Raw genomic sequence first — 141,282 nt, 5'->3', positions numbered from 1 at the left:
CCCTAAGTTATCCGAATATACCCTGATTGATCAATTTGGTGAGTGGGCTAGCATGTACGTAGTATAATATATGCTCTGTGTGTGTGTGTGTGTGTGTGTGTGGAGCAGTCTTAGCCATGTTTCAAAATAAGGTGCACCAACATGCCTGCTTGATTTCTGTATGGCATAACTTATGCCAATTACATGTGTGTAAGATGCTAAATATTCATTTGTAACCTGAGCTCTTGCTCATTGTCATGCTCCATTTATGTTTAATGTGTTACAATGTGTGAAGTTACAATGAATATCTCCTTTCTGTAGATATATGCATTCCATGCAATGATTATTTTGGTTGTGCTTCAAATTTAACTGTATAGTCTTATCTTGGGTTTTGGCCTCTTGGGACTTCTGCTTCCTTGTGTTTGTATCTCCTTTATATTATTAAAAGAATTGTTAGTTTGCAGATGCTGCAATTAACCTACAGTATTTGTCATCTGAAGCAATGATTTCTGTTAGACCTGATGCTTCTTATATCAATTAGTGCTATTCGAATTTAGTTTGAAAATTGATTTTTCTTCAGCAATAATTTCTATGTGTTCTTGTAAAAAGTTGTTGATGCATGAAGTGAAATCCTTATCTGCTTTTACTTCTTCATCTATAAGCTTAATTAATAAGTCTATATTCTTTATTTTCATTGGTACTTTTGGCAGGATGACAAGATGGGTTTATTCGAAGAGAAACAGGTATGGTGTTTCATTTGACCTTTTTTGTTCGCTTCAAAATATTATTTTAGCTTTAGTAAGAAAATTTTAAATAATTAAGGTTTTCATAGTTTAATTTTGGGTTTGGACATCTTCCCAGAAGCCTCGAACCAGTGAGCAATCTAGTAAACTTCAACATGGTTTACATTGCATATGCTGGAATTTGGATGGTTTTAGTTATGCATATTCATTCTAAGTAGTGAAATTTGTGTCTCTACAGACGCTTACACTTATGGGTGTGGATTACTTGGTCAACTTTGTTGATGGGAAGACTTCAAAGGCGCCAGGGCTTTCTCAAAACTTTCAGGTACGTTTCTAGAGTTCATACAACCTACTTTTTGCCAGGTTGATAAATAAGTCTACATGGCAATTACCATTGGTATCTCTGCTTGTTGTAACTTGTTGCTGAAGATGCTTCTGTTCTATTTGTGGGCTAGATATAAATTATAGAAATGGAATCAAATATCTGTTGCACTGCTAGACTTTGTTGTACTGAGTAGCCTTTTATTGCGTACTTGTGAGGCAAACTGGCAAAGGGATAAGGAGCTTTTGAGTTGGGCAGGTTTAGTAGTTGAATGAGCAATAAGATGAGATATTGTGTGATGCCACGTTTGTGTGACTTCTATCTGACAAGCTAATTTCTTCATGAGAAGCTATGTATTGAATGGACTAGTTTTATACGAAGTATTATATATAGACAGTAAATCTTAGTATTTGTGCAAGACCGATTGATTAATTGCTGAAAGTCATCTTAAGAAATGTATCATCCTATATTATTAGAATTCACCTGAAATACATAGTTGCATACAGTTGTGCTTTGAAATATGTTATGCCAACTAACTTCTTATGAGATTGTCTCGTGTAAGAATTGCCAAAGTCAATGTGATATATGAGTCATTGACATGCTACTTGACTGATGTCTCTCAGGAACAACTGAAACTTGGCAAAATGCGTGCTCAGCTCCCATCTTCAAATGCTCTTGGCCTCCAGGTTCAATCCTAACCTCCCAAAGATCTCAATGAAGATGATTTCTAAAATTGTCTCTCTATTCTCCAACTTTTGTCTGCGTGGTAGCTTGGAAGCCATTTTCTTGCAATATATACTGTTGACATGTATAAATTTATGTTTAGCATCTATTCTTAACTCCTTGGAAAAGTTATATTGTTGTTTTGTGCACTTTTAGTAATTAATTCTGTCATGGTTCAATTATTTGTTTTTCTTGGTGCTAGACAAAATTTCAATGAAGAGCATTGCTGACATATTAATGATGTCTTTTTGTTTTTCATCTTCAGGGCCTCAAAGCACTCGCAGACTCAGCAAATGAGATCAGATCCATCAAAGGTGTTGAATGACCAGCCAAAAACGAATTTGACTAGGTTTGGACATCTTACTTGTATTGCTCCAACACTTCTTGGCTCTTTTTTTTTGTTTAAGATTTATTAATAAAAAAAAAATAAAAAAAACCACAACTTTTAGAAAGGCATACCAATACACATCATTATAAAATATTGATGAAACATTTTACACGAAATTTATAACCGTACAAATTATACACAATTGATATCTAATTGTTATTTTGTGAACACCATATTATAACAGTGGCAGATCCAGGATTTTGTATTAGGGGTAGCACATATCATGTCATTTAATAATCTAAAATCAAAAAAATATTGATTAGAAAATCAGCCAATAGATGAAATTTTTTAATAAACACTCAGGTGTCAATTATAAAGGCAGTATTAAATTTTACAGTTTTTGTATAATATGTTACCGGCCAATTTTATTTATTTATTTATTTTTAGTAGTGGTAGGCTGGTAGCACATTGTCATGGGTCGTCTCCCACCCAAACGTGCACCCTTGGGTTGCAATATAGATCTGCCAGTGATTCTAAATGTGTATAAAATGATTTATATAAGGTGAAAGTATATTAAAAAATGATTGTTGGAAAATGTGAGAATTGCTGGAAGCAATAATTTGATATCATAGAAACCTCAAATTTTGATGCTTATTGTTACTACTTTTCCTTTGTCAGTTGGTTTTAATCGCTTCAGGTCTGCTTCAGTCAAGGCTTCAAAGTTCTGGAAATTTCAGGCTGCTGTTGGAGAAGTCGTATATGGCAATAAATTTCATAAACCGTATATATTAGTGAGCAGAAAGGTTGTAGGAAGAAAAACCATTGCGATTTTTTTACTTATCTAAAAAAAAATTATGGGCTACCTTAAGTTTTTTTGCATAACCTCCTTATATGTTCAAAGTTTTATGTACATCTTGAGCTCAAGATCTAACAAGAACCTTTTATTATTCAAACACTAAAATATTCACCGGAATATTTTTGCATCAGATTGCAGAATGTGAAGTATACCACTGCGAAATGAAACACTCTGTATTTTTGTGTTGTACAATTTTCTAGTTTTTTTTCTCACTGGATCTAACATATATAGCTAGAGTATGATGTTAGCAATAGGTGTTTTACTTCATTATATATTTGTATATACCCTCTCCTACAGGATTTAACCTTTGCATTTGTTGCCATCGTGAAGAAATGCATGATGCATTCGTTTCAAGTATGAAAACGAAGGAGACTTTTGGTTGAGCGATAGTGGTTTGGTGTTTGCTGTGACTGCAAAATACGCAAATAAGTCGTGTTCGTGTAGAGACAAAATTTATGGACGTTTGATCATTTAAGAATAAGTCATGCTCGCGTAGAGACAAAATTTGTGGACGTTTGATGTTCATTAAGAATCGGGATGTGGATATAATTGTTATTTGTTGATTACACTTTACCCGATTTGGCAATCATCTATTTCTACAAATGTAGACTGAAACAATAACAAAAGCAAAACATTTTTTCTACTGTAACCTCATACAACTCTGTTAGCAAGCTCGTTTAGGTACACATTTTAATGGTCCTGCATATTTTGTAGCTCGCCCGGCAAATCTCCCATGCATTGAACCTATCATCTTACTTTCGATAGTTTGTAACTGCAATGGTGCGCGTGACTGCAGGAAGGTAGCCCCGTTTATCAGCACGTCTCTATTTGAAATCCATGTCCCACTATCCCATGGTGATGATGGTATCTGTCTGTGAGTAACCTACGTTCAAAATGAAACAATAATTAGCTAAAAATTTGATGAAGTACCCGGTAATCCTCATTGCTTTTAAGAGATGCATGACATAATGTTATACCTCTTTAGCTCTTGGGTTGATAGGGGCGATGAAACGGTTGCCCTCACTGAGGATGGTTGGGTTCTTGCCACCACCAATGGCGTACATTAGCCAGTGAGTGTAGTCGTTGTTGACTATATGGAAGAATCCCCATCTACACCTTGGCATCCTTTGCACTAATCCTTTCCCAAAGTGAGTATATGCAATTGTTATTTGCATATTCCTATCTTCATAATGGGTGTCTGATGCACCAAACAAAAATACCTGCATATATACATTACCTACTTAGTTAACTGACTACATCATATAGATTTGACAGCATTGATTCCACACCACATACTATACGTATCACCTTGTCATGATCAGTCATATGGCAGTTAGAGATGGTAATCGCGGTTGAGCCTTTGATGATATCAACGAGTCCATCCGAAGCCTTGGAGAACGAACAATGATCAATCCATATATTATGTGATGCAAAGATAGAGATGGCATCCCCATCACTTTGAGTCCTGAAACCGAAATGGTTAGCTGAATCCCTGATTAGTCCTCCAGAACCTGGGACTATGTCCCTAAGCTTGATTCCATGGATGATAATGTTCTCCACATATTGCAATGTGATCCCAGCCCCACCTTCAATGACTACGTGTGAACCCCGGCCATCAATGGTCTTATTGCTATTAACTATAAGCTCTTGGTTGAGCCTAATTTTCATCACAGGCTTAGCAAATACAATCCATAATGGCTCGTCTTGGATGACTGCATGTCTTAATGTTCCGGGTTTAGGGTTCACCATATCATCGTCTGAGGGGTCTTTCACCAAGTACTTGCGCCCTGCCTTGCCCCCGGTAGTCCCTCTTCCAAACCCCAACGCACATTTGGCTAGCTTTCGTCTCTTCTTCTCCCAATCAGCTTGGCACCTCCAACATGCATCGATTGGATTCGTATACATGCAGCCTTTTTTGTACCTCTTTGCTAATTCCCTCCTTGTGTTGTTTCTCCCTACCTCATCTTCTAACCACCTGCTTTGTAAACTACACATAAAAACTTTCTTTAGCTAGATATTGAAACAAGTAAACCTTCCTATTTTCTATTTTATTCCTTATTTTCACATTTAATATAAACATTTTATCTAAGGGTCAATTCATTATATCAAATGACACAAGGTTCTTGCCTTGTCCATATATGTAATGTTTTAGAGCTAGTATTATGAAACTCTTTCAATCTCTTATGATCAAATACAAACTTTAATTTATTGCTTAAAGGTATATAATTAACATAAATTTCTCTCTTATATCTTTGTTAATAAGGTAAATTTGTCGATATGCTGATTTCTTCATTATAAAACGAGTTGGTTGGGACAATGTAATAATTAACCTTAGATAGATGTAGTAGATTACGTGCATGCTTGATGCATGATGCTTCTCCTTATGGGTTTTTATTGAAACATAGATAGATATATAATTAGATATAACATTTTGAGATGAGGAAAAAAAAAATAACTCACATTCGAGAACGAAGGTTAAGGTGGTTTGTGACATTATAGGGCTGAGGATAGTAGGCTGCCTCAAGTTTCCTCTTAGCTTCTTGTTCACGTAGTTTCCAATAATTCTGTGACTCAAAAGTGGTATTTTGTGCCAAAGTCAAGACGAGATAAGATAAAAAACACATTAGGAGAAACATTAAATCTTGTTTCTCCATGTTTATTTTGTGGCTGAATTAACCCAAATGCTTTGATAAATAAATTAGTAATGTGGTTAATTCAATTCATGATGTAATTAGGGGAAGATTTATATCAACACCCCATTTGAGCAATTCCTCTGTCTCCTACCCTGAATTAGAAGAAAACCAAGGTGACAACTTGTATTGTATAAATAATATGGGGTGTAAAAATAATTATATCTTTTTTTAGGTGGCATAATCAAGGAACCAATAGTTATTTAGGCTTTCCTCACAAAAAAAAAATAAAAAAATAAAAAAAAAAAAAAGTTTATTTAGTCTTCTAGGTATGGTATCTTTCCTTTAATCTTTTGGTAGGAACAGATCATGAATGTCAATTATATTAGATAAAGTCAAATAATATTTATATCATTTGTCCTTTGTGATTCTCTTCATACACAACAAAAAAAAAATTTGAGGGAAACAACGTACTATAAAATATTTACGATGACATAGCCTGTTTCTTACTCCTCCAATCCTTTTAATTTGCACCATTTGCTTTTTCAGAGTTCTAAAATTTTTTTTTTACTATAGTTTGCACCATAGCAAGTTAGCAACACCATTGCTTCTAATAAAACCACCAAAAAAAAAAAAAAAAAAAAAAAACAAAAAAAAAACCCATCTTATATTGAGTTCTTTTTATTGTTGTTATAAGTTCCATAAACAAAGTATGTGGCTAGAAATGATATTGTAGCCCTCTGAATACTGGTTAGGGACTTATGGTAATAAATACAAGTATCAAATTAATAGTACTTCAAAACCATGGTATCATTTCACATGTTAATGAATAATGATTGCTGCAGTGGTTTGGGAAGTTTGAGAGTTAAAGATATTTTAAGGACTACAATGGCAAAAATTCATGTTATGGACTTGGATTTGAACTGTGAAAGTTATCGCCTTAACAGTTAGTACATCAAATAACAGTCATGTTACAATGATTTTTGTTAACTTTATTAACTTTTTTTTCTGTCAATTTCATTATAAAATCAGAAGAAATGATTTTCGGAGGGAAAAAAAGAATCAAAATTGCACTAAATGATTTAGTGTAAGCCTATATCCAACTGCTAGCATATTTTTTCTTCACTGGCTACATAACCAATGAAATAGTTCGGAAGGTGCCTAGAGTACACAGGGATTCTTTGTTGATCATATTCAGGAATTTTCCAGCATGCTTTCATTCCCTTCTTTTTTCTGGTAGGAAACTGCGAAATGTCTGGCAGTTCTGAAGCTGGCACGGTACTCAGTTCCATCTTCCCTGGCATTCCTCGGTAGTTGTTAGTGATACTGTCCCTGAAATCCTTCTCAAGTGAAGTTACATTGATACCCATACATCGTGTCAAGCCCCAGTAGAAAACTACACTTGGTTCCGAGTCTACATTTCCTATGTCAGCATATTCTGTGGGGTTGGGGTCACAAGAAACACGGATCTCCTCCAACTGCAAGGAAAAGCAAATATGAGAAAATCGTCAGACATTAATGAGCGTTGATGTGTGCAACTGTGTGCACAGGAGTGAGTGAAATGGGAAATTGTCAAACAAACAGGGGAAGGATAAGATTACAGACAATGTGCACGCACATATACTCAAGAACTTGCACACACACACACACACGAGTGATGATTGCTGGACAAAAAAGCACTTTCAATTATCTTTACTTTCTTTCTAAAGCATTCTTCAGACACACACACACACACATACACACGAGTGATGATTGCTGGACAAAAAGGCACTTTCAATTATCTTTACTTTCTTTCTAAAGCATTCTTCAGACACACACACACACACACACACACACACACACACACACACAAGAGCAAATCAGGGCCATCTTTATGGAAGCCTCAACCAAAATTTCATAAGCCCGTGACTAAAAAACCAGAGAGCTCAATTAAACAAGCACTGCCCACAGCTCAAAACACCAATAACCCAAAAGATATCAAACAAATACTATCACTTACTTTCAAGATGAGGGAGGGGAAACGTGACTTCACCCATCCGACCCAATCTCCCAAACCATCTTTCGCACAAGATAAAAGGTAAATTTTGAGAAATTGGGAATACAGCTTTCTGTAAGCATTAATGTAAGGTTCAAATAAACTATCTCTGTCAAATTCAGTCTGCAGGATCTCCTGCAATAAAAAAGATAGAAAATAATAAGTATATATGATTATATGTTAGTGAAATATGTAAAATACAATATAGACAAAGGACAAACATAATTGTATCTTTTACTCCAATACATAAAAATTAAAAATATAATAATAATAATCATTAAAAAAAAAAAAATGCAAACCTGGGTGATTCTATGTCCTCGAAGAAATTCTGCTCTGATTCGGTTGAATGTGCTCCGTGTGACGTTGGACTGGCAGCATCGATATGGGCTACAAGGCAGTCTAATAGGTATCCAATTTCTTTTCTCAGTCACATCTGGCGTAACTGGCATCATTCCATCTTGCAGAGCAACAGGTGTAGGCCAGGGCCAACTGGCAAATGTGTTAAAGAAGTTCATAATAAGGGCACTTAAGCAAGCATCTGGACTCGTCTGACAAACAAAAGCTGATAATATAGCTAAATGTATCCCTCCGAGGTATCCAAACAGCTGAAAATGAAGAATGAGTTGTCAGATATCCTGCAGATATGGTAATGCTGAGAGGAAAAAAACCTTTATGACTATAATATAGAACGTTGAAGGTGCATAAGAGCTGCAATTTTAAAATAGTGAAAGCTCTTAATTCCAAAATTTTCTTTCGTGTCTTTTTTTGTTATAAAAATTAAGAACAAAATAGAGAGTTACACTGTCCATTTCCAGCCAGAGTGGTACTTTTTTTTTTTTTTGGATCCAACCAGAGTCATACTTAGTTATTATCAGGACTGACAAAAAGCCATCAAAAGTCTCATCAAAATAGGCAACAACCATGTACAAAACCTACACAAATTAAATGAAGCCAGACAGCCAATACATAACTGGTGAAAACCAACCTATGCAAACCAAATAATGTGTGTGTGTGTGTGTGTGTGTGTAGAAGCATGATTTATGCATAGTCATATGAACAACATGTGAGCAAAGTGAGCCTAAAGTGCCAACCCTTCAAACCAGATAAAATAATGCAAACGGAGGAGCATGTTCAGCAAGTCATAGATGTAATACATTTTATCATATTAATGATTTCCTCAACTCATTCAGACTTTAGAGGCCATGCTATATTGCTATTTACAATGCTAAATTCCAAATACAATTCTCGAAGGTGGTATAGGTCGATTCGTAGGATTTGGTGTAGTGATTTATTTATCACTCTTTTCTTCAAAGACTTTTACAGGATAACTTTTTTTCTTACTTATATTTATTTATTATTTTGGATAGTTTATAACAACCTCCTTTCCCTATTTTTCTTGATAATCAGTAAGTTAAGAAAGTAGTGCTCCACAAGCTTCTTCTTCTAGTCATACCAATTACAGGTACAAACACCAGTTTTATGCTTTCTAAAGATTAATAAACAGTCATGAAGCGCATAAATTTGAAGGCAAAACGTCCATCTCTTAGTGAGAAAGATTGAGCAAAGAAGACTTACGTTACCATAAATACCACGTTGTTTGGCCCAAGACTTGATGCACCGCAGCAATGACTGGAAATTCTGTAGCATAGGAACCATTAATATGAGAAATCTATAATATAATGAATACTCAAAAAATGAAGTAATTAGTCATTATACAATATAGAGAAGATCCACATAATGTTATGAAAAAATGGCAACTCACATCTTTCATCAAATTGACTAACTAGTATGTAAACTCCATAAGTAACAGTGCCAAGCTCCTATCCCCTGACCAAAACCAACAAATCCTAATTTCCATCAAATTCATTCTTCTCCCACTTGAACAAAGCACATATACATGTTTTCAAAGATTTATAATGGATCTTACTTCAGTATCAAAATCCTGGAAGCCATCCACAAAGAATAAGAATGTACGAAGTAATAATTATAAAAGACAATAAAGAATTGGATGAAATTGCAACTAAACAGGTCTTGGTATTTCCATATTGATTAGTAAGAACCCGTGTAGTAATTTTTCCCAAAAACTCATACTCAACAATTTGTTTAACCAAATCAAATCACATGCTCTAGGCTAGCATAAGAAGCATGTTCAAAAACGATTGACACAATTTTCGATATTTTTTAAAAAAAAAAAAAAAAGGTTACTGAAACTAAAATATACTACCTCCAGGTTTGGAACAAGTTGAAGGATGCATTGGTTAACACGTACACCAGACAAGCTTTTCCAACTAGTTTCATCAATATTGACCAAGAACATTGGATTCAGCAGGTCCACATTCTGCAATTACAATATTTGGCAAGTCAAGTAAATTATTTTACAAAGTTGTGTTCGCTGTACCACTGAAACTAAAACATTGTACAAACTCAACCATGAAAAAAATATACGTATTTCTCATTTATCCCTATATACTACGTATATAACTTAACAAAGTATTTTTTCCATCTTCAAGCAGAAAGCCCTTACTTCAGGAACTGACGTAACTTGAAGCTTAGCATACGGCATATCAACAGCGACCCCTTTAAATTTAAATCGCATTAATGGCACCTTAGCATCCTTAACACAATTGATTTCAGACACTTCAGGTTTGCCTTTGAGAATATTGTATAAAACAATACAGAAATCCTCCTGAAATGCGAAAGACTGATATGAGACAACCTAACACAAAAGCCACTCATGACTCACCAATTCCATTTATAGATGAAAAAGGAAGCTTACTTCCATAGTAGCAAACCCAGGACCAACACATAGAACATCGATATCTGATTCTGAATTATGAACCTGGGTAAATGATAAAAACAAAATTACAACTAAAGATTTTGGATTATATTTTTCAGTAATCACCAGCCATGCAAAAAGCTCTAAAAAAAGTGTTCACGTATGTCTAATGCACCATTAACCTAATTACTTAATCTCTTGAAAGTTGAAACCAATATATATTCAGAGCATAGGTTCTGAGATATATGAATTAACAGAACCATGAAGAGCTTTATTAAGAGCAGATTCAATCTTCGAATGACTGTAGTAGCCCTAGTAGGATTACATTAATATGCAGTAATAAAAGGCAAATAAAGAAGCTTAAGAAGAGAATGAGGGAAATTGATAACTGGTTGTATTTACAATGCCATTATATGATCAACATGAGAAATAAAGCCCCAGAGTAGCTGGACAGTCCAAAGGAGGAGAGAAGCACGGATATTGATCACATGAATTCCCCTTTCCGTTTCCCTTTACTACTGACATCATTTCCAAACCTTGCAAATCTTTAGGCAAAGTCCTACAGTATTCTCCGTCTTTCACCCAAGGCAAGTTCTGACAGAATCTTTTACCAAACCTGGTGACATACTGACATAACCCCTTAATCCAACTTGGCATGTCTTTCATACATATACTTGATTGGAGGCGTACAGAGGGTATTGCGATGCATTACAAAAGACACCAAGGAATTTCAGTTTCAACTTTCACAGAGATTACAATATCATACAACTTCTACAGCTTGCACATAGAATAGTTTCAAAAGCACAGTCAATTGGAATCTTTTTAAGACCTCAGATAATCATGCTGGATATTTGACACTACCAAACGGATATAAATATCCAACACTTCATTTTGGACCAACTAAATTCACAATTCATAAATGGCCAAGTCCTTGGCACAAACCTGTGTCCAACACTACAACTTGAGTCCAGGTTAAATGATTTCAGAACAGACAGAGAAAAAGCAATTTGAACTTCCCATGCCCCCGGCCCCCTCCCCCTAGAAAGCAGCATAGACTAGTGGATCTAACAACACAACCTGATATAAATGCGATTTCCTTGCTTGCCTCAGCCAAGTATTCATACCATTTATAAAAAAAAATCCAGTTCACTTTAGCTAGTAGGGTACCAAAGTTTTATATGAAGTATAAATTTCTAAATATGGTGGATCACTAAAATAAAATATTCACTTGCATGTAGATTTCAAGGTCCTTAAAAAAACCAAGGCCCTGTCAACTGATGTAGCTGTCATTGTTTCTAGGCTATTAGAAGTCAGCTCTCATATTTTAGTGTTTTATAAAACAAATAATTGGATTGAAATAAAATGAAAATAAAATAAATTATTTACAGCTCAAAAAGCTATTTCTTTAGCTTTTCCAGAACATAAATTCTACCTTTAAATCAATCAATCAATGAAAGTCTTAATCACATAAGTGGGGTCGGCTACATGAACCAAAAGTGATTAGTCCATAATAGTCATCCACAAAAATCTTCCTCCCCCACCCCTTACGATCAAATACCTCATTCTCATGCAAATTCATTTACTTATTATCCTTCCTAACTCCTTCCAACCAAGTCATTTTCGGTCTCCCTCTACCTCGTTTAAGCTCTCCATGATCCCACTCTTCATACCGGTGCACCCTAGGGTCTTTGTCTTACATGCCCGAACCAACGCAATCGATTTTCCCTTAGTTTGTCTACAATGCCTTCAACACCCACTTTCTTGCGAATAAATTCATTTCTGATTTTATCTCTTAGAACTCTAACCGCACATCTATCTTAGCATGCACATTTCCATAACTTCCATATTTTTAATGTGCTCCTTCTTAGAAGCTCAACATTCTATACCATAAAGCAACACTGGTCTAATTGCTAATTCTACCTTTAAATCCTATTCCAAACTACTTCATCAAAAACTGAATTTTGCAGTTATGAGAGTTTTGAATCGGCCAAAATTATTAAGAGGCTTTTGCCAAACAGGGCCTTAAACTAGATGAGAAGAGTCTAAGCATTATAAAATGCAAACTGATCACAAAGTATGGAGAATGAAAATACTAACAAGCACAATATCTTAAAAACATAATTGTAAGAAATGATTTCATGGGCGTAAGATCTAAGATGAAATATGAAATCATGCACATAGTACAAGGGAGAAACAGCCTTCTTACCCCAAGACCAAAAGATCCATAAGTTAATATAGTAGCTGATGCATCTCTAATCAAATTTTCAGGAAGTTTCCTCTGCCAAGCAACTTTTGTGATCCAATGCTGAACAATCTACAGGACAGAATTGATCACCATGAGCTAGTGAGTCCACAGACACAAGCACAGATAGAATTAGATGCATAGAACACAAAGAAAAAGCAGTCGCAGTACATATGACTATCAAATTTGATAAACCATCAGCCGTATGAGGAGGAGATATGAGTATAGAGTACCACTGTTAGCGGCTTAGCTGCCTAAAGCACTGCTCATAGAAGCATGACTATAAGACTGAACCATGCCCTTGAGCAGCATACCAAAAGCTATTTAAGAAGCCCACTGCTATATTGCTAACATAAATTTTACACCAAGTGGGGCTAGAGCTCTTCAGTTCAAAATTCTGCTTTGGTGGAGTGGTAAAAGATCCAAGGAAAATAGAGTCAGTGGTCTCCGCCCATTAGCCATATGTTGCGCAACCATGTAGAATTTAGATTTTAAATAGTTGTAACACTTGGGCACATACCGAGCAACATAAGGCACATATGCATATGACAGGAAGACACACTTCAAAAACAATATTCTGACTAGGATCATGAGCAAAAACCTAATACCATTATAGCTCTAATAGCATGACCTGTAATGACTTCTCCAAAAATTAGATAATGGTTTTGAGTATCATATATATATATATGCCAATCATATAAATTAGAAAACATACAAACTTAAAATTAATCTCTACCTCCAAGAAAGGGTGAAAAATGATTTATATCTTGCTCAAAAAACCTATATTACTACTTCCTACAACTTAAAAAGGGATTTCATTGCTTCAAATTTACAAAGTTTGAAGCAATGTCATTTTGTGCTACAAAGTAATTCCACGTCTAATACATTGGTGACATTTTTATACTATATTAGCATAAGAAATCTCAAATTACCCAACCACTATCAACATACAAAAACATAAATTCTTGATGAAGAAAGATAGGCCACTTCTATTACCCGTATGCCTCGACTCGAACGAGGATTCAACCAAGGACATAATGTAACAGTAGGCGGATAAAAACACAAAGATTTTCTGAATATGGGCAATCCTGTAAGCAAATTCCCACAGTTAAAATGAATTTTGGCATGAAATTTGAGGAAATTGCATACCAAAATCTTAACCGAAAATCCTAAAACCTCAAATTTCAAGCCAAATTTCACACCCAAACACGTGAATTTCTGAATATGAACAATACTATAAGCAGAATCCCATTAATTAAATCAAATAAAAAGGAGCAAAAAATTAAAAAAAAATTAAAAAATAAAAAACCAAGAAACGGAAAAAGATATACCTTCTTGAGGCTGTGAATGATGGATTCTCTTTTGAGTGTTTCTTCAGAAGACGGCACCAAACCACCATCCTTCACGAACTAACCCAACAAAAAAATTTTAAGGAAAAAATTAATCAAAATCCAAAAAAAACTAAATAAATAATTAATCCCAAAAGAATCGAATAATTAGAGAAGTGCCTGGAGCAAGGAGAGAGAACGATGAACATCCATTAAAACAACAATCTTGAAGGTTATGAGAAAGTTTACTGGTATGAAGTGTATAACTGATTTAATGTTATGTTCTCATGACTTCAACCTTGTACTCTGTTACGATGTTGTATGAAGCTCTTTGTAACACCCAATTTTATGTTATACGAAGGATCTCATCTTTATGATGGTAATTATTTTATTAGGCTTAATTTCTTTGTTTGTTCGACTGATTAAAGATTTAGTGTTTCATAATCTCCAAAGGTATTTAGAAGTCCATATGAGTTTTTTCACCCAAACAATAGATTGTAATGTAACTAGTTTTAAGGTGATTTGTACTTGTGTTAAAATTTTAGATTTTTTAGGAATTGTTTGTTTGTAAGTGTCGTTTGACTATCTTTCATTAATAAAATCTTTTTTCTTCTTGTCAAAAAAGAAAAATATTTTCTTTCTGCAGACGCCCCAATTTATCTTCATGATGTGTTAATCTAATGGCATTATAGTAAATATAACGCGTTGGGAATCGTGCAAGTATTAAAAAATAATTTTCTTTCTGTTTTATTTTATGAGCTTTAAATTTAACTATGTACGGCGTTTAACTCCAAGCTTCATCACCTTCATCTCCTCCACCCATCTTCTTCTTCCTCCCCCAATCCACACCAGTCTTCCATTGAAGGACCCAGAGCTTTCCTCCACCTCCCACCTTCATCTTCTTCATCCTCGATCACCCACCCTCCACCGACATGCCGACCACCAAGCCGCCGAACTAAACGAAAACCTTAAGAAAAAAGGGAGAAACTAAGGGCAAGGTCAAACCCAAAGGGTAGGAGTGACATTTTCCTTCATTAAAACTTCTCCCTTAGCTTGAATTATCTGTATTGAAGTTTCTGAAATTTCCAGTGAAGCTGTCGAATTCAATTTCTTCCATTAACGGCTTTCCTCCAGCTTAACGGTGTTAACTTTTGAAATTACAAACTTATCCATACTTAAATATGCAAATGGACAATTATACCCTTAGATAAACGCTTCAAGTTGTATTTGCTCTTTCTTGTGTGTTGTCTACGTCACCACGTAAAGTGTGTTAATTTTTTCTTTCAATTAAAGTTTTTTGGATGTAATGAGACTTTCACTTAGACACAGAAGGAGAACATCTAATTGAAATTAATGACATTTAGGGGTGGGACTTTTCAAACCGAACCGTAAAACCGTCCGTTACCGAACCGAACCATCACGGACCGAACCGTTTATAACCCGCTAATTTTAAACCGAAAACCGAACTGAACCGTATAATGTCAAACCGAAACCGAACCGAACCAATTAATGTTAACCCGTTACGAACCGTAAACCAATAACAAACCAAACCGTTTATAAACCGAAACCGTTTGAACCGATTAATGTTAACCCGCTAACTAATTAAACCGAACCGTTTATAAACCGAAACTGTTTAAACCGTAGGAAAAAACCGTTTAAATCGAATCATTTACAACCCGCTAACCGTTTAAACCGAACTGTTATAACCCATTAAACCGTTTAAACCGAACTATTTTCAAACCGCAACCCGTTTAAACCGATCCGATTACAAACTATTTAAACCGAACCGTTTACAACCCGTTCCATTCAAATTGAACTATTTACAGCCTTTAACAATTTGTTAGAATTCCACGAAATATATTTGATGTTTAATGTAATTTAACAGTACAATTTTTTTTACATATAATTATTGATTTAAATTTGTAAATTTTTTTGCTATTATAAAATTAAAATTATATTCTTGTATAACTAAATTAGGAGTTATAAATTAAATAAAAAAATGAAAAAATTTGGCCACCCACCCAATCCAACCACCCTCCACCCACCCACCACCGTAACCCACCCTAACACCACCCCCGCCGTCACCCCAGACCCACCCTAACACTACCCCCACCCACCACCGTTACCGTAACCCACCCCCACCCCACCACCGTTACCGTAACCCACCCCCACCCCACCAACGTCAACCCAGACCCACCCTAACACCACGCCCGCACCCACCATAATTACCGTAACCCACCCCACCCCACCACCCACCGTAAATAAAAAAACCCAGACCCAAACCTTACCCAACCCCATCCACCACCGTCACCGTAAATAATAAAAACCCAGACCCATACCCCACCCCACCTACCACCATCACCAAAACGTACTCCACCCCACCCCCTTAACAAACCCCACCCCACCCCACCCACCACCGTCACTGTAAAAAAAAAAAAAAAAAAAAAAAAAAGACCCAACCCCAACCACACCTACCACCGTCACCGTAACACACCCCACCCCACCCCATACAAAAAAATCGAAAAAAAAACCCAAACCCACCATAACCCCACCCCACCCACCCCCACGAAACCCAACATCCTCGAAACCCCCCAACTCACTCTAATTGCTCACCCACCATAAAACTCCCTCCCTCGAAAAATCCTCCCTCCCCACCCACCCGAACCCAGTCTAACCGCCGCCGCACCCACCCTAACTCGGCCCCCTCCGTTGCCCACAACTTGAAAAAAAATTAAAAAGAAAAACAGAAAATAAAAAAAGGAAGAACGAAAACACCTTATATATTAATCCTGAATTTGGCCTCGAATTTGGTTTGAAAAGGCCAAATTCGATCATGAAACAACTAGATCTAGAGTTTCGTGGTCGAATTTGACCATAAAAACCGTCGTGCGTGGTGCCGGTGGACGGAGACAGAGAAACGAGATGGAAGAAAGGAGAACATAGACGGAAGAAGGGAGAAGAAGGAAGAATAAGAAAGGAAGAAGGAAGAGGAGATGAGAGAGAAAACGAGAGAGCAGTGAGCATATTATCAGCCATGGCTTCAAAAAATTGATAATATTACAGAAGAGGATTAAGAAAACGAGAGAGAAATCAAAAAGAGTACTAAAGAGACGATTGTAAGAGTGATCTGATTGGTGAAAAAGAAAACACACGGATCGTGAATTGGAATGTGTGCGATGATAGGTCGTTAGATGACATGCAAATCAATGGCTGATATTTAATATAAGACGGTGACACGGATCATGGGATAATGGATTTGGATAATATGTTTTTTTTTATTCATAGCTACGTACTAATAAAAACACTACTGTACTCTTAACTTTATGTAACTTATAAATTGTAAGAAACACAAATGTTTGGAAATTGGAATTGATTCAATATGACATATTTAATGTATATTAGTTATATGTATATCAGTATATGTAATAAATAATAATGTATGGTACGATTGGTATCATACTATCATTGGTATGTATAGATAATCGATAAATGTATCTGATTATTAAAACTTAAAACAGTTGATGATCGATCTAATTGAATACTTCTACTTCCCCACCCGTTTTCTTTAACTTGCAAGTTGCAACATATATATGTTGCAGCCTTGTAGGCACGTAATCTTAAAAGGTGATTAGAGAGGGTAAGACAACAAAGTAATTCAACAATATAACTTTAACACCAAAATTATGGAATAGTTACAAACAATTGTCAATTATTACTTTATTAGACTAATGGGAAATTGAATAATCGTGATTTTAATTAAACATCCAAATATAGTTCCGTAACATTAAATTATTAGTTTATTACAATATCAATTATCGATTTATCGTATTCAAAGTACCAATTCATCAAATCATGGTTATGACGCGATCTTTAAAACAAGAAGCTGATAGCCTGATAATATTTGATAATGAAACAATAATACATTAATACCTTATAAATTTGTAATAGACTAATATTTAATAAACAACAACAAGACTATAACCAAATTTGAAACATAACACATTAACATGATATAGAATGAATGAGAATTTCTGTAATTCTATATAATCTGATATCTGAATCGATTTATCGTATTCAAAGTAGCAACTCATCAAAACATGGTCATGACACGATATCTAAAACAATCCAACAAGAAGCTGATAACCTAAAAATATATATTTAATAATGAAACAATAATACATTATAAATTTGTAATAGACTAATATGATAATATCGAATAAACAACAACAAGAGTATAACCAAACTTGAAACATAACATATTAACATGATATAGAATAATTGAATAAATGAAGATTTGTGTAATTGTATATAATCCGATGTCTGAAAATAAAGTGACGAAGTCCCAACTTTATATAAAACGAAAATAGCTAACCGGTCAAAAATCTCTTAAAACCCAATTTCTACTCGATCCATTATTTTTTTCACCAACCTATGCCGACCCGCTAATGAAATGGAAATACTAGTCCCAACTTGATATAAAACAAAACGCGCTAACCGGTCAAAACCACTTTTTAGAACTCGATTTCAATCCGATCCAATTTAACCGATTACCAAACTAACCCGAACGATTTTAGCACCAAACCGAGTATAAACCGAACCGATATGAATCGAACTAGCATTAAACCGGGTAAACCCGCCCCTGAACCGACCCATTTTAAAATAATCCGTTCATGACCCGAACCGATATGAACCCGGACCGACGTTGACCCGGTAAAACCGCCCCTGAACCGATCCGTTTCAAACCGGTCAGATCATGACCCGATCCGTTTCAAACCGGTCAGATCATGACCCGAACCGTTTATAAACCGAACGGGCATTGACCCGGGTAAACCCGCCCCTGAACCGACTTGTTTCAAACCGACCCGATTATTAACCGAACCGTTTAAAAACCGAACCGGCATTGACCCGAGTAAATCCGCCCCTGAAGCAACCCGTTTCTAACCGATCTGATTATGACCCGAACTGTTTATAAATCGAACCGTTTATGACCCGAACCGAATTGAAATCGTACAAAAATAAACCGAAACCGAACCGACCTGTGACTAATCAAAACCGAACTGAACCGACCCGCCGTCTAAATGAAACCGTTTTAACCCGAACCGTTTCAAACCGAAACCGTATCAAACTGAGGTCAAACCGAACTGCCAGACCGAAGTCCCACCCCTAATGACATTAAAATTAATAAAATGTTATAGAAATATATGGTATTTTCAAACCCCTAAAAGTGTTTATGTTTTGAAAAATTTGAGCTATTTCGTTCATATTCAAATTTATGTAGATTTTTGTTGAATGTTATGCTATTTTTTTGACATGGAAAGAATAACGAGCATGGTGCTCCTCAAGTGTTAATACTTAGTAACATTGAAAGATACCCTAAATGGCCTCAAACTTTGATTAATCCCAAATTCTTTTTTCTACCTACATTCTCAAAAAATCAAATAATAACACTTTCCAATGTACAATTTTTCAAACAAAATCACAAAGGTTCTTAGAATGTTGTTGGTTCACATTTAAATCCCATCTATTTTAACTCGTAACTTATCACATGCAAAATAACATAAATTAAGATAAATCAAACTCATTGGGGGCGAGGGGAAAGAATAAGGAATTGCCACCCCCAAAGACCCCTTGGTAAGATTTATTCTCATAACCTTAATCATGAAGCCAAACCCTTACCACTAGACCAAGCGTTGCTTGGTTTGGTTAAGTGTTAATTGGAAACATATATAGGAGCACAGCAGACTGCTTACTTAAGACTTTGGAAGCTCGGTCTTTTATCAGCACCTGGTTATGCTCATTGTTTATCAAATTACACCAGCATGTACTTTAGGATTATCAAAATATAACCTGGTGAGTGGATGATATTTCCACCCACTATGCTGAGTAGATGTGTTTTTAGCATAGGATGTTCTTGTACAAATTTAAGACAGCAAAAAAGTAGACAGAATAACTGATACATTTATTCAGAATCAGAATGAATAAACATGATTCTCCTGTTCTGTAGAAAAAATGGTATTACAGGTTTTTCCAGTACAAGGCTAACTTGCATCCTCTGCTTATTGAAGAATGTATATACAGACCGTATATACTTTCAGCACTTACACGCTGAAAGGCAACATCATGTTCATACTTAATCATCAGTAGATTGCAAGAATATGCCAGATACACTGCAGAGCAGAGCCAATTTCTGCAAATGCAAACCATCCTTACTGGTTTTCCTGTACAATTATAGATCAACCCTATGCATTTGTGATGATTACTTTACTACATGATCTACACTGAGAAATTCAATCCTGAAATTCTCCCCACCTTGATTCTAATAAAAAATTCAGGGATTTCTCACTTTGCTTCCCAAACCTTGTAATCTCTTCCCTCAACAGCCACAGACCATTGCTGGGACCCACTTGGTGGCTCGTAATGACCAGGTCCGATTTTCATGGCCACTTTATCATCTATAACAGCTGCGTATACATCTCTATCTGCTTTGGTTATCTTAACCTGAAAAAATCCAGCAGGTAATTTTCAGTCGTATACATCCCTATCTGCTTTTGTAATCCACGTCCTGGCAGTCTATATAGCACTGTAATTGGAAAAAGGGAACAATAGTGCAGCCTACTGGGTAGAAAACTATCGTGTCCCGACATTGGCGACAGCTCTCTAGGAAGATCATTCAGGGGCAAGGGTGGGGTAGGGTTTTGGATTCAGCTGTCAGAAAACATCCTTATAGTTCTGATTTTTTCATGAACTTGACATTTACATTATAATATTACATGTATTTATTGTATTTTTGCTCTCTAAATAAATGACTATAAGACTAAATTAATTTAAATGAGCATTGTTTTCACTTATGGGGGACCACATATAATAAGGTCAAGTTTAAAGGTCTATAACTAAGGTACCATATGAAACTTATCAGCAACATGGTAAATAACTTAAAAAATTCTTTCATGATGTAAAATAAACTATACAAAGATGACCAAGCATACAAAGAATCTCAAATAATTAAGATTCTAATGAATATGAGATACTTACAATGCTCCTGCAGCTGATCTTGTTTTTATTTCGGACAGAGATAAGTGCAGATATTTCAGGTTTGTAGTCTGAGAAGATGTGGTCATAGAAAACTGCTGGCGTTCCAGGGTGAGTCAGGATGTAAGCATAACCTTGCATTTCCTTGCCACCAGGAAATCTCCAATGACCCTTCACAAAAGTATACAAGTAAAGGCAGTGAGAAACTGTAATTTAGCTACCAAAAATAAAACATGTTTGCAGACGTACATGGAAGAACAATGTTATAAAGTGTAGACTTCCATAGCTAAAATGATATGGGCAGTTCTGATATCCTTATATCATTGAGAATTGGTAAGAAATGGACCACACAGAATGAGAAAAAGAATTCACCAGGTATGAACCTGGGAAGTCAGGGAATAAGTGTTCCACTTTTAGATATCTTACATAACCAATATCCAAAAACAAATGCCTAACCTTCATAACAACTAAAAACCTTAGTTTGAAAGTCTTCCAATCTTTTGGGCACAGAGGGATCATTGGATTGAGATAGTGCAAAATCATTTCGTATTGGCATCATTGCTAAAAATATGAAGCTGCCTTGGCAAAATCAATGAAATCTTCGGATATATTTACCTATGAAACTGTTATAATTAATCATTTTTAAAGGTAGGCCATCGGTGTAATTTTGCTTATTACCATGCATATATCCATAAGTTTACCAAAAAAGTGAAAACATACGTGTTACAAAGGATAGAATACCTATCTTTTCTTCCCAAGCAAACATTTCAAGAAAGAAATCCAAAGCAATTAACAAGACAAGTGTAAAATGACTAAAGTCCTGAATTTAACAAAAATGATGATAAATGCAGAAAAAAAAATGCCAACATATAGGGGATGTTAAGAGACTGGAGCACAATTGGAAACAGAGCATTATCCACCAAATTAAAGAATAGACCACAAATTTTGAGAGCATGGAACAACGAAACAGTCTTGAAAACCAATTTTGCAACCTTGAGTCTCGATCATGACATGACAAAACAGAGAAAAAGAAGCATGCACCTGGGTAGAACCAGTATCGTGATTTTCAATGAAGGTGACAGCACGAGAAGGCCACCAGCCAACAACCCCAGGCGGTTTTCCTTTTGGATCTGACAGACGCCAATATTCACATCTCTCCAGGACCTGGGGCAAGTGACATCAGTTAATAAGCACAGTTTAAAATCTTCTTGTACTAAAAATATGATGATTGAACTGGAATAGAAGCTATGCAAGTCGATTAAGACTATTACAACACGCTTGAAGCCAACAATAACAAGAGATACTGAACATGGCATGCAAGTTGGTTCCTGAGAAACTCACCTCTCACTCTGTCATATTACTCTATTTTACACCATTAAGTTCACAATTTGAAAAAGGCATGGTTCTGATAATTGCTTACCTTGAAGAGGGGAGAGGCAAAGTATGTGAGAATGATTAATAAAGTTATTAGAGTACTTCACTGAGAAGATAATATTTCCTCACTGATAGGTCTAACAGTGTTAAAAACAATATAGCTCCACTTGACTATGATTTCTTATTGCTGACTTTGGTTGGGAAGAAAAGCACAGGATGAACTAAAGCATTATACCTCAAGCACTGGGTAAATATATTGTAGGCAGATGTGGCGACTGATCAACTTGACTAGTCAAAAAGGCTAGCCAAAAAGGAGATCTAATAAGATTTTTTTAATATGTCTCAATCTTCTTTCATAACCACCTTATCATGCATGTCCAAAGGGGACGATTGTTACAGTGTTGCCCTAGGGAAGGTAGGATATGCATCTCCCCCTAATACCCTCCATCCTAAATGCCATACAAGTGAACAAATCATCTATACATCAGATACATTAATAAATTCAGCTGCTGATTGCCAAGTGAAAATAAATAATGTGGTACAGAATATAAACCAGAGACATACTTCGTTTATCTGAAGCTTGGCAGGCATAGCAATCCAAAGTTTCATAGAATTAGAAATAAAAATGAGATAACAGGATAGCAATGTAGCATTACCTTCTATGAGACTGATAAGATATATTAACCAAATTCTAAAAGATGAAACATTTTTATGTTATCTTCTACTTTTGTAGCACGTGAATAGATACATACAGAATGGAGAATCCCTTTTGTGGTGACATCAAATGCACCCGCAGTTCCACCAGTAGCATTAATCCAGTCGATAATTCTCTGCCTATGAGCATCTTGATCATAATCCATCTCTCCATACGTATAGCTAAGTGAATCCCAGTACTCCCCAACAGCAAAGTAGGGCTCACTAGAATCGATGTAGTCCTTAACATAACCACCCCAAAATCCGCGCACAAAATCAAGCCTCCAGCCATCATAGCCGATATCTTTCCTGCATTTTATGTTACCAAAAAAATATGAGTAATTTCATAGCACAAAGCATGCAGATTATAAATGATATTCCTAGAAAACCACTAATATAAAATATCTATTATTTGCTAAATAAGTTGTAGCTTCAGTATAAAACTATAAATCCCAGATAATGAACAATTTGATAATAAATTAACAACACCGAGCAATTGAGTGACTAACCTCAGCCAGCGTAGCCATTCTTTAAGATCATTTCTTACAAAGTCTTGTGAATGATCAATGTTCGGTGCAGCATGGAAGTTATCTCCACTACTCTTATTGCCTCTACCCTGGATAGCACAACCAAAATCTTAGTCATATAGGAATATACCTGTGCTCAAATCATGGTAGCCAATAAGAATAATAATAAAAATAAAAAAGGGGATTAAGATCGAGAAATCTATTGATAATATGAAATAATTTTCATGTTGCAAGTCTCTGGGAGTCTGGAGTACACTATGCAATTTATTCCACAAATTCAAATTTGAAATGCAAACACAAAATGCACATAATATTTTTAATACTAGAGAACTCTGCCACACAAACTAGTGTTGATTTTAAGTGTCAAAAAACCATAAAAGTCGCATCCTTAATTGATGCCAGTACACATAGCTGTCAGATAGAATATTGATACATAATTGAATGTATATTAGCAACGGGTATATATATGGGTTCACGGTGAGCTATATTTCGACCAATAAACAAGAAACTGCTTAAAAAGGGGCAAGCTAGGCAGCTAGCTGCAATCAAAAGTCCAAAACCTTATAGAAATCCCTTTTTTAAACCCATTTATTACTTTGTCACTATAAAAAGTTTCTTGATTTTCCCGTCAAATGTTTAAGTCAACCTTGAGGTATTTATAATTATCTCCATCAGTTAGGAAACCACAGCGAGTAAACTCTAATTACAATGGTTACTCAATTAATCTTGCAATTAGGTAAAATGCTATGCCACATTATCTTACTTTGGAAAGTCCAACCAATGACTGGATATAAAAGGGAAAGAATATGTATATGTGCACTTTAATACAAAAAATAAATAAAAATTGTAGAAACCTGGAAATGAGGATCGTCAGCAACAACTGCACGATCATCCCAATTAAGGCGACCTCCAAAAATATTCCAAATACCATTTTGGTTTTTGAAGTGTGCACAACGATGATTTATAACAGCATCTCCAAGAACTTTAATACCAACTTTATGAAATGCCTTGATAACAGTCTTCAGCTCATCAATTGTACCATATCTATTTCCCAAAGTAGTGACAGCCAGAAAAAGAAATGTGGTCATGAACTCGTCTAAACTTTACATGTCAAAAGCACATTAATGAACTAAGTTTTCATCTTTACTGGAGAGTAAAATGCATGCTTTCTGATATAGAAAAATAATTAAGCTAGAGAACTGAAAGATCCTTCACTTATAGCCAAAATAGTAGTAGGTGACAAAGCTAACCTTGAATTTAAGTTGTAAAGGTCTTTTGGCATATAACCTTCAGGTGATACAGATTCAGTGGGTGGTGGCAACCAAATTACAGTAAAACCAAGTGATGATAACTCAGAAGCTTTTTCGAGGAGCTCCATGTACCATCTTCCAGATTTATGGGACTCCCAATTGAACCCCTGGCATAGAATTTCAAAACCACTCCCTGTCCCAGAGCAAAGTTCAGTTGGTAGTTCTAACTCTTCAGTTTCTAAATCAGCTTCTACAGGAAAGGTTGTAGTAGAGCTTCTGTAGATACTATATGCTTCTGCAGCCAACTTTTCGATCTCTTGCAGAATAGTTTCCTGTGCTTCTTTACTTTTTCTTTTCCATTTCGTGTCAGAAGAGATGTCAGTACCTAATTTCCGTATCTCTTTGATGATTCCATCTGTAAAAGTAGTTTGAAGAACTTCTTGATTTTCTATTGGTGGATCTTCATCCTTTGTCACAGATCCAGAGAATGACTCTGAAGATACCTTCTTATCTATTTCATCAGATGGACTACCCACACTTTGGGCCCTGGAAAGAGGGATAAAAAAATCATTTCCTCTATTGTTCAACCACACTTGATCATTCACCTTCAGGACAAAAGGAAATCCGGTAATTTCTTTATCTAGAGTAAAAAGTCCATTAGCTCTTCCGTCTCCTTTAGTCTGAAAAAGACAAGAATGAAGCTGGAGATTAGACAATTCATTAAAGAAGAAATTGTGTCATAAAGAATGGATCAAAACAAACATTGTCCTGATGTAATTAAAAAAAAATAACGTATGATTTACTAACTCGGTCATTTTAAAAGGCACTATACCATAGACAGCTTAGCTTCAGATATCTATATATTTAGCACCCTTGTGATCGCAAGCCAATATAGTGGACAGTTAGTAACAACAAGAGCATAGAAAATTATGCGCTAATGGTAAATTTGTAAGGTAGTAGGGGCAGAAAATTATTTTGGAATTAACCAGCAGAGAGGAGATAGGAAACAAACAATAAAAATGCGGATTATAATTATTGGCAATGTAACATTACCTATATTTTAGATGGAATGAAAAGGACACAGAGGTATGGACCTGAGGACTAATCAGCAGTATGTATACGTATAGCACTATATTGAATTTAACTAGATATACCCTTCTGTACCTCTTTATAATTCAAGTTTCATACCTGCAATTTTGTGCGCAATGCCTTGTCCTTAAATACTTTGGTATTTGGTGGATGTGGTGCTTCTGGTACTTCCCATTTCATGAGATTGTCTCTGCATACTCCCCAATGAACTAAAACATCCTCTGACAAATCAGTTTCCAAAGAGACAATATTCTTATCCGTTTCTGAGCATTTTCTCACAGAGACAAACAGTGAATTGCTAACAGGAACTTCTTTTACTATAGGCTGCTCTTCATAAAACCCTTCAAGTATTCGATTGGCTAAAGCAAGCTCAGGCGACGCTTCATCAATTCCTTCAACATCACACAGAGGTCCTTCGCTTTTAAGAAGCATATTAGACAACTGTCCAAAAGTTCCTACATCAAGCAAGATCACAAGAAATTGTTCATAAGAGCCCTCTCCATTATACATCTGTTTTTTTAAGCATAAAGAGAGCAATCATGTTCTTAAAATTTTGTTTCACATGAACTGTTTATCTATATTAAAGCCACTAATTCAGGAAATCAACTTAGGAGGCCAAATTAGTCATGCCAACACCAAATGAGCAGCTGTTATATTTTCAACAGACATTGCAGTGTGAAATAACAGAAAATTTAAAGAAAAGCAACCATCTAAATTTCACTCATTAGAACTTTCCAAACCCAGATTATGTACTGGCTATTTTATTCTATCAGTTGCTTAATCTGGTATAGAAGATAAGAAGAAGGTTCTGCAGTATTAAAAATTTACAAACTAAATTGACCATCTTTTTAACTATAAATATAGAATTGTAGACATACAAATCATAAAGTGTACAATACAATAACATCAGTAAGTACAAAGATAATTGTGAAGAGCATGCTTCACATAATACCCAATGGAAGAAATTTTAGATTTTTAGTAACTCAAAAGGTTCTAAACCGAGAAAAACAATGTGATCCCGTGGTGGTTCGACTGATTGCCTCTGTCCCACCGATTGCCCCATAGAGGGGAATTCACTTTTTAAGAAGTTGGTTGAAGTTTGGCATGTGGGATTCTTACTTTGTCCTTTCCCAAGCTTTTATGTCTATCTATCTACTCCAAAAAGAGTATGGGACAAACACAATAGGACAACCATAAAAAGAAATTGGGGCATCTTAGTGGGACAGTGGGAGTATTTGGCAATCATATGTTGTAAGTGAGAAATAGTAAGCAACAACATCATAGAGAAGTGTACCAAATATTGTAATTTTTAAAGAGTTGAAGGTAATACATTGATATCATTCATGTATTAGTCATGGAAGGAATAGAGTCAATAGACAACAGACTGTTCAAAGCCAAACAATAAACCTCAGTGAAAAAATTGGCATCATGATATATTCCACCTGGCCATGAATCAAATTCCTTCTTCATTCCAACAACATTCTCATCATCACAGAGATAATCAACAAGAGGCACCACAAAATCCATCCCTTTATGCTGATACCATGATCCAGTTTCTTCATCCTGTTAAAATTGTGAACATGAAGGCAAAATAAGATACAGCCAAAGCATAAGGGTATAAATACACAAGCTCTAAGAGTTGAAAGAATGACCTTCAACACAAAATTGATAGCTGCAATTTTACTATGGCAATTGAAATCAATGGTCACTTCATGAAGACAACCCTCAGAGGAAGATGATTGTGCCAATGGTGTCTCTATAGCATAGTCCTGAAATTTTACAAATGGCCTTAAACTAAACATTATACACGCAGTAGCTTCAAGATATTACAAGCTCCAAGACTAAAAGCATGAATACCTTAACAGCAACAGAACCTGGAGGCCTCATTTCGTTTGGAGGTTGATCCCACTCCCTGAACATCCATTAAAATAATAGAACAAATGAATAAATCAACCTACCAAACAAATAGAAAACAAGAATAGGAGTATGGGTGTGAATCAAGGCATCAACTTCGAGACCAACTCGATTCGTGAATCAGAGGGTCAGACAAAGTATTACGGGTTCAAATGAAGAGTCCAACTAACACACATTTAGGGGTGAAAGTAGTTTGGATAAAAACCGAAAACCGAACCAAACCGAACCGAATAAGCAATTCGGTTCGGTTTTGTTCGGTTTTCGGTTTGGATCGGTTTGAGAAAATGAAAACCGAATTATATCGGTTTGGATTCGGTTTTGGGATTTTAAAAACCGAAAACCGAACACCGAACCGAAATTTATAAGCCCAATTATCTCAGCCCATTTTCCTACATATATATACCCAAACCCTAAATAATTTCCCTCTTTTCCCTTTTCCCTTTCAGAGTTTCAGTCAGCCGTTTCTCTTTCCCTCACTAAAACCCTAGATTTTCCCTCATCTCTCCCTCTCACCACCTCATTCCGTTCGTCCACCACCACCAATCCACCACCTCACTACTTCCTGCTTTCCTGCTTTCCTACTTACCACCTGTGTTCCGTTCGAGTGTTCCAACGCCGGCCGCCGCTGACCACCTGTTCGAGTGTTCCGGTATGCTTTAATTTCAATATTTCATATTTCACTTCTCTTTTCCTGCTCGAATTGCATGTTTTCTTTGTTATTTTGAATTTCAGATTTCACTTGCACTTCTCTTTTCCTGCTCGAATTGCATGTTTTCTTTGTTATTTTCGAATTGGTGATAGATTGTTTTCTTTGAATAGTTATTATGCTCGAATTGTATTATGCTCGAATTGCTGATATTCCTTCAGAGTTCAGAATATATGTTGTTCTATTATAGTATTATGCTCGAATTGCATGTTTTCTTTTTGATAGATTGATTGTTTTTCATAGATTTGCATAAAAATTGTTGGTTATTGAGTGAGTTCTTTTTTCTGTTTTAAATCAGATTATCAGAATGTCCACAAATATGGATAATGTTGAAGGGAATGTCCCTATTGAGGAGCATGAATCTGACAATGAAAAATCCAAACCCAAGAGGAAGAGAATGAAGGATCGTTCCGAGGTTTGGGAGCACTTTATCAAGGAAGAAACACACACTGGAATGGAAGCACGTTGCAAGTACTGTGGTATGAGATACAAGTGTGGTACAAAGAGAAATGGCACTAGTCCATTGTGGGCTCATATAAATAGATGTCGTAAGTACCCCTATAATACTCCTAAAGAATCAAAACAAAGTTTGTTGTCTTTCAAAAGCAATAAAATTGAAAGTGGTTGTACTAGTGGATTGTCTTATGTGAAATATGATCCAACTGTAATTAGAAAAGCTTTATCTGAGATGGTTATAGTTGATGAATTGCCTTTTAAGTTTGTTGAGGGAGTAGGCTTTAAACAATTTTGTAATGTAATGGAGCCTAGATTTCATGTCCCTTCCAGAATTACTGTGGCTAAAGATTGTTATGAAACTTTTTTAACTCAAAAAAGAAAGCTGAAATTGGTATTAAAAAAGTGTAACTCAAGGGTTTCATTAACAACCGATACATGGACATCTATTCAGCAAATTAATTACATGTGCTTGACTGTTCACTTTGTTGATAATGACTGGAATTTGCAAAAACGTATTCTGAATTTTTGTCCTATATCAAGTCATAAGGGGGAGGAAATTGGGAAAGAAATTGAGAAATGTTTGCTTGATTGGGAACTTGAGAAAGTATTTTGCATAAATGTTGATAATGCTAGCTCAAATGATACCGCAATAGGATATATGAGAAGGAAAATAAATGGTTGGAAAGCTGGGGTTCTTAAGGGTCGGTTCCTTCATATGCGTTGTGTTGCTCATATTGTGAATTTGGTTGTGTCTGATGGCTTGAAAATTGTTAATGAGTCTATTACTCGTGTGAGACAAGCTGTAAGATTCATCAAACAATCCCCTTCTAGGTTGGTAAGGTTTAAAAAATGTGTTGTGGAAGAAAAAATCAACTCTAAAAAGTTGTTGTGCCTTGATGTGCCTACTAGGTGGAATTCCACCTTTTTAATGTTGGATGTTGCTTTGGTGTTTGAGTATGCTTTTGAGAGGTACTCTGAGGAGGACCCTCATTATGTGATTGAGTTAAATGAGAGGGAGGGGAAGGGCTGCCCTACTTCTGAGGATTGGGAAACAGTCAGAAGGTTTTCTGAATTTTTACAAGTCTTTTATGATCTTACGTTGCGTGTCTCTGGGTCTTTGCATGTGACTTCCAATTTATTTTTCCATGAATTGGTGAGTGTTGCTGTCCTTTTGAAAGATTTGATGACAAATGATGATGTGGAGATGTGTCTTATGGCTACTAAAATGAAGGAGAAATATGACAAATATTGGGGTGATCCGGAGAAAATGAACATGCTGATTTTTATTGCTGTTGTGCTTGATCCTCGTTATAAGTTAGATTATGTTGAGTGGATGTTAATTGAAATTTATGATTCTAAGCATGCATTTGTTTTGGTGAATAATTTGAAAGAGTTTGAATGCATTGTATGAGGAGTATCGTGGTTCTTCTGGTGATGTGATTAGGGAGGAAGTGTCCTCAAGTATGGACAGTTCCCAATTTTCTCCCAAACAAAAGAAGCTTCAGGTATTGAAGAGTAAGTATAAGAAACATAAGTGTGAGAAAGATGGAGAAGCAAAAATTGAGTTAGACAAATATTTAGAAGAGGAAACGGAGGAGGAATGTGAAAATTTTGATATTTTGGGGTGGTGGAAGTTTAATAGTGCTAGGTTTCCAACAATTGGAAGAATGGCCCGTGATATACTTGCTGTCTCTATCTCAACAGTAGCCTCTGAGAGTGCATTCAGCACTGGTGGTAGGGTTCTAGACCCATTTAGGAGCTCCTTAACTCCAAAGGTCGTTGAAGGACTTGTTTGTGCTCAAAATTGGCTACGTTCTTCTCCCTTTCCTAATATAGAAGAGTGTTTACAAGAAGTTGAAGATCTTGAAGAAGGTAACATAAAACAACAATTATCATGTTATTTTTTTTCATTATTTCATATATATTATGTAACTTGTTTATTTTTTTTTAATGTTATTAGACTTGAGGAATATGACAATTGGTGGTCAAAACCCGGACTTGGTTGAGCTTGATTGAGAGTTAGCTGCCAAGAATGAAGCTGCCCTATTGATTGAAGACTTGAAGTTTCTGCCAAGAGCCTAAGAATGAAGTTGCCCTGTTGGTTGAACTAGTTCATTTGTGGACTGTTTGTTTGTTTTATTATCAATTCATCATGTGGACTGTTTTGATAGTTTTAAGACTTGTTAAGTTCTTATGTCTCAATGTGGACAATGTGTAAGTGTATTTAATTACTATGGCAGTATGGCTGGACAATTTAGTTACTATGGCAGTATGGCATATGGTTGTGACTTGTGAAAGTTGTATGTTAAAATTTATGCTTTAATTTTGTTCAGGAACAGGTACAAAATTTAGGCCTTAAAAGGCCCAAAATTATATGCCCAATAAAAAGCCCAGATTTTAAGGCCCAATACAGCAGCCCATAAAAATTCGGTTTGGATTGGATTTAATTCTCAAAACCGAATTATTTCGGTTTGGATTGGATTGGATTGAATCCAAATTCGGTTTGGATTCGGTTTCAAAAATCCGAAACCGAAATAATTCGGTTTGGATTCGGTTTGGGGTGTAATCCAAACCGAATACCGAACTTTCACCCCTACACACATTGCAATTCTCAAACACAATCCAAATTAACCAAGTACAAGTATAAACAAAGATCATAATAACAAAACTCACACTAATAAAATCCATTCACATTCAAACATGTCAAACACAAACAATAGATGGATAGAAAATACCTTCCGACGTCACCCACATAATTCACACCCCAGTGCAGAACCCATTTCCCTGGAAGAGTGCACCCAACTGTCAATATCCAACTATCTCCATCCTTCCCTTGATCCAGTCTAATGCATATCTTGCCCTCCACCTATACAATTCCAAATCAAACAAAATCTATACTATTTAACATTTTACCAAAAACTAAACAACCCAACTTATAAAAAAAATATATAATTCAACAATATCATCAACCTCAACTCGACAAAATGCATAAAAAAAAATAAAAAAAATAAAAAAAATAACAATTAAATCATCAAACAAGAAGAACCCATTTTCACAAAACCAAAAAATAAGATACATAAGCAAATAATGATCACACCAATTTAGGCAAAAATAATAGACATTTCCATCAAATAACACAAACCCATATCATCAAACATAAAAATATGAATTTGGTAATTAATTTTCAGACCTTTTGTACCAATGGCAACTCATATGTCTCACTGTAAACAATTTCAGTAGGTTGTGAGGTAACAGGAATAGTACTAATCGCAGAACAAGCAGTAACAAAAAGGGGTTTTGAACGTCCATAGCTAGAATAACTCCCACAAATTCTAGCTGCCCTTGAACTGAAATTGAGTGAAAAGGGTAACAATTTTCGAGGATTAATTGGATTAATTCTGGGACATTGTTGTCTGAGAGAATGATGAAGAAGCGGTTCAATTGCAACGGTAGGCATATTAATTACAGGTTTTCCAGGTGATCAGGAGGTTAATAAAGAGAGAGAAAGAGAGAAGAATGGATTGGATTGGTTATCTCCTAGATTTTTCAGTTGAATTTTGCCTTTTAATAATGTTGCCCATGATTTCCATTTTGGTTCATAGATCTTTTTCAATGGGACCTTCATCTCTTTAACTTTTTAGCAATCACACGTTTTCTCTCTCATGGTACACTAATTTTGGATTTTTTTTATCTGGTCGACATAAAAAGTACATGGAAATTTTTTGAGGTGCAACTTATTTTATTGGAAGAGAGAAGATCTTGTTAGAGCCATTTTTGATGTTAGGGTAAATATTGGCCCATTTCTTTTTAATTGAATCAAAACGAAGAGATGGATATACTACCTCCATTTTATTACACTTCAAATTCGACTACATCGTCCTACGGACGTTTTCTCAAACTAAGTCATTTTTGCTAAATATTAACCAAAATGGTTGCGTGGCAAAAGTATTTACGAAACTAAACTTCTAGGAGCGTTTTATGCCTGGTTTTTTCTAAAAAATAAATTCAACTTAAATTCTGAGTTTTTAATAAAGTGAATTTTTTTTTTTACCTAAAACGCTGTCTGAGGCAGCGTTTTAATCTTTACTAAAAACGCTGTCTGAGACAGCGTTTATAGTGTTTTTTATCTTTAAATGAAACGTTGCCTCAGACAGCGTTTCTATGGTTGTTATTTTCGTGTTTCGCGGGCTGCAGTTCACTTCTCATCACTCTCACTCTCACTCTATCTCGCTGCCGCCACCACAGTCAACCACCGGGCTGCCGCCACCACTGTGTTGCTGCTGCCCCTCTCCACTCAATTCCGTGGTAAACCCTAAATTCAAAATAGTGTAATGTTGATAATTGTTGAATTGTTCAAATTGTTGTTTTGTTCAAACTAGTGTAATGTTGATAATTGCTGCCCCTCTTAATTGATAATTTTTTATGGTAATGTGGTACATTGTTGATGAAATTGTTCATGAAATTGTTGATGGTAATGTGGTACATATATGTGAAATAGTTGAAATTATTGATGGTAATATGTGAAATATAATTGTTGATAATTATATATTATTGGTGAGAAGACGGTTATTTCATTATTGATAATTTATCTACCATTTCATATTAGTTTATTGTTTGTGGGCAACTTTTTTTACCTCGCTCTAGATTTCAATTATCCTAATATGTGTTTTGGTTATGTAGAATATGACTGGACAAAATGTAGTGTTGTTATGCCGGTGGGGAGGTGAAATTTTGTGTGATGGATCAAATGTTGAGTATAGTGGAGGAAATATGGAACCGGTAACACTTGAACCGGACATGACAGTTAATGATTTGATTGGTTCAAACCCAATGAATGTTGAACTGAACATTAAAATGAGGTTTGATACTGGTCATGGGGTTCAAGTGTTATCTGTCTCTACGAACAGACATTTGAAAGCTTTGAGGAGCATTGTTGCAATGAAGGGTGTTCCCAATAAGATATATGTAGAAACGGTGCCTATATGTACCCAACAAAGTAATCGGGCAGAACAGCAAGCTACATATGTCTCTTATTACAACACCGTGTCCTTCCAAGTGCCCTCAAACCACATTCCATCGAATGAATATGGGATGGGACCCTTTAGTCGAATGCTGCAGGACGATCAATTTCACATGCCGTTAAGTTCTCATATAGCTTCACCAGTACATGCGGGGGGATGTGGGACAATGTTCGGCCAACCCGGTCCTTCGTCATCAAACACCATGGCACCTTCACCGATGCAACTGCATAGTTATTCGCCTATGTAAGGTGATGTTCAAGCATCACCGTCTAGAGAAGAGCCAGATCATTTTGATGATATTGTGAATAATGAATTGTCGGTGTATGATGTGTATGCGGAAATGGATGATGAGGACGAGAACGGAGAAGAGGATGATGAACCTACACAGATGGAAGTTGGCGAGCCCTTGGTTAGAACTCCCATACCTTGGTTCAGTGAGGTACCCGAGAACTATGAAGTTGATCAGTATTGGGCCGAATCGGGTAGCCACACATCGTTTGTTCCCGGGGGAGAATTTCAGAAGGGAATGTATCTTGAAAGCAAGAAAATGCTTCAAGAAATGGTGAAGATGTATTCTATACAGAGGAATCAATTCTACACCTCAGTGACCTCGAATGATGGTGTCCTACATTTGCGATGCAAGCAGAAATGTGGTTGGATGCTACGGGGTACCAAATCCAGTGAGCACTCGCGTGGTTTTACCATAGTCGCGTACAAAGGCCCGCACCGAGAGACATGTGTCACTGAAGTACTATCTACTGATCACCCACACTTGGATTCGTCCATAATAGCAGAGTATGTGAAGTCCTTTGTGCGGAAAGATCCGTCCTTGAAAGTTGAATTCATACAGGAACTCATCTCCAAGCAATTTCATTTTGATGTCCCGTATCGACGAGCGTGGTATGCTAAGGAGAAAGCTATAGCTGAAATATTTGGGGATTGGGAGAGTTCTTACGGCAGACTTCCGCACTTCATGCAAGCACTCTTACGGTCAAACCCGGGTACATGTGTCGTATGGAAACACAAATCTTTGGTGGACGGTGTATACTACAGCAACATGGAAGTGTGTTGAACGAGTGTTTTGGGCCTTCGGTCCTTGTATTGACGGCTTTAAACATTGTATGTCTGTTATCTGTATCGATGGGACGCACTTGTACGGGAAGTATAAAGGAACATTGTTGGTTGCTACAAGTGTTGATGCAAGCTTCCAAGTATTTCCTCTAGCATTTGCGGTGGTTGAAGGGGAAAACACATCCAGCTGGTCTTGGTTCCTGGGTTGTATTCGGGATCGTGTCACGCAACGGGATGGCCTCTGTGTTATATCTGATCGACATCCTGGGATCATTGCAGCAATGAATGATCCTAATGTAGGATTCACCCAGCCGCGAGCCTATCACAGGTTTTGTGTCTGCCACATAGCTTCCAACTTGAAGACTCACGTGCGAAGTAACGACATGAGAGATATGTTCAAGGCTGCGGCGTACCAAAGGCAGGAAAAAAAACTTCAAGCTGATTTGTGTTTCATTGGTGAGGCATGTACCAAGGCCATGGAGTGCATTGCTCAAGTCCCGTTCACTATGTGGTCTCTCTTTCACGACAATGGTCGCAGATATGGGATATGTACTACAAACTTCTCGGAAACATTTAACAATGTGTTGAAGGGATCTCGGTTTCTACCGATCATGTCCCTTGTCGAGTTAACCTTCCACAGAGTTAACAGGTATTTCACTTTGAGAAGGGAGTCTTCCGAGGCTAGGTCTGATCAGGGACTTCCATACCCCCCAAAAGTCACTGCGATCCTGAAGAAGAACACCACAAAAGCCAGATATCATAGAGTGGATGCGTATAATCATCGTTTGCATATTTACCAAGTGACAACAGAGAGGGGAGAGCGAATTGGTAGTAAAGGAGGCCACAAGCATACTGTTAACTGGCAGTTGAGAACGTGTACATGTAACAAACCAAAGATATTCCACCTCCCATGTTCTCATGTTCTAGCAGTCTGTGCGACGTATTCACTGTCGGAGTGGCCGTGGGTGGACCCTTTGCTGCAATCAGCCGCCTACACGAACACCTATGCACCATAGCTCTGGCCTATCCCTTGCGAGACAACCTGGGCACAGTGGGCACAATACGTTGGCCCTAAACTCATTCCGGACGGCACCATGTTTCGTGGAAAAGGTCGTCCAAGGACGAAGCGCATACGCAATGAAATGGATGACACCAACCGGCCCCTGACCAAATGCAGTCGTTGTCACCAGCAGGGTCACAACCGAAGTATTTGTCCATCTAGACCGACGTAGGACCTAAGTTTATATTTGTTATTTATTGTAGTAGTATCTAGTAGTGTTATTTTGATTATTTTGTACCAGATTTTCTAAAGTCTGTAAAATTGTGGTCACATGGATGATTTATATTTTCTACTTTGGATGTTAGAAATTTTTTGTCTTTGCCTTTAAATCGTCCACCTTATGTTAAATTGCTATTCCAGTTATTGTGTTGGTGTTTGGTATGTAACGTTCTCAATGAATAGATAATATGGACGAACAAGATAGGACACTCGGACCCGCAAACCCTTCTGTCCTGACTCTACAGGACACACATCGGAGCGTCGACGTATGGAACCAGACGGTAATATTTCATATGTTACTTTTCTGGATTCATTGATATAATATCTAATATTAATTACAAACGGCCAATGCTTTTTCAGGGTGACGTAGCGAAGACGCTGATTTGCAAGCACTGCACTACCCGGGTTCTGGGCGACTGGGTTGTCGATGAACGCTGTCTTGCATACGTCGAGTACGCTGGCTTTGGCGGTATTCATCGGATGGGGTTCAGGGAGATCGGTCGACAGCTTATCACTGCGCTAGTGGAGAGATGGAGGCAGGAGACGCACTCCTTCCATCTACCAGTTGGGGAGGCGACCGTTACATTGCGGGACGCCGCGATACTGACGCGCCTTCCTGTACATGGGACTGTGGTGACAGGATCTGCGATAGTCGATCCCGTTGGTTTGGTAGTCCGGGTTCTCGGGGTGCAGCCGGGTCCCGACAATATTAGGGGCACCGGGTTGAGGACCGCCTGGTTACGAGATACTTTTCGTGCCATGCCTGCGGACGCTGATGACGTCACAGTTCAGAGATACGCTCAAGCATACTTGTTCCTGCTCATATCCGGCGTGTTGTTCGGGAACAAGAGCGGGAACCATTTGCAGCTTATTTACTTACATCTGTTAGACCACGACTGGGATCATATCCGTGGATACAGCTGGGGTAGTGCCTGTTTGGCGATGTTGTATCGCCACCTGTGTAGAGCCTTACAGAGTGGTGCACTCAAGATCGGAGGACCTCTGATCGTGCTTCAGGTAACCAACCTAATTTTTCACAAGCTATTTAGGCAATGACTAACGTCATACTTAACATAGTTTTGTATGTTGCTATTGCAGTTATGGGCTTGGGAGCACATCCACGTAGGAAGAACAGGTATGCCTGCTGTACATCGTCGGGGGCAGCAGGACTGGGATGACCAGTATGAGCCGTACATCGCTCCACCGCTCCCTGCAGCCGATGAGGCATACGGTTGCAGGTTTGTAACATTTGTCATTCTTTTTTGCCCCCATACGGTTTCCTTTTGCTAACAAACAAAAAAACTTTGTTGCCATAGGTGGGTGGTCCCAAGACTTACACAGGCGCATGCGGCGACGGGTCTTCCGTACTACCAAGACGCCCTTGATCGACTCACTGAGCATCAGGTGGAAACTTTTAAGATATTTGTAAACAATTATGTACTGTGTATACTGTATGTGGACTAACTGAATTATAATATTTATTTTGGTGTGTTATTGCAGATCACCTAGGATCCGTATGTACCGGAGTTGGTAGATGCCATGCCTGCACATCTACTGGATCATCAGGCAGAGTGGCGTGCCAGGGTCCCCCTGATTTATTTCGAGGTCGTGGAGAGTCACCTACCCGACCGGGTCATGCGACAGTTCCAACTACGCCAGCCTATTCCCCAGCATTGTGACACTAGTGTACGCCTTCACGGCATTGACCGGCGGGGAAAAGGGGAGATAAACTGGTCACTGGAGCATTGGAAATTCCTTTAGCTATGGGAGCAACAGCTGGATTATGTCGTTCGAGGTGATCCGATGCAGGACGTTATGGATCCTCACGATCCGTACATGGCGTAGTACAGGCGTATTACACGCCGTTTCATCAACCCCGGTTACACACCACCGTCCACACATTACCATCCAGCATATGATATCATTAGCGGATATGTGAGTTTCTTTTATTCTACTTATCGTCCTCATTTTTTATTTTTTTTTATATATCATGTAACTGATTGATCGATGATTACTGCAGGTGGCGCATATGGTGGGGATGTTTGATGCACTGTCACTCGCCCTCGCAGACGGACCAACTAGAGCCCAGGTCGCGATGCGAGATATGTCCGTGACTTCCTACATGGTCACGGTTATCTCGTCCACCAGCGGGACAGTCAAGATGGCCACTCCTTCCATTCACAGTTCGACCCCGGCCAGAGTAGCGGTGAGGTGATCATAAGACACCCACAGACGCAGAGGAGTACGTCATCCACGATAATGTGCCCACCGGGACCCAGGAGGACACATCGTCCAGCCAGCTCACTCCCCCACCGCCCCGAAACCCATTCACCACCATTTCTCATTACATTCGGCGTCGTAGACAAACGGACGACACTGAGGCTAGGGAACCTTTAGCCCGAATTAATGAGTCGGGATAGTATTGTATGATTTATTTGTTGTAGACAAACATTTTCTAGAATGATGTATATAAAGATTACATTATTAATATAATACATGTTTGTTGAATGAATCTGTGTGTAGTTTGAAGTTTAGTTTCCTTATTTATCCAAATTGGACTTATGTCAGTCAAAATAGATTCTTCTAGGCCGATATATAATCAAATAGCAGACATTTGGGATCCATAATTAGAAACGGGGTAGAAGCGATGGTCTGTGGTGGTTAATGTGGTGGTTCATGGTGGTTTTAGTGTTGTTGGTTGTGGTGGGTGGTGTTCGACGGTGGTGGAAAGGTTGGGGCTGGTGGTGGAGGTGGTTGAAGTGTTGTTGGGAGTAGTTGGACTATTTTGAAGTGCATAACGGTGGTCGACGGTGGGGGTTGGTGGTGGTCGACGGTGGGGGTTTGTGGTGGGGGTGGTGGTTGACTGTGGTGGCTTAATCAAGGCAGGGGTGGTGTGCTAGGGCAGAAATTAGAGAAGCAGGGCAGAAATTACAGAACAAAGGCTGCTGGCTGCTGGTGCTACAGACCAGCAGAGAAACGCTATCTGAGACAGCGTTTTATGTGTTTATTATTTTTTTTTTCTTTTTATTTTTATAAAACATAAATTACAAAATTTTAATAAAAAAAAAGTCAACAACCTAAAAAACCAGGCCATAAAACGCTGTCCGAGACAGCGTTTTACCCTACAAGCTTAGTTTGATAAATACTTTTGCCGCGCAACCGTTTTGGTATTTATTTTGTCAATTGGGCTTAGTTTGAAGAAAAGTCCTCGTCCTACTATCTTAAGTTATACACACCCCAAATCCATCCACCTAACCCCACCTTGATGTGTCCCATATCCAATTAAAAAAATATTGAGTTATAATACCAAAGTTGAAAACTGCCTTATACACTTAAAATAAGAAAACTAAATTTAAAAATTAAATTTTCATCTTTATATAGAATTATAGTAAACTCGTCCAATATTCAGGGTTAAAAACTGGTTTTAGGATTTGTTAAACAATTAAGGTATATGTGTAACAATGGTACAAAATTTTCATGGACACATACAAGTATTGGGGATGAATTTCGAACCTGACGTGGGGAAGAGGATGAATATATTAGGTGGGGATGGGACAACCAAAACCTGCCTTGCGTCGCCCCATAGACTTTCCTAGTCCTAATGCTTAATAAAGTTGTCAATGGTCATTTTAATTGAGAAACGGGGAAAGTATGTCTCATCATACTTTTTCCTCTTAAAGTAGTACCATATCACAACTAGAACTGACAATTCTGACCTAAACCCGATGACCCGACCCGTGACTCGAAATCGACCCAAAACATCGACTTGAAACCTGAAACTGAGCCGACCCGAAAATTGAGTTAACCCGACACCCAAATTGACCCAACCCGAAGTTGATCTGATACCCGAAATGACCTGACCCGAAATTGACCTGACCTAAAGTTGAGTCGAAGTGTTTGACCCGAAAAGACCCGACACCTAAAATGTCCCAAACTAAATCTACCTTATAAGTTATAACTGAACTAAAACTGTCTGATGCCAAAAATGACTAAAATTGTTCGATCTCCAACCATACCCAAGTTCATAAACTGTATTGATAGTTCTTATTATAACATAACAAAACATAAAATTATCAATTTGAGCTTGATCCACAAACCCAAAGATGACTTACCTAATTTTGACCCGACCCGAATATGACCCGAACATACTTGACCCGAAAATAGTCTCACCCGAAATGACCTAATTGATACCTGACCCGAGTCATATACGAAACTTGAATCGACCAGACCTATACCCGACCCGAATGTTAGCTGACCCGACCGGAAAGACCCATTTGTCAGGTCTAATCACAACTGACACAGCCACACCAATAGTATTTCTCCTTCCATCCCAAGTCATCACACCTTCCTCAACTCTTCCAACCCTAACTCGCTCTCTTTCCCCACTGTCCACCCAATTGATCTGACTATGATAATGATCCTCTCAGTAATGGATGTCTAGAATGATGAACTAGAAAAATAAGGTGATTTTGTGTTTCTTATTTTCAAAGATCTATACTTTTACAATATTTAATTTTATTAATCTCAATCCATGATGATTTAGCAAAGAATAAAAGATTATAGTCTAACATTTAAAGTTGCGTTGTTTTATTGAGTTCATCTTTGACATTTTATATGTTTATTTGTCTTTAACAATGAGGTTAATAACAATAACAAAAATTAATTGATTTGTGCACCTGTTTTAAAATGAACATAATTCGTAATGGGGAATTTTCTGTCCGGAGTGCATATTACATTGAAATGAAAACGAAGAAAATGGATCAGGCCACTTCCTCTTGTGCTGTTGACTCGAATGAAAGGCGTGGCATTAGGAGTAACTCTGAGCAAATTGTGCAGACTTGGTCTCCTCCTAGACCTGGTGTTTACAAGGTTAATGCTGATGCTGCTTGTTTTAATGTTACGAGGGATTGGACAGGCGACGTGATGAGGGGGCAGTTTGAGGTTATTGTGGCTGAAGCCTTGGCGCGGCTAGACATGCCCTGTCTATTGCCGTGGAAACCTGGCTCTCTTGGCTGAACACTTGTGATCACTCGGCCCTGGGTATTATTGTGATCGAATGACATTCTTCATTTGGGTTGTTTATGTTCTTCCATTGAGTACTCTCATGTAGGGACTAGGGAGGGGAGGTAATAGGGTTGCACACAAGTTGGCTAATGCTAGTTGATATTATGATGAGTTAAGGGTGTGGATTGAGGAGGTTCCTCCTACTGTAGCTGCTGATGTAGCTTGATTTCTATTTCTCTTAATACAGCTTGCAGCATTTGTAAAAAAAATAAAAAAAAAATAAAAAAATAATAATTCGTAATGTAAAGAAAGTAGAATAAAAGAATATAATTTAGACCTAAAGAACATAAAACTCAGACTTAGTTAAACACAAGCAATTTCATTTAATTTAAAAAAAAAAAAATGGATCAAAGTATGATAAAAAAAAAAAAAAAAACATTGATCAATGAGATTAATTTCATCTTCAACCTCATAAAATAACATGAAATCAGAAATATATACAAAAGTAGAATTAAATTGAAAATTACCTTTCTTTTTTGTTAATTACATCTTCCTATTATTAAATCCATTTGAACAACCAATTCTACTCCACAATTGTTTCGAATTTTATAAATTTCCATTCATTGGTAGGATGATAAAAAAAATTTCTCTCTACAATGATTTACATAATTTAAACTTGCATTTCTCTCTCAGTAATTTGCAAAAATAACACAACAATTTAGAAAAGGAAATTTATGCAAATGAAAGTAGAAGTTACTTTTCTTTCAACAAGGTATACAATTTAATTAATATATAAATCAGTCTTATGAAAATTCATTTTCGTGAACTTGATATAAAAGTTAGTCTTGCATTAGTAATAGATTCCTAAAACCCAAGTGAATACAATAAGAGTGAAAGAGATGCAGAGAAAATATGACTTTTTACGTAGTTACTAAGAGCATCATTATTGGTGAACCCAAATAAATGGTTCATGGGTCACTATCACCATTTCTCTCTCATCCACATCAACCCAACAAACCATTTACAATATTCACTCTTAACAATGAACACTAAACAATGGTTCATCATCAATACTCCCTACCCCACCTTATTTTATTTTTGTAAATATAATCTTTTTTGTTTCATAATTATAATTTATTAACCCGATGTCAATGTAATTAATTGACGTATTTAATATTTTAATCGTGATTACTAATTAAGAAATTATCGCATTTTTTTATCAGCTTTTTAAAAAACTAATTCTTGTGATTAATATTTTTTAAACAACAACGCAGCTAATTTTAATTAACAAAAAAAAAAGAGGTACAAATCGTGATTACAGTTCTACAACTATAATCTAGTACATTTTATTTAAAAAAAAAAAAAAAACAACTACACATCGTTTTGTAAGATGTCCTTAGGGATAACCATTTGTTGTAAACCTAATTGCCTAAGTTTTCGTTGTTACCAAATTTATTCCATATATGTTTGACCAAGTCGTTTTTTAGCTGCAAATGAGTCTGTTGATCCTCAATCTCTGTTCTACGAGACAAGTATAAGCCGATATCCACAATACGATCAGTACGGTACTCGGTAGTGTCCTCATTAGCGTTGCCTCCAGCATTCATAAACTCATTGGTATTAACGTTATTTTGATACGTCTCTCGTTCATCTTCAACGATCATATTATGTATTATGATGCAGGCGAGCATGATATTGTGGAGTATGTCGGTATCCCACGCCAAAGACGGCTTTTTAATAATGGCAAAACGAGCTTGAAGGATCATATTTTGACCCAAATTTTTTTTCTTCTTTCTATTTGTTTTGGGGTTGGTATTAGCATCCATAATTATAATTTATATTTGGAAAAAATAAAAATTTAATAATAATAATAATAACGACAATAATAATAAAAATAATAATAATAACGATAATAATAATAAAGGAAATAATAATAATAACGATAATAATAATAAAAATGATAATAATAATAATAATAATAATAATAATAATATTAATAATAATAATATTGGTAATTATAGAGGGGATTTTTGAAGAGAAAAATATAGTAGAAAGAAATGGATTTTCAAAGTTGAAGAAAGTATAGCAATATGGGTGTCTATTTATAGAGGGGAAAAAAATAGAGCCGTTGGTAATTTTTTTTTTTTTTTTTTGATTTGTGTTTTGTAAAATATATCCGTTGCAAAATTACAACGGATTTATTTAAAACAGTGACACGTGTCAAGCAGCGGCTGGGCCAAGTGGCGCGCTCCCAGCCGCTGCTTTCTATTTTTTTTCCTGAAAAAAAAAATAAAAATGGGTGGGGCCCACAATCCATAAATTCGTCCAAATGCTTGCAACAGCAATCGATCCCACAACCATTCACTATGAACAATTATAGAGATCACCATTAAGCCACCCATTCACTTGTTCACTCATTGTGAACTATTTTTTTGTTCACCCTTAAGGCTGCCCTAAGGTTATTATCTCTTTTTGTATTTCGATTTTAAAAAAAAAAAAAACTTTAACAATTTTTTCTTTAAAAGATCTAGGAACTTCATCTAGATTCTATTTTTTTTGTTCAATTCATAAGTTTTTTAAAAGTTTATTAGCTTTATGTAGACACCTAAACGTGTTATGTCCATTGTCCGTACGTAAATGTCCAATGATTAAACTATATTTGCTTTATCGTATGAGCTAAAGATTGGAATGAATAATTATTATAGTTTTATGTACTACGTAAAAAGAGAGAGAGAGAGAATAAAATACTATATTATATTATATAGGTCGTGTTTTGTGAAAAACTGAAAGCTAAAAGTTAAAACTGATCATGTTAGCTGATTTTGACAAGCTGATTGTACTAACTGATTTGATTAGCTATTGTATATACGTGTTTGGTGAATAGCTGATTTCTTAAAGTTGTTTGAGTATGCAAAATGACCAATAAGTACATTGACATATTTTATTGTGGTATAGTTTTGGATTACCTTAAAATATTTGAATTAAAGCTAATAAAAAAGTACTTCTTAGTATATTACTATTTTAGTCCTACACTATTTACACTTTATTTTTTTATTTTTTTAATACCCTATTATGGAATACTTAGAAGCGAGATGCGAAAAACATAGAAAGTCAGAATAGAAGCGAAATACGGAGTAGTTATGCATTAACAAATGTTTATGGTTGTAAATTTTGTTAAAATAAAGGTATGAAAAATAGAAGACGTTAGGAGATCAACTCACGAGAAGAACTCATAATGCGTTAAAAGGAGAATAGTAGAGAGACTAGAGTTGTTACAAGAAGTAATATGCATACTATCACTAACTAAATGACCTACATACTCTATCCAATTAGTTGTCGATTTGCCTCTCGAAAAATATGTCTTATGTTTCAATTATCAAATTTGGTGTGAACGGTGTAGATGTCCCTAATGATGAGTTGAATCTACCAAGGATTTGACCAAGTGCCTTTGATAGAGTTGATGACAAGGAGACTATCGCCCTCAATATGAACATTCTTTATCCCGAGATCAAGGGCCAAAAGAATACATTTGTGAAGAGATGTCGCCTCAGCGATGAAGAATTTGGTGTTGCCGAGATTGAAGGTACGTGCTCCAGAAGGTGTCCTGCTATTATCTCTGATGATGATTCCTGCTACCAAGTTGTTGAGAATCGAGCCATCAAAGTTGAGTTTGTGGAAGTCAGGAGGTGTATGGTTGTAGCCTTGTAAGTTGCATACTTGCATTTACGCCTAAATTATTTTTGGTGGCATAAGGCCCACAATACAGCCATAATCACAGAGGATAGACAGCTAGATGTATCACAACAATGGTACACCCACTTCATCAGACGGTCAAGATTGCATTAGGGTTTTCGATTTCCAAATTAATTTATTTTGTAATTCAAAATTCAGCCACAACTACACATCACCACATAGAGGTAGCGCATTCATAATATTCTTTGATTCTCTCATTTTTCATTTCTTCCTCATTTTTCCATTTCTCTCTCTTCCACCGAAAACCCTCATTTTCTCTCTCTTCTAAGCTTTGACAATCATCAAAAATGGTGAAGGGTCCTGGACTTTACTCTGACATCGGCAAAAAAGCTAGAGGTTCAATTCTTTTTCACCATTTTTCCTTTTTTGATTTTGATTATTTCCCTTTGTTTCGGTTAATTTTGTTTAATTTCTTGTTAATTTTTGATGGGGATTTTTTGAATTTTTGTTTGCTGCTGTAGATCTTTTGTACAGGGATTATCAGAGTGACCATAAGTTCACACTTACCACTTACACCGCCAATGGAGTTGTAAGTTTCGCCATTTTTTTGGTTCTTTCTCCCTCTCAATTTCTCTGGGTTCTTGTATTTGATGATTTTATTTCGTATTAGTTTGTGCTTATTTATATTATCTGGGGGAAATGATTAGGTTTATGATGAATAATTAAAGAAATTTGAGCTGGATGATAATGGGTTTTAGGGTTTGTTTAAATGATGCTTCTAGGTTTTAAATTATTCATATCTTGGATTGATGGGACTGTTTATGAAATTGGGCAAAATCTTGAGGTGGGGAAATTTTATGGGTAATTAGGGTTCAATCTGAGGTTAGTAATGGCTTTCTGGTTTCAGTTGCTTAATGCTTGTCAAATGACGGATAAGTTTTAAGTAGTCAATTGAGGGTTATGTATGATTATAAAGAAGGTGAAAATAAAGAAGGTGAAAATTCGTTTGAGTGTGTTTTATGCGTGTTCGAATGCAGTCGTTGACTTCTGTATTCTCTACTAATGTTACGGGATTTAGACTCGTTTTGCTTTGTTTTTATCCCTTTTCGGATTATAATATCGTCTCTTATTCTGCACTTGTTATGAAATGGAAGGTTTCGTGTCTCTTAGTTGTGTATGGGACCTAGGGAATGAATTTTGGACTGGATAATTCTCGTTCTTATGTCAGTATTGACATTACTGAGTAAACTCTGCTTGCCCTTTGTTTGATTGCAAAAAGAATGTAATATGATCAGAAATTGCATTGCATTTCTTAGAAGAGCATTGTATTTCTTAGGGTTGTGACTTGTGAGTTAGGATTAAAGAAATCAACTTAAAATGCATGTTTGCAGTGCAGGTTATTGCTGAATTATTGTTTTGTATTGTAGAGAAAAAGTTAATCAGAATGCATGGCTTGTTTCAATGTTAATGTTTAATTTGTTTCTTGCAGGCTATTACTTCTACTGGGACAAAGAAGGGTGAGTTGTTTTTGGCTGATGTGAGCACCAAGCTGATAAACAAGAATATTACCACAGATGTGAAAGTTGATACCAACTCCAATGTGAGTGCTATATGTATATTTGTGTTACCAATTGATTCTGAATTCATGATTACATAGGTATTATGGCTGCTAATTATCAAATTTTGGTGGAGATAGCATTGTTGTTTTTAGATTATTTACTTGTAAAAAAATTGGATTCTCTGGTAAACTGAACTTCTAACTTCTTTTGTCTTCCTCTTTTGATCTTAGCTTTTCACCACGATTACTGTTGATGAGCCTGCCCCTGGCTTGAAGGCTATTTTCAGCTTTCGTGTTCCTGATCAGAGATCCGGCAAGGTAAAAATACCTTTTGTTTTTAACCTTCCCCCCCCCCCCCCCCTCAGCTAGTAGTACAGCTCAAGATACTGGATGGTTGGTTGTTCTAATGCTTAGATTATACATTATGGTAACAGGTTGAACTCCAGTATTTGCATGAGTATGCTGGTATCAGCACGAGCCTTGGTTTGACAGCAAACCCCATTGTTAATTTTTCGGGTGTTATTGGAAACAGTACTCTTTCTTTGGGTACTGACCTTTCATTTGACACTGCTTCTGGAAATTTCACCAAGTGCAATGCTGGAGTGAGCTTTACCAATGAAGATCTCATTGCATCCGTGAACTTGTAAGTAGCTTCTGTTATACAATTATAATTTGCTTTATCCACGTGCACTATTAGCTGTTTAGAGATGAAAGAAATAAAAGAAGTGCAACAGCTGTCCTGATCTAATAATTGCCATACTGTTACTAATGTCACATTGTTAGCTCATACTCATGCATTACTAATGTCACATTGTTAGCTCATATGCATTAATAATGTCATATTGTTTGGCCGTTGTCATTATTAACAGTATATGCCTTGATCTTAGGAATAATCTTGGATTCACTCTGTTGAAATTTGCTTAACCATGTTCTATTTTTTTACTGTAAATAAATGTATCATATGATAGCTGGGGATTTACTTTTGAACATTGTTACTTTTGGGGTGCTGCAGGAATGACAAATTGGACATCTTGAATGCTTCATACTATCATACTGTTAGTCCATTGACCAACACAGCTGTTGGTGCGGAGCTGAACCACAGTTTCTCAAGTAATGAGAATACACTCACCATTGGTACTCAACATGCATTGGACCCATTGACTTCAGTCAAGGCTCGTGTTAACAACTATGGAAAGGCAAGTGCCCTTATCCAGCACGAATGGCGCCCCAAATCAATTGTCACTCTCTCTGGTGAGGTCGACACAAGTGCCATCGAAAAGAGTGCTAAACTTGGATTGGGCTTGGTTTTGAAGCCTTGAAAATTGCCTTGAGATGATCTTGATAGTTTCAGTTGAGATGATTTTGATGGTTTCTGTTTGGGAAAATAATTAGGCGAAGACTTGTAGTGAACTTTTTGTTTGGAATGTATTCATGGGTTTGTTGACTTGCGTCATTTTGGTGGTCAATTGTAAAAAATAATTCTAGCTGGTGGCGAACCAGTTGCCTTTTGTTTCCAGCCCTTGGTCTATGGATTCTTTAATCTCGACTTGATGAGATTTTATGAGCCAAGTTTCACTGATGAGATTTTTTTTGCAAGTATGACTTTTTTTTTTTTCCTGTATTATCTATTACCTATTTTAATTTCCATCCATATCTTCTCTTCATGTGCTTGTTCTGTATCAATTTTTTTCTGAGCATTTGAGAGGAGTCCAGCTGAGCTACAGATGACTTTGAAAAATGGCCTACATTGTATCTAATTGTTTTATAATTTGACCAAACAGATGTTATTGGTGGCTACTTTTAGTGGATTGTTAAACACCGTCATAAGAAATGATCACCACCGATAACATTTGGTGTGAATGAACAATCATGCCCTTACTACTTTACCACCCTTTATCCTCCCCGGTGATCCACCATCCCTTTCGATTGGTGACGACCACCATCCTGACCGGCGACTCATCACATCCCCCTCAATGACGATCCACCACCTTCCCTCGCCGGTGGAAGGCGTTGGTTTTTTTTATTTTATTTCCGGCAATCGTGGTAACCGGAGCCCAAAACTGGTTACCGTGTTCGGTAATCGATTTTGAGCTCCGGTTGGTGCGGTTGCCGGTAATAAAAAAACCACCATCTTCCCACCGGTGAGGTAAGGTGGTGGGTCGTCATTGAGGGGGATGTGGTGGGTCGCCGGTCAGGGTGTTGGTGGTCGTCACCGGTCAGGGGTGTTGGTGGTCGTCGTCGCCGATCAGGGTGGTGGTGTCAAGGTGTTAGTGATTGGTGGCAAGAGGGAAGATAGTGGTGAAATACTAAGGCCATGATTATCTAATCACATTCACACTAAATGTTGGCGGTTTTAATCATTTTTTATGGCGGTATTTAACACCCCCTACTTATAGACCTGGAAGTTATCATAGGGGAGTCTTAAGTTTAAAATGTTGCTGAAGAAGACAGTTATGATGCATTGCGTGTAAGTAGATCAAACGGCTGCACAACCTGAAATTACCTGAAAGTCATGTACACCAGAGCAATAATGTTGATTTCGAATTTGATAAGTCGTGTCATACTCACCCTCAAACCCCTCAGCACTTCAGCAGTGTCAAATTCACCTTTCAAATTGCCATTTATTCACTTTTCTCTAAAGGTAATAAGGTATACACACCATTGCCATTGATCAAGGATTTTAACCAATTGTGTGTGGGATCAAACTATCATCCCGTTTTAAAGGCTCATATTAACCTCAAAAGTTGTGAAGTGCGTGCAACAGAAGGAATCTCAAAAGTTTCATAGATGACAACTTAATACTTCGTATGGAGCAGCAATGAGAAATGAACTTTAAAAAAGCTGCGCAACATATAAATTTCATTACAACAAACATTACTAACACCACTTAACAGAATGTGTGGCAAACTAGTAAGTTTAGTTACTTAATCAAAGCTACAAAACATTATGATGCCAAATTAAACCATCTATGATTTCTATACTACACCAAGCAATACTGAACATTATTTACTCCATTGAAGTTCATACTGGACCTATATACACAAACTTGATAAAAGCAACGACCCTACTGATCCTACTTCTCCATTGTTTGTGCCTGGAGGAGGCCATCTCTGATTTGAGTCGCAATGTCCCTAACAGCACCTGGGCCATGAGGGATGAACACAGAGGATGACTTTGACGAAGCACCAATGTCTTTCATTGTGTCAAAGTACTGAGTTATCAATACCATGTCCATGATATCCTTGGCAGATGTGCCAGGTACATTCTCAGAGAAGTTGAGCACACTGTCTCTCAGCCCATCAACAATAGCTTGACGCTGCCGAGCTACACCCAGCCCTGCCAAGTATTTGGATTCTGCCTCTCCTTCAGCTTTCTTTATTTGCAGTATTTTTTCTGCTTCAGCCTTCTCATTTGCCGCCAGTCTCATTCTAGCAGCTATTATGAATGGAAAGCCACAATTCAGTTGACCTCATATTTTCATTCAGTTGGAAGGGAGAAACAACGCTCTTGAAAATAGCAATGCCACAAAGACAATGATGGGAATAAGGAAGTGAGGCAGAGGTTATAAAAACCAAGGAACATTACCTGCATTGATCTCGTTCATTGCTCTCTTGACATTCACATCAGGTTCAATGTCCACAATAAGAGTTTGAACTATCTCATAACCATAAGCTGACATGGCCTGCATGAACATAAGGAAAAAACGTAAGTATTACATACATCGTTGAAAAGTTTTGCCTTCACTGGCAGCCTATATAAAAGCAGGATTACCTTCTCTAGCTCTTGTTCAACAGATTTTGCAATATCATTCTTCTGCTCAAAAACAGAATCAAGGTACAATTTGGGCACACTAGCACGAATAACTGTCACATTGAATGATGCAGATTAGCATAGTTATAAGATAGAGAGTTAAAATACAACCAGATGCCCAGGCTCCAGGCATATTCATAGCAAGTCCACAGATATTTCAAGCCTCAGCACCAAATTAAACTTAAACAAAAGCATCAAAACATGTCACTTAGAAAAAATATAACTACATTTTAGGCTCTAGATCACTATGCAAGCCCAATGAGAATGCCAAAAATAATTAAAATCCCATCTTTTATTCCAAAAGCAAAAATCATGTTAATTATTTTTTTATTCATTACTTCATTTAATTCTACAAAGAACAAGCATTGATAGTCCGTTTTCAGCCACCTGAAGCCTAAGCAAAACCATAATCCCTTCAATCAAGGTTATACACATACCATCAAAAACATAAGCTTGGATCTGTTCCCTGGTATTAGTGAGCTTATAGAAAGCATCTTCAGCTTTTTCTGACACAGCTCGGTATTGCACAGATGCAACCACGGTAACAAACACATTATCCTGAAGATATCGAAGAGCGGAGGTCATATATTTAGTAGACACCAATAAGAAAACAGAAGAGATGGTAGAGATCCAAGAGTAGGTAATTACAAATTGCAGGAGAAATAATCAAACAAAATAAGATGAAAATTAAACATATAAAAAAGCACAAAAACATTTCCAAAAATTTGCAGAACTTACAATGTTCTCATCTTTATTGAAAGAAAGTAAATCATCAAATGCAAATGTAAATACTGAATATCACTTTGTTATTGACATGTTCTTTCTTTTGTTTGTTACTCAGGTAGTTAGGTTTAGAACTCAAGGTCTATTAACCTCTCATGTATCTTCTATATACTAATTTAGAATACATTCAAGCATCAAGGCACATACAAGTAGATAACTTTATGAAAGGATATTTTTTACGTGAAATACATTTAAGAACATGTTATTGACATGCCACTCTAAGGTCAACAATTCGTTTTCAGAAGAAAAATCAAGTTGCTAATCTTAATTCAGAGACTATCAAAATAATAAAGTGGCAAATGATGCTGATTAGACTTATAATTAATCTCAAACCTTAGTTTTAGTTTCACAGCGAACATCAAGTTGCTGAACTCGCAAGGTGAGTTGACCAGCTATCTGGCTACCTAAGCACCATGGAACACAGTGACATCCAGGATCAAGCACATCTTCAAACTTTCCAAATCTTTCGCTAATAGCCACTGTCGACTGAGCCACTTGAATGCATCCCAAAACTTGTCCCATAGTTTAGTTCTGCACACATTATATAAGCATAAAAAAAAAAAGAAGCAAAAGGCTTCCACGAGGCTTAGAAAGCTATTAAGGTCTTACAAAGACGTGTACAAACTTCCCCTATCTTCCACACCAAATGAAATAATCCAGACAAGAAAGGGAAAGCATGAAGCCCACAAAATTTCTGACAAAATAAATACTAGAAAAATATCATATTTCCCAGAGCAAATACATATGTCAGTGAAAAGAATCACTAAGCAGAATGTCTCATATGTTCCTATCAACAAAATGTTTTCCTTGAAGTATACAAAACATTTAGGGATCCATTTAATTCCATTGGTATATATAATAGACAGACATTGCTTATGATCTCATTGATAAGGCACTGTAGGCAGCTGAGCCAATTCTTTCTATACTTGGTTTCATTGCTGATCCTTGATCAGTTGTATCTAGATAGAGTCTCTGTGTATATGGAAACAGAGTGGAGAGCAATAGTCATATATGTCCCTCTTTCTTTAGCCTTTAGCTATCCTATCCCCAAGTTGAAATAGGCAACCTAAATTACCCTCCCCAATCCACAAGACTTGCAAAAACTGAACTGACAAGGACAAGGATTATTTGTAATGATCACATTTGTATCGTGCTATAATTGGCTTGCTATACTGTGTCTGCCCAAACCTGAATTATATTTACTCTATATCAAACATCTAAAACATTATTAAATCTCCTAAACAGTTTCATAGCACAAAAAATCAGCTACAAAGTACAAACAAAACGTTACGGTCACTCTAGTAAACGAAATTCGTTTAATTGCACAATAATCAGCTTCAAACATAACATGATGTCACCCTACTAAACAAAATTTGTTTAATTGCACAAAAATCAGCTACAAACATGACAGGATGTAACTCTAATTAACAAAATTCAGCAAAATTTACTAGCTACAGAATAATTATTAGAAATGCTAATACCAGGATCAACAACAGCAAATACGAATGAAGCAACAATTGCACAACGAAACGACCCACAATACTCAAACAGATAGATGGTTCCTCCCGTACAATGATACAAACCCACAATACTCAAGCCAATAGGTAGTTCCTTCCGCACAACGAAACAAGAACAGAATACTTAGACAGATAGATGGTTCCTTCAGCACAACGAAACAAGAACAGAATACTTAGACAGATAGATAGTTCCTTCCGCACAACGAAACAAACACACGACTCAACAAGTATAAACACACTACCCTATATAACAATTCACAGTGCATAAACAAATATTTTATCTTGTTGAATAGTATACATTATATACAACAACGATGCCAACATTCCTAGGAAAGCAAGATAAAGACCACTTACAAGTTACAACTCATTGCGAAAATTCAAACACATTACAAGAAATCAACAAATATCCAATTTACCTAATAATAGTCAAAATATCAATCATGAAAAGATTTATTGGAACACGTCTTCCAATTAAAATACAAGAAGTATACATCATAATTGCTGGATATCCTGGATTAGTCAAAGTGCGCATTATTATCGAGCACTTACAGATTCAAATGATTAACAATTCATAATTACTCGCTATATTTCGAAATTTAAAAGAAATTCTTAGTGTTTTAGCGAAATTTGAGTGATTGGAAAATTTCTAAATACAGTAAATCATAAATTCAGTCAATATAAAACCCTAAATTGAAGTAATTTAACAAAAAATTGAAGAAAATGAAAGGTAAATTAAATTGCAATGAGAAAGAGAGAATCGAAGTTGAGTACTTGATGAAGAATTGAGAGAGAGAAAAACCTACGGAGAACGAAAAGCGGATAATATGCAGTGAGACAACAGAAAAAGAATAAAAGTACGGAGTGCAGAAAAGAATGCTTGATTATTATTCACCAATAAGTTGAGTATTTATACAATATCTAAACTTGTTAGATAGGAAATAATTTTCGTAAAAGATCTACGGTATAACAATTTTCTAAATAATATCTTAACATAAATATCCTAAATATATAACACATATATTTTCCGATATCTTATATCTCTCACAGAAATCGAAGAAAAATCAAATAATTGGATAGAGACAAGTGACAACAACGAAAGCTAGCTGGCTAAGTGAGAACGGCATTTGAGATTATTGCCTGGTTTAGGCACTACCGCTTTGATACAAGATACGAGTAATACTGACATGTTAATAGAGAGGGACCTATTAACGGGGGCATTTTGGGGCCGACCCTCCTTAAATTATTACTCCGTGTAATTAATTAGTTACTGTACTCAAATAACCTACTTCCTCTACTTATTTTATTTGACCGTTTTCTTTTATCACGCTTATAATGTAAAACTTTAATGATTAATAACTTTAATTCTCCATTAGTAAAAAATTATAAAAGTTATATATTATGATATTACTTATTGAGACGAATTCAAACATATCTTACATGAATAGGTTTTTCCTTATATATTATTCACAAAAAACGGTCAAAAGAGGGGTGGTGAATAGTGTAAAAGTCAAAGCAGGTCAAGTAAAAAAGAACGGAAGAAGTATATTAACTTACGAAGTAAACATTATTGGGGCAATAGTGATTAGTTTTAACTATTAAGCAAGAGGTAAAAGATTCAAATCCCGCCCCCTATAATATTTTCGGTCAAGATCTGCCACTAAATGTTAACAAACGAGATATATTTATTTAATTTGTTAGAAATGATTTTTTGAATTTGAAATTTTGATACTCGTACTTGTTTCGTCTTATTTTACTTGTATCATTTGACCAAATGAGGTAATGACTAATGAGATAGAGGAAGGTTTTTTTTAAAAAAAAAAATAGTGGAGTAGTAAAGTTGGAAGTTAAAAGATATATATATATATTTTTTTTAAAAAGTTAATAAAATATTAGGTGTTAGAATTGGGCTCTTTGAAATACTAGCTTCATAACTTTTTGCACAACTTGGTACACATAGAGCCATAGAGTGATAGAGGTAAGTGTACGTAAGGGAAGTTTTTTGCGCTTTTAGGTGCACCTTGCACCTAATTTTTTTTAATAATCCAACATTTTGCGTCTATCTTCCTATACCGGTCCTTGGTATAACTGATTTAAAAAACTAAGCATGTTACATGTTGCTTCTAATAAGTCTACATTAAAAAAATCCTCTTTTTTCTCCTCTCGACCATCACTTCCACTCTCCTTCCCTTAAATTAAATCCCCTTTCCAAAGCACCTCCACCATGCATCACCTCTAGCCACCCCTTACACCCAAAACACACCACAAGCCCCAAAAAGGTGGTCAGCAATGAATACAAGTACCTCATATGTGAGATTACTATCTACAAACTATCTAAAAAGTTGGATTATTAAAATCAATTTTTGTAAAAAATTCATAAATAAAGATACTTATACTCGGTATTAATTAAAGTTGTGCACTGTCATACATGATAGCCAAGATATCATAAGTATCGAGAAACAAAGAAATAATATACCGAGGTTAAAAAGAGACTAGAGATGGAGTAAGATGTGTATTTAGATCATTAAGACCCCAACTGACTATTATAATTGACGAATACGCATATGCAATCATCATATCTATTATGAGGCAAACGAGCAGCAGACTGAATTGCTAATATAATATTAATATTGGTCATCTAGTTATTAATTATATGGATATAGATTGTTGTAATAGTTCTTTATCTTCTATTCTTACCTTGGTCATCTAGTTGTCGATGATATGGAGCATGATGCTCTATTAGATCTCGAAAAATTTCTAGTTATATCTTGTATAGTTTGATCAAATTAGATGAATGAAGTAGCAACTATTTTGTGGAAAACACCATCTTAACCTTCATCGCCTTAGCAGTTTCTTACTCTAAAAAGAGAGCTTATCTCTCTAGAATTCTAGAGCCTTTTCCCCATATTCCCTTTCCGTCCTCCACTGCCAGACCTTCAATTTTCTCCATTACAAAGTGAAATACTTAGAAAAAGAGTAAAGTTCAAAAGTTTTATGTTTGATTTCCACTTGCTTCCTTCAATTCCCTTGTTCATTTCGATGTTCCTACTTAATAATAATAAAGATTCCACTAATTTTGTTTTTCCCCTGTTTCGATTAAGATGACGGTAACTCAATCCTTCGCTCACATAAGCCGAAGTCGCTCATCCTCAAGCCTATAGGAGTTTCTCAATCATCTTGTACTGGGCAAGTTCATAGACTATAGGAATTTCTCAGAGACCCGAATCCAAAAGTGGGTTTCGAACCAGTGGATTAAATTTGGGAAAATTGCAGTCCAGAAGTTCGATAATATTTTCCTTTTTCTTTGTGAGGACGTTCGTGATAAGGATGCTATGCTACAACAAGGCTCGGTAGCGTACCAAGCGGCTCTCTTGATCTTTACACCTTGGACTAAGGGTAAGTCAATCAGAGATATGAAATTTGATGAGGCTGATATTTGGGTTCATCTCGATGAGGTACCTCTGAACTTATGCGAGAATAATGTCGTTAATCCAATGCTTGCTCTGGCTGGGAATATTATGTGTATTGATGAACCCCTTCCAGGAACAATTAGATGTTTTGGAATCGTTATTATCCGGTTTTACTTGGACCTTGGACAATCTGAGTTGGCCATAAGCAGAATACTTGCCCTTTAAATCATTATAGCTCTGCTCCATTTTTTGTTGATAAGAATGGGTCGTGTAAATCTGCTACTTTGCTTGCCCAGAATATCTCAAATATGAATATTGGCCTAAAGAGAACTGAGAAATATAGAACAACCACAGTGAGCTTTTTCAAAAACATCGATCGACCCCAATCCCAGAACATTCAGCCCAACAAAAGACCCCGTGAGTATGCTACTCTGTCTTTCTCACAATTGAAAAAGAAGAAATCACAATTAGAAACAACCACCCACATTAACCTTGTTCCAAATGAATTGAGCCAAACACCATCCCAACCCAATATCTCAGCCCACAAAAAACCCTTACACGCTCCAGTAAACAACCGACATTGCCCTGACACCTATCAACCATCACCCTCCAATTCTACTACCCAATCTGCTCAATCTCCTCGACCTAGGTTAAACCCTCTTAAACAACCAAATATCTCTGTCTCTTTGTCAGTTTCATCGCAGAAGTGGCCTCGAAGCCCTTCACCATTAGAGAGGGTGAATTCGGTTTGTCCTAAGAAGAGATCAGCCTCGGGCCTGCTTAGAATTTAATGCTCTGCTCTGAGGAAAATGGAGCAGAGGCTGCTGCTACTAGGTGTTTCTCATGTCTCTTTGTTAAGATTCGTAAAGGAATTGGTACTTTTTCTCCAACTTAGATGTCTCATTCTGGGGGCTCGGTGGCCGCCCATTTAAGGCCATCATGAAGATTGTGGCTTGGAACTGTAGGGGTTTGGGTCAGGCGGACTCCCCTAAAGTTCCTTACATTGCATCTTTAGTCCGCTCTTTTGGTGTTGATATTGTATTCTTAGCTGAAACTATGGTGTCTGAAAATTCAGTAATGCATAAGTTATCTTCCCTGTCATGTTTAGGTTTTGTGGGTGTTGATTCGCTTGGTCTTAGTGGCGGGCTTTGTGTGTTTTGGTTTGCCCCAATTGTGGTTGAGCTTCTTTTAGTTTCTCCGCATGTAATATTGTGTCGAGTTGTGGAGAATTTGGTAATAAAACATGTCCTTTTTCTGTATGGAGCGCCTCAAGTTTCTGATCGCATGACTGTATGGTTAGAAATTTCTGATATTTAAGCCGCTTATCCAAAGGTTGTGTTAGTTAGCAATTTTAACCAGGTTGAATATTTATTGGATAAGGTCGGAGGTAATTCTTGGTCGTCGTGATTTTATACAATGAAAATTGGACAATGGGTTACTTGATATTCCGCTTTCTGGACCGTCTTTCACTTGGACTAATGGGAGAACAGTTATGGACCCCACTTTTGAGAGATTAGATAAAGCATCGACTACTTCCCATTGGATTCAAGATTGGCCGGCTACCTCAGTTCATCACCAGCCCATTTAGTTTTCTGATCATGCGACTATTATTTTGTGTGACTCTTGTCTTCTGGTAGTTGTAAGCGGCCTTACAGAATTGAAAACTGGTGCTTACATTCTGTGGATGTTGCTGCTATGGTTCGGACTATTTTTGCAGAACATATCCCTGGGTCTCTTATGTTTTCATTATCAAAAAGGCTTTGTGTTCTCTTCATCATCGTCTGTTAGCTTGGTGTGTTTCTCATAAAAAGGCGTGGGGCATTGATTGGAAAGCTTTGGTTGCGGATGTCACTAATGCTTCTTTTAATCTTGATTCTCGGAGTAGTCGTTGTTTGTTTAGCACTTTTAAGAAGGAAAAGATTGAAGAGGCTCAGGCGGCCTTTCTTTTTTGGAGACACAACGAGCAAAACTGAAGGGATGCATTTGGTGATGAGCATACTCGGTTGCTTTTTTCTGCAGTTCAGGCTCGACGTCGGAAGAACACTATTCTTGGTCATAAGGGCAACGACGGTTCTTGGGTTTCAAATGCGGGGGACATTCGCTCTTTGGTTCTGGATTTTTATAGGTCACTGTGTAGTAGGAATTCAGACCGGCCTTCTGTTTCTCAGTTCCCTTGGGATTCCCTTCACCTCCCTTCTTTGTCTGACAGACATCGTCAGTTCCTGCTAGCTCCCTTTTCGGTTGATGATAATAGGCTGGCGATGTTTAGTATTGCTGATGGTAAGTCTCCGGGGTTTTACTTCGGCCTTTTTTAAGACCTATTGGACTGAGGTGGGTGATCATGTTGTGAATGTTGTTCAGTTCTTTTTTGCTCATGGCTATGTACTTAAGAACTGGAATCGGACGTTCTTAGTTTTGCTCCCTAAAGTAGATCACCCTGAACTTGTTTCTCAATTTAGACCGATAAGTCTCTATAATGTCATTTATAAATGCATAGCTAAGTGTCTTGCTCGTCGTCTGCTTTGGTTTCTGCCAGACATAGTTTCGGATTTTCAGAATGCCTTTGTCCCTGGTAGGTTGATGTCTGATAATTGCCGATGATGCATGAGATCCTTTCATTTATGAATGCTTCTAAAGCTAGGAAACATTTTTATGCAACCTTGAAGATAGACATGTACAAAGCTCATGACAAAGTTGAATGGGACTTTCTAGGTCGGGTTCTTCAGGTTTTTGGGTTTCCTCCCTATTGGATTCATCTGATTATGCAGTGTGTTTCTACAGTCTCTTATCAGGTGTTGGTTAATGGTTCACCTACAGAGGGTTTTCGTCCTCAGTGTGGCCTCAGGAAGATCCTCTATCTCCCTACTTGTTTGTTTTGTGCATGGAGGTTCTTTTAGCAATTGAAGGCCTTTTTTAGGGTAATAAAATATCCAGGGGGGCTCCTGCCATTTCACACCTGTTCTTTGCTAATGACTCCTTGCTATTTTTCCAAGTCTCTCCTCCTGCGTGTAAACAGGTGTTGAATGTGCTTTATGCATTATGTGATATTTCAAGTCAAATGCTTAATTTGCAGAAGTCTTTTGTCAAGTTTAATCTTAATACTCCAGAGGATTATCGAGCTTATCTGTCTGGTTGTATGAAACTGCGGTCTGAATCTAGATTGGGTTCTTATTTGGGGCTTCCTGTTGATTTGGGCTGTAGTAAATGCTCTGAGTTTGGGTTCCTCTTGGACAAGGTGGCCAAACGTCTACAGACCTTTGCAGCTCTGCAGCTTTCGCCGGCTGCGAAGCTTGTTATTATCACATTTTGTCTGTTTTCAAAATTCCTGATTCTATATGTTCTAAAATAGATAATTTGTTAGCCAGGTTTTGGTGGAAGTCCTCTTCTTCTAATCGAGGATTAGCTCTTCGTTCTTCGTTGTTGCTCCATCTTCCAAAGGGTTTAGGAGGATTGGGAATTCGCAGTATTGCCCCTTTTAACTCTTCCATGTTGACTAAGCAGCGTTGGCGGCTTATTCAGTGCCCTTAGTTGTTGGTTTCCCGACTTCTATTTGCGAAATATCCGGCTCTTCGTTCCATTAACTCGATCTCGGTTTCTTGTCCCTTTTGGGGTTGTAGGGGTCTTATTTCGGGATTGTCTGCATTGTCATAGGGGCTGTTTTGGAAGGTTGGTTCAGGTTCTTGTGTTCGTATTTTGGAGGATTTCTGGGTTCCGAGGGGACTGGTTCATTTTAAGGATCTTTTGACTGAGTCAGTTCGACCGAATCTTGTGTCTTCTTTAGTTGATCCGCTTTCTTGCGCATGGGATGCTTCTATTATTCATGGGCTGTTTGATTCTAGCTCTGCTGCTAGAATTCTTTCGTTGGATTGGCTAGTGCGGTTGATGGATGATTTTGTTCACTGGAAATTCACTGGGATGGTGTTCTTTCAACAAAATCTGCTTATGCACTTCTTTGTGAGCCTAGGGTTATGTCTAGTAGTCAATCTCAAATTTCTCGAGTATGGTGGAGGAAGTTTTGGGCTTTACCAATTCTTCCTCGGTGGAAAATCTTTGGTTGGAAATTGCTGCATGACACTCTTCCTTTAGCGGCTATTCTCCATTCTCGAGGCATCTCGATTGATCCAGTTTCTGCTTTTTGTCACGTAGATGTGGAATCTGTGTCTCATATATTCAGAGATTGTCCTGCTATCTGCAGTCTTTGGCTGTTTGGAGCGTTGGGCATTTAATGGGATCTTATGCAGTTTCCTTCGTTTAGTGTTTGGTTCTCGAGTACAATTTCTCATTTTTCGTCATTGAGAGACTAGAAGGGTATTGCTTCCTTATTTGTTCTTCTCTGGGCGATTTGGATTTCTCGTAATCAGTTGAGGTTTAGGAAAGCTGTTTGGTCTCCTGGGATTATTGTTGGTTTGGCGTTAGAGTGGTTTCTTCGTAGTATGCAGACTCTGTATTGGAAGAGGTCTTCAAAGTCTTCTTGTTTGGTTTGTTTGGAGGCTAGGTAGGATGTCCAGTGGCTTTGTGTGCGGGGGTTACCTTATATTATTTCTCCAACGACTTGTTTGATTATAGGTGGGGCCTGAGATTATTCTACTTATAGGGCTGGAGCAGGCTGGATAGTCCATGATCTTCATTCTTCTGAGGTATTGGGAGGTGGATGTCGGGCTTTTATGGCAATTTTAGCGTTGCATTTTGAGCTTCAGGCCTGTGTCTGGGGTTTGGAGTTTTCTATCTGTAGAGGCTTCTTGAAAATTCGAGTTTATACAGATTGTGCTGCCCTCCTTGCTCTTCTTCCCCCTTCAGGTTCAATGGAAATTTCTGCTTGGTGGCTCATTCAGGAGTTGCGGGCCAGCTTCGATTCATTCCCTTTTGGTTTGCCAGGTTCAAAAAGTTCCTTGTTTGTGGGTTACTCCTGCCCACTGGTTGGCTGGTTGTGCTCGACGTCGTCAGTTGTATTTTTTGTTTTAGCTTTTTGTTGACAGTTGTTGTATTTGTTTGTTTTCCTTTTATATAATAGCTCTTTTGTCAAAAAAAAAAAAAAAAAAAATTATTTGTGGAATGTCTTTTTTTTTTTTTAGGAGGTTGTGGAATAAGATATTGGGAGATATTTGATGAAGCTAGCTTCCTAGAAAAGTCCTAGGAAAGCAACCATATCAGATATCACAAGTGAAGTTATAAAAAAGGAATAAAAAAAACCAATTCATCTTATCATAGCTAAAGTATTATTAAATGATTTCATTTTAAGATAAGCAAAAGGAAAAAACAACAAATCAATTCATCTTATTATAGCGAAAATATTATTAAATTATTTTATTTTAAAGATAAGATTAAAAAAAAAATGTTATTTGTCTTATCTCTGAAAGTAAACATCAAGAAAGAACGTGTCACAAGAATTTTACTCTGTAACATACACTTTTGCCATAATATAATGTCAACTAAATTGAACATTTTTATTTTTTAAGATTGAACCTAGATTTTCATGATAAAATCTTAAATATAACACAAACTATAAATCAATAACATAATACTAAAACAGACACCAGGAATGACACCTTTCACTTTTTGGTGTTGTTTTTTCCCTCCAAAACCCCCCTCCCCTTTTAGCATATTTGCATAATACAACTATAGTAATATTATTTCAAATCTTATATATTATCTTTACATAAAATGTCTTTCTTTTAATTTCATGTCCTTAAATCTTCCATACACATTTACCTAAATAGTATTCTAACTCTTTTTTAATTATAGAAATAGTGAGTCACTGGTTCAGGTACAAGATACTATTATTACCGTCTGACATCTTTTAGACGGAGTATTATTAAATTTTGCTCAAAAAGTAATAATAAAACTGATTCATATAATTAATATTAAAGAAATTACATTAAAATATAACTTTAAATTTTTTTTGAAATACATCTAATATTTTGTTTCTTAGACTAATGGAGTGTCACATATGACTATATAGTAAATGTTGTGTCCGACAACTATATCATATTTTAAATTCTAGGAAAATGCGAAATATCAATCATTTTTTGTTATTACGTAAATAAATAAATTAATATCTTAGTAAATACAAACAAAATTATTATCTTTTGCTGAAACATGTGATTGAGATAATAAATTTATTAAAACATTCAACATTATAAATAAGATGCATAGTAAAAGACACATCGGACATAGTGACAAGTGACATCTTCTTGTGTATCCATTTTTTTTCGATAAATAGCTATCATCTACAAATAAATTTTTAAGGCAATAAACAAACAATGATCAAATTACAATTATTGGATAGCTTCAAACACATTTTTATATAATAACAAAGAACGACGTTATAATTTAGAGCATCAATTCATAAACAAAAAATGTACTACTAATAATATAGGTCAGTGTTGCCTAATTGTTGATTATTATATTATTGCCTTTAATAATCCGAGTAGTATTTATTTCCATTGAAATTATTTTATTGGATATAAATTAAAGGTGATATATTATTTGTAATTTATATGTTTACATGCATGTTGTACTAATAGTTTTACCGTAGATTTTATTCTGTTGTTTGATTAATATTTTTCATGTTTATTAAAATACATTTATAAATAAGTCGTTAGTCATAGAGTCACTAGATTGTATAGTTTTATTGGGAATAATATGCATCATTAATGTAATATAATTTATATTACATTTGTTTATTCCACATACATGAGTTGGCTCATTTTTATATTATATTATCACAATTAATTATGGGGAAAAAAATTATTACTACCGAGCACTAATCTAGTTCATCAATATAATGTACTCCCTAACATTTTCATTAAAAAAGAGAGAAAACAAGCTTAGAGTACGTTAATAACGTTATGTAAGTTATACACACAAAAACATACGAAGTAGAAGATATTTCATATACTGGACTTACGAAGTTTTTATAAAGCAAACTTAACCATTTGACATTTGCACACTACTAAATGACATTGCCCTGCAGTAGGCCATCTCTAATTTGAGCAGCAACATCCTTAATAGCACCAGGACCATGAGGGATGAACACGGCCGAGGATTTCGAGGAAGCCCCAATTTCCTTCATCGTGTTGAAATACTGCATCACTAGAACCGTGTCCATGATATCCTTAGTAGTTGTACCGAGCACATTTTCGGAGAAGTTCAGCATGCTGTCCTTCAGCTCATCTACTATCGCCAAGCATTGCCTTGCTATGCGGAGCCCTGCCAAGTACTTGGACTCTACTTCCCCCTCGGCTTTCTTGATTTGCTGTATTTTCTCTGCTTCCGCCTTTTCATTTGTTGCCTCCCTTAGCCTTGAAGCTACATTTAAATTGACATGTAAGTATATAACATGTAATTTACAATGCTAATACTAACTACTACTTGGTGCTTTGGTAGATTATATTCAAGAGTTGTTTTAGTCCTAATTTTCTAAACATAAACTAGGATTTAAATTAAACATAAAGATTGCTTTATAAATGAAATGTATAAAACATGTGAACATAATAAACATAGTAGTAGTAACAATTAATAACCTTAAGAAGTTATACTAGGTATAATATACCTGCATTGATCTCCTTTATAGCAGTCTTCACTTCAGCATCAGGCTCAATGTCGACTATACAAGTATCAACAATCTTATATCCATAAGTTGACATAGCCTAAAGAGAGGTGACAAATTACAAGGGTTACAACTGACCATCAGTGTAAGCAATATTGAACTACCATGACCATTATATTCTTGTAAATGCAATAAGCTATTTATATTATAGGAGCAATGCTATAAAACCTTTCCAAGCTCGTCTTTCACAGATTTTGCTATGGTGTTCCTCTGCTCTAAAACAGCATCAAGCTCCATTATAGGTACACTAGCGTGAACAACTACCAACAGAAATTAAAGGCCGGTTATATAAAATAGAGGATTTTAATAATAAAATCATGTTAAAAGTTACTCTAAAGCTTCTTATATTACTAGTACTAGTATATTCATGTAATTAAACATGAGATTTAGTGTTATATCCACTCATCAGTTACATAATTATACATTACATACCATCAATAACATAGGCTTGGATCTGAGTAGTGGTGTTGCTAAGTTTATAAAATGCATCTGCCGCATTCTCTTTCATCACACGGTATATAATTGATGCAACCACAGTCACGAACACATTATCCTGATGAGATCACAGTGATTAACTATGCCACTTATACTGCATTCCTAAATTAAAACATATAGCCCTTTGAATTTGCAATAGAATAATATTCATGTCATTTAAAATTTTTAACTACATGATTTACAATGATTAAGAAATTTGTCAATTTGATATAGCTATAAAAGTATATGATTAGTGATTTGGTATGTAACATTAACCTTAGTTTTGGTCTGACAGCGAACATTAAGTTTTACACCTAAGAAAAGACGGCCTTTTATTTCATAACCAAGAAACCAAGGCACACAATGGCATCCAGGCTCGAGGAAATCGCCGTATCTTCCCCATATTTCTTTGATTGCTATGGTTGAATGAGCTACTTGAAAGCATCCAAATGACTGCCCCATTGTTGAGTACCTTAATAACTTAAAAACACAATTACACAAAAAAAAAAAAAAAAAAAAAAAAAAAAAATTAAGTTTCTTGATAACTAAACAATTGTGATGATAAACTTGCTTTTTATATGCATATTTAAGGCAATAAATTCTTCATATTTAATTGCTCAAAATCAAATTGGGGGGGGGGGGGGAGGGCAAGCATAAAATAAATGTACATGTATTTAATAGCTTACTAACCTTTTTTCAATAACTTGCATGAAGATGATTAATATAGTTGTAAGCTAGAGAGATCTTGATGACTTGATGGGAAATTTACCAATGAAGAGGCGAAGGAGGGAGAATATAGTAACTAGTAATTCTGCAAGAAATTGCAATGAAGAGATACACATGCTATATAAGGAAAAAATACATCTAATTTTTTTTTTTTTTTTTTGTTAATTTGGAGACTTGTTATGCCATGGCAACGTACGGGTTATATGAATATATGTAATGAGGAGAAAAGAAGGTAAAATATTAAAACACGAGAGAGTGAAAAGGGTAGAGGAAAATAACTACTACAGATTAATCGAATATGATAAAATGAAAGAGAGAAAACAAAACGAACAATTGAGGATTCCACTTTTTGACTGAATTTCAATTATCTTCCAATTTACGGGTGTCATTTATGTTGTTATGTGCACCCTGGACCGGAACCTTGGAAGGTTTTTGTTGTTACGCACACCTTTGTCATAGTTGATGACGTTGCAAAGTATTATTAAATGATTTCATTTTAAGATAAGTAAAGTTATAAAAAAGGAAAGAAAAAAAAAACCAACTCGGTTTATTATAGCGAAAATATTATTAAATTATTTTATTTTAAAGATAAGATTAAAAAAATATTATTTATCTTATCTCTAAAAAATAATTAGAATCAAGTAAACATCAAGTAAAAACTTGTCACAAGAAATTTACTCCGTAACTTACACTTTTGCCATAATACCAACTAAATTCAACATTTTTATTTTTTAAGATTGAACCTAGATTTTCATGATAAAATCTTAAATATAACACAAACTACAAATTCATCAATATAATGTACTCCCTAACATTTTCATTAAAAAAGAGAGAAAGCAAGTTTAGAGTACATTATTATGTAGAGTTCTACACTTCTACACATTAAAACATACGAAGTAAAAGATATTTCATATACTTGACTATGAAGTTTTTATAAAGCAAACTTAACCATTTGACATTGTAAACTACTAAATGGCATTGCTGTAGAAGGCCATCTCTAATTTGAGCCAGCAAGCCAGCAACATCCTTAATAGCATTAAGACCATGAGGGATGAACATGACGGAGGATTTCGAGGAAGCCCCAATTTCCTTCATCGTAAAGGTGTAAAAAGTACACCCGACCCGACCTGATTCGAAACCGACCTGAAAAATATCCGATTCAGATTTAAACTCGCGTGGATACAATAATTTGGCATGACTTAACTTTAAAAATTAATCCAATCCGACCCGACTACATCGGACCCGACCTGACCATATTAGATCTGATCCGAACATTCGAATCGACACCTCTACTTCGTCGTGTCTACAATATTAACACGGATGACCCGTGCACCCGTCTAACCCTCCAACATTAATCCGCAATGTCCACTCCTCCACGGCCCACGTTTTTCAAACCTTCCCTCCCAAACCAATAAATCCAAAAAACATTCAAACATTTCAAAAAAATATGCCATCTTTCTCATTTCAATTTCTTTCCATAACTCAACGTTACAAAATCTCTTCCTATCCTTCAATTATTACAACAACATTAATTCATTCCTTCATTCAAATTCAATTCAACCTCATTTTCGCTTCAATTCATGGAAGCCGCCAAAGTTGAAACAGAGGCGGCTTTCAAGCCGGCTCATTTGGTAACTTTCTCTCCAACACCCTCTTCAAAACTCAACAATCGGCGTCTCTCAAGCCAATTCTCCAAGCCGAGTAGCCCAATTCGAGCCGGCGCAAAGAAAAAGACTTTAGCTTGGGTTTCTCTCCAAGGTCGGCTCGTTGGAGCCGATGAAGCTACCTCGGCTCAAGCCATTGACGGCGGCTTAAGCCGAGAGGAAGCCGTGGGGTGGGAACTCTTTAGCCCTATTCATCGTGTTCTTATTGTTGCTGTTGTTGCTGTTGCTGCTGCTAAATGTGAGAAGAATCGCCAGATTTTCCAACTCAGAAAATGTGTTCAACTCAGGGTTTGTAAAATTCCCCTTTTTCTTTTTAATCACATTTGAATTTTTGAATTTTTTATGAATTTTTATTGTTTTTTAAGTGGGGTTTGTTAATTCAGAGTTTGGTAAAAAAAAAAAAAAAATTAAAATTTGGTGGGTCTTAGATAATTATCGACTTTTGTAAAAATTATGTAAGGGTTCTGGAATTTGTAAATTTTTAATAATTGGAAGTAAAAAGTGATTAATTGGATGATATAGATGATGATGATATTGATGTTTAAAAATTGTTAGCTTTACAAGTACAATTGTTTGTAGACCCGCTTTGTTGGCTTCTTTTGTCAATTGTCATAGGAGAATTATACATTGTGAGCCAATTTACGCGAATGAGAATGAATTATATAGATTTTGCTTAAATTTTCGCAATTGGGATCTCTTTTAGCATGTTTGTGAGCCAATTTACGCGAATGAGATTGACTTGTACTCTTAATACCCGAGTTTTGGTTTTAAAATTGATTGAGTTAGTCACTCTACATGATCAAGGATGGTGTTATCACTGTTATATGATACCCGAGTTTTTGGTTTACTATTATGACATGCCGAATTATTTAGCTGCATTCTCTAATTTTGAATCAGTAAATGTGAATGTGATTGAAGTAATAGGGAGTGCATTCTTTTGAGTTTTGAGTGTTACTGAAAAATTTAAGTTGAGGTTACTAATCAGTGTGTCTTTATGCTCTTGCAGGATGATATATTGATGAGAATGCAGCAAAAGCTGGATGAATTGTGTGATCAAATGAATACTATGAAAGTTCAGCCTCAACTAATAGTTGATTCTTCAGCATCCAAGATAATGGATTTTTCGTCTAGAAGATCATCTTTGGCTAGCAAATCTGACTCCATGTGCACAGACTGCTGGTTCTGTGATCAACGCCGAGCCGAGTTGAATGATGTTTCAGTGAGACTCTATTATTTGCCTGTTTTGTTACAAAGTACTTCCTAGTGGTAGTTCATTGCATGCTTGTTAGAACAAAGAAAAAGATAGGGTAAGGAAACAGAATTTTGTGTTCCTCAGACTTGTTAGAAGCTGAATTTGACATGCTTGTAATGTCCCAGGGAAACTCACTGGTGAATGCTGCTAGTGGTGACGAGATGTTTAAAAATAGACTGTCCATTTCTAATGAAGCAGAGCAGGAGGAACGTCGTATGTCAGATTTGTCTGATTGGGCTTCAAGTGTCACTTCAGTGGCAGATTTACAAGTAATGAAATAACCATGGTTTTTGTAGTTTCTATATATGATGTATATGCATCTGTTTTTGAGCAAAGGATTACTTATTTTTGCCTTTCGAGCAAAACTTACACTGGATGTCGATGTTGGGTGTGCTTTTCAGCTGAATAACTTAGCAATAGAGCAAGATACTTATAATCTCAAGAGGGAATGTGAAGAAAAAGATGCTGCTATAAAGGAGCTTTCTTCTTTTATTCGTTCAAAAGATGTTGTCACTTCTAAAGTAAGATATGCCTTACTATTTGTTTCTGTTTTTCTTTAATTTGTGAATTTGTGAATCAAGGATGGCTCAGTAAAGACACATTCCTTTTCTTGACAGAGAATCGAAGAACTTGAAGAAGTTATTCGTCGAAAATGCACAATTATTACTAAGTTGAAAAAGGACTTGATTGTTCTGGAACAGAAGGTAAGAGCACTTTGCTGAAACAACTTCAATCGTTTTCAACTCTTTTTTCTCTAATAAGTTGCCAAATTCTGATCCCTAATGAATGCCTGCAATAAGATTTTATTCCCTACATCCTTAATGTTTGTGAGCTAAAGCAATATTAAGTCTACAACTTGAATGGAAGGAACATCAATATTCAACGATACTAAAGCTTTACATTATTACAGGTGGTGAACTTAACAAGAGCCAAAAGGCGGTCATTCTGTGGGCCGACCTTGGATAAGAAACAGCTACCTACAATGTCAGATAATCTGCTTTATGATATGGATAGTCCTTTATCTTCTGATGATTCAGACTGCACCTCTGAGAAGAAGCAGAATGCCTCTAGTATTGTTGAAAGTCGAGTAGCAGTAAAGGCCTCCACAAACACCCCTCTCCTAAACAGCTCTTCTTCAAGTGAGAAAGTGTCAAAGATAAACCAGAACTTATCACTTGCAAAAGCTCCATCGCCTTCTAAAAAGCTTTCTCTTCAGGTCCTGAAATCCAGACCAGTGAGTCCCCTTAAGGAGAAATCATTGAATCAAACTCATTCTTCAGCAGCTTCTCCAATGCCAAACAAGATGTCTGCAGGACGTGCAGGTGTAGGTTCAAAAACTAACAGAAGACGAACTCATAGCGGATCCAAAGATGTAGCCTCATAGAAGCGATGGATGTAGTAAGTATCTTTTCTTTTGTAAGGCTCCATATAAGTTTATTTTTACTTCTAGTAACACTTCCACAATCATGCCTGTTTGAGAACTAGGGGATCATCAATAGTTGGTGAATCGGCCTTCCCCTTGGGAGGTTAGGGGTTCGATTCTCATTGTGGGGTTAAGGCCTTAAGATATACTTCGTAGGACCCTATGCTATAATTAACATAACCGACTACTAGGTGGTACTTACTCAATTTAACCATTTATGTAGGTATGATGTCCATGAGTTAAAAAAATCTGATGAAGAAGAAGAATCGACGGTCCCTAAAGTGCAGAATCCTTGGTGATGTATTAAAGAAGCAAAGATGATCTAGAGCAGAAGGCACATATATATGTAGAACTTGGAATTTGTAATGATAATAATTTGATAATGCTACAACACAGAAGAATGTGTTCTTGTTTAGTAGTAAGTTGGTAAGCTGTGGTAAACTGTGTACTCATAAGAGTATAAGGCCATCTTTATTAGTGGTAAATCTGGTGATATATATTATATATACTTGCTCTTTGGCGTAATTAGCATGCATATAAATTATAGACTTAGTGAGTCTAGTCACCCATCCTCTAACAACGGATCATGTAGGTTTAAAAAGGCGGCTAATGTATATTGACTTTCAAGCTCCAAGGAATCATCAACAAATATTTTAGTCAACTAACTTCTTTATAAAATGGAAGATGACTTGATAAGAAAAGTCCAGTACTTGGACTCTGCTTACCCCTCAGCTTTCTTGATTTGCAGTATTTTCTCTGCTTCCGCCTTTTCATTTGTTGCCTCCCTTAGCCTTGCAGCTACATTTAAATTGACATATAAGTTTATACAACATTTAATTTACAATGCTAATACTAATACTACTTGGTGCTTTGGTAGATTATATTCAAGAGTTGTTTTAGACTTTTAGTCCCAATTTTCTAAACATGAACTAGGATTTAAATTAAACATAAAGATTGCTTAATTTACAATGCTAATACTAATACTACTTGGTGCTTTGGTAGATTATGTTCAAGACTTGTTTTAGAATATCAGTCCCAATTTTCTAAACATGAACTAGGATTTAAATTAAACATAAAGATTGCTTAATAAATGAAGTGTATAAAACATGTGACCATAATCAACATAGTAACAATAACCTTAAAAAGTTATACCAGGTATAATATACCTGCATTGATCTCCTTTATTGGAGTCTTCACCTCAGCATCAGGCTCGATGTCGACTATATGAGTATCAACAATCTTATATATATAAGTTGACATAGCCTAAAGCGAGGTGACAGATTACAAGGGTTAAACATGAGATTTAGTGTATATGTCCACTCAGTTACATAATTATGCATTACATACCATCAATAACGTAGGCTTGGATCTGAGTAGTGGTGTTGCTAAGTTTATAAAAAGCATTTGCCGTGTTCTCTTTCATCACACGGTATATAATTGATGCAACCACAGTCACGAACACATTATCCTGAGAAGATCACAGTGGTTAATTATGCCATTTTCAATATATACTGCGTTCCCAAAACCTATGTAGACCTTTCGCCTTTGAATTGGCAATACTGTATTTTCATGTCATTTATAATTATTAACTATATGATTACAAATGATTAAGGAATTTGATATACATGTACAAATACAAGTATATGATTAGTGATTTGGTATGTAACGTTAACCTTAGTTTTGGTCTGACAACGAACATTAAGTTTCACACCTAAGGAGAGACGGCCTTTTATTTCATAACCAAGGCACACAATGGCATCCAGGCTTGAGGAAATCGTCGTATCTTCCCCATTTTTCTTTGATTGCTATGGTTGAATGAGCTACTTCAAATGACTGCCCCATTGTTGAGTACCTTCACAACTTAAAAACACAAAAAAGGAAAGAAAAAAAAGGTTAAATAAGTAATTCTGTATATTAAATTGCTCAAAAACAAATTGGCCTGGGAGGGCAAGCATAAAATGTACATGAATTTATATAGCGTACTAACCTTAATCCGATACTAGGGTGCCAACCCCTGAGACTTTGCCAGCTAGCTTAGTTGAAATTAACACCCCTAAATTTGATCATGTAAGCCTTGTATTTATTTGCCTCAAAGAACATCCAAATACAAGGCTTGTGATGTTGCATTTGAGCTTCAAGGTAAATAACTCATAAGTCTTACCTGAGTTTGTGGAGATGCAACTCATGTAAGTCATGTTCGACTGGCATGATAATATTGAATAATGATGATTGCCTCTAAGAACATCCAAACAAAAGGACAAAATTCTTGCCAATCATTGTCATAAACATGACTGTTCCTAAATGGTTCCATAAGCTTTTAGGGTGATAAAGTTTACAAAGGATGGTTCGGACTTTTAGGTTTCATCTTTTTGAGTTGTTAAGGCTTTATACTTGACCTGGTATGTAAATGTTTTACCCTTTCAAATAAGTCTTACCCAACTATGCTTTTTAACTCTGCTGATACACGTCAGGAAATCCAGAGTCTCCTGTAGCATTTATGTATTTTCTTGATTCTGGAGGAGGTTCTTATCCAGAAGTAATTTCAAGTGCTCAAGTAGAGTGGCTCAAAGGCATATCTGAAGAAATTAATCCCGATTATAGGTACTAAAAACTGGAAGCTCAGATCATCCTTTCATACATTGCCCAAATTCTATTTGAAGTGTAAATAATGCAATTTTTTATGCTCACTACTTCACCTATAGATATATGGTATAAAGCTCCTATGTTGAATCCATTGTCACTGAAACTGGAAATCTTACTTTTCGTTGACTGTGGGTTATAATTCCCTGAATATAATCCCCGGAATTAAAAATAATAATTAAAATATTTGTGTTTCTTTGTTATTGTGAAGTACTATGTAGTTTCAGATCAAAAAGTTTAATAGAAACAGCTTCTATTTTTATTATTGCAGGGAGGCTGTATGAATTTGATCCCTTACCCTGCCTTCAGCAAAACTACAGAAGTCTTTGTAAAGGCATTGGGCAATGTTAGTTTTGTTTTTCTTTCATTAGATGGGAATCAACGGAGCTTTGTAAAAACTTTGCAGGGTTCCCGAAATTTTCTTTTGGCACATACCTAGTAAGGCGTATCAGAAGGCCGCCCCTTGGTTGTTTTTTGTTCCTCTGCCTTGTGTGGGCTCAATAAACAAGGAATGGGTATGTACTCAAGAATCTGAGGAGGGAATCATGAAGATTTTGAAAGATCGGCCTTCAGTCCAGGTAATGTCATGTATACGTGATTGCTTTTCATTATACTTGATACAAAATGGCAGTTGGTGCTCTGGGAACATATTAATTTATATGCTTGCTTTGCCTGAGTAATGAGTTACTAGTATATAAGAGGTTCATTCAGAGGATTTATGTCTGCAAATTTGCATTCTCTGACCTTTTTTACTTGGAGCAAGGTACATGTTGATAGAGATGATGCTATAGATGATATGTTTTTGGATCATCATTTGAGTTGCGTGACTGAAATTCACCATCATATAGTATTTGAAGGGGCCATTGTTTCAAAATGTTATGTACTTATTTGCATTAATTGAAATTTCTGTTCATGCTTATAATCGACTGCAAAGGCAGCAAAGCCATTATTTTAAAACTTTTGCAAGTACCTACCGGTCTTTGGAGAACTTTCATAGCTCCTTTATGTATTTGAAGGTGTGTAAACACAAGGATTGTTACATATTTTTCCTAACAGTGGGTGACGGACCCTCATGTGAGAGTTGGATCCCCATTGCGAGGTTTAACGGCGGATTGAGTGACACTACATTCAACCAAAATTTTCAAAAAGGCTTGTTTTATGTATAATTGCATGCAAGAACTTTGGAAGGTTGATGTAGCGTCGTAGCATCATGATCTCCTATTATCCTGAACTACTAGCTCACAAGCAATGTTGGCTGGACTCTAATAGAAGAAACATTAGATGCATAAGTCATTTTTCAATAATAATATTCTCTTAGGACTTCTGCTAAAAGTTCAAAAGCAAACTACTTACCTTTTGTCGAACAGAACAACATAACACTTTTAGGTAAATGTTCATAGAACTTACATTTAGATTTCTGTTCAATGAATTAGGTAAAAGTTCAAAGGCAATTTTCTGTTATGTTCTATTCTGCATAAATAGAAGGTCCAGGATGAATTGGTCCACCAAACTAAACCTTTTGGCCGTTTTGGGCACAGTTGGATTTTATATTGAGCAATTTTTTTTCTTTGGTGCAGGCTGTATTTGTAGGGCATGACCATGGCAATGATTGGTGTTGCCCTTACAAGAAACTGTGGCTGTGCTATGCTAGACACACCGGTTATGGTGGCTATGGGAATTGGGCTAGAGGAGCTAGAATTTTGGAGGTTGTTGATCGGCCTTTCACCCTCAAGTCATGGATAGGGATGGAAAACGGCATTGAACATAGTCATATTCTCTTGAGCTCTCATGCTGCTTATCCAGCCCCCATTTTCCTTTTGTTAGTTCTGATTTTGGTTCTTTTCTTCGGAATCAAATCCTTTTACCCTGCTGATCTTATTTCAAAAGCCAAAACCTTCATATCACCAATCGCATAACCTAAACCTGAATCATTATGCTGCAAGAGGGTGCATATCCATTCATTTCCCATGCAGCGTTCAATATTTCAATCACAGATTCACTGGACTTCTGTAGATTATGACGACTTTGTTTCATATGGTTTGGTCCTCTGCAATTTTTATTACACTATGAACTCATACTATATAGCCATTTTCTGGGGGAACACTTGTGATCCTGACATCCTGTGCAGTTGTAAATAGTATTGTAATTATCAAATTTGAATTATTGTATGCATCTGTTTACATAATTTTTAGTATGAGTACATGTTTGTTGTGCAATAAGAGTTGAGACACAACACACAGCACAACCTGTGTTTTAAGAGATTGATTCCTTGGAAGGAGGGGGGGGGGGGAGGTTTTTCGTGAGCAATCAATATAAAAAAAATAATAAAAATAAAAAAAAAATTAACATTTCAAAAATAAAAATTGCGTCGTAGTGAACAATAATATTTTATATGATACAATTGGTACTATATTTCTATGTATTCTATTTTTGACATTATTCTTATTTTTCCGTTTCCTTTCAATAAAGGAACTATTAGTGGGAATAACCGAATAAGTAATCTATTAATGCGTTCATAGCAAGCTCAAAGTTTGATAAAAGGAGTGGAGCAAAACGAAGAGCATAATTACCTTCAAAATGTTGAATATTCTTCATAAATAATGCATGTTTTTCTAATCTTCTATATCTATCTCACGTTTTCATATATACATAGTCACTAATTATAATCATATTAAGAAGAAAAATCTTAAAATTGTAGCAATTTAAGTAAAAAAAATAAAAAATGGCACAGTTACGAAAATTAGAGGGAGAAGTGGAGGTGAAATGTTCAGCAGAAATGCTATTTAAAATGAACATGGCTAAACAACCCAATATTCCCAACATATGTTCCAACATGTGTAGGGTTGAAGCACACCAAGGTAATTGGGAAAGTGTGGGTAGCACCAGAAGATGGGACTAAATTATTGGTAAATTTTTCTATTTTTTACTTAAATCCTCTTAATAATCTTTTTTTTTTCCTCACATTTATTTTATTTCAATCATTAACAAAAATAATGTTTTAATTTTACTGTTTATGTAGTATGCACTTCTTCTATTTGGAGTTTATTGTTACGCATATTCTTGTATATAGTTGAAAAGTTAGGGGAAAAAAAATCAAATATATTAATTATTTTGGGACGAAAGAGTACAATTGATAGAAGTTCCTATTCAATTCCATTTGATGGTCTAAAGTATTATGTTTGAATCTAATTTATGATTGATGCAATTTAACAGATGGGAAGTCAGAATACCTTATAGAGAGGATTGAAGCAAATGATGAGAAGAACAAGATCATACATCGTAGTGCAATTGATGGAGATATAATGAAAACTCATTGCAAAACATTCTCAAGCACATTGTATATAATCCCAAAGGGACATGCATGTTGTGTGGTAAAAATTACTCTCGAGTATGAGAAGATGAATGAAGATGCTCCAGAACCTCATCAATTGCTACACTTTGGACTTGCTATCTTCAAGGATCTTGCCCGTCACCTTACTAATGCCAATTGAGGACAAACTAAAGCTACCTTTTGTTGTGAAATAGCCCGTGTAGTATTTGATTTGTACGGAACAATAATCAACGAATAAATAAAGAAAGCAATAAAGAAGATAAATAAAACACAAGATTTTACGTGTTTGATCAACTAGACCTATTCTATAGGGGTAGAATTCGAAAGTTTTTCTTATTGGGCATATACAAGGAGTCTTCTAGTTTATTAATGAATTACAATGATTATTTTGTAACATAAAAATTACCCTAATAAAACCTTAAATTACTCTCCAATCAAAACGCTAATAGATGTTATAAGAGCGCCGCAAATATGACAACTCATCAAGCGTCGATGAGGAAAACATGGGTCACAAAATCTGCGCATCCAGGCCCCACGGACGTGCCACCACGTGCGGACACGCCGTGGTCTACTAGCAAAGGCGCACTGGTGCTCAACAAGTTTTTCTTGCTTGTTGCGCAAGCACGCAGACCTTTTGTTTGTCGACTTTGTAATCTTTTCCACAAAAATTAGAAATTAAAAAATAATAAAAAGGAGGAATAGAAACACAGATTGGTTAGCTAATCAAAGTGTGGTTCAAGGCACCTAGGTTGAGTTAATTGAAGTCCCTTTGCTGAAATTGGGCTGTATCATCCATAAGGATATCATAGGGATAGCTATGCCCCGAAGTACTATCCGGACTTTGCCTTTTTTGGGGAATTCTTCATAAAGTTTGTTTTTGCTTTTGCACCCAAAAAAGAATACCAGTAGAATCTAAGGTTTAGGGTTTAACAAACAAACCAACAAAGTCAGCCATTATCACTTCTATCACTATAACAATACCCCAGTCTGCACATGCCTGCAAAGCGCCTAATTTGAAACAGTTCTGCCACACTTCATGCTCCAACAATTATCCTCAAAGCTAGGACATGCCATCAGCTCATTCCAAATAGTTACTGTCAAGCTGTGTACTTACGGCTTTTTCTCAATGCCAAGACACTTGCTCATCCAAGTTCACAGGTTTTCTTGAGAGATTTTACACAAGGCACAATGATGGAAGCAGACAACAAATATGGAGACAACACAAAATCAATTTAAAAGGGAATACAAAAAATCACTATACCAATGCATCGGCCTGATATTTTCAGGTGCATAGCAAATGTGTTGACAACCTCACATCTTGAAAGCAGCAAGTCATGTTGTTTCAGCTTTCCTACAACACTACAACTCCTCCCCCCTCCCACCCCCCCCCCCCCCCCAAAAAAAAAAAAAAAAAAAAAAACACACACACACACACCAACACTCAGCTGGCACCATTCTAGGCTTCACTTCTCGTAGGTGGAGTGCACAGTACCACTCCATGAGTAGTACACTAACAGGTGCTTCAGGCATAATATAAGTAACAGCAAATACGATTTAACCACAATTGCACAGCAAAGGAACTTGCATATATTCATTTTAGAGCGCTAATATATTGATTTCAAAATCAACAGCCGCTCAAGCAACTAATGTACAACTCAAACTACGCTAAAATGATGAGTGGCCAGAGACAAACCTGAAATTCCCATCTGATGATGGCAAAAAAGTATTGTACAAAGTTTGTGCATATCTAGATGTATTTCAATCCTGAAATGTATTGTTGTCTTGATATTAGATATTGGGCCAAGGAATAAATAACTCCCAACAGCCCTAAAATTTTGACCTTGATCACATCTGTAATTATGATGGCTGGCAGATTTAAAGGTAGAGTAAGCAAAGGGGCCATATCCTTCTGCTTTGCATAGCTCCACACAAACTGGTTAAAAAGAATATGGCTTGGGAATGTCAGAATCAGGAGAGCCACATTTTTCACGGAAACAAACCAGTCTGGTCCACCTATCTCCAACCCCCAACCAGCATTTCCATGCCACACTTCTTCCCAAATGCTGTGTAAAGCAGTTAAGACTAAATAGGATGAAATAACAACAACAACAGGAAAATACCGCTGTTTATCACCAAACCCAGCAACAAAATCAGAATCCTGATTGAGTAGCAGCAAGATCGGAGCCAGCAAGAATATAGCACGATTTGAACCACCAGTGAGATTAATATTCAAGATCAAGCATATTGCAAAGCACAAAACAGTAGCAACATTACCAACTGCAGGCATCCAGGCTCCCTCTGCAGCCATCCTCCTAATAGTAAATGTTGGCACCATGGAAGCTCTACGCTGCTGCAAAAATCTCATTTTGGCAGGCAAATTTGCCAAACTGCTTTGACCAGATTGACTCGGCTTGTAACCACCCTTTTCAAGAGCTTTCTCCCGCACTAAAGAAGTCAACTCAAACTTTACTTCCAATGCGATAAGCATAAAGATTGCAGCATATAATCCAAGGAGTGACGTCCTTGCACCCTCAACAGCCAATATTGTAGTTAGTCTCCTTTCTTCTTCTGTGATATCTCCACCATCTACAAGGCTTTTAATTCTAACCTGACCTTCTAATAAATAGGTCACAGGGAAAAGTGCAACAAGGAGAGCAAAAACCCATGGCAAACCTTTTGTGCTAGAAGCAGATGGGAAATGCGTGAAGACAACAAACACCGAGGTGCAGATCATAGTCAAAACAATTAGGGCTTGCAGGACAAAAGCTTGAGGGAAGAACTCAAAAGATATGTAGACACCCGCAGCAATACCGACAGCAATGGAATAAAAGGTTCTTAACTCGACAATGTACTTGATGGGGATTAATGAGGTTGTTGCAGCAAGTGTGAGTAAGATAGCCACAATTAGGAGCCAAGAAGGCCATGTAGGTCTCGCTGCCACAAAGCCATAAATAGAAATGTCGTCTCCAGTCAGATGAGCAGCTTTAATGAGGTCAGAATGATAAGTCCATGAAAATGGGATGGGTGGCTGAAGCAAGATAAAAAGAAGTCCAGTTGCCACCACCAATACTAAGCACCTTTTGGCAATCTACACAAAGAACAAGGAGAAATCATTAGATCTTTACTAATTAAGACACCCCTTTCCCAGCATGAAATATTCACTGATGATTTAATGAAATGACATTTAAAATATCTAATTCAAAACATCTAAACGAGTACATAATGTCACACACTCTATTATGTATAAAAATAACCGAATTAATTGACAAGAAGCTTCTACCTGCATCTCCTTAACGAACCTTCATGTGAAGAACGAGTAGAAGCATTTACAACTAAATTAACAGAATAAAATGCTGGACATTTCATGCCTAGAAAAAGGTACTCCCTCTGTCCCTTTATTTTTGCCCCATTGTCTTTTTTTGGGTCAAACTTTGTAAACTTTGACTGTAAATTACCGTTAATTTATAAGAGATAATATAGTCATGACTCATGAGTGATCTTGTTAGATTCGGCTCATTGCATATTTCATTAATATCACGTTTTTATAATTTTTACGTGTATGAAACTAAAGATATGTGCCTTATAAGACACGTCTTGGAGACCGTGAAAAGTCAAATGGGGCAAAAAAATAGGACAGAGGGAGTATCTTGTAGATGGCTCTCAAGAGGTAAGGTTCAATTCACATCACATATTGGTATTTCACAAATCACATTTCACACAACATCATTGAATAAGCTTCTCGGAGCTGATTACAACAAGTCTAAGTCCAAAGTGTACAAGACTCCTAATCAACTATTAACTTATGAAACTTCAAGGACCTTCGAAGTACAGGCATTGCTCTAGACTCTTAGCAAGTCATGGCATCACCAGAAATAACACCATAGAATGCAGTTAGGCAGCTGCTGGAAATATAAACTGAAAAATATTACTTTGAGAGGAAATTTTTTTAGTAAATTTTCTATCAAGATAAACTAATAACAAAATCACATGCATGCCCAACTATCATGGTAGACATCGTATTGGCATCAAATAACTGACCAAGTATGGCTTTCATAAATAATTGTTTTAAAATAAGTACTTCGTATTTGTTACTGAACCTACAAGATATACTACCTGAAATACCAAGACAGAATCACTCTATGTAATTTGCAAGTTATATTACATGATTATCATATCACGTAATAAAGGACTACCATGACTAAATTATGGATGTCAGACAAGATCTTCCATTTTCTAATGTTATTGTATCCCTCAAAAGGCACGAATTGATGAAAACCAACATACAATTTTCTAGCCAACAGAAAAGAAATGAGATATTTCAAATAATTCTGTGAAATTGTGAATTTAACATATGCTGTAGCAAACATCAGATATCCGGAATTGTTCCATTTCTCCATGAACTGAAGTCTAAGAACTTAAAATAGCTACAACAACAAGCGACAATAAGTATCGTACCAGCACATGAGAGAAGTGGAGGGCAACAATAGGAATGCAAGCCACTCCTATCAAAACGATGCAGAAACCCAACAGTAAGCCATCAGCTGGAGGTCTGCCATACCACCATTGAAGAGATTCAAATATGGCTTCACGGCAAAACCAGACAGCCAAAGCAACCACAAAAGCATGCATATATCCTTGCTGAGGTTTCATCTTTGAGGCTGTTTTTGACTTGTCCCTACAAGATACAAAGTGAGACAGTTCATTGACTGACCAAAAGTAGCAAAGTTCGTAATAAAACTTATGAAAAGCTATTGAGATAGAGTTGATACTTGTAAAGAAGCAGAGGAGGAGAGATTGCCAATAATAGGACAGCTGAGACCCATACAACTGACTTCGATGTGATAAATAACATTGCTAGCTTTGAAACATACAGACAAGTCAAGATCCAGACTGCCTTGGGCCCAATTCTGCTATCCGAAGTAAGCCTCCTTACCAGGGCCAAGCCCAGAAAAGTTGTTAATATAACCATGTAGCTGGGGTACATCACATCATCCTCCAGACCATAATAATATATGCTGCTGTAATTGAAGAATCGATTCTCAATGTGGCATAGCAGCACAGCGTGGCTGATTAAAGCAGCCTCAATCAAGAACTTAAGCTTAGGAGGAAAAAGGGCCAAGCCAGGAATAGCCATAGCAAGGACAGCACCTGCGACGATGAGCTTACAGAAGGATTTCAGAGACATGCCTGCCATCCATATGTTGAGATCCCAGAAATTATGCATCACAAACCACATAACCATCAGGCTCCCAAGCACGAGAAAAGCAAAATATGACGGCAAAGACTTCTTAATGAAAAAACGAGCAAGGTAAAAGCCAGACACTGCAGGAAGCGGAAGCAGCTGCAAATAATGGAAGGAGTCAAATTAATGTGAAGAAATGTTAACATGACTTGAAACAAATTATAACTATCACTATACACATATCCTTTATTTTCCTGCCTGTTTTTTTTTTATAACCTTTTCTCAGGTTGAAGTAGAAAAATATTGTTTTTCAGGTAAACACAAGTACACAACAGATGCGAGACATACATGTGTAATTTAGAGAAGATTCTCTCACCGAAGAGTTACATTATGTTGAATTTCTTACAAGGTTCCTTCGACAAACAAAGCTCTTAAACAAAAATACGGCCACAGGAATAACGACACTGACCACTAAAGAAATACAGGACTCGGCCTTTTACATGATGTTCTAAAGAAACAGAGAAAAACTGTAAGGCTCAAAAACATAATCATTCTGCTATTTCAAAGAATAGAATTATAAATAAGGCTAGTTATTTTACACAAGTTAGAGTGTGGGGGTAAAGATACATAATACAGTGTCAAAAACGTCAAGGCTCGAGTTTTCTGACACAGGAACAAATTTTGAGACTTTGCATATAATTCACATAACAAATTAAGGCTTTGATTGATTGATTGATTGCATATATAATTCACATAACAAATTCATATGCACACACTTCAGATTAATTTATTTGCTAGCTCATGTTACAATAATGATCTCAAGCCTATCTTTGAGGATATACTCCGTATAACATAGTTCTCTCTCCTCTCTCCCCCTCTTTTTACCATATTTTTTTTATACATGAAATCTTATTCAAGATAAATGCATACCTTTGACGGAGTTGGATTGGGGTGCATAAGACATAACGAAATTTGAACATAGTAAGAGTGAATATGAAACAGAAAACAACTATGCTTCATGCATTTTATTACAAAAAAACAAATATGAGTTGGAATTTTCTCTACAAATTCATTAGACAAGCTTCCACCAAAGCATCATAAATGGCACTCACTTAACTTCCCCAATAGAATAAATCATGAGGCCTCATATGATATGACAAGTGTCAAGGTTAGGGTATCAAACCCTTAGGATACCCACAACCCCCATATCTCTACCTCTCTCTACTCTTCTTCACTCTTCTCCTACTCATCCAAATCCCACTCCACCAATTTGTCTCACTGCCTTCTCTATATCTCTTATTCGCCTCATAATCCATCAGCCTTTCTCCTCCTCCGTATCCCTTTGATCTTCCAAGGCCTACTCTTTGAAGTCTTGATTGGCAACATGATGGGTATGATGGTGGAGATGACGACGGATAATGGTGATAATGATAATGAAGACAAGAGACAACCATATTGCAAGGATAGCCATGGTGGAGATCTTAAGTCCAGGTGTCATGATGAGATGGAGGTTGAGCATCCAGACAATTTTTTATTCCTAAACACTATTCCAAAGGTGGAGGTTTTTCGCAAACCCTATACCCCAAGTTTTAGGTATGTATTGAGGGGATTTCAGGTATGCATTTTGTTGTGTCAATTTTAGTCCCAAACAAGTAGTACTTTGGGGATTCTAGGTCTACACCTAAATTTTGTTTTGGTAAACCAAACACCCCCAGCGTAGGAAAGGTTACAAATATTAATAAGGAAGACCATGGCTAGAAATAAGATGGTTAGCTAGATATGATAGTTTGGTACTTTGGTAGTTTGTTATAGCACTGAAAAAGAAGGATTAATGAACAATATCTGGCACGCACAACTTGATAAAAGTAACAGCTTGCAGGCTAGCAAGTCAGATGATGAAAACTACTCAGCAGCATGATTGGCACTGGACCAAGATAGTCACATACTTCAGGATATTTCAAATTATTCTTGTAGGAAAATTACTTGTCAAATTAAGTCCTTTTTTATATGAAATTTACTTGTCAAACACAGTAGAAAGAGAACAGCACATGGACAAGCCTGACAAGGTGTCCTCACAAAGAAAGTATAAACAAATTTACAAAATAGCCCAATTCCTCAATATCTCCCGAATCAAATAATCTTTGAAAGCCCTGTCCACCTTGGCCCATAAAGACACTAACAGCATTACTTTGTCCCACAATAATTAGTATTTAATCCCTTGAGTCTAAGTCCCTTTCCCAAATATAAAATAAGATTGGAAGGTTTATCCTTTTTTTTTTTTTTTTGTAAGAAGAAATACTTATTAGCAGCAGAAGATTTGATGGTTTATCCAACATAAGAAAAGGATTCAATCATCCAACAAAATCAAAAATCCTCCTTGTAACTATACAATTTGCCCACTTGCAAACTTCATATTCATTCATAATCCATTTACAAACTTCATCATAAATCAAATATTATCTCAAAGAACCTCTTAGAAACTTATTTAGCTTCTCACCTATTCCTTCAACCTAAGGAATGTAAAAGCAAGACACACTAGATGCATTCAGTATCTTTGAACTTAGACACAAGTTATGAGGCAAAAGCCATGGCTAAACAAAGCGAGTCACACAAACTTACACAATTACACTCCCTAAGCCCAAAGATATCTGTCTATTGTTCCTTTCTAGAAGTCCCAAACTGCTGGCATATTTTCTACTTTCGTACATTAAAATCTTACTACAATTATGGAAAAAGACTAAAAATATTTTACATATCCAAAACTTTCAAATAAAGAAGACAAATGTGTATTATTCTCATTTATTCTTTTTACATTTTTGAGAAGATATCTTCTCATTTTTTCTAGTTATGTAATAGGAGTTTTGTATCCACTTTTGAAACCATTTTCGAATGAGAGAGTAAAAACCTCGTCTTAATGAGGATGTCTTATCAAGAAAAGGGGACAACAACAACAATAATACCAAAGCCTAATCCAAAAGTATGGACTTATCTTAGCTCATGTGGCCCATTTACAAAGATATGAAAGGGAACAAAATAGTAGAAAACTACAACTAAAAAAATGTGCTCTAAAACTAAAACTTGAGATCAATGCATTAATGGGTACACACTTGAGAAGCATTTAAAGCATAGACACAGAAAAGCTGACTGAAGTGTATACTTGACCTGAATTTGAGGCATTAGCCAAAAGAAGTTTTCTCGAGGTGCTTAATAAACAAGAAGCAAACCGCAAATTTTTTAACTCCTAGTGTTCAGTTTTGGACTCTCGTGCTCGACTCGGGTACATGTTCAAGTGCCCGACTTGGTTGTCTTGTTAAAAAAAAAAAAAAAAAAAACAATGTCTTTGGCCCAAAATGAAGTGTCCAAGTGTTCTACTAATGTCGGAGTGTCAACAATCCGAGAGGGGTAGTTGATGTGAAATGAAGAGTCTAAGTAACACAGGTTTCCACTGATATGATGTTCTAATTCAACTATTGGTGGTTCTCTAAACTCTATTTATGTACATTAGTGGCTTTATTTTGAACATAAAATGTGACACTCAATTGTGAAGTCTTACACAATTGAGAGTCAATTATGCATTAGTGTTAGGCCTCTAACAACTATGAGAAGATGTTAATATAGCAATACTTTTATCATAAGAACCAAAAAGGAACAAAAAATCATTCATAATTTCTAAATAACAAGAAAAATACCAAAACTTGAAAAAAGATACTCCCTTTGTTCTAGAATAATTCAAAAACTTCTCTAGAGCTTTAGGTGATATGTTGTCAAGACATTATCAATTAAGATTTAATATGAAAGTGAATGTAATAGGAAATTGTTAACACAACTTTATACTTGGCTACCAATCTATGTAATATATAAAGAGAAGAGGTGTTTTTGATTGGGAATTTTTGAGTGGACCATTTTACCCCTCTTCAAAAAGTTTATTATAATTAATGAAAAATTAAAATTTATTTAAAGTTTAATCTTAAAAAATAACTTCCATTTTTAACTAGTCCATAAATTTACAATGATATCTCTTCTCATGGTAGTTATTTAGTGATATAAATTTCACACTTGCTGTTTTAAAACTTAGTAGTATAATTTAATTAGTAGTACGAATATTTATATTGTGCACATATTTTACAAGAATGTTTAATTTAAATGATAGAAATATATTGAAACTTATTTTATAAGTATGTAGGATTTAAATGATACATAAATACAATGAAATTTATTTAAGCCTGTGTAATGCTTAAAAAAAAATATTTAAGCCCGTGTAAAAGTAAATTCTACTCCCTCCCTAAACGATTGACCCTTATGGGCAATTTTCACGGGTATTAAGAAAGTTAAATAAGTAGTAAAAGTGCATTGAAAATGTGAGTTTACATGGGATTTGCAAAAAAGTAGAGAGAGGGTAATAAAGTACATGGAAACACAAAATTTTACATGGGAAAGCTCATTTTGCTAAAATATTGTTGCAAATTGTAGGTTATTTTAATACAAATGGGATGATAATTTTAGAACTAAATTTTGGCCATAAGGGTCGAACTTTTAGGGACGGATAGAGTAGGATTTTTTTCGCATGGTTTTCTTTTTTAGCTCATCCCTTCGATGGACTTTTACATCTACTAATCATAAAAAAATACGGAGTAATAAATTATATCAATATGCCATTTATGCAAATAAGTAAATTATAAAGATAACTTTGTGTACGAAGTATTAAGAGCATGGTGGATAATCGTGCACGCATAAAAATAAGTCATGAACTCTTGAATCTCTATCACTCAAACCAACAAGAGCTCAGTGACAATGGTCAAAAAGAGACCTTGAATCTTCAACACAATCCTAGTCAAGCATTTTGTAAAGGTGTCATTAAATTAAGGATACATATAAAGGTGAAACTCTATAGTATACTAATGGAAATTCATGTTACACAACTTTATAATTAATTCGGTATATTATGATGCCCTTAAACCACAAGCTCAAGAACAAATAAGCACAAGAAAAAATGGACTACAAGATGAGCTTCATCAAAAGTCAAGGCACATCAATGGGATTTCCCATGTTTTCCATGATACCGAGGTGCCTTTTACTTAACCCAAAATCAAATTTTAAGCATGCTGTGCAATACAAGGTTTAAATTTATGTTGATAGTGTATAGAAAAGGAGTTCACTAAACAGAGCACATTTTAATAGTAGTTAGAAGAATTATCCTTATCTTAATACAGTGAAGACTGATGAATAAGCAAAAACTGGGGTCAACTTATCCGAGTGATTTGGGTTAGATAATGCCATCAATGATTAGTGAGCTACATTATGACCCAAAAGCAGAGACAGCTAAGTAATTTTTAGTCATCCAATCCATTAATCAGTGACAAACTACCCTTGATAGAGTAAAGAATTGCAAACTAAGAAGAAAAAAAGAGAGAGATAAGTGCAGAACATACCCAAATGGGAAATCCCACAACAAGAGCACCAGCAGCACTAGCTACAACAGCCAAGGTAAGAAAGGCTATAGAAGAGACAGCATCGGCAATCATACCCAAGGCAAATGCACCAACAGCAGCTGCTCCGCCGAGCATTGTAACAGTAACAAGGAGATAGCTGAAAGGAGGAGGGACCTGAATGTAACGGCCGAAAGAATGGAAAACAACCCTGACTTCCAAGCAGATGACAACAACCAGTAAAGCGATGGCCCCGTTAACGACACGGATACTTTGCAGCTGAGCAGGATTTTGAGTGAGCCACCAGAGAGAATGCCGGGTGGATGCATAGAGCAAAAAGAGAAAAGGGACAAAGAAAAGAAGGAAGGCATCGGATATAGAGGAAGCGGAAGAAAAAATGACAGAATAATGAGATGCAATATGAAAGAGCAAAGGAAAAAACAACAAATGTAGAAGATGAAAACAACTCTCAAGAGGACCAAGAATGAACATATCATCAGGCAATTCACCACCATGGTAACGCCGCGAACCGGCCTCGTGTTCCGACTTAAACGAAGAAGGCCGAGGAAGCGAGAAAAGCCAGTAGAACACACAGCTAAAACACATGAGATAGTAAGAAGAATTGGACATACCAATAGCAGAAACAGTAGCCCAAGTGAAGATAGAAGCAGCAACAACAGGAACACAAGCAAACAGAAGCTTCTCCAAAGCAAGTACAGTAGAAGGATTCTCAATCTGAACCCATTTGAATTGAAGAGAAGACCAAACACCAACGAGGAACGTTGTTTGAGAACATAAAAACGACGCAAGAACAGCGAGCGAGGTAGAATTGAATGAAGAAGAAAGAGACGAAAAGGAGTTGAAGAAGAAAGCGATCTGAGCGAAGATGAGAGAAAACCAAACTCCGAAGAATGCACCAGGTTTGTAATTGAGGGAATCGAGAATGTAAGAACACATCAAACCGAGTGTTAAGACGGTAACCACAGGAGTACCGCCGAGCTCAAGGAGGAAAGCGGCGCAAGGGACAAGTGCAATGGCGATCCGAGCATTGTGAGCAAAGGAGGAGGGAATGTATCGAGAATTCTTCAATCGATCGGAGGATGATGATGATCTAGGGTTAGGGTTAGGGTTAGTTCCGCCATTGAAATGGAGGGAAGAAGGTGGTGAAAGATAAGGACGATGATACTGTAAGGGGGATTGGAGCTCCGGTGGTAACATGTTGTTCCTCCGGAAATAATTGAGTGTTGAGATCTGAAGTTAGTGACTCCGGTGTTGACCAGATGAGAACACAAGTCCTGTTTCAATGGAGCAATTTCTCTATAATACTACCCATTTCATGCTAGATGCACCTTCTCTTTTTTTGTTTCATCCAATTTATCTACCATCGGACCATCCTTATAGATTCAACTTAACCAAATCTCAGTCAAAAAATTATACAAGGGCTTTTTTTTAATAAAATTAAATAATTCCTTTTTTTCTTTTCTTTTTTGAAGGATAAAGATAGAGCATTTTAATAATCAATGTCCAATTCCACCAAAGTAATAATGCTTTGAGGGAATGGAGAAAAACGTACAAGTTCCACATTTTCATCATTTTCCCACCGAGTTATAAGGTGAGTTATGGTGTTACAATTTCTTTTAACATGTGAAAAAGTACATAGATCAAAATACGCTTTATTTCTAATAATATCATCAAAAATGGAAAAGATCGGAGAGAAACCACTAGCTTTTGTCGTCACCGCATTGACCACGTTTATAGCATCTGACTCCACCCAGATTTCTTGGAGTACCCTAATCTTTTTGCCAATTGCAGCCCATATCTCACAGCCATTGCTTCTACACAAATTGGGGTCGATGTGTCAACTTTCTTCATAGCAACCCAAATCAGAGCACCCCTGCATTCCTTATAACACCCCCAAAATTCGAGTCTTCATAAAATAATAAGAGTAACCTTTTTAACTTTCAAACCCAACCATCGAACCCTTGGAGTGTTACTGCTACACTTACTTCCCGTAGAAAATAAATGCAAAGCAAAATGAAATACAATTTAATAAATTAAGTGGTCTAAGTGGTGGCAAAAATAAAAGTCATTACATCAAAACTGCAAATTACTTAAAAAAATAATAATTAAAAGGAAAATAAATAAGTTCGGAAGTAAACTAAATTGTCTTAGCTACGTGATTATTCTAACGTCTTCTCACACGTAACCGGGTACCCTCTTACCAACCCGCAAACTTAATCAAAATAAAAAAAAAAAAAAAAAAAGAGAAAACTCCCAAAATCAGATAAACTGAGTAATTCCAACTCCATCCCGTAAAATAAATAGTTTTAGTTCGAAAATATTTTATACATAATACAGTTACATAGACATTATAATACCAAACCAATATCAAATTGTCACATAACACTTTTATTACTGATTATTAAGAAAGGGAAAGAGAACGCCAGTAAGCCAGGACTAGTCCCTGTCACCACCTACTTTACAGAGGGTCGCGCGTAACCCCAAATGGCCATAAATTAAGACAGAATGTCCCTAGTGTGCACACCCCTAACTAATACCCAGTGATTAGGAGGAAGACTAAACAGCAATATACGTTAATTTAAACCAACTAGTAACCACCATAACTACTAGTGGGCAACCTGTTCTTCACCCTGTCGGGTTTCATTCCCCTTCTTAAAATTAATATTCATTTTAATAGATTAAATTGCCCGATCACATTGCACACAAGTATTGCACAAATTAATTTAATCCCAAGTAACAATATTTCAATTTCAATATTATTAGAACATAGTCATTCTACATGACACACTAGTTACAACTTGTTTCCCAATAGGCCTTGGAGATCATCAATCCAATATAATCAATCATCCAATTCCCAAGTTTTTAATTATATTAAAAACTCATACGATACTAATTAATCAAATTTTCGAAAATACTTATACTAGTACACAAAATATAGAAAACTAGTATAAAATATAATTCCATAATATCATACGGTAACACACTCATCACATATAATTACATAAGCACATAGTTGGCACACAATAATTTAAAACAATTATTTCCTAACGGGATTCTAAAGATGATGGACATTGAAAATTACCTTGAGTTGCGCGTAAATCTCAAGGTAAGTAACCTCCGAAACGTTCACCTAGTAACCTCCGTCTACCAATAAACCAATAAACGGGTCAAGTTAGTCTTACTGCATTATTGATCGAAATAGTTAATCATCAATTAGTTGTTTATAATACCCAAATTAGAACCCACTACGTAACATTGTCAAAAGAAAACAATATAGGTGTAAGTGGCTATGTCTAACTTAAAACATGAATTTATTTAACTATTTAAAACAAAAATCATTTCTTTTCCTATAAAACCACTTTAACAAAAGCCTGCAACTACGAGAAGACTTGAGATTATGAGGAAAAAAAAAAGGCAGACGACATTTGCATTGCAGAAGACAACAAAATTGATAATTGCAATTTATATTTGTATACAATGGATTAAGAATGTAATATATACTATAGATTTCCTTTAGAATCATCTAAAATGGGTGGAAAGAGAAGAAGTAACATGGCTTACCTTTATACAAAGACAACTATGGTAATGGGTTTTAGCCGATTACGTAAAACAAAGTAGGGGAAAATAGCTTCTTGAGGGTTCAATGATTTTCTCACGGCAATTGGGATAGAATGAGGTATCTATACATTAAGTATGGTTAGGGATTAATTAAGTATCTAGAAGACTCATATGTAGGATAAAGTTAAAATTCAAATAGAGTTGTTTCTTGTTTCAATCCGATACAACCAACTAATAAAATCAGCTTTTTTTTTTTTTTAAACGAAAAATATTAATTTGAAATAATCACCATTTTTTAAAAAATTGATACTAGAAAAATCATTTACTAAAATATACTCAAAAATTTCGGGGTATTACATCTACTCCCCCTAAAATGAAAGTTCGTCCTCAAACTTTAAAGTAAGCTTTCAAAATAAAGCTTACACAAAGACAAGATAAGTTAGTATTACATCCCTGCATACCACACCTAACCCTGTCATGCCCACCTCAGGAACATGGGCAACCACATTAATCTTCAAGCATCCGGTGAAGGACTGTAACACCCTACAAATTCTTTTCCTTTAAAATACTTGTTTTGCTCCTTTTAAAGTACGAAATAGGAAATTGTAAGACATTGCCGCCACCGTGAAAACAACTAAGACAATTATCAAAGACTCACAGCGGAAGACTCACTTCAAAAATCATTCAAAACAAGTTATCTTAAAAAGTCAAACCAAACGAAAGTAAAGTCAAACCAAAGTCAAACGAAGTCAACCTACAACTTGGAACCATTGTAGGCCCTTATCAACCCCAAAACGAATTTTAAAAACCTTTGTGTTAGTCTTACAAGCAAAATATATGATAATCAAAACAATAAACCACATCATATTCTTATAGAAACTAAGCATGATTCGCTCTTCACTCATGCCCATCGTGAATATGCTTCATCACCTGAAACGCTTCTATTTACTTTGTCCCCACTACTCGCCATTAGAAATGGGTCGTTGTCGGGTCAAGATAAAGACTAAGCCAAATAGACATACAAACACACAATCAACAATGCTGAGTACATAAGCATAAATAGTACACAATAACATGTTTTCATCCTATCAACACACAACTTACCTTGTTGCAACAAACATACAATACAACAACCAATAAATAGCTAAATAAATTGCTTATTTAATTTTATTACGCATCGAACAGGTTTCCCACCAAATCCCTGCTCCAAATAAATTGAGGTAAACTACACTGGGAGCTAACTGGGTTGACAAATGCCACATGAAAGTGACTGGACGTCCTACGCATAAAATAAATATAGGAAAATACAACGTCCTGTACTCCCAGTAGAAGTTATGGTCAAATATAAAGTCGCATAACTCCCCCCATATGTTCATATTCGAAGTATATATGTTCCAATAGTTTTGGTGCATAATCTCTTTCACTTTACGTGATCTACATATTTTTTTAGACTTGGTGATGACTCTCAAACCATAATGCAATTAATCATAATAAATCATTCAAGAAATCAAACACTCCAATTAAATTCTTGAATACTTAGTGACCACATAAATTAAATGTTGAACCCTTTTTAAACTATATCGGCGTTAAATAACACCTTAAGCGCATAAAGCACCGCAAATCCTATCCCTTGGTGTTTAGAACACCTTAAACGCACTTAGGCACCGCAATACATTTTATTCCTGTGTGCTAAGATACTTAATAGCTCAATTTCCATGCTTAAACATCAATAAAAATTATATGAACCATAATAAAATTCCCTTTTTATATACCAAACCAAATTAAACATTTAGTTTAATTAAACATGCTCTCAATCATGCCAATAATAAAAGTGTGGTTCATATTCAACATGCCAACATAATTAATTCCAATCATCAATTCACCACAAATAATTCATACTTCACAATTCAATCACCAACATCAATCCAATCAACAATTCCAACCAATACCTATCATGATACTACATTGGAATTGATTGAACAAAGCCTAGCATGCTACCACACACTTAAATAATTACCGAGTACGCGAACGTACCTCGAATATGATCTCAAAATCGTCACGACTACACGAAATCACTCACTTGGAAATCTCTTACAACCCAAAATTACAAAGAGATATTAATACCTATTCAATATAAATTTTCAGCAATATATACACTCTTTAAATTACTTATAAACCCTCTAAAACAAGCTGAAAATTACTTATGTAAAATTAAACAAGCTGAAAATATAAATTACCAGCAATATATACACTCTTTTATTCCCAATTAATGGGTAAATAAAAATCCTTTCAAGAAACATAATTCTAACCTTTATATAAAAGTTTCAGCTTTATAAAAACATGTAAAATCGTCGTAATGATGTTTAAAAACACTTATTTCAATAATTCCAACCAACTACAATAAATTTCCATCAATATACATTAATTTAGAAATCTAAGGTTTTCAATTTGGGGCTTTTTAATTCAAAAAATAAATTTGAAAATTATATACATAATAATCATAATCAAACATCATAAAAATCATCAAAAAAACCCAAAAATAATAATTGAATCAATGCTAGATTAAAAATTAAAACAAGAAGAGTTTTTTTTTTTAACTCGCACAACCGCACGACGGGGAGGGGGCTGCTGCCGGCGGCGATGGCCGGCCGTTGGGAGGTGGTGGTGGCGTCCGGCCACCTTGTGTGTGCGTGGGGTGTATAAAAATAAAGGGGAAGGGGAAAAATTAAGGGAGATAAAATAAGAGGAGAGAGAGTTTATCTTTGGGTATTCTCCACCTTGGGCAAGATCTAATTTGCTCATAAGATGAGTATTTATACCCCATCTCAAAACCCACATAACCTTAAATTCCCTTTCTACCCTTAATAATCCCTTCTCCTACTCAAACCAGTCATTTGACTTCCTTTAAATTTCCATTGACTTTAAATTTTTTTTTAATAAAATAATGTGCCCCAAAGTTTTTAAATAATAAAATAAAATATTTTCAAGTTAAATAAATAAAAATGGACCTTTAATTAAAATAAACCTTTTTAAATTAATAAAATACCATAAATAATTCATTTCAAATTATTTAAATATTTTATAAAATAATAATTTAAATTAAAATACGTATAAAAATACGGGATATTACAAGGACACCTCCAAGTGTTGGAGTTCCCGTAGCAGCAGCAGCAGCAGGTAGGAACACCTTCTTAGCATAGGCATTATAGTCCTGCACCAGTCTATTAAATCCAGCAGCCAAGATCACAAATCAGGCCTATCATCCCCAAAAACAAGCATGTTTGGACATCTCCACGAAGCCCACATTAAAGCTGCCATTAAGCACACAACTCTTGCACTATATTTCCTATTTAACCATTCCCATAAAGTTGCAAAAGAATCCAAAGGCGCCCCTTCAAGGTTTGACCGCAGGTCACTACAACTCCATATTGGTTTTGCTGCCACACACTCTGTTAATGAGTGAATAATGGTCTCCCTTTCTGCACCACAAGTCTGGCAAAGAGCATCAGGCGTAATATGACGGTATTGCAACCTATCCTTGACAGCCAAGTTGCCTCGAACTGCATTCCACAAGAAATGTTGGAGCTTTGGTGGACCTTGGACTCTCCACACCATTTTCCACACATCATCATGGACATCATCCCAATTCGATACATTGTTGGTTTCGTACCCATTTTTAGCTAGACAGTGGCCTGATCGGACCGAGTACTTCCCATCTTTAGTACCAAACCAGTATCGAGGAATTCCTTTCTTACCTGAATTAGGTAATGTTCCCTTCCCCTTAAAAAAAACTACTTCCTTTCTCGTTTTTAACGGAGTCTCAGTTTTTCTTCAAGATAAACAAAAATTGTTTATCTAGTGACATTTCGGTAAATAAATCAATAAAATATCCCAATCAACATGACATTTTCGTGAATAAAGCCGTATTTAATAAAAGTCGTTGACTTATTTACATAAATGTCACTTAGATAAACACTTTTTTTAGTTTATCACGAAGATAAACTTGAGTTTTTCCTCGTTTTTTTTCTTGATCGGCATTGGCTGTTTTATTGATTCATCACCTCTCCCCTGACTGTCTGATGTGAATTAGGCCATGTTCACTTCATCTTATTTTTGCTGAATTGAAATTATTTTTACCAAACTGAAATTAATTTTACGGGACTGAAATTATTTTTGTTGAATTGAAATAATTTTTAGGCCAAATTAGAAAATAACACCTGCTAAAGACCCCGATTTTGATAATAACACCTGTTGAAAAAAAAGTTTTATTATAACACCTCCAAAATCCCAAAATTTTGGTTTCACCACCACTTAACTTTTCCATCCAAAAAAACCGTTAAGTGGGGCCCATAATTAACACGTGTCAATAATCTATTGGTTTAGAAAATTAAAAAAAAAAAATCTATCCCCAACCCCAGCCAACCCCACCGCCGGAGCCACCTGCCCCAACACCGAAACCCTACCTTAGGCCGTCAGCATCCTCTGTCCCCACCCAAAACCGACGAAAACCAGCCCCACCACCCGTTCTTTCCTTCCCACACCCTGAAAACGACGAAAACCGACGAAAACCACCATCCATTCTTGTCTCCTGCCACCGCAACATCACGCCACCACCGCCTACCTCAGCAACATCACCGAACTCAGAGCGATGAAGAATGTAAGGAAGGCGAGTTCGGTGATGTTGCTGAGGTAGGCGGTGGTGGCGTGATGTTGCGGTGGCAGGAGACAAGAATGGATGGTGGTTTTCGTCGGTTTCCGTCGGTTTTCAGGGTGTGGGAAGGAAAGAACGGGTGGTGGGGCTGGTTTTCGTCGGTTTTGGGTGGGGACAGAGGATGCTGACGGCCTAAGGTAGGGTTTCGGTGTTGGGGCAGGTGGCTCCGGCGGTGGGGTTGGCTGGGGTTGGGGATAGATTTTTTTTTTTAATTTTCTAAACCAATAGATTATTGACACGTGTTAATTATGGGCCCCACTTAACAGTTTTTTTGGATGGAAAAGTTAAGTGGTGGTGAAACCAAAATTTTGGGATTTTTGGAGGTGTTATAATAAAACTTTTTTTTCAACAGGTGTTATTATCAAAATCGGGGTCTTTAGCAGGTGTTATTTTCTAATTTGGCCTAATTTTTACTAATTTTCTATTATATTTATTCTTCAAAATTACTGATTTTTACTTAATTAAAATTATTTTTATTGAACTGAAATTAACTTTATTGAACTTAACTTCTTTTAACTTAATATTAATATTATGCTTGTAAAAAAAGGAGTAACTCTAATAACACTAACATGTCAAAATTTACCATTAACAATTATTCAAAACATCAAAATAACCCTTTGTTGAAAAATACCACCTATTATTATACTCATTTTAAAAAATTTACCATTAACAATTATTCAAAACATCAAAAACTACCTCTTTTCCTAAACCTTATAGAATGACGTGATAGTGGGCCCACTAACAATTTTCCATCTCTCTTCCTTTGATTTCTCACCTTTGTTCTTCCCCCTGCTTCCTCTAAAATGTCAAAATTGGCCCTCACTGATATTAGCAGTCCAAATAAGGTAATGCCAAATCTTTTGTTTGTTGATTTCATTTTTCAATCCCATAGGCGTAGTAGGTGAAGAGAAAGTCAGCATATTGTCTATCGTTGTGGTGATGGCACTCCGAAATGCGAGTTTGTTCTCCAAATCAACTTTAACAGATAATCGATTCCAAGTAAAATTGAGGTCTCCCTCTTCTCCAGTAAAAGTGGGTTACAAGCAGAGGTTAATGGTAGCAGCAGCTCTAGATAACAAGAGCAACGTCGGCGGCGGAGACGCCAAGAAGGGTGGCGCAGTCCCCAACTCTAATTATGTGGTACCCCTTGATAAATCTGCTTCTTGCATCACTCGTCCACTTGCCGAGATCCTCCGAGATCTCAACAAAAGAATTCCTGATAACATCCTCAAACCCAACTCCAAAATCATTCCATGGTTTGTCTCCACAAACTGTTACTATGTTTTATTCAATTTCATGTTGTTAAGTGTTCTGGCTATTGATTTCATGATGTTAACTTGCTGTCGTTAGGTACCACGCTAATCGAATGTTGAGTTTCTATGCCCCAGGTGCGGTACCCTCTCAATCCCTTTTTTTTTTTTTAATTAAATATAAGCATATTACAGATTGTTATTTATACAATCTCTTGGGAATGTTGTGTTTCCTAGAATTACTACTTTGGTCATAATCCAAATCTCTTGATCATGATGTGATGTTATGTGGGTAAGTTTGAGGACTTGTAAGCTTATATTAATATGATAAACTCACATAAGAGATAGATCTCTTGGGAATAAGGCTTGCAGTTTTTTAGAGCTTACAGAGTTTTAGAAAAAGAATGGTGGATAAGGACTACCAAGTTTATCTCACATGTAATAATCGATGTAGCCCCATTCAACCAAGGCCTTGTTTGGTTCACACGGGAAATAAATTCCCTTGTCATTCCCCGGAAGTTATTCCCCTAACGAAATTCCTAGGATTTATATATTAAACTACTATCATCTTTGTCTTTGCTACCAAGCCACCACGACACCACCTCTAGTGGTTACACGACAACTTTGTGTCTATCTTTAAGCATTAGATTCCGATGTAGAATAAGATGGTGGGACATAAAAGTAGTTAATATGTTTCTCACAAGTAGATTGGGACTCACAAGCAAATCCCGACTTGACTTGGTTAAAGATGGAGAGTTGTTTCTCCAAAATAGCCAAGGAGAAGCAAAGGGGAAAGCAACATAGTTTGAATATACATTGTGGTGGAATAAGGACTTAAAAGCAGGGATAAGATTGACGAGGATATTGTTATATACAAGGATGCCAAAGCTAAGGCAAAAGAAGCAGTTTGACAAGCAACAGAGAAGTATTATTTGGAGGCTTATGAGAAATGAGACTACTTATAGGATACCCAAAAGTAGACAAATGTTTTACAAGGATCTTAATACCATGAAATGCGTGAAAGATAAAATCCAGATGAAGACATTTAGGAAAGATATAGGGGATACTTTGTCAAGTTGTTCATTGTAAGTCAAATTGTTGTCTTTGGAGCCATTTTTATTGAGGATTTATGTGTAAATTGAAAATGACGACAGAATAGGCGTTGAAGAGTGAATTAATGAAGGCAGTTAGCCATCTCCTATGAGGTTTGGAGATGACTGGGTCTAATTTTTTTCATCAACAAGATTTGAAGGACTAATATGATACCTCAAAATAAGAGGAGGAGCACGTTGGTACCATCTAAAAGAACAAAGTGGCTGCGTTAATTATAAAGGGATAAAGCTCATGAGTCATACCATGTAATTTAGGGAAATAGTGATAGACTATAGATTTAGGACATGTATGAGTATTTCTGAGCACAAATTTGGGTTTATGTTGAGGCGGTCTACCGTAGTCCGTAGAAGTTATTCATTTGATAAGGCAAATGAGTGTAATTTTTTTTTTTAGGGTTTATTATTATAATCCTTTCACCAATATCCATTGTTGCATTTATTCCTCATTGTTAATTAGTCACATGATTCATGAGGTGGTCGGATGGACACAGATGCATTCAAGAGCTTTTTTTAGTGTGTTATTGTGATTTAAGGGCAAGTGAGAAGGGAGGTGGGGGGGGGGGAGGCTTATGATAAGGTGTCAAGAGATGCCCTTTGTTGGGAAAATCCTAAAAAGGGTATACCTCACAAATATATTGAAATAGATAGGGATATGTATTTGAATGTATAATCAAACTTAAGCTCTTGGGATGGAGTAATGAAGGATTTTCCTACTACAATTGGACTAGACCAAAGGTTAGCATTGAGTTCTTTCCTCTTTGTAGCTCTATTGGATGATTTAACAAGGTCTATTGAGGGTAAAATTACTAGTAAATTCCCTACCTTAAGCGTAAGAGAAAACTAAGTCAACTCCTAAACAAAGTACTGAAAGTAGTTAAGATAGTAATAACTAATAACTTTGAGCTTGGTCCCTTCCCTTTCCATCCTCCTATTTGTAGCTCCACCCGGCTTTTCAAGACCGGGGCTGGCGCGGAAGGGTTTTGATTTGCACCAGGATGGTAGAAAGTACCTTGATGAATCTTTGGAGGCGACTTTCGTATTCCTTGGGATACCTAGTATTATATAATTGGTTCTACGTGTATTGGGACTTTTTCGGCTGGCGACATGATCTTAGGGCTTTGACACCCTTTCAAGTAGCATGGGCCTTCATGGCACTACCTTTCCATATGTTTGAAATCGTCATGCATTCCACGGTTGCGCTTTTCTTGTTCCTTTTCATGGACTGATGTCTAATTTTGTCCACTCTTTATAGCCCTCTTTCCCCGATAACCTTGTTTTTTAGCACATTTGGTTTGTCTTTGTCCAAGATGTCATTTGAACAATTTGTCAAGAAGTGCTTGCAGAATCAAATAACAAAGAACTTTGTCATTATAAAGGTAAAGTCGTGATCTATATTGCCTAGGAAAAAACAATGGAGAGTTCCTTTATATGTTACCAAGGAAGATGGCAATCATTGTTCAGGTCCTAACATGAAGTTGCCTCTAATGTAGGGATAAGGATAGTAATGTTGCAAGGTTTTCTTAGTCTGATGGTGAATTTTATTTGAAGTATTTGCCTTTCAATTTGCTTGGTTACCATCTGAAGTTGTGCATGGGAAGCTTATAAATTTACAGTAACTACCATCTAAAGTTGTGCATGGGAAGCTTACAAATTTACAGTAATGTGGTGGATTTAATTCATTGTATGATAGGGAATGAAGCATACAGTCTTTCTTTGCCCAGAATAAAAAAATCCATTTGATCAATATATTCGTGTTTAACCAAATTCTTTTTTCTCTTCCCTCTTATATACCCTATTGTTGGTTAAATATAACTCGCTAATTACTCTCCTGACTCCTCAAAGAAGTCCACTTGGCTATTTTTTGTGGGACAAAAGGAGTGACTACAATGGTTGATCTCCCATTTTTCTTTTGATATTGTCAAATTTGGCTTTTAGTCTAGCAGAGTATTGTCCATTATCATGGAGATCATCTAATGTCAAGGCTGATTTAAAAGGAGCTTAATACGCTTTTAAAGTATCTAGAGTCCTTGGCCATCTTATGGTTTCAAGTTGACGGATTAAGCTTACCATTGGCATGACTAAAGATTGTTGTTGTCTACAAGTCTTTTACTATTTTCTTGGGGTAATTTAGAAATAGTATGCTTGTTGTCTACAGGTCCTCGTTTCTTTGTTGCTAATTTATGAATCAATATGCTTTTCTTTGACTGAAAATAGTTTAAAATAATTGGAGGTTGGTATAATGCTTTTTGGTGCTGTTTATATGGCAGCATTTTAGTGATGGTGCTATTTTAAAACTATTTCTGCTTTGTTTGGATTCATTTTTGCATGGATATACAGATTTTTTTTTTTTTTTTTTTAACATTATATAGATATTTAGGCAATGAACTGGATAGGGTATTAATGCTGCATATGTTTCTTTCTTTATCTTTTTCTTTAAAATTTTATTTGTAGTTGAAGATGGATTAGGCTGAACTGAAAGTCCTTTGGTTTGCCTGTTGTGCCTTATAACTCTGTTCACTGCTTGCAGTCTGATCTTGATTTTGCTGCTTCTATTTTCCCCGTTGTCTGTTGTATAGGATTCTCTACAGAATATTTGCAGGAGTTTTAGTTCGTTTTTGCCTAGTCAATTAATTATTATTTCTTCTGTTCCCATTTCCTACCTTTTTGGTTGTCTAGTAATGGAGCGGGGGCAGAAACAAGTAAGCTCTCGTCCAATCCAATGAAAAGAAGAATAGGGTATCAATGCGCGTTCTGTATCATTAATAACTTAATTTATACTGTATATTTGTAAAAACTATTAAACTACTCCCTCCATCCCTAAATAGTTCTTGCTTGGAAAATAACACGGGAATTAGGAATTGGGAGGATGAAGTACTAAAAGTACAAGGGAAAGCCAAATTGATAATCGTTTGCAAAAAAGAGTTGATAGAAAAGGTATTAAAAGTACGTGGAGAAGCCAAATTGATATGCATAAGTCAATGATGCACAAAGAGTAGGAGAAATTAGAGGGAACTTTTGATACTTAACCTAATAAAGACAAAAAAAAAAAATGAGGGCAAATGGGTAATTACAAAGGATCAATTAATGGTAAAAAAAGAAGGGTAATGCTATATGCGGGCTGCATATAAGCATTTAATATACTTCCTTTTTTAGTATTAAGTTGAGAATTTATTGACAATTCACGAGTAAATCGGTGTAATATATGTTTATTTAATGTCTATTCTTTCCACTTTTAACTTCTTAAGGGCTGCATATATCTTTTCCAAAAAAGAAATGCAAAGGTCATTTACGACTGCCAAAAATGGATGATGGGAACTATATTTAGGGACGGCGGGAGTATGATATAGGAAATTGTACATTTAGACTAATCACCTACATTTTACATCACAACATTTTTTATATTATTACAAACAAAGGTCAAATTTAGTTTTTCCTCCATTCCAAATTAGTTGACACGTTTCTTTTTGGCATACATATAAGTGTTAGTAGAAGATGAATCACATAAATACCCTTTATATACAAATTAATTACCCACCCGTTCTTAACCCGCCTGCACTTCAACTAGTCACAGTTACCTTCACTTTCCTCCACTCCTCAACCCATATCTCCAGAGAAATCAGCAACTCTCTAAATCTCGTCCTCTTTCTCTCTGTTCTTCAATCAAATATAAACTCACTTAAAAATTCCAAAAGTTTTGTACAGCTTCAAATCCAATGTTGGTTGAATTAATTCAACAATCTTATCAAACTTAGACGATTTTGCACCAGTTTTTTTTTTTTCCTTATTATTTTCTCCAATATTTTGGTATGATTTATGGAGAAAATATGAAGAATTTGAGAAATAAATTGGAGAAAAATAGAGGGAATAAATTCAGATGCATATCCTAAAATCAATGAAGATTTCTAGATTTAAGCAAAGAGATCGAAGTAGAGAAGGGAGATTGAAGATAGAGGCTAGATCCATTCTACAACTTGTGCTTTGCTGGATAGTTGGGCATGTTACTAGGTAGACAGGAGAGAGAAGAGATCTGAGGATTGGTGAAGTTGTGGTGGACTGGTGGTGGCAGTGGCATTGATGTTTTTGGTGGAGTGGGGAGGATGACAATGGAGTAGTGAGAGATCAGAGGATTGGTGAAGGGACGAGGGAGAAGAGAGAATAATAGAAATTAGTAAGGGTAAAATTGATATATTAATGAACTTACCAAATATAGAAAAGTGTCAACTTAAAGAAATTTTCTTAAAAGGAATACCTTTCAACTAATATAGTATAGAGGAAGTATATGAACAGTTCAAAAATCAAATTGTTGCCCTTATATTTGATAAAAATCGTAATCAACAAGGAGATGATGATTTAAACTCTTCGTATGACCAGAGAATATTAAAACACTCATGGATCATGTGATGACATTGATTTTTGTTCTGGTGATAACTGATAACAATGTCTTTAAAAAGGCTTATGTCCACAGAAGGGGGTCAGTAACATCAGTTGAATGCTACTTTTCCCATGTGATGAATGAAAGGTTGCTTGGCTTGTTTCCATTAGTTCTTTGTTCAGAAATGAAGTAAATATGACTGAACTTCTGGTAGGAAGTATTCACTGATGTAAGATCTTTAGTTTCCCACTTAACCTCCAGCAAAGTTGATGCTCATTGTTATGTGCAGGCTGGTGTGGAGAAGTGCGTGATGCTATCTTCTCTGATGATGGAAGTGTAACAGTTGTCTACCGTGTCACTATACGAGGATCTGATGGAGAGGTGGGTTTCTATCTTTCTTGTGCTGCATTTTCTTTGTTTACTCATTCTAACTCATGCAAGATCAAAGTTTTTTTTTTTATTTTTTATTTTTATTTTTTTTTTTTTTTTTTTATATGAGTATTATTGGGTGTGATGTCTGGTTTTGAGTCTTCTGACTGCAATATATGCAAGTTATTGATATTTTACCTATTATAATGGACAAGAATAAACAATAGTCTTCTCCTATAAGCCTTGTTGCATAAGTGGAGTTCTATAGCCATTAGCTGTTGAAAATGATTATTGAGTTGCTATGACAAACTTTGGATAACAGGCTTGAAGTTGTTTATTATTAGATGTTGATAGATTTGTTTTCACTTTTCAATTAAGAAATGTTTTGTGTTTTTCAAATTTTGTTGTTTCCTTTTATTTCTAGTTTCTTGAAAAACAAATATTTGTTCTTCTTGATATTAGTTGTTCAACGTGCTGCAACATTTTTATGTAAAAATCAATTTGATTAGACTCATATGAAGTATGACATTACTTTTCTTTTTCCTAATGCCTTGCTTACCAACCTGAAATGCATTCCCTTCGTTTGCTACACACTCTATGCTGATCCGTGCTAGGTGGAAGTTGTATCATACTATTGATACCTTATTGAGCTTGCATAAGAAAGAGATATCTTTTTGTTCTTTAGATACTCATGTCTAAGTTTATTGATCCTCTCATGGCTGGCTTTTAGTTGGTACCTTACATAGTTATGTGGCCTCTTTGTTCATTTCCCAACGCAACAAGCTTATCTTACAGGCTTGTGTGCCTAGCACATTGCTAGTTTACTGATGCTTTTTGTCAAAGTATTCTAGACTGATCAACCCAATGGTCTGAATATTCTGATGGTGAATTTTTTTTCTTGTTTATATAAGGCATATCGTGAAGCTACTGGAACAATATTGTCTAGTGACCCAAATACTGCTGATCCAGTTGCTGCCGCAGAAGAGATTGCCTTTGTCAGGGCCTGTGCTCGTTTTGGGCTTGGGTTGTATTTATATCACGAGGAGTAATTCATTTTTCCCATGTTTATTCTGGATTTTGATGTACATACAATCATGTCTAGATAAAGATGTGTCACATGACATATCATACATGTTGACATTGAATGAGCATCAGGTGAAAGCTTGATGCTTTTGAGAGCTGTAATTCTCTCCTGAAAGTAAAGCCAAACAATGAGTTTACGATTAGTACAAGTTAGTATACCCATCGGGGGATTTGTCTGACTTTGCCTTATCAAATGACATGATTCGGATTTTAGATTGCATATGTAAGCTAAAATCAAAAATTCTATTAGTATCTTTATGCAAAATGATAGTCCCATCATTTACCTTTCTTTTGAAATTTCATATCCTAACCAACGAGTAAATACCTACCTCTTCAAGATTCCATCACTGATTGAGAAATCAAACAAAAAGATCAATAGCAATTTAATCAATGACTTGATTTTTTATTCATCAAATTAGTGATTTAGCATATATTTAAGTTTAATGATGTCTTAAGGTTTGATATAATTACACTTAAATGCCATGTGGTTTTCATAATCGGATTTTTCACCATATACCACTGAGTTAATGCATAATTCACCATATACCACACGAAACTTTCTAATACACCATGTACCACTGAGTTTAACATAAATGTTACAACATGCCATTTCCGTTAACTCAGTTAGTCATTAACGTTAATTGTGCCATGTGGCAGCTTGTAATTGGTTCCCTTCTAAATTATTTAATTTAAAAATAATTATTTAATTAATTATCAAAAAATTAAAAATAAATAAATAAATAAACCAGCCACCACCGACACCCCCGCCAGCACGGAAGACCAGAACCCCCTCGCCGGCAGGTTTCCAACCAGGAACCCCGCTGGCGCTCCTCCCCTTCCCCTGAACCGTCGTGCCCAGCTACTGATTCACCTCTTCTTCGGCGGCTGCTGCCTTCTGCTTCTTCACGGCTACTGCTGGTTTTCTTCTGGCTCGCTGCCTAGAAAACTCCCAAGCCAAGCCTTTGAACTCACGCCCTGTTGCTGCCTAGAAATTCCCCCAAATCCAGCTTTCAACCCAACAAACAATCAGTCTGTTTTCGCAGCAAATCAAGAAGTGCAAAACACGGTCAGGCCACCTCGGTTCCTCCGTCTTCTGGTTTTTCTTCCCTGAGTTTGTTGCTGCTCTTGAGAGCATAGATAACAATCCATGGCAGTAACCCCTATCCCGTCCCTTTCTGGCCATCCCCAACCCACGAAACCCTTGAAATCGGCTGAAGTCCTCACCACTGCACCCTTTATTTCCTCTCTATCACCCCAAACTCTTATTCCCTCTCTATCACCCCCAAACCCTTCGCCTGTGAATTTGCGATGCTGAAGAAATTGGTTGGGAAAGGAGGGGGAGGGGGTGGTCGGAAAAGGGAGGGGAAGGGGAAGAGGGGCTGTCGGCGAAGGGATTTCGGGGTGGTGGCTGGGTTTTAGGCTAGGAGTGGGGAATTGGGCTAAGGTGGTGGTTGGGGAATTTGGCTAAGGTGGTGGTTGTAATAAGGTGGTGGCAGAGGTCGGGGTTGACGCTGACGGGAGAGGGGGATGGTCACCAGCCAGCCAGGAAGTGGACCAGGCGCCGGCCAGCTGAGGGTGGGGGTCGGGGCTGGGTTGGGGGCGTCGGTGGTGTTTTATTTTTTAAAAGTTAGTTAATATTAATAAGAGCCAATAAATGACAGCCACGTGGCACAATTAACCTTAATTACTAACGCCGTTAACGGCAGTTACCAAAAAAGGCATTTTGTGTTAATGTACATTAATTGAGTGGTACGTGGTGTATTAGAAAGTTTCATGTGGTATATGGTGAATTATGCATTAACTCAGTGGTATATGGTGAAAAATCCGTTTAATAATTCCTCTTTGGTGCTATGACCTTTTAAACTTTGTTTCACTATAGTGTCTCGTGGTTTGACAATTTCACTTTGGTGGCGCTTAGAAATATATTAATGGCTTAATGCTCAAGTTTTTTTTTTTTTTTTTTTTTTTTTTTTTTTTTTTTTTTTTGAAAAAAAAATAAAAATTATCTTTATAGTCTTATTTGATTATATTAAAAAATGGACAAAACCGCTTGGTAATCTGATTTTTGTTTTTCAAATCATATAATAAATTAAAATTTGATCAAACTTATTAAAATCATGATTTACCAACTCAAAAGTGGAAATACCTTTTCTTGCTTCCTTTTTTGGTTTTTTGTTTTCAAAAAATCAAGAAACTGAAAACCAAAAACGAAACTAAACAAGTATTTGAATCAATAATGATTTTTCCTTAAAACCGCTACTTAAAGTAATAGTTTATTCTAAAACAGGTACCTAAAGTAGTGTTTTCCTCAAAACTGCTACTTTTGTTTCATGATAAACGAAAAATTAACTAGGTCGGCCTTGTGAAACTATGAATAATTATCCGGGGCGGCCTCGTGAAACTATCGCCTGTAAAATCTATTTCCTCTGTTCTTTTTTACTTGATCTGTTTCTTTTATCACGCTTGCCAATGCAAAACTTTAACGATCAATAACTTTAATTCTCCATAAGTAAAAAATATAAAAATTATATATTATGATAGTACTTATTGAGACGAATTAAAAAAGATCCAACATGATATTTTTCAGCGGGTCAAGTAAAAAAGAACGGAGGAAGTAATAGATGCAAATTTTTTTTTTTTTTTTTTTTTTTTTTTTTTTTTTTTTTTTACAAGAAGATGCAATGTACTTATATAATTGTAAATTGTAAATTGTAAATTTGAAATACGAAGTACAACAGAGCATTTGCCCCATCACTTTTGTCTTTTATTAAGTGGAAATTAACAAAGTAAAAAGTGGGTTAATGCCAAATAATGGGAAAGAAAACTGGGATGATAAGACGCAGTTGATTGTGGATAATACTCTCAAATTACTCAAAATAGAGATTGGAAAGTGAAAAACCCTGAATTCGATTCGGTTTGTTATTTGGCAGGTTTATACGCTCATGTGATGACCTTTGAAGAGGGTGCTGTTTTGGAGGATTCGCGGTGGCAGGCCCCGGTTTACTGCTTTAACAAGAAGGCGGAGGAGGAGGAGCAGGACACTGCTGGATACCCACATCAGTTTCTTAGAGATACAATGCCAGTAGCCTTTACATGATCCCTTTTCTGTTTCTGTTTCTTTATGCTGCTGTTGCTGTTTCATGTGGTGTTTCTTTAGTTTTTCCTTTAGGTTCATTCTTGGACTTCGCTTTCTGTGTCAATGTTGTTGAATAAATTAGATTAACTTATTAATGTATCATTGATGGTCTTGATATGTTGGAAAATCACGCAGCATGTCTGATCACTAACAATTAGACGAGGGTGGCTAGTAACTGTTATGACCTTTTCTTCGATGTTTGCTGGATGCCTTTCGAGCTTTTGTAATTGGATTCATCTTTTGGACTTGAACACTTTGGCTAAGAGCCTAGGGGAATCTTTGGAATTGGCTTCCCTCTGAGAAAATGATGTCAATTCTATTGAGAGAGGGTTTGAGATTGCAGAGTCATATCAGTTGTAGGCAGGGAATTCAGTTAGGTATTTGGCTTGAACACCTGAACTTAAACACTGTAAAACACTATATTAACGAAGTGTGGCTGTTCCTGGATGGAAATTGCTTGTAGGCAGGGAAATTCCCATTTACATAGGAATGTTGCCGTCAATCTTTCTAGGATTCTTTAGAAGTGTCGGTACTTTTTAGTATTTCAGATTGGCAAGTAAAGCTTAACTATGTTTCCCTAGTATTTATAAGATCATATCATTTTTATAATTGGACCATATGGTGTCTGTGCCTGGTTGAGATGTGACCTTTTAAACGAGATATTACAAGTTATGTGCAACAATAATGATGAATTGTTGTACTCTGAAGAAGAAGATGAAGATGATTATGATGATGATTCTCTGCTTGGTGCTAACAAATGTGAGTAGCAACAAAATTACAGACTAACACTTTGTTTGGATTGAAGGAAATGGAGGAAAAAGAAGGGAAGGGAAATGGAGGGATTGATTATCTTTCATTTGGATAATAAATGAGGAAGGAAAGGAATTGGAGGGCATAGAAATGGAATGATTAAATTGTAAGAAATTAATCTCTCCATTGGAAGGAAAAGTCATCTTTCTTCCCTCTCCTTCTTTTCTTTCCCATTTCTTTATCCGAACACACCGTAAGACCCAAAACCAAAGGCATGGGCGGAGCAATTCCACTCAGTGTTGATGATGTGCAACACAAAGAAGAATCACTTGCAGGTGACTGATTTATGGAATGATTGGCCAAATGGTCGTAACTTGAACCTCATTCAAAAACAATTGGGCAAGTTACTGTTTGATGTAGAATGGAATAGTGGCACTTCTTACTATTACTGTAATTCTCTCCTGAGTTTATGATTAGTACGTACAAGTTAGTAAACCCATCGGGGGATTCGTCTGAGTTTGTCTTGTCAAATGACATGATTCGGAAGTAGTTTGATTGGATACTTAGATATAGCTATGCTTGTTTATTTAAAGTAGTAGTTTGATTGGATATAGCTATGCTTCAATGCTTGTTTATTTTAGGTACTGTATGATTTTAGATTGCATTATACAATGATAGTCTCCTCATTTACCTTTCTTTTGAAATTTCATACCCTAAATTTCTAACCAACTAGTTAATGCCTCTTCAAGATTCCATCACCGATTGAGAAATCAACAAAAAGATCAATAGCAATTTAATCAATGACTTGATTTTTTATTCATCAAATTAGTGATTTACCATATTTTTAAATTAAATGATAATTATGAAAAAATTTCACTTTGATGCCTTAAGGTTTAATATAATTACATTTACACTTTAGTGATGTGGTTCTAATAATTCCTCTTTGGTGCTGTGACCTTTTAAACTTTGTTTCACTATAGTGTCTTGTAATTTGACAATTTCACTTTGGTGGTGCCTAGAAATATACTCAGTTATATTAATACTCATTTTAAAAACGAAATTTTTTTTATCTTTGTAGTCTTATTTGATTACGTTCAAAATTGGACAAAACCGTTATTTTAAGTATTGGTTTTGCCTTAAAACCGCTACTTGAAATAAAAGTTTATCCCATAACCACTACTTGAAGTAGTGTTTTCCACTCTCGAAAAAGAAAAAGAAAGTGTTTTCCACAAAACCGCTAAAGTCCGTAATAAATGAAAAATTAACTGTGAAACTATTGTTAATTTGTTATGGAACAGATGCAATATACTTGTAAATTGTAATAGGGATTTTGCCCGATCACTTTTGTCTTTTATTAACTGAAAATTAACAAAGTAAAAAGTGGGTTTATGCCAATTAATTGGAAAGAAAGCTGGGATGATAAGACGCAGTTGATTGTGGATAATACTCTCAAAATAAAGATAGAAAAGTCCATAGAATAGCCCAGAATGATGGATTGTATTCTGAAAGAGAAGATGAAGACGACGATTATTATGATGATTTTCTGCTTGGTGCTAACAAATGCGAGCAGTAACAGAATTACAGAGAAAAAAGACGAAGACCCGAAACCGAAGCCATGGCCGGAGCAATTCCACTCAGTCTTGGTGATAAACAACACAAAGAAAAATGAATTGCAGGTGACTGATTTATGGTATGATTGGCCAAATGGTCGTAACTTGAATCTCATTCAAAAACAATTGGGTAAGTTACTCTACGATGTAGAGTGGAATAATGGCACTTCTTACTATTATACACTTGATGCTACTTCTGAATGCCGGACAGTTCTTTTCGATGTGGGAATTTTGAGACCCAATTGGCTTGAAGGCGCTACTTATCTGGGTCAGCAACATATGGATGGGTTTCTTTGCAATGTTTGGCAGAAAGTGGATTTTCTTTGGTACTATGAGGATGTTGTAACGCGCAGGCCTGTTTACTGGCTCTTCTATACTGGTATATTTCTTTTTGGGCTTTGCGGATTTTCTTTCTTCTGTGATGTGCTTGATTGTTTGTTATTGAATAGTGAAAAAACCCCGAAATCGATTTGGTTTGTTATTTGGCAGGTAGAGCTGTTCATGTGATAACCTTTGAAGAGGGTGCTGTCCTGGAGGATTCGCAGTGGCAGGCCCCGGTTTACTGCTTTAACAAGAAGGAGGAGAAGGAGGAGCAGCAGCAAATTGATGGATACCCACATCAGTTTCTTAGAGATATAATGCCACTGGTCTTTACATGATTTCTTTTGTGTTTCTGTTTTTTTTATGCTGCTGCTGTTTCTTGTGGTTTTTCTTTAGTTTTCGGTATAGGTTTATTTGTGTGGACTTTGCTTTCTGTGTCAATGGTGTTGAATAAATTAGATTAACTTATCAATGTATCTTGCATTGATGATCTTGATTTATCAGAAAGTCACACAGCATCGTCAGCATGTCTGCTCACTAACAATTAGACGAGGGTGGCTAGTAACTGTTATGATCTCCTTTCAGATGTTTGCTGGATGCCTTTCGAGCTTTTGTAATTGGATGAATGGGAAAGATCCCCTAGACTATAACCTGATATGTTCATGTTGACATCTTTTAGACTTGAACGCTTTGGCAAAGAGCCTAGGGGAATCTTTGAAATTGACCTCCCTCTGAGAAAATGATGTCAATTGTATTAAGAGAGGGTTTGAGATTCCAGAGTCATATCAGTTGTAGGCAGGGCATTCAGTTAGGTATTTGGCTTGAACCTGGCTGGACTCAAACACTGTATAACACTATAAGAAGTGTGGCTGTTTCTAGATGGATTTTGCTTGTAGGGCAGGGAAATTCCCATTTACATAGGTATGTCACAGTCAATCTTCCTAGGACTCTTTAGAAGTTTTGGAACTTAATAGTATCCAATATGGACAAGTAAAGCTTTAACTATGTTTCCCTAGTATTTACAAGATCATACTACGGTATCATTTTTTCAATCGGTCCATATGGTGTCTGTAGCAAAGGCTTCAGCTTGGGAGTAGTAATTGCTGCAATCCTGCTGGAAAATTAACCAGAGTGATGATTATCTGTGAGTCAGTCTTTGTTCTTGGATTAGTTGTAGGGGTAGACTCTTTAAAAGTATCTGATAATCTGATATGGTCACGCCAAGCTTCTCTATGCTTCTCTATTACTTATAAGATCATACCCAAGCATTAATATATACATGTCTAACATGAATACATCAATACAAGTGAGGGTTGGACCGTTGGAGCAACAATGATCAAATATGTAAGCTGCTACGATATGGTCCTGGGTTACTCTATGTGAAAGCTAAGAGTCTGACTTGCATCTTGTTCATGGTTGGCCTGCTTCTGGTAGCCGCAATAGAGCTGGATAAATTATTGTTGCAACGCCTGAAGGGCTGAAGGTAGTTCTTGGGTAAGATTGAGATGAGCAGTGAGCTGTAGAATGAAAAGGCTTGTAACTGGAGATTTTACTTGCTTTTCTCAGGACCATGGAAAAAGACAGAAATAGGTGTACCTGTAATAATTAGCAGAAACAATGGAAGGGATTAGAATACAGCTCCTTGTCACCGTTTGAAGGGCTTGCCGGCGACCAAAGGGTTGATTCGGCCGCCGGCGAGCAATTTTAGAAGAATAATGTAGAGCGAGTTGGGTGTGAGGCTGTGTCTGATCCCAATTTTTATTCATTTTGCTTACTTGAGTTAGTAGTGACATAATTATACTTTAGTGCCTTGTGGTTTTAATATTTTCACTTTGGTGTCATGACCTTTTCAACTTTGTATCACGCATTATGGTGCCCTGTTGTTTTATGATTTCACTTTGGTGCGTTGATTGTTATATACTACATTGGTTTCTTATTTTGTGCAACTTTTGCCGTAACGGGATATTACTAGTTATGTCTTATGTGCAACAAAAAAACTCTTTCTTTTATAGTAATTTTTTTTGTGTAAATTTACTAACAAACCCTTGTTTTAATATAATTAACACCTTAAATCATATGATATTAACTTATCATCTACGGATTTTTCACGAAATACCCTGGGTTATCACTTAATTTACCATATACCTATCAAAGTTTTCAAATTCAACATATACTCATGAGTTTCATGAAAATATCACCAAATACCCTAAGTGACTAACGCCTTTAACTCCGTTAGTTATTAAGGTTAATTATGCTACGTGACAATCTTTGATTGATTCTCATTTAAATCATTTAATTAATTATGTACTTTACTTCTCGTTCCATTTTTTAATTCCCGTGAAATTTGACAATGAGAAAAACATTAAGGGACAAAGGAGTATATATAATAGTATAAAATAGAGACTAGGCAGTAGGCCCTATCATTTTTGTCTTTTATTACCAGAAATTAACAAGTGAAAAATGTGTTTATGATGTGGTTAAAAAAAAGAGAGAGCTGTGATGATAAGGCACAACTGTTTGTGGATGATACTCTAAAATTAGAGACACATAGCCAAGAATGATGAATTGTATTCTGAAGAAGAAGATGAAGATGATGAGTATGATGATGATTCTCTGCTTGATCTTAACAAATGCGAGTAGTAACAGAATTACAGACGAAGACCCAAAACCAAAGGCATGGCCAGAGCAATTCCACTCAGTGTTGGTGATGAACAGCACAAAGACGAATCACTTGCAGGTGACTGATTTATGGTATGATTGGCCAAATCGTCGTAACTTGAATCTTATTCAAAAACAATTGGGCAAGCTTTTGTACGATGTAGAATGGAATAATGGCACTTCTTACTATTATACACTTGATGCTACTTCTGAATGCCGGACAATGCTTTTTGAAGTGGGAATTTTGAGACCAAATTGGCTTGAAGGTGCTACCTATTTGGGTCAGCAACATATGGATGGCTTTCTTTGTAATGTTTGGGAGAAAGTGGACTTCATTTGGTACTATGAGGATGTTGTTACGCGCAGGCCTGTTTACTGGCTCTTCTATGATGGTATATTTCTTTTTTTGGTTTTTCAGACTTTCAATCTTCTGTGATGTGCTGGTTAGTTTGTTATTGAAAAGTGAAAAACCGTGAAATTGTTTCGGTTTGTTATTTGGCAGGTATAGCCACTCATGTGATGACCTTTGAAGAGGGTGCTGTGCTGGAGGATTCCCGGTGGCAGGCCCCGGTTTACTGCTTTAACAAGGAGGAGAAGCAGCAGCAAATTGCTGGATACCCACAGCAGTTTCTTAGAAATACAATGCCATTGGCCTTTACATGATCCTTTTTGTTTCTGTATTTTTTTTAATTGTTTATTTATTTATTTTTTATTTTTTTTTAATGCAGCTGCTGTTGTTTCTTGTGTTTTTCCTTTAGATTTTGCTTGGGTTCATTTGTGGATTTTGCTTTTATGTGTCAATGGTGTTAAATAAACTAGATTAACTTATCAATGTATCTTGCATTGATGGTCTTGATTTATAGCCATAGTGATCATATGTCAGTTAGTCAGTGTTCTTAGATTTTTTCTGATATGGTCACGTCAAGCTTCTCTATGCCTTAGTTCCCTATTACTTAAAGATCATACCCAAGCATCAATATATACATGTCTAACACGAATACATCAATACAAGTGGAGAGTTGGAGCAACAATGATCAAATATGTAAGCTGCTACGATATGGTCCTGGGTTACTCTCTGTGAAAGCTGATAGCCTGTCTTGCTCCTTGTTCATGGTTGGCCTGCTTCTGGTAGCTAAATAGAGCTCGATGAATTAAAGGCTTGTAACTGGAGATTTTACTTGCTTCAATTCCTGTCTTGGCAGTTGCTACCATCAAATGCAAAATTTAGAAACTAATTCACACCGGAATATCTGTCAACATAACAGGTAATCTACGGATACATTCTTCCTTTGTACATTTCTATTTGGTGTTACTATGGAGTAAGAATGTTTGATGTTTTGTTCAAAGGCTACAGAAATGCAGTATAACAAAAGTCAAATACTGGGCTTAAATAATTAAAATTTCAGTCCTAAATCAACCTGATTGAACACAATATATAAATTCATTCTTAAATATGGGGTTGACTCGGATGCTCCTGCCTTCTATTATTGTCCCGCGTGGACTGCTCTGTATTTGTATCTGTGGGCAGCATAGAGGAAACCACAGAAATTGATAATACTGAGTCCTGTAAGAAGCCAGTAAAAATAATCAAATCTTCCTGTGTTGATATTCTGGGATAACCAAGAATGGCCCTTTGATTCATTATCTGCGGTGGCAGCTTTAACAATATTGTTCAAAATGGTTGCAGCAAAGCAACCCAAACCCCCAGCTACTGCTGCATAGGCAGATCCAATGCTTCTCATGGCATCAGGAGCCTCCTCGTATAAGAACTCCAGCAATCCCACAATGCAGAAGACTTCAGCTATTCCGATGAGGCAGTACTGTATTAGCAGCCAAAAAGCACTCAGATCTGGCATTGGACTTAGAAAGCTGGACTCATACCCATGTTTTATTGCATAATTTCTCCTGAACCTCTCAAACACCCCAGCCCATGCGACTGAGAGGATAGAGATTACCATGCCAATGCCAACCCTTTGAAGCTGAGAGGCTCCATGAGGATGTCCTGTGATGCGCCTTGATATTGGGACAAATATGTAGTAATAAAGGGAAAGCACAAAGAATATGCTTAGGGCAGGAAACACAGGCATGCAGGTCACTGGGACTTTGAGACGGCCTATGTGAGTATTCAAAGTGTATGCTTGTTGAACAGACAGAGTCAAGAACTCTGTTAAGATGAGACTCAGCATAATGGTGCTAGCTGGTATTGGCAAGAGTTTTAGCAAAATTTTGACTTCCTCCACTTGAGTTACTGTGCAAAGCTTCCAAGGGTTTGGATCTGGGCCATCTTCCGGCAACTTTAGGGCTGCTTTGTCCAGACATCTACAGCAGCAGTATGTTCGTTATTATTATTATTATTATTATTATTATTATTATTATTATTATTATTATTATTATTATTATTATTATTATTATTATTATTATTATTATTATTATTATTATTATTATTATTATTATTATTATTATTATTATTATTATTATTATTATTATTATTATTATTATTATTATTATTATTATTATTATTATTATTATTATTATTATTATTATTATTATTATTATTATTATTATTATTATTATTATTATTATTATTATTATTATTATTATTATTATTATTATTATTATTAGTTTGTGGGACTGAATGATTGTTAATAAAAGTGGGAACGAGGTCGTTTACCTGAAGTCATCAGTGTGTTCAATTTTTGCACTGCCTTTGATAGCAGATCTTTTTCCTGGAAGCTCATACAAGCCAACCATCTCACTGCTGGAGAAAGAAGCATTTCTTTTTCTGAAGGCTGCAACCAGAACTTGTGCGATGCGTGTCAAAGGGCTGCCCCCGGGCAACCTATGCCTGTAAGTAGGAGTGCCGATAAAGAATAGTGCATTAGAGATGCCCATACCCAAGGCTAACGAACCAAACGCGGATCCCCATCCATAGTGCATTTGTATATAGACGACTGCAGTAAACGCTATGATAGCCCCGAAGGTGACAGACAGATAGAATACGTTGAAGAACTTGTCCAGGTGAGCTTTGTAATCTCTACTTCTTTCATCAAATTGATCAGCTCCGAACGAAGAGACACACGGCCTTATGCCTGCTGCTCCGAACCCTGTTATATAGAGAACCGTGTTGAGGAATAGCATTTGCCATGGCTTCGCCGGCTCACAGTTTCCTAGAAGGATTGCTATCTGATCACATTGTTCTTGGCTTGGCAGAAACAACTTCATAGTTGCACATAACGTTATCCCTGTTAACCCCTTCAAATTCAATGCATACAAGAAAAATCAGAGAAAAATTTAACTAAAAATAATGAATCTATTGGAAATTGCAGGAGATAAAGAAGGGATGATCTGATTCAGGTACGAAAGTGGTTACCAAAAGATAGATGGTTGTAAAAATTGCAATAGTCCAATATCGACCAAGATAAGCATCAGCTAGAAAACCACCGAGTACAGACGACACTTGTGATATTCCCAGGAAATTATTGACGGCATTGGCAGAACTCGAGAAGGGCCGATGCATAACATAGAACATAAAAGCAACCATGTTCACTGATAAACCAAAGTAAGCCATTCTCTCAGCCATCTCGTTTCCTGCAAGAACGGTAAAAACATGAAAGAAACAATCCTTCAGTGAACTTGAACCAGTAAAATCTGAAAAATTATCGTAAGAAAAAAGCAGAGTAAAAGTACCAAAGATGAAAAAAGCAGCAACCCAACCACCAGTCTTAGAAATATCAGCTTCAGACATGGGTTTCCGGTGAAGGTTAACAGGAGTACTCCCTACGGTATAACCTCCACCAAGTGCACCTCGTCTGTCGTCGGACTCGATGAAATAGGTTCCAAGCTTCTTTCTCTTGAAATTTTGCATAGAAGTTGGTGTTCCAATGACTTGATCTTCAGGAGACCTGATTTCTCTACTACCCATTTCAGCACCAAAACTTCTAACTTGTTACTCTACAGAAAAAAAGTCACTGATTTCTCACCACTAAGATTATAGAATTAGGATCATGCCAAAGTTAATTTTGTGCTTGGTTGTGGTACAAAAGATGTGAAGGCTGCAGTGTGTATGTATGGGCCTTTGCTATACAAGATGCATCACATTAATGTTGAGATAGCAAGGTCTGTTAGTTGATGGTTGAACAGGTATTTAACTCCCCTTCACAATCCTTATCATTTATGTTTGTCATTTCAATTTTTCATTTTAAATTACTGAATGGCTTTTTTTTTTTTTTTTTTTTTTTTTAATTACTGTATTTATATTTTGTACAGAAATAAAGGATCGATATTCTATCCCCAGATAACTTGTGAAATAGAAAGCATAAGATTATTAAGATACCATTGTTGCATTTGTTTATTAGAGTAGTAATGCAATCTATTCTTCCATTTTTTTTAAGAAATAGTTTTATAGATTTTTGTGCTTGTTAATGTACAAATTTGAACATTTACACTAATAAAAATTCAATAATTTTTTTTATTGTAAAGTAGGAAAAAAAAAATCAATTACAAGTATATTTTACAAATAACATTTTTATTATGAAGTTGATAAAAATGACCATAGTAATACATGTAAATAGCGTTAAAGTCAATACTAATATAAAACAATCAATAACAAAAAAGTGGAGTGACTATTAACTTCTTAATGCGGCTAACAATTACAACAGATAATTATTAGTCGCTACTTGTTGAATTGCAGTATAGAATTTTGTCCACTGCAATAATCTCTTATTTGTTGGTTGTTCGCATTTATGATCCAACTGCAAGGCCATTTATATTGCGATTATATATTTCCGTAGAAATACAAATGCTGGTTTGCCCTACATTTTGACTTAATGGAAACTTTGACCACCACCCCATTAATGTGTACTTCACCTTATTTTTACGAGTACATGATAAAAAGTTACTACGTACTCCGTATTTTTACATACTACATATTTTTAGAGTATAATGTCTGAAATGCCCTTCCTACGATCAGGTTAAAATTTTCCTTTTCAAAAAGAAAAAGTAGTAAGAGATTCCAAGAATATAAATGGTAGATTTGTACAATTATGTAGATTCTAAGTCACACATTCACACCTGTCCAATTAAAGCGGATACGAGTACGACTTTAGTAGATAATGATTGGGTATGGTCATATGAATGGTAAAATTGGTAAAATTACCATGAGTACTGGACGATGGATTTGAAATCATACCAACGATGTCTCATCATTTTGCTAATCAAGAAATTATCTTCCTTATTGAAACTGATTTTTAATAAATACGGAGTACTCTATCTAGGCAAAGCCAAAATCAAGGAAAAGGTTAGCAAAAATAACTTACGTCAACCAAAATAAGTTAATTTTTAGCAAATATTTAAACAAAAGAAAACTAAGTTCAATAAAAAAATAAAAAAATAAAAAAATAAAAATTTAGATTTTTTTTAAAAAACATTGAAGGGAACATAGCCTAATATGTGGTACTGAATAATGGTAACAAGAATCATGCTATAAGATAACAATAAGGTATGAAGGTATCCATGGCTCTGATGTGAATCGAGTCCCCTTCCTTATAACTATTTTTATTGCTTTATTTAGGTACTCTCTTGGTTTTACCTTACTCTTAAAGTAGGGGTTTTACAAGTGAGTTTTTAATAATGTTTTTATTATTTTCTTAGTAGTAGTTATGGGGCCTTGGGCTTCCAAAGTTGTGTTAATTAATTAGTGGGCTCTCTTGGTTCATTAATTAATTATTAGGGCTTTTTATTTAGTTTTCTTGCAGGGCAAGTAGGATAGATTTATTTTTCCTATATATACTAGTTGTATGTCAATTATTTTAACAGGATGTTTTATGAATTATAATTTGAGATTATTGAGCTTTTGCTTGAAGAGAACTTTGTTAAGGTTCAAACTAGTTGTTAACTAGGGTTTTGGGATCGTTACTCCTAAAATCAAACTTAGAAGTCGTTGCCTTCTAAGACTATCTTTCAAATTTCCACCATTAAAATCACTCAAATCCTTCCATCAAATATAAACCGTCAAAATACACATCAAATTGGTATCAAGAGCCTAGGTTTTGTAAGTTCTCTCGACTTACACGATTGATAAGAAGAAAAAAAAAAATCCTTATTCGTACTCAAGCGGATGAATTGCAGAATTCGTTGGTATCTGTGCAAAAGGTACTCGTAACTTCTACATAGTAGTTTACTTGTTGGTATGTGCTCTTAATTTGCTTGGTGAGTTAGTGGAATTGCTGCCAAATTACAAAGTATTGGTTTAGTTAGAAGAATAAGTTGTGCCGTCATTATTGTTGTGTTGCAGTTATCGTAGTCGGTGGTATTAATTGAATTTTAAAGCATACTAATTTAAGGTGATTGTATTTTGGTAATTAGTTGCTTTGTTTGCTTTATCAAAATATTTTTATTGCCTTTAGTACGACTTGCTGCAAGATTATTATTTTTGGAGATAATTGGCCACGAATAGGACTGTGATTATTTTGACATCATGAGTACTTTAACAAAGGAAGATCTGGATACTATGCTTGTTGATATGATGAGAAATTTTAATGCGAGTCTTGAACGAATGAATGAGAAAATTGAGAAGAGTACACAAGAAATTGCTCAAACCAATCAAAGGGTTGAAACTTTGTCTACTCAAGTGATTGGGGAAGGAAGAATAATCAACAACGAACAACCTAGGGGAATCATGAGAAATTTTCCAATTGACAATGATCGAGATTTGAAGTTGTTGGAACTTCCGGAATTTACAGGTGATGGGGATGCCGAAGACTTTTTAGATTGGGTTCGTCAGATGGAAAAGGTCTTTGATTATAAAGGTTTTGATGAGCAAAAAGCCTACAAGGTTGCAAACCTAAAACTGACGAGATATGCTTCTCTATGGTTTGAGAATTTACGTGCCAAGAGATTGAGAGAAGATGAGCCACGAATTAATACTTGGAACGAGTTGAAGAGACAATTAAGGAAACGGTTCCTACCACGGGAATTTGTCCAAGATCAATTCTTGAAGTTGAATCATCTTGAACAAAAGAATCTTAGTGTCGCTGAATACACTAAAGAGTTTGAGAAATTGTGCATGCTTTGTGATTTGCAGGAAAAAGAGGAGATGAAGATTGGACGATACATAAAAGGGTTAACACCTTCGATTTCTCACAAGGTGGAAACATCAAATTATGTGTTCTTTGATGATGTCTTAAGGTTGGCAGAGAGATTTGAGAAACAGGAGAAAGAAAAGAAAATTTCTTATTTCAAGGAGAGGAAGTCATTCTTTAATGGTGAGGGTTCGAATATCAACTCTAACAATTCAAACAATGAAGGGAAGATGATTGTTGTTACTCCCGAACAAGCTGCATTGGCGAAAAAAGTTTGTTTCAAGTGTCAAGGCATGGGACACATTGCTAGAGATTGTGGTAACAAAGTGACGGTATCCAAGAAGGAACATAGAATGTTGTTGGCTTATCTTGACCAAGAAGAGAAAGAGAAGGAGAGTACATGTTTGCTCAATACAGAGGAAGAGTTTGATTTTGAAGAGTTTGAGGGTCAAGAAAAGATTACTCCTGAACCTGAACATCACCATATCGGTATCTTAAGGAGAGTTTTGCATGCTAATTTTGTTCCTCCTACTACACATGAGCAAAGGGAAAATTTGTTCCATACTATATGCAAAGTGGGTGATAGGAGTTGCTCGTTGATTATAGATACGGGATCGTGCACCAATGTTGCATCTACTAAGTTGGTTGACACTATGAATCTTTCTACTAGGGACCATCCTACTCCTTACAAGCTTAATTGGTTACATGATGGAGATGGACTACAAGTTAAAAGGCAAGCTTTGGTGAACTTTTCCATGGGTTCATATTCTGATAGTGTATGGTGTGATATTTTACCTATGACTGCTTGTTCTATACTCTTGGGTCGTCCTTGGCAATATGATCGAGGGGTGTTATTTAATGGTGTTACAAATGTTTATTCAGTGAAGGTTGGGGATAAGAGAGTCCAATTACATCCTTTACCCCCTAAGGCGCCACCTATTCAAGCTCCTGCTAGAGAGTTGTTGATTATGCCTAAACTTAACAAAAAGGAAAGAAGGGCTAATATGTTGTCATTGAGAAACCAACACCCTTTTGAGATTGGTGAGTATGTTTTCTTATCTTTAAATGCTCAAAAAATCTTTAATAATTCTAGAGGTAAGAATGAACCATTAGAGGAAGGACCTTTCAAGATTGTGCATAGGGAGAATTATGATACTTTTCAAGTACTTCTTGGAGCGGGAATTTGCGCTACTATGAGGGCTAGTGACTTGGTACCTTGTCTTCCGAACGAAACTTGAGGGCAAGTTTTTTTTTAAGAGGGAGGGAATGATGTGAATCGAGTCCCCTTCCTTATAACTATTTTTATTGCTTTATTTAGGTACTCTCTTGGTTTTACCTTACTCTTAAAGTAGGGGTTTTACAAGTGAGTTTTTAATAATGTTTTTATTATTTTCTTAGTAGTAGTTATGGGGCCTTGGGCTTCCAAAGTTGTGTTAATTAATTAGTGGGCTCTCTTGGTTCATTAATTAATTATTAGGGCTTTTTATTTAGTTTTCTTGCAGGGCAAGTAGGATAGATTTATTTTTCCTATATATACTAGTTGTATGTCAATTATTTTAACAGGATGTTTTATGAATTATAATTTGAGATTATTGAGCTTTTGCTTGAAGAGAACTTTGTTAAGGTTCAAACTAGTTGTTAACTAGGGTTTTGGGATCGTTACTCCTAAAATCAAACTTAGAAGTCGTTGCCTTCTAAGACTATCTTTCAAATTTCCACCATTAAAATCACTCAAATCCTTCCATCAAATATAAACCGTCAAAATACACATCAAATTGGTATCAAGAGCCTAGGTTTTGTAAGTTCTCTCGACTTACACGATTGATAAGAAGAAAAAAAAAAATCCTTATTCGTACTCAAGCGGATGAATTGCAGAATTCGTTGGTATCTGTGCAAAAGGTACTCGTAACTTCTACATAGTAGTTTACTTGTTGGTATGTGCTCTTAATTTGCTTGGTGAGTTAGTGGAATTGCTGCCAAATTACAAAGTATTGGTTTAGTTAGAAGAATAAGTTGTGCCGTCATTATTGTTGTGTTGCAGTTATCGTAGTCGGTGGTATTAATTGAATTTTAAAGCATACTAATTTAAGGTGATTGTATTTTGGTAATTAGTTGCTTTGTTTGCTTTATCAAAATATTTTTATTGCCTTTAGTACGACTTGCTGCAAGATTATTATTTTTGGAGATAATTGGCCACGAATAGGACTGTGATTATTTTGACATCATGAGTACTTTAACAAAGGAAGATCTGGATACTATGCTTGTTGATATGATGAGAAATTTTAATGCGAGTCTTGAACGAATGAATGAGAAAATTGAGAAGAGTACACAAGAAATTGCTCAAACCAATCAAAGGGTTGAAACTTTGTCTACTCAAGTGATTGGGGAAGGAAGAATAATCAACAACGAACAACCTAGGGGAATCATGAGAAATTTTCCAATTGACAATGATCGAGATTTGAAGTTGTTGGAACTTCCGGAATTTACAGGTGATGGGGATGCCGAAGACTTTTTAGATTGGGTTCGTCAGATGGAAAAGGTCTTTGATTATAAAGGTTTTGATGAGCAAAAAGCCTACAAGGTTGCAAACCTAAAACTGACGAGATATGCTTCTCTATGGTTTGAGAATTTACGTGCCAAGAGATTGAGAGAAGATGAGCCACGAATTAATACTTGGAACGAGTTGAAGAGACAATTAAGGAAACGGTTCCTACCACGGGAATTTGTCCAAGATCAATTCTTGAAGTTGAATCATCTTGAACAAAAGAATCTTAGTGTCGCTGAATACACTAAAGAGTTTGAGAAATTGTGCATGCTTTGTGATTTGCAGGAAAAAGAGGAGATGAAGATTGGACGATACATAAAAGGGTTAACACCTTCGATTTCTCACAAGGTGGAAACATCAAATTATGTGTTCTTTGATGATGTCTTAAGGTTGGCAGAGAGATTTGAGAAACAGGAGAAAGAAAAGAAAATTTCTTATTTCAAGGAGAGGAAGTCATTCTTTAATGGTGAGGGTTCGAATATCAACTCTAACAATTCAAACAATGAAGGGAAGATGATTGTTGTTACTCCCGAACAAGCTGCATTGGCGAAAAAAGTTTGTTTCAAGTGTCAAGGCATGGGACACATTGCTAGAGATTGTGGTAACAAAGTGACGGTATCCAAGAAGGAACATAGAATGTTGTTGGCTTATCTTGACCAAGAAGAGAAAGAGAAGGAGAGTACATGTTTGCTCAATACAGAGGAAGAGTTTGATTTTGAAGAGTTTGAGGGTCAAGAAAAGATTACTCCTGAACCTGAACATCACCATATCGGTGTCTTAAGAAGAGTTTTGCATGCTAATTTTGTTCCTCCTACTACACATGAGCAAAGGGAAAATTTGTTCCATACTATATGCAAAGTGGGTGATAGGAGTTGCTCGTTGATTATAGATACGGGATCGTGCACCAATGTTGCATCTACTAAGTTGGTTGACACTATGAATCTTTCTACTAGGGACCATCCTACTCCTTACAAGCTTAATTGGTTACATGATGGAGATGGACTACAAGTTAAAAGGCAAGCTTTGGTGAACTTTTCCATGGGTTCATATTCTGATAGTGTATGGTGTGATATTTTACCTATGACTGCTTGTTCTATACTCTTGGGTCGTCCTTGGCAATATGATCGAGGGGTGTTATTTAATGGTGTTACAAATGTTTATTCAGTGAAGGTTGGGGATAAGAGAGTCCAATTACATCCTTTACCCCCTAAGGCGCCACCTATTCAAGCTCCTGCTAGAGAGTTGTTGATTATGCCTAAACTTAACAAAAAGGAAAGAAGGGCTAATATGTTGTCATTGAGAAACCAACACCCTTTTGAGATTGGTGAGTATGTTTTCTTATCTTTAAATGCTCAAAAAATCTTTAATAATTCTAGAGGTAAGAATGAACCATTAGAGGAAGGACCTTTCAAGATTGTGCATAGGGAGAATTATGATACTTTTCAAGTACTTCTTGGAGCGGGAATTTGCGCTACTATGAGGGCTAGTGACTTGGTACCTTGTCTTCCGAACGAAACTTGAGGGCAAGTTTTTTTTTAAGAGGGAGGGAATGATGTGAATCGAGTCCCCTTCCTTATAACTATTTTTATTGCTTTATTTAGGTACTCTCTTGGTTTTACCTTACTCTTAAAGTAGGGGTTTTACAAGTGAGTTTTTAATAATGTTTTTATTATTTTCTTAGTAGTAGTTATGGGGCCTTGGGCTTCCAAAGTTGTGTTAATTAATTAGTGGGCTCTCTTGGTTCATTAATTAATTATTAGGGCTTTTTATTTAGTTTTCTTGCAGGGCAAGTAGGATAGATTTATTTTTCCTATATATACTAGTTGTATGTCAATTATTTTAACAGGATGTTTTATGAATTATAATTTGAGATTATTGAGCTTTTGCTTGAAGAGAACTTTGTTAAGGTTCAAACTAGTTGTTAACTAGGGTTTTGGGATCGTTACTCCTAAAATCAAACTTAGAAGTCGTTGCCTTCTAAGACTATCTTTCAAATTTCCACCATTAAAATCACTCAAATCCTTCCATCAAATATAAACCGTCAAAATACACATCAAATTGGTATCAAGAGCCTAGGTTTTGTAAGTTCTCTCGACTTACACGATTGATAAGAAGAAAAAAAAAAATCCTTATTCGTACTCAAGCGGATGAATTGCAGAATTCGTTGGTATCTGTGCAAAAGGTACTCGTAACTTCTACATAGTAGTTTACTTGTTGGTATGTGCTCTTAATTTGCTTGGTGAGTTAGTGGAATTGCTGCCAAATTACAAAGTATTGGTTTAGTTAGAAGAATAAGTTGTGCCGTCATTATTGTTGTGTTGCAGTTATCGTAGTCGGTGGTATTAATTGAATTTTAAAGCATACTAATTTAAGGTGATTGTATTTTGGTAATTAGTTGCTTTGTTTGCTTTATCAAAATATTTTTATTGCCTTTAGTACGACTTGCTGCAAGATTATTATTTTTGGAGATAATTGGCCACGAATAGGACTGTGATTATTTTGACATCATGAGTACTTTAACAAAGGAAGATCTGGATACTATGCTTGTTGATATGATGAGAAATTTTAATGCGAGTCTTGAACGAATGAATGAGAAAATTGAGAAGAGTACACAAGAAATTGCTCAAACCAATCAAAGGGTTGAAACTTTGTCTACTGAAGTGATTGGGGAAGGAAGAATAATCAACAACGAACAACCTAGGGGAATCATGAGAAATTTTCCAATTGACAATGATCGAGATTTGAAGTTGTTGGAACTTCCGGAATTTACAGGTGATGGGGATGCCGAAGACTTTTTAGATTGGGTTCGTCAGATGGAAAAGGTCTTTGATTATAAAGGTTTTGATGAGCAAAAAGCCTACAAGGTTGCAAACCTAAAACTGACGAGATATGCTTCTCTATGGTTTGAGAATTTACGTGCCAAGAGATTGAGAGAAGATGAGCCACGAATTAATACTTGGAACGAGTTGAAGAGACAATTAAGGAAACGGTTCCTACCACGGGAATTTGTCCAAGATCAATTCTTGAAGTTGAATCATCTTGAACAAAAGAATCTTAGTGTCGCTGAATACACTAAAGAGTTTGAGAAATTGTGCATGCTTTGTGATTTGCAGGAAAAAGAGGAGATGAAGATTGGACGATACATAAAAGGGTTAACACCTTCGATTTCTCACAAGGTGGAAACATCAAATTATGTGTTCTTTGATGATGTCTTAAGGTTGGCAGAGAGATTTGAGAAACAGGAGAAAGAAAAGAAAATTTCTTATTTCAAGGAGAGGAAGTCATTCTTTAATGGTGAGGGTTCGAATATCAACTCTAACAATTCAAACAATGAAGGGAAGATGATTGTTGTTACTCCCGAACAAGCTGCATTGGCGAAAAAAGTTTGTTTCAAGTGTCAAGGCATGGGACACATTGCTAGAGATTGTGGTAACAAAGTGACGGTATCCAAGAAGGAACATAGAATGTTGTTGGCTTATCTTGACCAAGAAGAGAAAGAGAAGGAGAGTACATGTTTGCTCAATACAGAGGAAGAGTTTGATTTTGAAGAGTTTGAGGGTCAAGAAAAGATTACTCCTGAACCTGAACATCACCATATCGGTATCTTAAGGAGAGTTTTGCATGCTAATTTTGTTCCTCCTACTACACATGAGCAAAGGGAAAATTTGTTCCATACTATATGCAAAGTGGGTGATAGGAGTTGCTCGTTGATTATAGATACGGGATCGTGCACCAATGTTGCATCTACTAAGTTGGTTGACACTATGAATCTTTCTACTAGGGACCATCCTACTCCTTACAAGCTTAATTGGTTACATGATGGAGATGGACTACAAGTTAAAAGGCAAGCTTTGGTGAACTTTTCCATGGGTTCATATTCTGATAGTGTATGGTGTGATATTTTACCTATGACTGCTTGTTCTATACTCTTGGGTCGTCCTTGGCAATATGATCGAGGGGTGTTATTTAATGGTGTTACAAATGTTTATTCAGTGAAGGTTGGGGATAAGAGAGTCCAATTACATCCTTTACCCCCTAAGGCGCCACCTATTCAAGCTCCTGCTAGAGAGTTGTTGATTATGCCTAAACTTAACAAAAAGGAAAGAAGGGCTAATATGTTGTCATTGAGAAACCAACACCCTTTTGAGATTGGTGAGTATGTTTTCTTATCTTTAAATGCTCAAAAAATCTTTAATAATTCTAGAGGTAAGAATGAACCATTAGAGGAAGGACCTTTCAAGATTGTGCATAGGGAGAATTATGATACTTTTCAAGTACTTCTTGGAGCGGGAATTTGCGCTACTATGAGGGCTAGTGACTTGGTACCTTGTCTTCCGAACGAAACTTGAGGGCAAGTTTTTTTTTAAGAGGGAGGGAATGATGTGAATCGAGTCCCCTTCCTTATAACTATTTTTATTGCTTTATTTAGGTACTCTCTTGGTTTTACCTTACTCTTAAAGTAGGGGTTTTACAAGTGAGTTTTTAATAATGTTTTTATTATTTTCTTAGTAGTAGTTATGGGGCCTTGGGCTTCCAAAGTTGTGTTAATTAATTAGTGGGCTCTCTTGGTTCATTAATTAATTATTAGGGCTTTTTATTTAGTTTTCTTGCAGGGCAAGTAGGATAGATTTATTTTTCCTATATATACTAGTTGTATGTCAATTATTTTAACAGGATGTTTTATGAATTATAATTTGAGATTATTGAGCTTTTGCTTGAAGAGAACTTTGTTAAGGTTCAAACTAGTTGTTAACTAGGGTTTTGGGATCGTTACTCCTAAAATCAAACTTAGAAGTCGTTGCCTTCTAAGACTATCTTTCAAATTTCCACCATTAAAATCACTCAAATCCTTCCATCAAATATAAACCGTCAAAATACACATCAGGCTCGACTACAGTTGATCTGGAAATGCTAATCGACTTCATGGGAAAAAAGGGAAGAAACTCAGGGATAATATCCCAAAATATGAAAAGCCTAACTGTTTGATCTTAAACTCATGAGTTAAATATTATGAAAATCACACTGCAGCAAATTGCGTGCCACAACTAACAGATAAGCAGACACACCTATCAGTTAGATCCGGCCATTTTTATTCAAATCTTAAACAACATCAATATATAGTTTTCCCTCTTTTTGTAAAGGAAAGATAAAAGCAATAGAACCACTTATACACTTGACTAAAATACATGATTAATTTCACAAACTCGATGGCAATTTCACTCATTGGTTTACCAAATTCAGGGAGTTAGCTTTCTCTTGCAGGGTATCAAGCAGGCTATCAAAGCTCTTCTTGAAGGAGTCTACTCCTTCAACTTCCAGCTGAGAGCCCACCTGGTTCCAATCAATCCCTAACTTCTCAAGTGCACTGTAGATACCTTCAGCCTCAGAGACATTTGCATCGATGGTTCTAGAGACTGTTCCATGGTCAATAAATGCTTCAAGGGCCTGATCCGGCATGGTTGAAACCTGAAAAAAAAGGAGAGTTTCGAGGTTAAGTCCCTTCAACAATTTACACGAAGTATATAATCACTTCAAAACACCTAAAGAAAATTTAAAATGCAATTTACTTACAGTATCAGGGCCAATCAGAGGGTCAACATAGAGAGTATCTGAGTAGGATGGATTCTTAACACTTGTAGAAGCCCACAATAGCCTCTGCTTCTTGGCACCTTTTTTAACCAATGCTTCCCATCTTGGACCAGAAAATTTCTTCTGATAAAGTTGGAAAGCCAAAGTAGCTTGGGCCACTGCAGCCTGTATTAGCAAAGAAGTTATATTAACGAGTAATCATATAAGAACATTTAGAATCCTCAAAGTATTGGCATTGTTGCCAATCATGTCACCAAAATTAAAAGAAAGGCAATCATGTTACCTTCCCACGGAGATCAAGAGCTTCTGGGGTTCCTATCTTTTCAAGCAATTTGTCAATCAGGGAGTCAACCCTACTGACGAAAAAGGAAGCAACACTTGTCACTCTGGAGAGATCACTGAGACCAGAAGCCTCCAGCCCATCTAAGTATGCGTCTATCACAGCCTCGTACCTGGAAAGTGAGAAAATAAGCTGCACATTTGCACAGAGCCTCACAGTTAAATGCCAAGATAATATTATATTACATTCTAAGCAATAGATACAATCTTGCCACTTCAATATCAGTTTCATAATGAAGTGCTGTTATTATGCAAGCTAGAGAGCATCAAAAGAAAAAGCATATAAACACACGAGTGCCAGCCATTGATTTTATCACACACCAAAATAATTATGTATCAGCATACAGCATCTCAATCGACTGCAGAAAACTCTCTGTTCTTTATATCAGGGTATTGTCTATAAAGTTGGCACATAACCTCAATACGATTCAACACACCAAAACAATCCATAATGAACAGTGTAAGATATGTCAGTACTATACAGGAGTTATCCAAAAAACAAAGGCTGTGGTCAAGATCACAATTTACAACAGCTGCAGAGGTGACATCTCTTTGTATGCCTTGCCTTGCCCATTGGGGGTGAATTGACAAGTTGGAAAATTAAATTTAAACTTAAATAAAATAATAAGTATATCTTTTAGGAGGTTCAAAGAGCCCTTATGTTTTTGCACTCTACTTATAGTGAACAAAGATTACTAACCAATACTTTTCTAAAATCGTAGTTGAAAATTACTAACCAACATATTATCTTAATTTTGTGTGAAGACACGAGTGGTTCTAAAATCAAGTTTTGACTATTATACTTCTTTCTATAGGAAGAAAATTCACCTAGTAACCATACGCTAAAGGGTTTAACACCAGACCATAATGAATGATATAATATTATAATGGTCTGTCCTGGAAGTTGTGTTGTGTTGTGTTTTGATGTGAAAACTTGTGTTATTGATTAACTCTATGCAGCACCAAACTGAAAGAACTTTGTAAAATGACCTACACTGAAAAGGGGTATATACTTAAGCTGATGGTTCATGTAGCCATTTCAAGTTCAGTTTAGCTAAAAAAATGGAATGAACGTCAGTTAGACTAAACCTTTAGCAGATAGACTGCATAGACAGTCATGGGAGGTTAACCAAACAAAGATTTTGAAGAGCATAGTAGTCTAATCGCATGCCAGAAAACAAGATAATTGATCTTCATAGTGCTACATTCAACAATTGGTAAGATTATCACCATTAGTTTGATAGACAGTATAATCTTTAAAGAGAAAGCACTTACAGTAACATTGACACTTATACCGTTGGCAATAGTTTCCTTTATCGAAGGGATGCAGGGAGCAGTAGCCGGAATCTTTATGTAAACATTTGGCCGATTCACGACTTTGTGAAGCCACTTAGCAGCTTCCACAGTGCCTTGAGTGTCATCTGCAAGTCTAGGAGAAACTTCAACCGAGACATAACCATCAGCTGCATCTGTTTGATCATATATTGGCTCAAAAAGTTTGCATGCATCTTGAATGTCCTTGATTACTAGCTCCCAGTAAGCACTCTCAATGTCTTTTCCAGATTTTATAAGTTCCCTGCATATTAATTCCAATATAATTAGAGAAAAAAAAAATGAGTATGATAAATAAAATATTATACTCAAAATCATAATTACTCTTGATTGATATTGTATCTTTGCACCCAATGTGTTCTATTTCATCATTCAAATCAATATCACTAATAAAAAAACACTTACTACTCCTCCATTCCATAAAGTTTTCTTAATTCTCTTTTAAGTTTATTATTACAGAAAACTTATCTCTCTCTAATAAGATCATTTTAAAAAGTTCTTCCCAATTACGCTTTAATTCATTTTGATCAAATAAGTATTGATATATTAGCCCAAGTTAGTCCACAGTTGATTTTGATTGCGTTCTATCACTCCCTTCAAAATTATAATCACAACAACTCATATCAAGATTTTAAAATATGAAATAAAAGTATCATATAATATGCAAAATATACCACATACTTGATTTGTGACATAAATATTTCAACATATTAAGCAAAAACTGGATTTAGTTCAGAAAAATCAAGTTTTGAATACCTGAATTGATGATTGTAAGCATCTGAAGAAGAAATGGCTTTCTGGAAAATCTGGGAATCATCAAGTGATAAGTAAAAAAAAGTCGAAAAGAAAGAAACAACACAAATAGATAAATAGATAGAGAAAGTCGATAGAATACCGCGGGATTGCTGGTGACACCTCTCACACCATTAGCAATGTAAGGGATCAAATCAGTAACAGGTCTGCATAGATTATCATACCAAGGACTCTGCCCTTCCTTTTCGTATAATTCATGCAAACTCGTTTTTTTGATTGGGGTTCCATTTCCACCAGATTGCGAGCATTTCACTCTGTTCAATTTCAAACCCAGATCAAGCAAGATCGGAAGAGATGAATAATCATCACAAAAGAAAAGAGAGAAACTTACAGAAAAGGGAAAGATGAGGTGCGATTGGTAGGTAGAGACAATCGAGATGATGAAAATCTGGATTTGTTGAAATCAATCATAAAACATCGTTGAGTAATGGAAGATCTGCTATTCAACCTTGATGATGATGATGATGAAGATGAAGAAGTTGGTGCAACTGGGTTTAGAATCTTTGATATTGTCGCCATTGATTGATTTCAAATGGGGTTAGGGTTTATGAATGAGTAGAAAATAAAATAGTAGGAATGTTTACGTTTGTATATATGTTACCCGTACGTTTCACCCACCTTATATTTGAAAACCAGGTTGGTTGTTGGGAAATGGGAATTGGGAACAGAGCTTGTTTTTTTTCTCTTGCCTCTTTGGTTACCTCATGAGCTGGGTTGGTGAAGGTCAATTTCGGAAACCTTGATTATCAACCAAAAAAAAAAAAATGAATAATGAGAGATAGGAGTAATGGAAAAGATAATTAACAATAACACTCTCGAGAAGGGCTTTAATTTTAGGTGTTCTTTGTCATAACTAGTCACATTTCTAAATTTAGTGTCTCCTTTACAAATTTTCTAACAATTATCGTAGATATGACAATGACACTAATTGGTAATTAGTTATATTACGAGACGTTTGATATGAGGGATAGGGATAAGAGGGATAAAAAGGGAGAATAAGGATAAAGATTATTAGATAGGGAAAATAATTATATTATCCAATATATAATAGATACAAGTATTAGAAATAAGTTTGACCTTTATAAAAAAAAATTACAAAAAAAGGTTTGGATAAGTGATAAATTATTAAATTACTCTTACAAACTTCTTCCTTCTCTCCTTATGCTTTCAATCTTTATGTTTTCAATTTTATTAAGGGTCAGTTGATCTTTATAAATCCAAAGAGGGATAAAATGTTTCATCCTTATCTTTATCCCCATCCCCTAAACATACATTAAATTTCTTCTATCCCTAACAACTTTTTCCTATCCCTCCCTTTTTATTGCCTACAAAAACACTTTCTTTTATTTTAGGTTGAACCAAGTATTACTCGTTTGGATTCGCGAGAACCCAATTAGTGAAATCAATACTAGCCAACCAAGACACCTCCATTTCATCATTTGAGATTAATTAATCACAAAAAATATCAGTTTTTCAAAACAGTATCCATGCTGTGGATGATTAACAAAATGCTCTTATTCATCCCCTGATGTACTTTAGACTCTTAGAGCATCAACATTCATGGGACTCCCCATAATTTCTCCCTCCTCACCTCATTAGTCCACATCACTTTCCACTAACTTTATCACATACCCATTCCATTTTTACAATTCCATACCTACATTAATTAATCTCCCCATTTACTTTCTCTCTCCTATTTTTAAAGGTCAAGTGTTCAGTTTTTTATTTAAAAAAATGAAAAAGGTGCATGGTCAGTGGGTTTTGGCATTCAAGTGTGCAAATTAGGCCCACTTGAATTTTTGGAGGCTTTCCATCAAATTAACCTTCCCAAAAATATTTAGTAAATGGGAACCCTAATTTCCAATAAATGTGGATGCTTTAGTGGTTTTTTTCTTCAGAAATAGAAAGATTCATATACCAACTGTAGATCAAGTTCAACATTGTCATCAGCCTCACCCAATACTCTAGTAACCCAATAAATTAACATAAGATTCAACTTTTTTTTTTCTATGCTGCAAGGACTCTAGTTTGAGGATTGGTTCTTGGAATGTAGGGTCTCTTACGGGAAAATCAGCAGAAGTGGTAGAAGTGATGAAGAGAAGACGCGTAAACGTCATGTGCCTCCAAGAGATAAGGTGGATAGGAGAAGGCGCTCAAGGCTTGGTTTTGGGGTATAAGGTGTGGTACGTTGGACAGGAAATAAGCCGCATGACCAGGAATGGAGGAGCTAGGAACGGAGTTTGGCGTGATTCTTGATGAGAGGTTGTCGAAAGAGGTAATCAAGGTCTATTGAAGAATGATAGGTTGATAAGGGTGAAGTTGCTATGTGGCAAAGAGATTGTAAATGTTATTATTACTTATGCTCCCCAAGTTGGTTTGGATGCAGAAGAGAAACAACAATTTTGGGAGGATTTAGACGAGGTGGTACAGGGTGTCCACTACACTGAGATATTGTGCATTAGAGGTGATTTAAATGCGCATGTTGGGGCAAGACGAGATGGCTACGAGAGTGTTCATGGAGGCTTTAGGTATGGGTAGAGGGACGCAGGTGGTGAAGCTATTATGGATTTTGCCCAATCATATGATTTAATTTTGGCTAATACTTGGTTTAAGAAGCGAGATTCACACTTGATAACTTTCCGGAGTGGAGCAAATGCAACACAAATAGACTTCCTGCTCACAAGGAGCACAGATAGACAAAGTTGCTTAAACTGCAGCATTGGCTTTTGGTTACGACTATTCGTTTGAAAGAGAAGGCGAAGCAAAAAGGAAGACAAGAGGAGCCAAGGATAAGATGGTGGACTCTAAGGGATGCAAATGCTAAGGTTTTTACAGAAAAGGTAATCAAGGAGGCAAATTGGGATGCAGATGTGGATCCAAACATGACTTGGTTACGAATGAAGAACTATTTCCTGAGAGTGGCCAAAGAGGTCTTAGGGGAATCAAGGGGAAGAACTTCGATGCAGAGAGATACTCCATAGTGGATTGAAGAAGTGAAAGAAGTAATTAAGCAAAAAAGGGAATGCTATCAAGCCTTGGGAAAATGTAGGAGTGACGAAACCTTTACAGCGTATAAGGAGGCTAAGAGTAAGGTAAAGCCAGCTGTTCGACAAGCAAAAGAAAAGGCTTATCAAGAGGTTTATGAAAAGCTGGACTCCAAGGAGGGATAAAAGATCATTTATAAGATGGCAAAGAGAAGACAAGAGGCAAGGAAGGATATTGGCATGGTAAAGTGTGTCAAAGATAAGAACCAAATTGTCCTAGTACAAGAGGAGGACATCAAGGACAGGTGGAAGGGGTACTTTGATGAATTGTTTAATGGAAGTAATGGAGTTGTGACAGGAGATACCTCCGCGAGTGATGGAGAAATCAACATGGGAGTATGTGCGGATGATTAAAAGAGTAGAGGTGGAGATTGCGCTGAAAAAGATGAAGCCTAAGAAGACGGTTGGCCCTGATGGTATACTGATAGAGGTGTGGAGGTGTTTGGGTAAGATTGGTATTGATTGGTAAACAAACCTCTTTAACAAGATATGGAGGGCTACGAGGATCTCGCAAGATTGGAGGGAGAGCACCTTGGTCCCGGTTTATAAAAACAAAGGTGACGCTCAAGATTGTTCGAACTATCGAGGGATCAAGCTTATGAGCCACACTATGAAGTTGTGGGAAAGAGTGATTGAACATAGGTTGAGGGCATACACAAGCATTTCGAATAACCAATTTGGTTTTATTCATGGGAGATCTACTATGGAAGCAATCCATCTGATAAGACAAATGATGGAGTTTTATTGGGTAAAGAAGAAGGATCTTCATATGGTCTTTATTGATTTGGAGAAGGCATATGATAAGGTGCCAAGAGAGGTGCTTTGGTGGGCAATGTTGAAGAAAGGTATCCCACGAAGGTACGTGGACCTGGTTAAGGATATGTATCGGGATGTGTCAACAAATGTGAGGACATGTGGAGGGTTGACCAAAGATTTCCCTATTACAATTAGATTGCATCAAGGGTCTACATTAAGCCCTTTTCTTTTTGTAACAGTTTTAGATGAAGTAATTAGACCAATTCAAATTCAAGATGAGGTTCCATGGTGTATGTTGTTTGCGGATGATATCGTTTTGGTGGATGAAACTAAAGATGGGGTTAATGCCAAGTTGGAGCAATGGAGGCAAAGGTTGGAATTTAGAGGGTTTAAGCTAAGTCGGAGTAAGACTGAATATTTGGTATGTCACTTTGGTACTCAAAGGGGGACAAGTGATGAAGTGGAGAGTTTGGATGGAAAGGAATTGACCATGAGTGAATGTTTTAAGTATCTTGGGTCGATCATCCAGAAAAATGGTGACATTGATCAAGACGTGGCTCACGGGATTAAGTCGGGGTGGCTCAAATGGAGAGTGGCCACGGGAGTGTTATGTGACCGAAACATTCCCTTACATTTGAATGAAAAATTCTATAGGACTGCCATAAGACCAGTGTTGCTCTATGGTACAGAATGTTGGGCTTCTAAGAAGAAGCACATTAAAAGATGGAGGTTACAAAAATGCGCATGTTAAGGTGGATATGCGGGAACACTCTAAGAGATAGAATCAGAAATGAGGTTATTCGCAAGAAAGTAGGTGTGGCACGCATTGCAGACAAATTAAGGGAAAATTGCCTGCGTTGGTTTGGGCATGTAAGACGGAGACCCGAGGGTTCACCGGTTCGAAGAGTGGGACAATGGAGGGGTTAAACGAGGGAGAGGGAGACCAAAAATGACTTGGTTGGAAGGACTTCGGAAGGATATGAATTGAAGTATATGGATTTGCACGAGGATGAAACATTGGATCGTAAAGGATGGAGGAGGAAAAATTTTGTGGATGACTACACGAAATATTCAAATTTTGTTCATGTAGCCGACCCCACTTATGGGATTAAGGCTTTGATTGATTGATTGAAGGCAACCAAAGATATACTTTGTTTCTTTTTTTGGAGAGCAAAGATCTAGAGTATCAAATTTCAACAGTGTAGATATTCAATGTGATTATAAAATTTCCTTATACTAGTATATATTTTGTATAAAGGAAGCCAAATCAGAGCTCCCTCATCCAAGTTTATACGAGTACTACGTATATAAAAAAATAAGTCAATCACAACTTTGACTAAAGCAGCAGGTTCTATTTGATACCAGTTATAACAACACTTTATATGATTGTAGAACCGGTTGCAACAACAAAGAAATGGTTTCTTTTAATCAAATAGGTGAAACAGGAAGAAATTACGGCGTTGTATGACCCTCTAATAGGCCCTTGCCTGGAAGTTCATACATTTGAAAGATTTTTTATTTCTTTTGTTTATCGTTCTTCTACAAACGTTTTCTTCAGAGCAACATGTTTCGGTTGTTTGCCCTTGGTGATTGGAATTTCATAGAGAGAGGCAGAGAGAACCGAACATTGCAGCTGGTGCAAAATTGTCATCTCCAAATAGATATAAAGGGATGATGGGAGATCTAACAAAGCAATAATGTGCAGGGGAGGAGTATATCAAGGAAACAAGGTGTTGAGGCCAGAATTTCAGTATCTTACTATCAAGAGAATAGACTAAGCCTTTAAAAAGAATACAAGAGGATTACAATTAGGAAGTTATTTGTGAAGAATATATATTAATTTTCAACAGCAAGACACCGATACCATGCTTAAAATTTCATGGATGGTACTGTATATAGTAAGTTAGTTACAGACCAACAAAATGGTTGAAATACTTACAAAATTCACAAAGATTATTGCTTAGGAAGCTAGGTCTCAAGGTAGATGTGAACTAAAACCTTCACTGATTAAGCTTCTCAAGCAGAACTGCCTTCTCCTCTTCCGGAAGAGCATTAAACATGAATACAGACTTATCACCTATGTCATCCTGCAATTTCAGAAAATTGGAATTACAACTTCAATAAATCAAGTCATCTCAAACTAAAATGTAATCCGTTGAAGACTTCTAATGGTGATACATATAACAAAAGCAAACAAAGATTTCCAAATACAAAGGAAAGATACGTACCTTTACAGGTTGAGTGAACTTCCTTCCAGCAAAAATAATAAAGAGTGCCATCCACACACCCAGGAGACTCAATTTCACTGCATCGTCTAATATGCCAGTCTGTTACAAGTCATATCAAGCACATCAAGGCCCAAATTAACAACAGAAGGCAACTATATTATTATGTCTGTGCTGAGAACCACAAATACATTTATAGCAGAAAAGAAAAAAACAAAAAAAAATAAAAAATAAAAATATATATATATATATATACATATATATATATATATCCACGATATTTTCTAAACACAAGTTTATTCTGTGCAGGTTAGTTTTTGCAGCTCAGAATTACAGCATACGAGTATAAAATTAACAGAGAATTGACATAAATAACAGAATATATCCTCAAACATCTCTCAAGAACGGGACAAATCTATTTCCCAAGGGTCAAATTTACATAGCTTCTATAAGTTGGCAAGTAAATCCTAGGAATTGCTGACAAAAAAAGTTCAAACATAACTTGTAATTTATCTCATTTTGCTATCTGCACAAGTTTATTCCATCCTGGTTATTTACTGTCACTGAGAATTACAACATATAGAAGAAAATTTCAGGGAAATGACATAAACTACTAAAATATTCTCAAACATTTCTCAAGAACAGAACGATTCTATTATGCAATAGTCCCTGTAACAAAGCTTCAATAATATGGCAATTAACAAGTAGATCTTTTATGCAGAAGTAAAAAGAACCAAATGAATATCACCAAGCAGCTAGGAACGACTGACAAAAAAGTTCAGTCACATATTAGTATACAGCTATTATTATGTAAAATTTTCAAAACAAAATCTTGAAATGGAGGAACATTAAGATTTTCTGTCGATAGTAACATTAGCACTCAAGCACGAAATACTAACAAGGAAATATATATCCAGTTCAAGGACCATAACCCACACCAGCAAATACATGTGAAAGCATCATAACATACTTCAGGGGTTCTCCCCTTTTTGGCTGGGAAAGATACCAATTAAATGCAAAATGTAAAGTTCACTTGCAAGAGTAATAGTACCAGGTGTCCAAGAAGACTGATAGGAATTATAAACGTAAGGACAGCAGCTTCCAACTTCCCATAGCAGAGGCCTATGTGAGAAAACAATAGTCAGTCCCAAAGGCCGGCAAAAAAAGATGCAGTTGGTCTCATAAAGAGGAAATACCCAATGGCCTAGAAGCCCTAATGGTAGTGATTTTATGGGCACATACCTTCTTTGAAAACCAGTCCCGTGAGAGAAGCAAAAATAGGACCCACAAGCCAGACAGCAGTTGGGTTATCAACAACATATTGCACCAAGCCTTCACCAGCTGGTTGAGCAAGGGCAGTATAAGTGACTAATGAACCAACGGTACCTAAGGCCCAAAGTGCTTGCAGGGTCCGCTTGATTTCAGTTACATAGATGTGAATCAAAAATAATGACAAACCCAGTCCAGTGGATCCCAACAGATAGAATAGATCTAAATTCTGCTTGAGGATGTCGCTTAACAAAGAGTTACCAGGCAAAAAAGCTGTTGAAGAGGCAAGAACAAAGGAGAGAGCTGCCGTCACAAGTCCAGACCTATATAAAATCACCTTTGGAATAACATACTAGAATTAAAAGGGTTGTCATCAAGCTTCAAGCATGATGAAACATCACCAAAACATAGTGCTAAATTGATAACAAAATCACTCTTGATTAAGAGATGTTATATTGATAACTAATTAGGACCATCATTTTTCTACTGGTTGACTAGCTAGTGGCTGGCTGAGGGGCTGTTGATGCAAAGAAGCTTCACCAAATGGTAACTCTCACCAATCCCAAGTCCCCAAAAAGCACCATCAATACCATGGAGTTCCAATTTTCTAATATTTCTCCGTGTATTTGTCCTAAATCTATTAAAATAAAAAACTAGACACACACCAAAAAAAACAAAAGGCTTTAAACAAAATCAGCATGAAGGACTACTCAAACAAAAACTCTTAACAAAAATAGGTTTCGGGCACTAATCACACACCAAAGCACCCAAATGGAATATAGGAAAACACAAAGGCTCTATTTGTTTTGACGGAAAACATTATCCTAGAAAGAAAATGATTCTCATTTTCATTTTCCATTATTTAGTTACTAAAGGGATGGAAAACAATTTTCCCAAAGGTGGAAAGTAGTTCTCCCAAGATCAGAAAATGTTTTCCTTCTAAAATGATGGTATGCCACATTTTCTACCATACTCCTTACATCCTTTACCTCTCCTCTCATCCATCTTCTCCCTTCCACTCCTATTTTCCCCTTCCTATATGATTTTTCTTGTAAGGAAACAAACAAAGAAAAAAATATACAACTGTGTTTTCCCTTGAAAATTATTTTCATGGAGAATCATTTTCCCAAAAAGCTGTTTTCCATGAAAACAAACGGATCCTAAGACTTTGTTTATTTTGGTGGAAAAACATTTTTCAAGGAAAATGATTTACCTTCATTTTTCCAATTTACTTTGCTTATTTTGGTTAAAGGGTATAAAACAATTTTTCATGGATGTAAAGCTTCTTTTTATAAAAGGAAAACCATTTTCCTTTTGTAAACAAGGTATGTAACATTTTCCTCTTTATTCCTCACTTCTATGTTTTCACTCCTCTATCCTTCCCCTCCCGTTTATTTCCAATTTTCTCTCTCTATTAGCTTCCCATTAATCAAACAAACAAATAAAAAGTCTTTTCACAGTCACTGTTTTCCATTAAAACAAACAGAGCCAAAGTGAATTTATAATTGGAAATTTGGGATACCCCTACTAATCCTATGAACAATTGTTTTTAGTACAAGCTTTAATTGAGCTATGTTTGTGTAATCAATTATACATAGATTATAAAGCAAGGAAATCATAGCATTAATAAACCGAATTAGAGCTTAAAATAATAAATTAGAAAATTAATTAGTTAGAAATCTTATGAATACTGCAAAAAACAGAGGAGAGAGAGAAAACCTCACGAACGTCGGACGTGTCAATAGTCCAGGGACCGTAAACACCTTGAAAGACGTTTTGGGTTTGATCAATTGCTTTGCAGTGAAATTGACGGAAATTTCTAATTCTTCCAATTTCCCCCAATTCAACTTTACCAAAATTAACTATTCTGCTGCTGCTGCTGCTTTCTCCAAACTTCAATTTCAGTTCAGAATTTTGCTGACGACGACGAAGATGATGATGATGCTGTTGCTGAAAAATAGTGCTGACGTAATTCTTCTTCCTGATTCTCGTCATCTTAAACGGTCGACTCATAGTTGCTGCTGCTGCCCCTATTGCTGTTGTTCCCATACTAACTCCCGCTACTGTTGTTACCATCGCAATTCTTTCTCAAGCTTCAATTGGACGAAGACGAGCAAAATAATCAAATAATATATCGTGCTAAAAATTACAGGATAGTTTTGTCTGCTTTTAATTGGAACCACCTCCTCGCTTCTCCCTCTCTCACCCCAAATTATATACCCGTTTTGTTATTTTTAAGTGTCATTCAGTGTTATTTTTGTTAATGCCAAATTTTGATCAGTAATACTAGATAATTATCAAATATTACGTATAAATGTTAAAAGTTGATATCTGATTAAGAAATATTCAGCAATTATAATTTATAATAAGAATCCACATGATTATTATGTGTAATATTAGCCTATTTTCTTTGGTATAAAGCACAAACTTTGGTCAAACTTGCACCTATATAAAAAAAAACTTTAGTTAAATGGGTGCTTGTAAATAGTGTTAAAAATCAAACAAAAATACAAAAAAAAAGGGGAAGGAGCTACTTGTGTTTAATAACAACTAGATGAAACCCGTGTGATGCACGGTTTGCTTGTATTTTTTTACAACTTATATTTTTTTTCGTATGTTTGTGACAAAATTTGTTACTATATTTATTCGTTGTACGTAGTATATCATATTATCATTTAATATTTTTATTTTACTTATTTTAAATAAATAGTAAATTTTCTCTCGTTATATATTTAGATGAAATTCCTAATATTTTTTAATTTAAACTTTAAAATAATATTTTATATTTATTAATTTAAACTTTAAAATTTCATTCGCCAATTTTATTTTGTTAACATAGAACTTAATCTATAAGACGAATAAATGATAAATGATGAGCATTTTTTTTTTGTTTGCTAGAAAAAGAGAAAGGATATATTTTTAATTTCAATGGATTTTTCTTATTTTTTGTATTTAATTTAAAACTATTTTTTTTAAAGAAAACTAATATTTTTTTTAATAAACATGTTTTCATTTTTTTTATTAGTATATTTTTATAAATTATTTTATTATAATCACTTGACACATTTTCATTATTTTTTTTATCTAATCCAATTTTTTTTTAAATATCAACATTGAGCCCAAAAAATGAAATTCACGTTCAATTGATATTTAAAAAAAAATTAAAATAGCAATCCTACGTGGCAAAATTCTATACGTAACGCTCTAATAATACTAATCCTACATAGCGCTCTAATAATTTTAAAAAAATCAAAATTCTGGGTGGCTCTCTAAAACCTTGGAAAAAACTCCCCTTTATATAATATAACGAGATTTTATTTTTTTATTAGTATATATTTATAAAATATTTTATTATAATCACTTGTCATATTTTCATTATTTTTTTTATCTAATCCAATTTTTTTTTAATATCAATTGAACGTAAATTTCATTTTTTTAAAATTTAATAGTATTTTTTTATATATACGAACTAAAATAAATTGTTTCCTTTCTCTTAGATAAAATTTCCAATTTAAAAAGATAGTATTTATTTTTATAATATATTTAAATTTTTAATTTTAATCTTACATGGCGCTTTAAAATAACAATCCTACGTGGAAAAATCCTATACGTAACGCTCTAAAAATACTAATCCTACATGGCGCTCTAATAATTTAAAAAAAAAAATCAAAATTCTGGGTGGCTCTCTAAAATCTTGGGAAAAAACTCCCCTTTATATAACTTAACGTGATTATATTTTTTTTATTAGTATATTTTTATAAAATATTTTATTATAATCACTTGTCATATTTTCATTATTTTTTTCATCTAATCCAATTTTTTTTTAAATATCAATGGTGAATTTCATTTTTTTAAATTTAATATTATTTTTTTTATATATACGAATTAAAATAAATTGTTTCTTTTCTCTTAGATAAAATTTCCAATTTAAAAATATAGTATTTTATTTTTATAATATGTTTAAATTTTTAATTTTAATCTTACGTGACACTTTAAAATAACAATCCTACGTGACATAATCCTATAAGTAACGCTCTAAAAATATTAATCTTACATGGTGCTCTAATAATTTTTTAAAATTAAAAATCCTAGGTGGCTTTCTAAAATCTTTGGAAAAAACTCCCCTTTATATATATACTAGTTTTGTGTCCAAGCAATGCCCAGATGGTTGATAAAATTTTAAGATAATATTTTTACTTGAATGTTAAATCGGTCAAAGAATTCGTTCTGATAATATAGGATATCTAGACATACGATATCATATGGCTTATCACTAATATATAAAGCCGGTCTCGCAGCTAGACCACAAGACAGCGACACTTGGCATTCCAATTTTTCGCCAAGCGTCGCGCCACATAGGAGATAAATAGGTATTATTGTGACACATATGATGCTAAGTAAGCGATTTTGGATGGATTTTTAAAGATAAAATCGTTGTATAAAGTTTTATTATTGATAGAATTCTAATATTTCATATATACAAAATTAATTATAACTTTTAATAAATATCTTATAACTCAATTCTATTTCCATCATCAAATTTTTTTTTAAAATTTCTTTAAAATAAGATTCATTTATTATATATTTAATTACAAACTTTTATACGTAGATGGCCAAGCCATGTCACCAACTATTACAAGAGTTATTTCGTTAGTGCTATAGGGGTTACTTGGTCAGTGTTATAGTGGTTACTCAATCAGTGATATAGATAAGGGTTACTGAGTCAGCGTTAGAGGTTACTCAGTTAGTATTACAGGGGTTACTCGGTCAGTTTTATAGGGGTTACTTTGTCCGGCTAGATGTTGTGGCTAGCCGCATAAAAATGCATTGTTTAATCAGTAAAATTAATTTTATTTTGGTAAAAATACTTTCAGTTTAATAAAAATAATTTAAGTTCAATATAAATAATTTCAATTCAATAATAACATAGATATCTATTTACAAACAAGAGTACAAAAATTACACTATTTTATAAATATAAGCCATATGATATCATGTCTAAATATCTTACATTATCAAAAGGGATTGCAGAACCGTACTTAACATTCAAGCAGAAAAGTTTATGCTGAAATTTTATCAATAATCTAGGCATCGCCTGGGACAATACTAGTATTTATATAATAGTGTACTTTTTTTAGTTTTGTTTGTAAATAGATATACATGTTATTATTGACTTGAAATTATTTTTATTGAACTTAAATTATTTTTACCAAACTGAAATTATATTTGCTGATTAAAATTTATTTTTACTGATTCTCTAATATTTTTTTAAATAAATTAAATAACAATACATTTTGTATGCGGCTAGCCACACCATCTAGCTGGACAAAGTAACCCCTACAAAACTGACCGAGTAGTCCCTGTGATACTAACTAAGTAACCTCTAACAATGACTAAGTAACCCCTATCTATAACATTGATTGAGTAACCACTATAACACTGACTAAGTAACCCATATAGCACTAACGAA

At 35.8% G+C, this 141,282-nt stretch overlaps 17 protein-coding genes and 1 pseudogene across 20 annotated transcripts in view; 8 read left to right on the top strand and 10 right to left on the bottom strand.

The window, feature by feature from the left end:
* Window positions 1–3,122, top strand: part of LOC110712062 — an 8,749-nt gene extending 5,627 nt beyond the window's left edge. Inside the window, exons 9-13 of the mRNA XM_021890488.1 lie at window positions 690–722; window positions 961–1,047; window positions 1,668–1,730; window positions 2,033–2,116; window positions 2,774–3,122. Coding sequence (XP_021746180.1) covers window positions 690–722; window positions 961–1,047; window positions 1,668–1,730; window positions 2,033–2,092 — 243 coding nt within the window. The 3' untranslated portion in view covers window positions 2,093–2,116; window positions 2,774–3,122. The remainder of the gene's footprint in view (window positions 1–689; window positions 723–960; window positions 1,048–1,667; window positions 1,731–2,032; window positions 2,117–2,773) is intronic.
* Window positions 3,123–3,233: 111 nt separating this feature from the next.
* LOC110712054 (pectate lyase-like) lies at window positions 3,234–6,222 on the bottom strand. The gene is made up of 4 exons (XM_021890482.1): window positions 5,412–6,222; window positions 4,260–4,938; window positions 3,929–4,171; window positions 3,234–3,834 (listed from the first exon to the last, which is right to left on the bottom strand). Exons 1-4 carry the CDS (start codon window positions 5,603–5,605, stop codon window positions 3,616–3,618), a joined length of 1,335 nt encoding a protein of 444 aa, XP_021746174.1. The 5' UTR covers window positions 5,606–6,222; the 3' UTR covers window positions 3,234–3,615.
* Window positions 6,223–6,651: 429 nt separating this feature from the next.
* LOC110712047 (nuclear poly(A) polymerase 3-like) lies at window positions 6,652–14,301 on the bottom strand. The gene is made up of 10 exons (XM_021890473.1): window positions 14,143–14,301; window positions 13,966–14,043; window positions 12,599–12,706; window positions 10,393–10,455; window positions 10,141–10,302; window positions 9,841–9,954; window positions 9,192–9,254; window positions 7,916–8,221; window positions 7,581–7,751; window positions 6,652–7,059 (listed from the first exon to the last, which is right to left on the bottom strand). The coding sequence occupies exons 1-10, from the start codon at window positions 14,173–14,175 to the stop codon at window positions 6,688–6,690; spliced, it is 1,470 nt and encodes a 489-aa protein (XP_021746165.1). The 5' UTR covers window positions 14,176–14,301; the 3' UTR covers window positions 6,652–6,687.
* A 5,599-nt stretch (window positions 14,302–19,900) lies between these two features.
* LOC110712040 (alpha-amylase 3, chloroplastic-like) lies at window positions 19,901–32,754 on the bottom strand. Its single transcript, XM_021890467.1, has 13 exons — window positions 32,191–32,754; window positions 31,736–31,866; window positions 27,782–27,836; window positions 27,577–27,693; window positions 27,367–27,487; window positions 26,024–26,379; window positions 24,836–25,515; window positions 24,440–24,629; window positions 23,568–23,674; window positions 23,118–23,367; window positions 22,033–22,155; window positions 20,995–21,162; window positions 19,901–20,460 (listed from the first exon to the last, which is right to left on the bottom strand). Exons 1-13 carry the CDS (start codon window positions 32,455–32,457, stop codon window positions 20,302–20,304), a joined length of 2,724 nt encoding a protein of 907 aa, XP_021746159.1. The 5' UTR covers window positions 32,458–32,754; the 3' UTR covers window positions 19,901–20,301.
* A 12,549-nt stretch (window positions 32,755–45,303) lies between these two features.
* LOC110712032 (mitochondrial outer membrane protein porin of 36 kDa) lies at window positions 45,304–48,273 on the top strand. The gene is made up of 6 exons (XM_021890461.1): window positions 45,304–45,464; window positions 45,590–45,657; window positions 46,558–46,668; window positions 46,858–46,944; window positions 47,061–47,269; window positions 47,639–48,273. The coding sequence occupies exons 1-6, from the start codon at window positions 45,416–45,418 to the stop codon at window positions 47,943–47,945; spliced, it is 831 nt and encodes a 276-aa protein (XP_021746153.1). The 5' UTR covers window positions 45,304–45,415; the 3' UTR covers window positions 47,946–48,273.
* Window positions 48,274–49,434: 1,161 nt separating this feature from the next.
* Window positions 49,435–53,648, bottom strand: LOC110712007 (hypersensitive-induced response protein 2). Of its 3 annotated transcripts, none has more exons than XM_021890452.1 (6): window positions 53,540–53,648; window positions 51,553–51,750; window positions 50,874–50,994; window positions 50,398–50,489; window positions 50,212–50,308; window positions 49,435–50,061 (listed from the first exon to the last, which is right to left on the bottom strand). In XM_021890452.1, exons 2-6 carry the CDS (start codon window positions 51,739–51,741, stop codon window positions 49,700–49,702), a joined length of 861 nt encoding a protein of 286 aa, XP_021746144.1. In that variant the 5' UTR covers window positions 51,742–51,750; window positions 53,540–53,648; the 3' UTR covers window positions 49,435–49,699. The 3 variants fall into 3 exon arrangements, with proteins under 3 accessions (XP_021746144.1, XP_021746138.1, XP_021746132.1); XM_021890446.1 differs by having other exon boundaries at window positions 51,553–51,752; window positions 53,509–53,621; XM_021890440.1 differs by lacking the exon at window positions 53,540–53,648 and adding an exon at window positions 52,701–53,019.
* A 9,447-nt stretch (window positions 53,649–63,095) lies between these two features.
* Window positions 63,096–64,729, bottom strand: LOC110707259 (hypersensitive-induced response protein 2-like). The gene is made up of 5 exons (XM_021885278.1): window positions 64,503–64,729; window positions 64,185–64,305; window positions 63,921–64,012; window positions 63,696–63,792; window positions 63,096–63,451 (listed from the first exon to the last, which is right to left on the bottom strand). The coding sequence occupies exons 1-5, from the start codon at window positions 64,686–64,688 to the stop codon at window positions 63,096–63,098; spliced, it is 852 nt and encodes a 283-aa protein (XP_021740970.1). The 5' UTR covers window positions 64,689–64,729.
* A 1,285-nt stretch (window positions 64,730–66,014) lies between these two features.
* LOC110711995 lies at window positions 66,015–69,795 on the top strand. The gene is made up of 7 exons (XM_021890432.1): window positions 66,015–66,904; window positions 67,623–67,835; window positions 67,994–68,137; window positions 68,270–68,389; window positions 68,486–68,572; window positions 68,779–69,266; window positions 69,515–69,795. The coding sequence occupies exons 1-6, from the start codon at window positions 66,533–66,535 to the stop codon at window positions 69,250–69,252; spliced, it is 1,410 nt and encodes a 469-aa protein (XP_021746124.1). The 5' UTR covers window positions 66,015–66,532; the 3' UTR covers window positions 69,253–69,266; window positions 69,515–69,795.
* Window positions 69,796–69,961: 166 nt separating this feature from the next.
* LOC110714114 lies at window positions 69,962–71,334 on the bottom strand (annotated as a pseudogene).
* Window positions 71,250–74,265, top strand: LOC110714103 (probable inactive purple acid phosphatase 16). The gene is made up of 5 exons (XM_021892581.1): window positions 71,250–71,270; window positions 71,364–71,430; window positions 71,763–71,892; window positions 72,338–72,509; window positions 73,509–74,265. The coding sequence occupies exons 1-5, from the start codon at window positions 71,250–71,252 to the stop codon at window positions 73,845–73,847; spliced, it is 729 nt and encodes a 242-aa protein (XP_021748273.1). The 3' UTR covers window positions 73,848–74,265.
* Window positions 74,266–74,653: 388 nt separating this feature from the next.
* On the top strand, window positions 74,654–75,422 carry LOC110714093 (major latex protein 146-like). Its single transcript, XM_021892571.1, has 2 exons — window positions 74,654–74,789; window positions 75,145–75,422. Exons 1-2 carry the CDS (start codon window positions 74,654–74,656, stop codon window positions 75,420–75,422), a joined length of 414 nt encoding a protein of 137 aa, XP_021748263.1.
* Window positions 75,423–76,826: 1,404 nt separating this feature from the next.
* Window positions 76,827–87,351, bottom strand: LOC110711985. The gene is made up of 4 exons (XM_021890425.1): window positions 85,874–87,351; window positions 80,032–80,603; window positions 79,718–79,937; window positions 76,827–78,350 (listed from the first exon to the last, which is right to left on the bottom strand). The coding sequence occupies exons 1-4, from the start codon at window positions 87,086–87,088 to the stop codon at window positions 77,010–77,012; spliced, it is 3,348 nt and encodes a 1,115-aa protein (XP_021746117.1). The 5' UTR covers window positions 87,089–87,351; the 3' UTR covers window positions 76,827–77,009.
* Window positions 87,352–94,964: 7,613 nt separating this feature from the next.
* Window positions 94,965–102,564, top strand: LOC110711976 (DNA repair RAD52-like protein 2, chloroplastic). The gene is made up of 4 exons (XM_021890417.1): window positions 94,965–95,416; window positions 95,511–95,548; window positions 101,184–101,275; window positions 102,175–102,564. The coding sequence occupies exons 1-4, from the start codon at window positions 95,100–95,102 to the stop codon at window positions 102,310–102,312; spliced, it is 585 nt and encodes a 194-aa protein (XP_021746109.1). The 5' UTR covers window positions 94,965–95,099; the 3' UTR covers window positions 102,313–102,564.
* A 4,995-nt stretch (window positions 102,565–107,559) lies between these two features.
* LOC110711951 (uncharacterized protein At4g14100-like) lies at window positions 107,560–108,635 on the top strand. Of its 2 annotated transcripts, XM_021890400.1 has the most exons (3): window positions 107,560–107,972; window positions 108,054–108,221; window positions 108,332–108,635. In XM_021890400.1, exons 1-3 carry the CDS (start codon window positions 107,720–107,722, stop codon window positions 108,499–108,501), a joined length of 591 nt encoding a protein of 196 aa, XP_021746092.1. In that variant the 5' UTR covers window positions 107,560–107,719; the 3' UTR covers window positions 108,502–108,635. The 2 variants fall into 2 exon arrangements, with proteins under 2 accessions (XP_021746092.1, XP_021746084.1); XM_021890392.1 differs by having other exon boundaries at window positions 107,564–108,221.
* Window positions 108,636–108,736: 101 nt separating this feature from the next.
* On the top strand, window positions 108,737–111,943 carry LOC110711966 (uncharacterized protein At4g14100-like). The gene is made up of 2 exons (XM_021890411.1): window positions 108,737–111,213; window positions 111,324–111,943. The coding sequence occupies exons 1-2, from the start codon at window positions 110,721–110,723 to the stop codon at window positions 111,482–111,484; spliced, it is 654 nt and encodes a 217-aa protein (XP_021746103.1). The 5' UTR covers window positions 108,737–110,720; the 3' UTR covers window positions 111,485–111,943.
* Window positions 111,944–112,070: 127 nt separating this feature from the next.
* LOC110711942 (protein NRT1/ PTR FAMILY 6.1-like) lies at window positions 112,071–114,958 on the bottom strand. Its single transcript, XM_021890383.1, has 4 exons — window positions 114,509–114,958; window positions 114,192–114,409; window positions 113,493–114,073; window positions 112,071–113,140 (listed from the first exon to the last, which is right to left on the bottom strand). The coding sequence occupies exons 1-4, from the start codon at window positions 114,741–114,743 to the stop codon at window positions 112,306–112,308; spliced, it is 1,869 nt and encodes a 622-aa protein (XP_021746075.1). The 5' UTR covers window positions 114,744–114,958; the 3' UTR covers window positions 112,071–112,305.
* Window positions 114,959–125,446: 10,488 nt separating this feature from the next.
* Window positions 125,447–129,160, bottom strand: LOC110711936 (transaldolase-like). The gene is made up of 7 exons (XM_021890374.1): window positions 128,850–129,160; window positions 128,601–128,772; window positions 128,462–128,511; window positions 127,649–127,949; window positions 126,318–126,506; window positions 126,017–126,199; window positions 125,447–125,911 (listed from the first exon to the last, which is right to left on the bottom strand). Exons 1-7 carry the CDS (start codon window positions 129,035–129,037, stop codon window positions 125,666–125,668), a joined length of 1,329 nt encoding a protein of 442 aa, XP_021746066.1. The 5' UTR covers window positions 129,038–129,160; the 3' UTR covers window positions 125,447–125,665.
* A 4,960-nt stretch (window positions 129,161–134,120) lies between these two features.
* LOC110711910 lies at window positions 134,121–138,062 on the bottom strand. The gene is made up of 5 exons (XM_021890351.1): window positions 137,532–138,062; window positions 135,786–136,149; window positions 135,595–135,665; window positions 134,547–134,645; window positions 134,121–134,405 (listed from the first exon to the last, which is right to left on the bottom strand). The coding sequence occupies exons 1-5, from the start codon at window positions 137,886–137,888 to the stop codon at window positions 134,319–134,321; spliced, it is 978 nt and encodes a 325-aa protein (XP_021746043.1). The 5' UTR covers window positions 137,889–138,062; the 3' UTR covers window positions 134,121–134,318.
* Window positions 138,063–141,282: the final 3,220 nt, after the last annotated feature.

This window comes from Chenopodium quinoa, unplaced genomic scaffold (genome assembly GCF_001683475.1).
Source record: "Chenopodium quinoa cultivar QQ74 unplaced genomic scaffold, ASM168347v1, whole genome shotgun sequence".
Classification (NCBI taxonomy): Eukaryota; Viridiplantae; Streptophyta; class Magnoliopsida; order Caryophyllales; family Amaranthaceae; genus Chenopodium; species Chenopodium quinoa.
The sequence above is the reverse complement of the archived record's forward strand: the minus strand, read 5'-3'. Positions and strand labels throughout refer to the sequence as shown.

Coding starts and splice junctions, on each gene's coding strand:
- LOC110712054 (XM_021890482.1), bottom strand. CDS start 5,605: ATGGAGAAACAAGATTTAATGTTTCTCCTAATGTGTTTTTTATCTTAT. Junction 4,939..5,411: donor CTTAACCTTCGTTCTCGAAT/GTGAGTTATTTT, acceptor TTTTATGTGTAG/TTTACAAAGCAGGTGGTTAG. Junction 4,172..4,259: donor ATATGACTGATCATGACAAG/GTGATACGTATA, acceptor GTATATATGCAG/GTATTTTTGTTTGGTGCATC.
- LOC110712047 (XM_021890473.1), bottom strand. CDS start 14,175: ATGGATGTTCATCGTTCTCTCTCCTTGCTCCAG. Junction 14,044..14,142: donor GTTCTCTCTCCTTGCTCCAG/GCACTTCTCTAA, acceptor TTGTTGGGTTAG/TTCGTGAAGGATGGTGGTTT. Junction 12,707..13,965: donor TCATTCACAGCCTCAAGAAG/GTATATCTTTTT, acceptor TCTGTCCTGTAG/ATTGTTCAGCATTGGATCAC.
- LOC110712040 (XM_021890467.1), bottom strand. CDS start 32,457: ATGCCTACCGTTGCAATTGAACCGCTTCTTCATCATTCTCTCAGACAA. Junction 26,380..27,366: donor GGAATTTGATTCATGGCCAG/GTGGAATATATC, acceptor TGCTTGATGTAG/GAACTTTTGGACAGTTGTCT. Junction 25,516..26,023: donor CATTGCGCACAAAATTGCAG/GTATGAAACTTG, acceptor TGTCTTTTTCAG/ACTAAAGGAGACGGAAGAGC.
- LOC110712032 (XM_021890461.1), top strand. CDS start 45,416: ATGGTGAAGGGTCCTGGACTTTACTCTGACATCGGCAAAAAAGCTAGA. Junction 45,465..45,589: donor CATCGGCAAAAAAGCTAGAG/GTTCAATTCTTT, acceptor TTGCTGCTGTAG/ATCTTTTGTACAGGGATTAT. Junction 46,669..46,857: donor AAGTTGATACCAACTCCAAT/GTGAGTGCTATA, acceptor TTTTGATCTTAG/CTTTTCACCACGATTACTGT.
- LOC110712007 (XM_021890452.1), bottom strand. CDS start 51,741: ATGGGACAAGTTTTGGGATGCATTCAAGTGGCTCAGTCGACAGTGGCT. Junction 50,490..50,873: donor CCAAGCTTATGTTTTTGATG/GTATGTGTATAA, acceptor TCAATGTGACAG/TTATTCGTGCTAGTGTGCCC. Junction 50,062..50,211: donor AATGAACGAGATCAATGCAG/GTAATGTTCCTT, acceptor CATTCATAATAG/CTGCTAGAATGAGACTGGCG.
- LOC110707259 (XM_021885278.1), bottom strand. CDS start 64,688: ATGGGGCAGTCATTTGGATGCTTTCAAGTAGCTCATTCAACCATAGCA. Junction 64,013..64,184: donor CCAAGCCTATGTTATTGATG/GTATGTAATGTA, acceptor TTCTGTTGGTAG/TTGTTCACGCTAGTGTACCT. Junction 63,452..63,695: donor TATAAAGGAGATCAATGCAG/GTATATTATACC, acceptor ATTTAAATGTAG/CTTCAAGGCTAAGGGAGGCA.
- LOC110711995 (XM_021890432.1), top strand. CDS start 66,533: ATGGAAGCCGCCAAAGTTGAAACAGAGGCGGCTTTCAAGCCGGCTCAT. Junction 66,905..67,622: donor GAAAATGTGTTCAACTCAGG/GTTTGTAAAATT, acceptor ATGCTCTTGCAG/GATGATATATTGATGAGAAT. Junction 68,138..68,269: donor CTTCAGTGGCAGATTTACAA/GTAATGAAATAA, acceptor TGTGCTTTTCAG/CTGAATAACTTAGCAATAGA.
- LOC110714103 (XM_021892581.1), top strand. CDS start 71,250: ATGTACATGAATTTATATAGC. Junction 71,271..71,363: donor TGTACATGAATTTATATAGC/GTACTAACCTTA, acceptor TGATCATGTAAG/CCTTGTATTTATTTGCCTCA. Junction 72,510..73,508: donor AAGATCGGCCTTCAGTCCAG/GTAATGTCATGT, acceptor TCTTTGGTGCAG/GCTGTATTTGTAGGGCATGA.
- LOC110714093 (XM_021892571.1), top strand. CDS start 74,654: ATGGCACAGTTACGAAAATTAGAGGGAGAAGTGGAGGTGAAATGTTCA. Junction 74,790..75,144: donor TAGGGTTGAAGCACACCAAG/GTAATTGGGAAA, acceptor GCAATTTAACAG/ATGGGAAGTCAGAATACCTT.
- LOC110711985 (XM_021890425.1), bottom strand. CDS start 87,088: ATGTTACCACCGGAGCTCCAATCCCCCTTACAGTATCATCGTCCTTAT. Junction 79,938..80,031: donor CCTCCTCTGCTTCTTTACAA/GTATCAACTCTA, acceptor TGTATCTTGTAG/GGACAAGTCAAAAACAGCCT. Junction 78,351..79,717: donor TCCACTTCTCTCATGTGCTG/GTACGATACTTA, acceptor TTCTTTGTGTAG/ATTGCCAAAAGGTGCTTAGT.
- LOC110711976 (XM_021890417.1), top strand. CDS start 95,100: ATGGCACTCCGAAATGCGAGTTTGTTCTCCAAATCAACTTTAACAGAT. Junction 95,417..95,510: donor AACTCCAAAATCATTCCATG/GTTTGTCTCCAC, acceptor TGCTGTCGTTAG/GTACCACGCTAATCGAATGT. Junction 101,276..102,174: donor TACGAGGATCTGATGGAGAG/GTGGGTTTCTAT, acceptor TGTTTATATAAG/GCATATCGTGAAGCTACTGG.
- LOC110711951 (XM_021890392.1), top strand. CDS start 107,720: ATGATGGATTGTATTCTGAAAGAGAAGATGAAGACGACGATTATTATG. Junction 108,222..108,331: donor TTACTGGCTCTTCTATACTG/GTATATTTCTTT, acceptor GTTATTTGGCAG/GTAGAGCTGTTCATGTGATA.
- LOC110711966 (XM_021890411.1), top strand. CDS start 110,721: ATGATGAATTGTATTCTGAAGAAGAAGATGAAGATGATGAGTATGATG. Junction 111,214..111,323: donor TTACTGGCTCTTCTATGATG/GTATATTTCTTT, acceptor GTTATTTGGCAG/GTATAGCCACTCATGTGATG.
- LOC110711942 (XM_021890383.1), bottom strand. CDS start 114,743: ATGGGTAGTAGAGAAATCAGGTCTCCTGAAGATCAAGTCATTGGAACA. Junction 114,410..114,508: donor TGCTGCTTTTTTCATCTTTG/GTACTTTTACTC, acceptor CCGTTCTTGCAG/GAAACGAGATGGCTGAGAGA. Junction 113,141..113,492: donor GAACACACTGATGACTTCAG/GTAAACGACCTC, acceptor CTGCTGCTGTAG/ATGTCTGGACAAAGCAGCCC.
- LOC110711936 (XM_021890374.1), bottom strand. CDS start 129,037: ATGGCGACAATATCAAAGATTCTAAACCCAGTTGCACCAACTTCTTCA. Junction 128,773..128,849: donor ACCTCATCTTTCCCTTTTCT/GTAAGTTTCTCT, acceptor GAAATTGAACAG/AGTGAAATGCTCGCAATCTG. Junction 126,507..127,648: donor GTATAAGTGTCAATGTTACT/GTAAGTGCTTTC, acceptor GCAAATGTGCAG/CTTATTTTCTCACTTTCCAG.
- LOC110711910 (XM_021890351.1), bottom strand. CDS start 137,888: ATGGTAACAACAGTAGCGGGAGTTAGTATGGGAACAACAGCAATAGGG. Junction 134,646..135,594: donor TCAGTCTTCTTGGACACCTG/GTACTATTACTC, acceptor GACTTGTAACAG/ACTGGCATATTAGACGATGC. Junction 134,406..134,546: donor AGTTCACTCAACCTGTAAAG/GTACGTATCTTT, acceptor CTGAAATTGCAG/GATGACATAGGTGATAAGTC.